Genomic DNA, 144,179 nt, shown 5'->3' on the forward strand with positions numbered 1-144,179 from the left:
TATAAATTCTTAATCTTTTCATTAGAATGATTAAAAGTGATCTGACTAACAGTGGCAGTTCAAAACTGCCTGAATAGTTAATTAGTATTTTAATTTATTTTTTCATCATTCTTTCACCAAACAATGTTTAAGAGGGTCACAAATTACTTTTTGTTCTCTATTTTTTCAATTTAAAGTTTTCTAGGAGTGTAATACTTTATCATTATGGCATAAGGTATTAAATTTTTTATGGTATTACAATATTTTGTGTATATAAAGTGTTAGAATTAAAGTAACGCGTTTTATAGCTTGGTGAAATCCTTATCCTTTTTAAATTTCTCGGAGTGTCTTGGTAGGAGTGTTCAAACCGAACCGGAAAACCGCACCAAACCGAAAAATCAAACCAAACCGATTAAACAACCCGATTAGGTTTGGTTTAACTTGGTTTGATATTGAGTAAAAAATCCGAACCAAACTGACATATAAATATACAAATATTATTTATATTTTTAAGACTTTATATTGAATTTTCTTTAAAAAATATAGAAATATTTAGGATCCTCTCATGTTTTAACCTTGAAAGCGTACATTAACGAAAAATTATTATTATTTTTACTTTTTACCAAGGAAAGGAACTTTTATTGAAAACAAACAGACTTATTACACGGCAGGAACTGAGCGTTTAGTCCCCGTTCCAAATATGTCTTCTTTTAGTACATCTAAGATAAAAGGGAGAGGGGATACAAAGATCATAATATTTCTTCCCATTTCTGGTTCACTGCCTTTCCCATAGCAGGCCAGCTTGTCTGCAACAGCATTTCCTTCTCTAAAAATATGGCCCACCTGTGGCCCGACGAAAAATTATTATTAGACGACTAAGAAAATAACTATCATGTGTTACTAAAAAAAATATCTCATTAGAATATTTTAATAAATCATATGTTTGTCAATTTTTTCAATATTTACTAAACATATATTTACTTATCAAAGCTTTATATATAATTTTAACAAAGTAAGATTGAAATAATATTCATGTAACAAAAAAATCCGAAAACCCAAAAAACCCTACAAAACCGAACCAATTCAAATCGATATAGTTGGTTTGGTTTGATTTTGATAAAAATCAAACTAACCCGATCCATCTACACCCCTATCTCATAATATGTGTCATCCGTTTAAAATTTTTGTTTTTAATTATTTTGATATTATTTTACGCGTGTTTCCAATCCCTATCCTGTTATGTCGGCCACCCCTAAATTCTGTAATTAGGTGTTATCACATGAATCAAAGTTTTTAACAGTTACCAGAGAATATAACCTTTCTCTCTTATCTACATCTGATGACAGTGTGAAAGAAATTTTCCCATGATCAAGTCAATCAAAAGATATATACAGATAACTCTTTATAAAAAGTGGGATATATAATCTTAAAAATAAATGAATCACTTATTATAACATGTAAAGAAGTTTCGACATTGTAAAATTTATTATATTATCAATGCATATAACTTATAAACTTATTTGCCCCCTTATATATGTAGTCACAAGGACGGATGTAGAATTATTTGGACAGATTTAACTGAACTCATAACTTCAATGGGGAGCAATAGTATAGCCGCTCTTAAAGTAATAGTCGAAAAATATATATTTTTCGTATATATATATATATATATATATATATATATATATATATATATATATATATACACACACTTTTTCGACTATCGAATATAAATAATTATGACACGGATAAAAATATAAGAAGCCCATAAATTAATGTGCAAAATCCCATGAATAATAGACGTAAACCGATGGCTTTAAAAATATAATGGATTAGCGTAAAGCTAAAATTGAACCCATGAATCCTGAATACGCATCTACGTAGTCATTTGATGAATAATCTGGAGACTCCTTTATGGTAGAGGTAGAATAGTTGGAAAGGTCTAATAAAGTTGTAAATCTAACACCTTAGTTTATGGCTGTTATCATGGCAAGATCGACAAAGTGCTTTTTATGAAAGAAAACTTTCTAAGCAAAATTAAACTACCCTATCTGGATGTGTTAGTTTAGGGTTTGGTGGCTCTTCAACCATATCCATTTACACGGTTACACCGTCACCGACCAAATGACTAAATATAGCTCTAAAAGGTGACTTAATTCATATGAGTACCCTTAAATACTTTTTAATTAGTATTGGCATAAGCTTTTTAATTCTTTGAAATAATTGCATTTTCTTTTGGTGTGCAAGTTAATGGATTCTATTTGAGTTTATCCTGATAACTAAATAAAGAGTTTATCTTTTAATGTTGGACGAATCATGAAATACAATATAGAATGGAGTAGGAACTAGTAAATATACGTATATCTAGCTTTTAAAGTCGTGTAAATGCAGTGTTCAAAGAATTACTCAGTTTTTAGGTGTTGGGAATGTTTTAGCTTTTATTAGTCTTTCTTTTTTAATTGACTAATTGTTGCTAAGGTTTTCCCTGATGTGCACCTCCTTAGACTAAGGACCTTAGTAATTTGTTACGTTAACGAATCATGTAGTCTATGTTGTAAATTCGGCAACATAAATAAGGAATAATTTTAGAGAACGCTCCGTAGGTTATCATTATAACATTGGTCAACCTTGTGGTTTGAAATATTATATTATATTCTTTAATTTGATTTTCTTTTTGTAACAAAATTGATTTTAAAGGATAAACTATATAAGTCAAAACTTTGCCTTCTGCAATTTCATTATTAGTTCAAGGTTTTGTACGTTTTTAAAAATTAAGGTTGCTATATTGCAATACTTTAGCTAGTAGGTAATGAAGTTTTACTTTTCTTGTAAATTTTTATTTTCCATGATGTCTAGATATGTGAATGGTGTATGTAAAATATTAGTGAAAATAACACGAGCTAGCCAGTTTTTGGACTGGTAATTGAAAAATAGTCAGCATTTGTAAAATCATTGAAAAATAGCCATCATATTGTTGCAATACGGAAAGTTCAAGCATAATATACTGGAGATTGGTGCATATGTGTATGAACTTCCAACATATTATGCTGGAACTCAAACACATGGAAAGTTCCAGCATAATATACTGAAAATTGGAGCACCTGTGTATGAACTTCCAGTATATTTTGCTGGAATATTTTCCAGATTTTGAACATTATTTTCGTTCAAATTTATCTTTACATGAAAAGTGGCTAAATTTCAATTACTTTTGAAACTGTGACTATTTTTAAATTACCACTTGTAAATCTGACTATTTTTGCATCTCACCAAAATATTATGAGCAAACGCTACACTTACGATAGTTTTTCTTGGCGGACACATTAAGGCTTTAGGGGAAGGCTATCTAATGTGCCTAATTAGCTAGCATCCTTTATGAGTGTATTATGCCTAGATATCATATTTTTTAGGAAATTTTACCTCTTATAGCAAACTATTACATCCTATTATTATAAACTAAAATTATTTTAAAATATTATTATCTATAGCTTCCTTTTATATTTTATAACAAAATTAGGTATTTATTGTATACACTACCATATATGTGTGAAATGCACTATTTATATTTTTTATCTCTCTTTCTTTCAGTTAACACACGTTCTCTCTCAAATCACACGAAGATTTTTCTTCTTTCTCTCTCTACGATCTCTCTCTCACAGCAAGATTGTAGGAACAAATTTCTCAGAATTGATCCTCAACATTTTTGCTCCAAAAGTTCGTGGTAATTGGTAAAGCTTTTGGCTGGTTCACACTAAATTACTTTGCCATTCTTCTTTTTCTCTTCACTCTTTTTTTTTTAAAATTTTTTGTCATTGTTAGGATTGAGGAAGAAACTTCAAATTTCGTCTTCAATGGCTGATTCAACAACTCTGAAGAGAGTTACATGAGGTATACCTATTAAAGCACTCAATTTTGATCGTCAACATCAGAATCGTTGGAGTCATCATCCACTGTTGGTTCATCCTCTTAGGCCAACAGATATGACCCTGGCTATACCAGAGAAGATTTGAGGGTCATATTTTTGTTCGTCTCCATCTTTAATTTTAATACAATATATACAGTTTTTGTTTGGCCTGAAAAAGCCATCTCCGGTGAAATTTCTTCTCTTCTTTGCTATTTTAGTCACATACAATGATACAAATATATTGTATTCTGTACAAATACACTTAAATATATTGTATTTTTGTATAAATACATTATGTTTTGCATGTGTTTATATATTCCAAAGGTCTGTACTTTTTGAATACAGCCGAATATCACTATGTTTTGTGATTTTTTGTTGTTTGAATATAGTCGAATTGAATACGGTGAATTGAATATGAATATATGTGAATTGAATACAATGTATACATCCGAATTGAATAAAACGGTATACACCCTAGTTCTTTATTACCTTACTTTATTTATAAATAAAGTCACACGAATACACGAATACATCACATTAGCAGCGAAAATTATGTAAAATTGATTTTGTTGAGTTAAATTAGTAGTGATAGATCCTCTTTCCATTATTAAACAGCTGGACTCACCTATTTTTAGTCGAATTCAGCTATTGTATTTATGAATATAGTAGCGGGAATACAGTCGCATAGCTGGACTCCCCTATTACTGTATTCATCATGAGTACAGGACCGGGAATACAGGCGAATATAGTAGCATAGCAGCGAAATTTATGTAGAATTGATTTTGTTGAGTTAAAGTAGGAGTGATACATGCTAATTGATTCTCTTTTCATTATTAAACAGCTGGATTCCTCAATTTCTTAGTTCAAAGTTTTGTACGTTTTTAAAAATTAAGGTTGTTGTATTGTAATACTTTAGCTAGTAGGTAATGAAGCTTTAATTTTCTCGTAAATTTTTATTTTCCATGATGTCTAGATATGTGAATGATGTATGCAAAATATTAGTAAAAATAGCACGGGCTAACCAGTTTTTGAACTGGTAATTTGTTTACTGTGAAAATGGTAACAACAATTAAATTTGCAAATGGGACTCTAAAAATACGTGATCTATTTTTCTGCTAGTTGTTAGAGCGTTTGATGCTAGGAGTATGAAGTTCAACGATGAGATACAAGCTAAAACGAGATAGTAATCAAACCGAGGGGCTTGCTGCCCGGGCTTCGGACTGGTCAATGAGGGACCTCAGGGTCAATATCTGGCTCGAGCTCGAGCTATCAGGGGTAACCGGGAAAGGGATAACAGTTAGAAAATAATTGAACAGGGCTCTTAATGGCCAATATTGAGCAATAAATTAAGAACTAATATGAAAGCAATAAATGTTAAGAGTGTCCTCGAGTGAGTAAGAGAGAGTAAGTTAGAGAGAAGAAAGAGAGAGGGATAATATTGATCTTGTGTAGAAATAGTTGGAGCAACAACAGCCCCTTACAAAGTGGTGTGGATTCCCTTTATATAGGAGGGGGAATGCAATATAGTACAGAATGCATTATATATAAAGACACGGGGATGGGAAGGCTAGACACGATACTAGACTCTGCTAATACTAGTTGCTTGCCTCGGGAGTTCCCCACCCTCGGAATCTTTGTTGGGTCATGAGTGAACCCCGAGGGATGGAGCTTGACTGTAACCCTCCAGCCTCTAAATACCAATATGACTCCCCGAACGCACCTTAGTGACGAGGAATCGGTCCTTCCGATTTCATCGTATACAGATAGTCTTCGCGTTTCCTAGAACGAAGTAATAAGAAACGATTTTGAACCGTTGTCTCTAGGTCATCATTGTCGTGACGTTAACAGTTTAAGAGCATTAAATGTCATATTTCAAAGAACTGTGCAAGGCCGCCGTCAAATGCGATAATCGAGAAACCCACGAACTGTCACTGGCTTGTCCTTTCCGCTCCCCAAGCGGTTCCTATAAATGCATCGGTTGCTTGACACTTCCCATTTTCACCCTATTTCTAAGCTCACGAGTCAGAATCTTTTGTCTTTGACACTCTTTCATCTTTTTATAGAAGAATTCTTACCATTGACACGGCTAGGACTTCTAGGACGGTTCCCTGGCGGAACGACGATGTATCATCATCCTGATCGCCTAAGGAGGAAACCAGAGCGATTCCCTCTTTGGAACAGTGTACCCCACCTGATCTCGATATGTTAAGGGATTTTAGCATCGATGCCACTTCATCTACACTGGGCCAGCACGAGCATGTGTCCCGATACGTTAGCGTTATGACCGATATTAGCAAGGTGAGGACGGATTGCCGATGGAGCGAGGCAGTGGAGGTGGAGATTCCCAGGTCCCAACGATAATATAACGGACCATAAGGTTGGCTTCCTTCACTGTACACTTACCCGTTCACCCTAGGTCCCGATAATTCTACCGAGTCCTCTCCCTTGGAGATAGACCCGGTTATCCTCGACTTCTGTGACCGATACCAGGTGACGCTTGGTTAGATCTACCCTTATTTTTGGAGGATAGTGTTGATGCTTCGCCATTTCACCGAAGCGGTTGCGGGTGAGATCTTTACCCTCAATCATCTAATCAGGATGTACATCCCTCGATTTTATCGAGGTTTAATCAGGCTCTGCCATCGGTCCAAAAAATCTTTTTTCTCAAGCGTCGACGAGGGAAAGGATCGAGGATGGATGAGCAAGTTTATCCGGGTGAAGACCTCAGACATTATCCCGGCCCAGAGGATGCCCTTTTCGGGGAGGTGGAATACCCGACGTAAGCAATTTTTCCCTTAGTTGCTTTTCAACTATTCTTCCTTTCGAAATAATGTTTTTTTTTGTGCTTCCTGCAGTCGCTGCTTGGTACCAGAAGGCAGTTCCAGATTTGTCGGGATGGATCAGGCGGTTGGACGAGAAGTTCTCATATCGTGTTCGGTCTTGGACCGGCCTGGCCAAGAAGCGTTGGATGGCTAAGAATCATGGTGAGGTTCCTTTACCACATACGCCTTGTACTTCGTGTATCTTTTTTAGCCCTTAGTGAAAGCCTCTTGCGATTACCGTGCTGGTGCAGGTCTTGGCGAGAATATGCAAATGAGGCAGCCCCCTGGTAGCGAAGTAGGGGATTTGGATCCCGACACGAGTAAGAAAAGAAAAAGCAGGGCAGCTGTTGTCCGTCCTGCAACAAAGAAAACTAGGTCACTCGAGCATTGAGGCGCTGCTAGGACTGCTGCTTCAACCTCAGAGGCGAATCCTAACACTGAGGGAGAGGATGACGATAAATGCCCGCTAGAGCGAAAAATGAGGTCGAGTGTGAGAGCCTCGCAGGCGCCTCGACCGGAGGCTGCTGAGTCCGATACAGATGGCTCCGGTCAGCTTCGTGAGTTGGGGACCCTTGAAGAGGATGTTTGTAAGCACGTGATTTTTGACCCTCCCCGGGAATTTTTACATTCTTAGCTTAAATATTTAATTTAGGACTAATATAGCTATTTTGACTATTTTTACTTTATTTTTCTCGCAAAAGAAAAAAATTACAAAAAAATATATATATAAATTTTAGTTTATGTATCCCTCATAAACTTGAAAAAATCAAAAAATTGCACTTTATTTTTGTACTTTATATAATTTCGAAAATTACAAAAAAAATATAATTCTATTAAGGTTTTGTAGTCATTTTAATTTGGAAAAAATGCAAAAATATTACTTTATATTTTATCTTTATATAAAAAACGAAAATTACAAAAAAATAGTTTTATTAATATTTTGTAGCTATTTTAAATCTTGAAAAAATATTAAGAAAATAATAATATAGTTTTGTTTTAAATAATTAGTCTTATTTTAGTAGCTATTTTTCTTATATAGGACTAGTTAACCAACGTCGTGTTCCTATTTCTCGGGTCCGGGCAAAAGAATAATATTCGGGTTCAAACTACCCGGTTTTAGGCCTAATTTTCGGACCTAGCCCATAATAAACCGAGTCCACGACACGTGGGGAACCCCACCACGCGTGGGGGACATATGCCTTGAACCCCACCATGCGTGGGGCTCATTTTTCTTGGCACACACGGACATTTTGCTGAACAAAAGAGGGACTTTTTGAAAAATTGAAGGAGAGACTTTAGAAAATTTGGAAAAAACATGCACTATTCATCTTCTTCTTCCTAAAGAAGAAGAAGAAAAACCCAGCAAAACGACCAAAACAACCACCTCCTTTCTCCCGTCGTCAACTGAAACCAGCCCAACTCCATCACCATCGTCAAAACACCACCTCCGTCAGCTGCCCAAATAACCCTACACCACACACTGCCTCCGTCAACAACCCGCCCGTCCATGTCCGCCATTGCCGCCCGCTGCAAGCTCCAGCTCCACCCAAACTGAGCTGCTGCTGCATTCGTCCAAAGCCACCATCAACGACCAAAACCCAGTCGCACCCCTCGTCGCAACCAGCTCCCCCCATCGCCTTCTTCCTCACAAAAAAAAAACCTAGCAAAACCCTAGTAGCCCTCCCCGTCAACCACCAGAAAAAAACCAGCAGTTTGCATCGCTGTTGCTGCGTTCTTCTACTCCCTCACGTCCAAAATACCACCACCCACGTCCGTCGACACCCACGCCTTCGCCTCTGTCAAACAGCAACTGCTATTGCTTGCCCGTCACCCTTCCAAAACCTTTCCGTCGCCTCCCCATCGTAACCCCAAAAAACCCAGTCGCACCACTACCCCCTCACGGCGTCACTGCCCCGACGACCTCTGTTGTTCGTTGTCCCCATGTCCAGCGATGCCTCCGGCCATTAAACACTGCCCGTTGACCCCACAGTCGTCGACCAAACAGTCCGTCAGTGAGGTCGAGTTGAAGTCGAGTTCCAGTCCAAAGTCCAAAAGTTGAGTCGAGGTCCGGTTCGTCGAGTTTGTTCCGGGGTTTTCGTTGTTGTTCCTTGTTCAGTGAAGTCCAGCTTGAGTCCCGTCGTGGTCGTGTTTGTCGTTCTGAGGTTGTCGAAGTTCAAAGGTTATTGTTCTTCATCCTTTGTTTAATTTCGTTCATTTCGTATATTATGGTTCAAGGCGAATGAGAGTATTGATGAATGTCAACAATGCAATTTTTGTTGTTGTGTTAAAAATGTTTATTCTATGTTTAGTTACTGCATGCCCAAAGTAAATGTGAGCATATGAACGAGTTTATTCTATTTTTCATTTTTACCATGGATGTTATTACCTGTTAGAATCGTTGTTTTTTTTGTTTAACCTCGGATGATTTCATTAGTAGAAAATCGTAGTTGCCTTAAGTTTGCCCTCAAATAATAAAAACGAGACGAGCTTCGCCAAATAAAAATGTACAGATTGCGTAGCCCTCACAAAATATATGTATTAAACACTTAGATTCCGGGACGGGCCGTTTAGCAAATTTCACGGCCCCACCCAAAATAACAATACGCTAGTTGCTTTAGGCGCGCCTTTAATAATGTTATCTCCCTAAACTCGTGTGCACATTTATGTGACCCAAATCCAAATCTCAACGAAGTTGAAATGTGTCTCTAAAGTCGCGGGTACATTAATTGTAACGTGGTTCGAGATGCATGTCCACGACGTTGCAAATTCCTTTAAAAAATAAGAATGAGATGAGCCTCGCCGAATAAAAATGTAAATTGCGGAGCCCTCAGTAAATACTTGTTTAAAATTACTTAGAATTCATGAGGGTCATTTAGCGAATCTCACGGCCTCCCCAAAATAATAACGCGATAGTCTCTTTAGGCGCGTGTTTAATAATTTACTTTCTTAAGCTTGGGTGTGCATTTCATGCGACCCAAATCCAAATCCCAAAACGTCAAATAAAATGTGTTCCGGATTAGGGGTGCATTTCATGTGACACAGTCCAAAGACGTGTTTTAAGCGATGTTCACATTTCTTTTAAAAACAATAATAATAAAGCGGTTAAAAGATAAAATTTGCACATAAGTTCATATTTGTATAAAATCAGATAATCAAGCCGAATATAACAGTTGAGCGACCGTGCTAGAACCACGGAACTCGGGAATGCCTAACACCTTCTCCCGGGTTAACAGAATTCCTTATCCGGATTTCTGGTATGCAGACTGTAATATGGAGTCATTCTTTTCCTCGATTCGGGATTAAAATTGGTGACTTCGGACACCCTAAATCTCCCAAGTGGCGACTCTGAAATAAATAAACCAATCCCGTTTCGATTGTCCTTTAATTGGAAAAAACTCTCTTGCGTCCCCGGGTGCGGAAAAAGGAGGTATGACAATGTTGATGTAGCTTAAAATCGCGCAACTGGATTCGATGCAGTTTCCGCCCAGGGGACCAATGCGGTTGATCCTGAGGGGTCGGGGATCGGAGCCTTTCAGGAATGTGGGTTGCCACTTGAAGAAATCGGCGATCTGAACGACTTCCTTTCGTGCTTCCTGGTCTCGTCTAGGGAACTGCGGGATGCTCAAGGGATGATCGGCGCCACATCGGGGATTCCTCTCCAAGGGAGAGGCTCTATTGCCAACATCTTTGATGGTGTTAGTGATAGCGTCGATCTTGATATTCCCAGTGCCGTCAAAGCGGCGGAGAAGCTCATGCAACATGTGATATCCATTTCTCATGCATTTCTTTTGTCCTCGAACGTCATTCTTCGCCTTTCTAACTTTTTCGCTATGCCGTAGTGCAAGGAGATGTACGATCATGCCATCCTTCGGCTCCGCAGGGAGCTTTCTTATCATGAAAAGGGGTGTAAGGAAGTTACCTCGAAGCTGCGGGATTTGGAGGCTCGTTCTGCCCGGGGAGGGAAAGAACTGCGATAACTTCGACCGCTTTGGAAACGGCGCTCCAGGAGAAGGCCATTCTTGCCGCTCGGGTACTTTGCCTTGCTAGTTCCCGACTTTTATTTCGTATTCCCATATATATATATATATATATTGGCTTACCTTTCTTACATAGGTCGAGCAGAGTGGCTCACTGATTAGTCAACTGAATGCGGAGGTATCCGAGCTGAGGGAGCAAAATGAAATAGCGGTGGGGGAGTTGGCAACATCCCGAGATCTTCTCAAGGATGCTCGCAGGGAGGTTGCTGCTTTGGCTATGGCTAAGTTAGAGGTCGAATGAAATGTTGTCACTTATTAGGAGGATGTGGCCACGACGCATAGAATAGCTCGTGACATATCAATAGCAGCTGGGCAGAAACTAACTCGAGCTATCAAGCATGCTAAGGCGGAGGCGAGGAGAGAGACCCTAGAAGAAATCGGAGCCAGAGGTATCGACCTGTCAGCTGATCTCAAGGAGGCCCATGAAGTTGAGGAAGAACTAGAGCTTTTAGTTGCCCCTGATGAGGGCGAAGATAATACCGATGAGGAGTAGTCTCCGAGTCATTTTGTATTCCCTCATTTTCCCCTTGTATGCGTCCCCCAGGGGAATGGGTTGTGTAAAGATGTTTTTTTTGACAATGTAAAAATGGGTTTTCATTCTGTTAGCCCTTTTTTTTTCTTGCCCCTTTGCTTTCACGTTTTAGCTTTTGCCTCTCGGTGTTGCCCTTTCGGAGCCTACTCTCGGATCAACCGAGACCCTGAATTTGGCCATGTCCCGAGGTTAAATCGACAGCTTCTCTCGGATTGATGCTCGTGACGTCGTGGGGCTCCCTAAGATCCCATAGTTTTCTGAGTTATGTGGGGTTTATTCATATGATCTGATAAAAAGAAAGGGGGGTCGGGATAATTCCACCAGTATGTTTCCCTAAGAGAGGGTGACGTTAACGCGGCCAGAATTAATTGGCCCTCTTGGGTAGGTGGGCAGTTGTTGTTTTGCCCCTATATATTTGTTCATCCGTCTCTCAAATGGCGAATTTGCAGTTTTGAAAAGGTTGTCTCTTCTGCAGAGCCTAGCGCTTTGTGCTAGTCCTTCCGCTTCCCTATTTTCGAAATATTTTGCTCATATTCTTAATTTTCCCCCTTTTACTTTGCCGTAGCCATGACTGCTACGTCGACGTCCGATCATCAGGTGAAGGGGAGTCCCTCCTGTGTTCCAAATTCGGTTGGCGCCAGCGGTTCTCCTCTGACGTTAGGTGAGTGAGGCTCGGAATGCCTTGCCTCGAGGTCTTATAGTTTGTCTTTCCTGTTGAGGTCGAGGATCATTTCATCAGTGGGGGAGAAAAACCTCGAGATGATCAGAAAAAATTATGGATGGGGGGAAGGTGTGATTTTGCAAGTACCTTCCCCCGATGAGAGCGTTATGACATATGTTGAGGGATTTTTGAGTGTATACACTCATGTTTTCGCGCTGGGTTCCCCTAACTGGGTCGTGCTCGATTTCTGTCGGAGATATCAAGTAACACTAGCGCAGGTTCATCCCTCCCTTTGGAGAATAGTGCAGGCGATGAGATATTTTGCCGACAAGGCCGGGATAGAGTTTACTCTCAGCCATCTCGTGAGGTTGTATCGGCCATTGCGCTATCGGGGCTTGATTGCTCTTCAGCGTCGGTCCATCGGAGCCTCTGTAGTCGGCAACGAGGAGGACAAGGATCGGGAATGGATGAATCGGTTCATTCAGGTCCGAACGACAGACGTCATTCCTGGAGAATTTTTTCCATTTCCTAAGAAATGGAATTTCACACGTAAGTGCCTCATATGAACAGTCTTCGTTTCGACTGGAGGCTGGCTCTATAATGATTCTATTCTTTATTTGTAGCAACTCATTGGTCTCCTAGCAAGGTCCCTGATTTAGCCGAGTGGTCTCAAGCTGGCAGCATGCTCAATTTATGGTAGGCGCCGGTGGCAAGATTTGTCCAAAAGGAGATGGGAGGCGAAGCATCATGGTAGGTGTCCGGCGCTTTGCCTCCTAAAAAATGGCGTTTTTCTTGCCGGTTTATTTGATTTAACCTTCGCAGGAGTCGGGGGTCCTTTCGAAGTGAGGTCGTATCCCCCAAGGGAGGATAAAAGATTGTTGGCCTCGAGATCAAGGAGTGTTAATAAAAGGAAAGACGTTCTGGGGTGTGAAAAGGCTTGTAGTGAGGCGACTCCCTCTTGGTGGTTAAGAAGAAGTGATTCGGTCGATCGGCGACCTTCTAGAAGTGGTACACCGTCGAACGTTGCTTCGGCCTTCAGCGAGGCTCAGCGTTTTGGCCTTATGGTGAGTTTTTACTGCTTTAAGGTTGTTTTGGCCCCATGCTTTTCCTTTTCTCCTCTTCTTTTTCTTTATCTGGCTTTCTTTCATAGGCCTTCGACATACTTAAATCCAAGCTGCTTCGTTGTGAGGCCCCGTTGTGGGGGGCTCTAAATAGGGAAAAGTCCCTCAAGCTTCTTTGTGTGGCAAAGGAAAGCGAGCTCGTTTCCTTACGGCATGAGGTGGACCGGAACCGGATCCGTGAGATTCGTCTGGAGAAACAGGTACCATGTATTTCATGCTAACTTGCACTCCCTTTCTATCTTGGTGTCTTGATGTTTTGATGTTTCAGTTGAAGGACAAGGTGGATGAGATGGGACAACTCTAGGGCGAGGTTGGCCGAGTCAAATACGAATTCATCGAGCTACAGGCGCACACGAATGCCCATTTTGCGGCCAAAGAGAGGGCTCATGCCAGGGTTTCTGCTCTCAAGGCGCAAATCTAAACCATTCGTGCGAACGATTCTGCTCGGGAGAAAATGATCGCAAGGCTTTTGTCCGAGCTTTCGAAGGCAAAAACCGAAGTGGTGAATGCCCGGTTCGAGGTTGTGATGAGTAATACTAGGGCGGGACAGAAAGTGGCAGCCAATTCGAGGAGCGCTACCGTTTCTAAAGCTGAGCTGAAGAGGGCCCTTTTTCGTGCAAGCAATAGCAAGGAGTATGCGAGGTGCAGATCCCGGAGGGAAATCCTCGATGAGATTCATGCCAGGGGCTTTGATCTCTCGTGGGAGATCGAGCAAGCCAAAGGGGAGGAGTATGATTCCAAGTTCCCTTTGTCCGATGCTGAAGACGGTGAGGAGGGGGCACCGGGCCGTAGTTGTCGAAGGGGAGAACGTTTATTCCATGCCTTCTTCTTTGTGTATATAGCTTTCATAATATGTCGTAGATTAAGATTGTGCTTCAACTCCAGTATGTAAAAATAATAGGGGGAACCCCACAATTTGTATCTTCTGTACTCATGTTCGTCAAGATCTCAATCGGGTCGATTCGACCTTTGGATCGGTAGAAATCTCCGAATCTGTAATATGGCCCTAATGTTGATTAGGCCAGCGATAGCGGCTTTTATTTTTTGCCCTTGGGCGTATACACATTAACCATTTTTAGGGTTTAGTCTCCGGGTCGGGTTCCAACTCGAGCTCAATTCACCCTCGAGTTTTACGTCTACACGGGCTGGCGATAATAGCTCTTACGCCTTGGGTTGGAGCGACCTTTTATATATGTGGCCCTGAGGCTTGTGAAGTTGGAGACAATGGCACTTACGATGTGCCCTTAGGTATGTGTAGTTAAGTATTTTGGATCCGGTCTCCGAATCGGGTTACGACTCGAGCTCATTTTAATCCTCAAGTTTTCAATTTTCAAGCTGGCGACATTGGCTCTTATGCTGTTGGTCGTTGTGACCTTTTAGTGTGCGGTCCTGAGGCACGTTTGGCTGTCAACAATGGCTCTTACGCTTTTGCCCGAGGGCATATTGTAGGCTTTGTTTTCCTCTCGTTAAGGTCTTTTTGAAATAATTTTGCTTGACCCATCGTCGGTTCAGGAAGAACCTCGATTTCAAGTCGTTAGCGGCGATGTTCGAGCACCTCGTAAGGTTCTTAGCTCGTAGGCTGAGTAGCTCGAAGCCTTGTGATTTGGAGCTGACTTGGTCGAAGCTCGTTTGCCTGTTGAGGGTAGCTTGTTTTAACCGGTTCTTTTCGAAGTAGATTCGAAGTAGTGGCCTGCGATTATGTTTGCGACGGTCGGGCATCCTCAAGTCGCGTTAATTTGGCTGGTGCAGCCATTTTAACCATAGTCATATATGTTTGGCCGGAGCCATTTTTGATACCGAGTAATAGTTTAGGCGTCTACATCGAGGGTATGACCTTTCGGGAGTCTTACAAATGCGACAAATAGCCTAAACTTCGGAATTGAGTTTCATGCCTGTAGTAAGGTCTTACAAAATTTCCATGCCTGTTGAGGTCTTACAGTTTGTCATTTCTGTTGAGGTCTTATAGTTTGTCATGCCTGTTGAGGTCTTACAGTTTGTCTTGCCTATTGAGGTCTTACAATTTTTGATGCTATGTAAAATAGATTTGGCTGGACCGAGTCTGCCCGCTCGGGGTCTTACGGCCTCGGGTTTTCCAGTAAATGGCAATAGATGGCAATCTCTGAGTCATCGAGTTTGCTTAGGCTCGGAGGCCATTACTCGTAAGCTCGGAATTGCCTAGTTGGAGCCTTATGAGTTCGGAGTTCCGACCCTGAGGTTGTGTGGGTGCCAAATCGTTGACGCTAAATCTCTGAGTATTTCGGGACGTACTTGGTGGAGGGATCCCTTCCGTGGGCATGCTAAACTTTCTTTTGGAGCACGAGACACTTTTGGTGAAAGATATTCTTTGATTGCTTGGCGTGAATACAAACCGTTGGGTTGCCGTAAGCCCGGCTCATGCGGACACGGTTCGTTCGACCGTTTGGCCCGGTACATCATTTCCTATTGGAGCCTCGTTTGTCATTTCCCGGGACGGCGCTGATTGCAAAAAAAGTCCGGTAGGCTCATTGAATCCTTCTCAGGACGTGCGTGGACGTTGCCTCGTTAAAAACCTTGCCGGCAACAAACCCGTTTCGAGATAAAAAAACTGATCAAAGGAAAAGAGTGTGACGGACGCTTTGAAACCTCAGGGTCCTCAAGCCGGAGCGACGTCCTGATTTTCTTGGTCGCTGGCCTATGCAAGAGTTATCGTGAAGTAAAAGATAGAATAAGGGAGAGGTGATTATACCTTGGTGGCGATGGCACTTTCGGATCCTGGCGTTCGTTTGGCGGTTGCTGTGTGGTCCTTTATTTGAATATATCTGGGGCGAGCATCAAAAAATCGTGTGGATGACATGTTGGGGCTCGTTTGCGTTGTTCTTTTTGGCTGTTTCTCTTTCTCGGGACTGGTTTTTAACCCGGTTGATGAGAAATTCCCAAAGGTGCCAGTTATCGAGCAGTCGGGCCACTTCCCCTTGGAGCTGCTTGCAATCCTCGATTTGGTGCCCGTGCGAGTTGTGAAACTCGCAAATCAAGTTGTAGTTCCTTTGAGAAGGATCCGAGTAGGTCTGGGCTATCTGGCATCCCTGATTTTGCTAATGGCGAACACGATGTCCGATACATCGACGTTGAAGTTATACTCCAATAGGCGGGGTGCACCCTTTGGCATTACGTTTCGATCGAACTTGGTTCTGTTGATGAGCCCTCGAGGGTCTTGTCCTCGATCCACTCTCTGATCATTGCGAGGTAGGTTGCGCATCGGGGCGTTCTTCCTATCCTCGAGGTATGGTTGATACCTTTCTTTGTTTGGTTTCGGTTCCTTTGCCAGGAGCCTGCTTGGGTATGCTGAGCCCGAAGGGGCTCCCAACTGGTCAGCCTCGACCCTGATCTTCGACTGGTATCGGTTGTGGACGTCCGACCAGGTCATATCTAGATACTCGATCATGTTTTGTTTTAGCTGTTTTGAAGCCACTGAGCTTCTTTCGTTCAGGGCTTGGGTGAAGGCCTGCACTGCCCAGTCGTCAGAGACTACCGGTAGATCCATCCGTTCCATCTGAAAGCGAGACATGAATTCCCGCAGCATCTCATTATCTCTTTGCTTGATTTTAAAAACGTCGAACTTCCTTGTCGCTACCTTGATAGCACCGGCATGTGCCTTTACGAAGGAGTTTGCTAGCATGGCGAATGAATCTATGGAATTAGGATCCAAGTTGTGATACCACATCATGGCCCCCTTCGAGAGTGTTTCCCCGAATTTTTCAGCAATACGGACTTGATCTCGTTATTCTTTATATCGTTTCTTTTTACCGCATAGGTGTAGGCAGTAACGTGTTTATTAGGGTCGGTGTCCCATTGTACTTAGGGAGTTTCGACATCCTAAACTTCTTTGAAATGGTCTTCATGGCCGCTTTCTCGGGGAACGACCTTTGTATGAACTTCTTCGAATTCACGCCCTTGAGGACCGAGGGCGCACCCGGGATTTGGTCGACCCTAGAGTTGTACGTCTCGACCTTCTTATCGTTGGCTGCTATCATTTTCTCACCTGATTTGATCCTTTTGGTGAGATCCTCAAGCATATTTACTATGGCAGGGTCGGCTACCGATCCGTTATTGCTTGATCTCTCGGGTACCTGTTCGGCGGGGAGAGCTGTTTCCGGCGTTGTTGTGCTAGGAGTCTTCAGATAGCTTTGTAACTGAGCGATGGCCAACTGTTGTGCCTGCAACATTTCAAAAAAACATGAAGACTAACTTCCTGTTCTTCCCGGACTGGGGTTTTTTGGGCTTTCTGTCGGTCGTCATGTCATATGCTTTTGTCGGTGTGTGAGGTTTCGTCGACCTGTTGTGTGTCCTGTGAATCCGTATCCGTTGGAATCGGTCCGGGCACGTTATCGAGATTCTGTGGTGGCGTGCCAACAGCCGGAACAGCCACGCCATTTTCCTCGTGGTTTTCGAAGTTGTCGTTCTCGACTCTGTTTACCGAACCAGACATTTTGACCTGAAATCAAAGATCTTGAACAAGAAAAACGTGAAAGATAACTTGTGTTTGTGTAATGAAACTAGCAAGAAAATAATCACTATTATTTTTAGCCCCACGATGGGCGCCAAACAGTTTACCGTGAAAATGGTAACAACAATTAAATTTGTAAATGAGACTCTAAAAATACGTGATCTATTTTTATGCTAGTTGTTAGAGCAGTTGATGCTAGGAGTATGAAGTCCAACGATGAGATACAAGCTAAAATGAGATAGTAATCAAACCAAGGGGCTTGTTGCCTGGGCTTTGGACTGGTCGATGAGGGACCTCGGGGTCAATATCCGGCTCGAGCTCGAGCTATCGGGGGTAACCGAGAAAGGGATAACAGTTAGAAAATAATTGAATAAGGATCTTAATGGCCAATATTGAGCAATAAATTAAGAACTAGTATGAACGAAATAAATGTTAAGAGTGGCCTCGAGTGAGTAAGAGCGAGTAAGTTAGAGAGAAGAAAGAGAGGGGGATATTATTGATCTTGTGTAGAAATAGTTGGAGCAACAACAGCCCCTTACAAAGTGATGTGGATTCTCTTTATATAGAAGGGGCAATGCAATACAGTAAAGAATGCATTAAATATAAAGACACGGGGATAGGACGGCTAGGCACGATACTAGACTTTGCTGATACTAGTTGCTTGCCTCGGGAGCTCCCCACCCTCGGAATCTTTATTGGGTTGTGAGGGAGGGAGCTTGATCGTAACCTTGCAGCCTCGAGATACCAATATGACTCCCCGAACGCACCTTAGTGACGAGGAATCGGTCCCTCCGATTTCACTGTATACATAATTGAAAAATAGCCAGCATTTGCAAAATCATTAAAAAAATAGCCATCATTTTGTTGCAATACGGAAAGTTCAAGCATAATATACTAGATATTGGGGCACCTGTGTATGAACTTCTAGCATATTATGCTGGAACTCCAACACACAAAAAGTTCCAGCATAATATACTGGAGATTGGAGCACCCGTGTATGAACTTCTAGTATATTTTACTAAAATATTTTTCAGATTTTGAAAAGTGTTTTCGTTTAAATTTATCTTTACATGAAAAGTAGCTAAATTTCGATTACTTTTGAAACTGTGGCTATTTTCAATTACCACTTATAAATCTGACTATTTTTTAATTTCACCCAAAATATTATGAGCAAACGCTGAACTTACGATAGTTTTTCTTGGCGGACACGTTAGGCTTTAGGGGTAGGCTATCTAATGGGCCTAATTAGCTAGCATATATTAGGACCAAATGTCATATTTTTTAGGAAATTTTATCTCTTATAGCAAACTATTACATCCTATTATTATAAATCAAAATTATTTTCAAATATTATTCTCTATAGCTACCTTTTATATTTTATAAAAAATTAGGTATTTTGTTGTTACACTACTATATAGGCGTGAAATGCGCTATTTATATTTTTCTCTCTTTTTCTTTCAGTTAACACACGTTCTCTCTCAAATTACAGCAAGATTTTTCTTCTTTCTCTCTCTATGGTCTCTCTCTCACAGCAAGATTGCATGAACAAATTTCTCAGAATTGATCCTCAATATTTTTGCTCAAAAAGTTCGTGCTAATTGGTAAAACTTTTGACCGGTTCACGCCAAATTACTCTGCCATTCTTCTTTTTCTCTTCATTCTTTTTTTATTTAATTTTTTTCATTGTTTGGTTTTGAGGAAGAAACTTCAAATTTCATCTGGAATGGCTGATTCAACAACTCCGAAGAGGGTTACACGAGGTATATATATTAAAGCACCCAATTTTGATCGTCGACATCAAAATCGTCGGAGTCATCATCCACTATTGGCTCATCCTCTGAGGCGAACAAATCTGGCCATGGCTACGCTGGAGAAGATTTGAGGGCCGTATTTTTGTTCATCTCCATATTTAGTTTTAATACAATGTATACAGAATTTTGCTTGGCCTGAAAAAGCCATCTCCGGCGAACTTTCTTCTCTTCTTTGCTATTTTAGTCACATATAATGATACAAATACATTGTATTCTGTATAAATACATTGTATTTTTGTATAAATACATTATGTTTTCGCATGTATTTATTTATTCTGAAGGTTTGTACTTTTTGAATATAGTCGAATATCACTGTGTTTTATGATTTTTTTGATGTTTGAATACAGTCGAATTGAATACAGTGAATTGAATATAACGTATAATATTGAATAATGAATATATGTGAATTGAATACAATGCATACAGTCGAATTGAATAGAGCAGTATACGCCCTATTTCTTTATTACCTTAGTGTATTTTTAAATACAACCGCGCAAATACATGAAATACAACACATTAACAGCGAAATTTATGTAGAATTGATTTTGTTGAGTTAAATTAGGAGGGATAGATCCTCTTTCCGTTATTAAACAGTTGGACTCAACTATTTTTTGGTGAATTCTGTTATTATATTCATGAATACAGTAGCGCGAATACAGTCGCATAGCTAGACTCCCTACTACTATATTCATCATGAGTACAGTACCGTAAATACAACGAATACAGTCGCATAGCAGCAAAATTTATGTATAATTGATTTTGTTGAGTTAAATTAGGAGTGATATACACTAATTGATTCTCTTTCCATTATTAAACAGCTGGATTCCCCTATTTCTTAGGCAAATTCTGCTACTGTATTCATGAATACAGTAGCGCGAATACAGTCATACAACTGGACTCCCTTATTTTTAGGTGAATTATGCTACTGTATTCATGTAGCGCGAATACAGTGAATACAATCGCGTAACAATTAAATAATAGCTATAGAAAATAATTATGCATATGGTAGCTATAGAAGTTAATAGCCACTAAACAATAGTGGTTTCTGCAAATTTCTCTATTTTTTAACGGTTTGAAACATTAGTCAAAATGCTATAATATAGCATCCTCCTCTATTTTCTTTTAGGAGATTTGTGTTACAAAATGTTGAAGCAAATAAATAAGGATAAAAGGGGCAATATGAAATAATATAGAAAAAGTTGAAACTAATTTGAACAATAAAAATAAGTAACGCACGTGGAATATTATAAATCACAAGGGAAGTAAGCTTTGCAAAAATGAAGCTGGAGGGATTATCTAAACTTATCTCTTTAATTAATTGGTTTTTGCACTCCCATAAAAGTTGGATTGCTTAAGTTCCATGAAAGTAGCATTTCTATTAAGGTTGGATCACTCAGTCTCAGTGTGCAATTGTTGGGATTTTTTCGGTCTTTGTTTTGTTGTTGTTGTAAAGCTTTGCCTTACTCTAAACGTTACTAATTGGTGTTTTTTCTTTCCACAATTTTGGGCGACTCAAACTCTCGAAGTCAAAGTCAAACTCGTTTGTATTAAACAACATGCTTTTTCAATATGCTTTCTTTCGGTTCATAAGGATGAAATAAATAAATATATTGAAGTTAATTATGGGATCCCTTTCACCAAATAATATTACATGTAAACACGAATGAGAAAATTGGTGATGATAAATCCAGAAAAAAGTTACACCTATGGAATAGAGGCACCTATAATGTTTTAGCTAAAATAATGGAGATTCAACTGTGTAATTCTTTTTTAGAAGTAAAGATATTTATTTTAGGTATTTCTTTCCGTCCATGGTTTAAGTGCATTTCCAATAAATTATTCAAAATTTCGGGGGTAATTAGGTATTCTGCCCTTAAATTATCCCTTTAAATAGTTGATTTTGTACATTTCCATAAAAGTTGGACTACTAAAGTTCCATAAAAGTTGGATTTCCATTAAGTTGTTGGGAATTTTTTGGTCTTCCTTTGGTAATTGTAGCAAAGTTTTGTCCTAAGCTGATAAAACTATACTATAGTTTTCTCTTTCCCCAATTTTGGGCAACTCAAATTCAAAGTCAAGCTTATTATTGATTTTGTGACGTTCTCTATCGGTCTCATAAGAGTGACATCTTGTAAGTATTGAAGTTACGGGATTCCTTTCACCCAATAGTTTTTCTTAAAAGAAATACTGCGAAAGAGATGACGAATACAAAAATAAAAATAAAAATTACACCTATAGGAAAGAGACACCTAAAAAAGGACGTTATTCATTTGTCAGAAATTAGAGTTAAATTACATCTCAATAATATATAAGAGCTTTTATTTTACATCTAGTTGGAGAATCCACCAAAGTAACTTTTCTTTTTTCCTTTCATCTTCTTAATTTCAAGAACGTTTTTTTCTTTTTCTTTCGAAGATTGTTGGAATTAAACAGCCATGTGTTGTCTTTTGTCATCATTATATGCGAGAATTGTCAACTCCACTGAAGGTAAGGTTACACTCCCTAGGATATCTTTTCCCCAATCCCTTAGCAACAACAACAACAACAACCCAGTATAATCCCACTTAGTGGGGTCTGGGGAGGGTAGTGTGTACGCAGACCTTACCCCTACCTTAGGGTAGAGAGACTGTTTCCAAATAAACCCCCGGCATCCTTCCCTCCAAGAACTTCCCACCTTGCTCTTGGGAAGACTCGAACTCACAACCTTTGGTATAGCATGATTATCAAATCAATATGTCGATAACAAACAAAAACCCAACCCCATCTTGGGAATAGTCAAAATGTGTGGTCGAATTTGGACCTAGCAATTGTCTCATCATTGTCCCATTTCGTTGTAATAATAGGAGTATTAAATTATTTGTAAATAACATGGGCTCGTTGGATGCTTATGTATCCTGGTTAACACCTAAATTTGAGTCCTAAGCTGAGTTAGACATGCAAATTGAGCTTAACTAGCTCGATTAGGGCATGATATTTCGTTAGGGCGATCCAGAGGCTGACGCACATGTTAAGTTGAGGGATCACCGGTACCCAAAAACTTCGGCAACAACTGTATATATACTTATAAATATCTTAAAAAATAATTAGATATTAGTATAAGTCCTCGTACTAATCATTATGAATAATTATAAATTTATAGTGTCATGGTGCCCCCGACCGCAGAATCCTGGGTTCGCCTCTGGAGAAATCAACTATCAGTACTGAGAGTCTAATAGGTCAGGTAGATGATTCAGTGTGAAGTTCCTAGTTCACAATGCTGGCAAAATGGTTGCGAACTATGAGATTTACCGCTAAGATTTAGGCATATAACATTTTGCAATGCAAATTGAAGAGCAAAATATGTCGATCAAATGCTAGTTTTCTGCCGCATTAGTCCGTGCGTGGATCCCATATAAGGAAGGTGTTAGTACTTTATCATTCGGTCAATAATACTAATCTTCTTTTGTGTGCTCTTAGGGGTATTCATAATAACCCGAAAACCCGAACCAAATCGAGAACCGATCAAAAAAATCGATACTTTTTAGATTTGGTTTGGTTTTGGTTTTAATTAAAAAATAACCAAAAAAATCGAACCAAACCGAGTGTAGAATAGTTATTTAAATTTATTATTACATACACACACACACACACATATATATATATATATATATATATATATATATATATATATATATATATATGTATGTATGTATGTATTTTTAGTCTAGTTCTTTAATTTTTTATTATAATAATCTGATTCTTTGTCTTTACATTCTAGTTTGATTGGTAGTTTTCTTTTGCTAAGTACAAGAATTTATTTCACGTTAAAAACAATCAATTTTTAATTGGGTACTTAAATTATTCATCACTATTTGATTTAATTATCATCAATATATCTTGGTAAATGATAGATTTCTCAAAGAGAAATTGGTTTGATAGTGTTAAATTGAAAATGTAATCGCCGGAATATGTGTTTGGTAGTGTATGTCTCATATTTAAGAAAAAAATCGAAAAACCGACAAAAACCGAAAAATCAACACAAACCGAATCGATAAAAAACCAACGTAATTGATTTGGTTTTTGTTCCAATATTTGAAGAACCGACTTATTCGGTGTGGTTTCTTTTTAGGGAAAAACCAATCCAAACGAACCATGAACACCTCTAGTTGCTCCTAAGACGGGAAGAACATAATATTTTCTTGCTTTTTCTCGGTGCGCCTTTGATCTATGGAGCTAGAGCCCTTTAACACGGATCTCGGATCACTATGACCAGCTTTCGTCTCTGTTTGACCACTCGATTTCACAACCCAGGCTTATCAATGAACTTGACGCATGAATTAAAGTTAGCCGAAACGTAGAGCATCGCACCACTTTTATAGGTCATGCTGCCCCATCTTCGGGAATATTCAGATGAACTTGCTTGAAGACTATAAAGATCAATGGGTCACCTTTGGTATCTAGAGTCTGGACCAGCCACAACAATCTTGATCCTTAGACCAACAGAGCTTGTTCACATTATTTAAAATCTTCCCCGAGAGAAAATGACAACAATAAAATTATATCTCCGTTTTAGTTTTAAATTTTAAAAGATTATTGGCTTATTAGTACCTCTTCTACTAGAACAATTAAATTAATTTTTAGTTGAATTTAATAGAGAAAAATAATAATAATAATAATAATAATAATAATAATAATAATAATAATATAATTTATTTTGTACACAAACACTAACATGCCCTTTCGAAATTATATTCATGTGAATTTCTCTTCATAGTTTTTCACTTCACAAGACCCGTGAAATGATTTAACTTCCAAAATTCAGTAAGATAGGAGATATCAAAAGAGATGGAGTCTCACTAATGAAAATGAGTATGTAATGTACCTCCAAAAATTAATGGAAAAGGTCGATTTGTTTATCGTCATTGAAAAATCAAAATCGATTGAATACACCGATATGTCTTTCATCGAATGTGGTGAGTAAACTTACAGCAATAATTGGAATCACTTAGTTACAGGCAATAAATTATAGTGAAAAAATAAAAATTGTACAAACTATTAATAATAATAATAATAATAATAATAATAATAATAATAATAATAATAATAATAATAAAATGAAGCAAGGTGAAGGAAGAAAATAGGTTTCACAAGTTAACTTTGGGAGAAATTCAAAAATAGCCAGATTTACAAGTGGTTATTCAAAAATAGCTACAGTTTCAAAAGTCATCGAAATTTAGCCACTTTTTATGTAAAGATAAATTTGAACGAAAACATTGTTCAAAATCCTGAAAATACTCCAACATAATATACTGGAACTCCAGTATAATATACTGGAAGTTGCAGTATACTTTGCTGGAACTCCAGTATATTATACTGGATTTCCAGCAAAGTATGTTGGAACTCCAGTATATTATACTGGAGCCAGCAAAGTATACCGGTGCAGCATAATATGTTGGAAGTTCATACGCAGGTGCACCGAACTTCAATATATTATGCTGGACCGATATTTGTTGCAGCAAAATAGTGACTATTTTTCAATGACTTGGTAAATATTGGCTATTTTTGAATGACCAGTCCGAAAACTGGCTAGCCCGTGCTATTTGACGTTAACTTTCCAGGAAGAAATGAGTCAATTATCCACTTTGGTATTTCGGTCCAACACACACTTCTTACTGATCTTGTGTTTTGAGAAGGCCTTGACCTCACTTAATTTTATAAATATATAAATGAACTTGTGGAAGTTTTTGATGGAGTGCATATAATAAATAAGTTTAAAATACTATAGTTACAGTCAGCAATGCATTTACAGACTAGTTAATTGGTGTTGGCTTAGTGACCGAACCAAATGGATCATTTACAATCATTAGAAAACTACTCCACTAAAATATGTACAACTAGAAAATCGATTGGCATGTTTTGAATTTGAACAAGAATTAATGATTATTCATTGAACTTGAGGCTCACAACCCTTTTGGGTCAAAAAAGATCATCATTAATCAAAAGTTTGTTGAAAGTTAGTAGTTCGTGATTTAGATAGATGAAATTTCTATACAATCGAATCAAATATGAGAAATTTGATGGAGAGAACACTTTTTAATTTTCATAATTAGTAATTGTCTGGCATTATAGCTTCGTTATGTGTTATCCACTAAAGAAAGTATTGGCTTCACTATTCTGATAAAAGTGCAATTTAGGTGAAGCTTTGGACTGTGATATAGAACTCAACAACAAAATATATGTTAGTTAAAAGTGAACTTAGTCGGGCAAGAAAATAATTATTAGCGAAAATTTGAAAATTGGTTTAGTGGATCAACTGTTAATTTACATTTTAAAAGTGCAAGATTCGATATCGTTAAACCCTTCTCTTTTCTTTTATTCTGGATTCCTCCAGCCTAAAAAGGAACTTTAAAAGGATGATTAGGGAGGATAATTCTAAATTTTTACTTTTAAGAAGCTTCTCTTAGAAATGCACCAAATTCCATTCTTCACTATAGAGTCAGTATAATGAGTTGAAGCATGTCATGAGCTTATATTAGTATCATTACTGCATAGAAACTGTAGGAAATAAAGTCCACTTATCTCTTAGGGCCTACTAGGGCTAAATATAGTAATTTTAGTAATTACTGTAATCCTAGCTATCCCTATATAAGTACACATACGATGTACTTCTAAAATACAGAATATTGTGGCTTAGAGGTTGATCCAATACAATGTGACAACCACCGCTGACCAGTAATTTCAACCGCGGTTCATCCGTCCCTTCCGCTTCCGCTACAAAAACAGGTAAGTTCTCGTTTTACGATTTACGATTTACGCACTAAATCTAATGTGTTTAGATTAACGTGTTCCTTAATAAACTTTTCGTTCGAGAGTTATATAAGTTGAAAGAGCTCTTAAAGAATAAGAGAAAGTTAAAAATTTGAGCGAAGGGCATATTTTAACAAGTGATATAATGACTCAACTTCAAAAAAATAAAAAAAAAATAAAAAAAAAATAAAAAATCCACAACTCCTTTTTATGAGAGAGTTGTCGAAGGCCAGTCAATACTTCAAGTCATTATTTCAAATTTGCAAATATTTATATATACTATGCCCTTCAACATATGTTCTAGTTAAACTAATGGCTAATTAAACATATATGTAAAGGATTATCAATCAAACCACTTTCAGGCTTTCTGCTAATATTAACCAAACACAATATATTACGTAATCCCCACGAATATACATCTTCTAGTCAAATCCATTACATGATTCTCTTCTATCGCGTAATCCACAAAGATAAGTATAGCTTGGAATTGGATACTCTTTTTTGGCTGTGAAATTAGATTTAGAGATAGCAAATGGAAGTCCTTTTACTCCCTAAGTCAACTTTGAATGAAATTCTATCATCTCTTCATTACAAAAATCATATATAATTCTATATAATGTTATTATTAGTCTTACACATCTCAAAAGAATCTGTATCTTCTCTTTTCCTTTTTCTTTTTGTACATTTTTTAATGTAATCTGAAACCAAGGAGGTAGTTAAGAATCATTGTCATCATTATATGCTCAGTTTGTGAAGCAAATTCTATTGTCATCGTTTCTTTATTTATTTTTTCATACCTACACATGGGCGGCAAGGAGCATATGATAACCCTTTTTATCTTTTCATTAGAAGAACCCAACCTTACACTTTTGACGTGCAAATCCTAATAGGATTACTTAAAATATTTAACCTTTTCCCACCTTTTTAAAATTATTTGAAAGAGTGTGAGAGAGAGAGAGAGTTTCTTTCGTGCATCCTCTTGAGCATAATTTCAGCAACTTTCGTAGTCATATAAGAAGCCACGTGTAACAAAGTGTATCCAGTTCTTCTCAGTGTTATTAAGACCTTGATATCAGCAGGTTACTGGAAAAGAAAAATAATGTCAGTCGTTTTAATGAAAAGACTAATAGTTTTTCTCATTTACGTTCTGCTCCCTTCGTCCACACTTAGCGATTATTTTACCTTTTTATTTTGGTCCAAAATAAGTGTCCATTTATATATATATATATATGATATAATCAATAAGAAATTAATTTTATTTTTTTCAAAATTTGCCCTTACATAATGTTACGCCCCGCAATATTACGTTAATAATACGTTCCGCAGTATTATATTACGACAATGTTATGCTCTGCAGTAATATGTTACGATTGATGTTACGTCCTACAGTATTAAGTTACGACAGTGTTGTACCATGTAGTATTACATTACGGTGATGTTACGCTTCGCAATAATAAGTTCAACGATGTTGCACCCTACAGTATTTTGCGTTGAATTTATCGTAAGGTAATTGACATCAGTCCAAGGAAAAAATTATTTGGGGATTATAAGAATTATGCTATTTCACAAGTGATTAGTAACTTCATGAAGGTGAAAGGGGGAGCAAGTCTAAGAAAATGAATTTCGTTGAAATTTGGTATTTTGGGATAAAATACGGCTCAAGCTAAAATACTCGGTATTTATGGACTAGTATCATACAAGGTATCACATGACCATAATAATAAGACGTATAAAGTATGTGAAAAGTGAATAATATTTCAAATAAGTATGAATAATTCTCAATTATACGGGTAACTAATTAATTACCGGATAACGGAACATTATCCAGTTAACTAATAAGTGGATAAAGATTAATAATCTTCACCCACCATTTCACGTGGCATAAAGCCATAATAGGCAAAAGATGACTCTTAAAGTCACCTTGCCATATGGCTTTTATACCATGAATTAAGTTTTACAAGACTTTGGATAAGATAGAGAATTCTTTGTAATACAAAGGCAAAAACCAATCTGTCTTTGACTAGCCAAGAACGTAAGTGGAGGCATTTCATTTCAATTGAAATTGCTTCTTGGGAGTTCTTTAAAGCCCAACACAAATCTGCCAAGAACGATTAAAGCTGAAACATTTTCATTTCGAAACAAAGCAATGTTTCAATTTCAGAAGCAGAAAACGTTCCATTTCAAAACCAAGAACTTTGAAGCAATTTCGTTCAAGTTTTGTGGTTCTAAAAGAGTACGGTGTAATCTTCACCAGGAATATTATACGGAGTTTTCCATATTCAGGTATGTTAAGGTCATCCCTTCTTTCTTTTGGCATGGTCCAAATTATATTGAAGAAACGAGCAAATACATAGTTTCCATAAATTACTCTATTCGTAGAGTTATTAAGGGTGTCTATATTCTTGATTCCCCGTGAAAAATATTATTATTTCCTGTTCATGGGTCTCAGAATAATACACCGTTGAAAAAGGTTATCCGAAAGGAATATTAAGATTATTACGTATTTTTCATGCATTTCATCCATTTATACATGTGTATTGACTCATGACCAGATGACGTTATATATATATATATATATATATATATATATTATTCATATGGGATACAGGAAAAAGGTTATGGCGTTATATACGCACCACCACCTGATCAGCTGGTATATGATGATGATGTTGCCCGCAGTGGTTGAAATATGATTCAAACGGCATTATATACGCGTATATATGTATGTATGTATATATATGTATATGAGATATGAGAAAGGTTATGGCATTATATACGCACCACCACCTGATCAGCTGGTATAAGATGATGATTTTGCCCACAGTGGCCGATATGATATGATGGGATGCCCTCAAAGGCTGATGATGTTATGAAACATGTACCTATGCACGACATGACATTCATACACATATGCAAGACACTAAAAGCAATTTATGATTTACAAAGTTATTCAGATTTACAGGTTGAGTCATGTACTCTATATTTCTTTCATGTCTCTTATGTACTTATTTATGTGCCTTACATACTCGGTACATTATTCGTACTGATGTCCCTTTTGCCTGGGGACGCTGCGTTTCATGCCCGCAAGTCCCGATAGACAGGTCGAGAGCCCTCCAAGTAGGCTATTAGCTCAGCGGAAGATGTTGGTACGCTCCATTTGCTTCGGAGTTGTTCGTTTGGTTAGTATGATTTAGACATGTATTGTTTGGTATGGCGGGACTCTGTCCCGACCTTTATGACATTTATGTATTCTTAGAGGCTTGTAGATATATGTCGTGTACATAAAAGATTGTACGGACTTGTCGGCCTATGTTTTGAGTTTATAAAGAATCATGTTGGCTTATTAGGACCGTATGTCATATGTATATGATGATGTAATAAGAAAGATACGTTATGTTGGTACTTAGTTGAGTAAGGTACAGGGTGCCCATCGCGGCCCATCGGTTTGGTTTGTGACAAAAGTGGTATCAGAGCAGTTCTATCCTAGGGAGTCTACAAGCTGTGTCTAGTAGAGTCTTGTTTATGGATGTGTCGTGCACCACACTTATAGGCAGGAGGCTACAAGAGCATTTAGGACTGTCACTCTTCCTTCTTACTCTAGATCATGTGGTAGAGCTCACTTATAAGAATTCAAGTCCCGAACTTCTATTCGTAATGAGACGATGCCTACATTCAGAAAGACGATCGATAAGAGATATAGCTGTGGAATTATTGATTTAGAGGAACTCAATTTTGCATTTTGCTTATGATAAGTAAATGTGAGGTCTTTAGCAAATCATGGGTGTACTAAAAGGTGTAAGCCTCTTGATAAGGGACCTTAAGGCAAGAATATCTATCCACATTTATAGTAAAATACAATGCTTTTAAGATGTAAAAGAAGCAAGGTGAAGAAGGGTACGAGGCACCCAGTTAATGAAGATTATCGGTATTATAGTTCCGGCAGAAAAATATAAGCTTAAGAGTTACCCTCAACAGTAACAGAGATATGTACAATTGGTCGTACCCATCTCAGTTATGCCCTATGGGGGCTAACATATGTAGTTTAAGAAAAGGACGGAACATCAGGACCTGGCTGGGGTTAGAGTAAACCAAAATGGTGAATGGATTGTTTGTGTTAGTTGACATTTCCAAAGGATATTGCAAGCGTGCTAGTAGATCTCCTCGTGAGACACCTAGACGGTGCACCCTAAAATATTAAAGCTAGATATGAGCACTGGAAGCCTTGAAGGAATAAATATTACCTTAGTATGGCTCCCGCTCCCAGTAAAGAAAGAAGGTTAGGCAATTGAAAGAGCCGAGGAATGAATTAAGGAGAGCTAAAAGCGAAAGAATGGCGTGTTGAAGTTTTCACAAGAAAAGGGATATGCAGAAATATTAGCAGAGTAATGAGAAGAGAGATAACAAAGCATTATGGATAGGTGTGATACATGGATAACGACGGTAGGAAAAAGAAGAAGAAGAAGAAGAAGAAGAAGAAGAAGAAGAAGAAGAAGAAATGACAGTATTACAGAGTCCAGTCAAGTGAATGAAGAGACGTGAGGTGACAGGCCGTAGGACAACAAAAGAGTATATGCCATAAAGCCATATCCTCATCTCAGGGAATAAGTTCGTGACTCTAATGTGATTACCAGAAGAGAGAATTAAATCCCAGAATAATAGAAATCAGTATGGGCTGGTAAACAAGATAAACTAAATATAAATTTGGTGCTGAGTGATTTGATAACAGTCAGCATCATGAGAATTTCATATCGCATTCCGGCAATAATAGGACGAACAACAGAAGAAGATACATGAGAAATTCAGAGAATGGTCATCTAGGAAGACACTTCCCTAAAACAAGCAATATTAGAAAAGTTAAGCTTAAGGGACTGTATGTACCAGTTACATTAAGTGTCACCCTCGCAAGTAAGGGAATTTGTCATCCTTGGTATAAAAGGATTACTGCAAGGCGAGTAAGGATCATTGATGTTGTGAAACAACGCCAAAGATGAAGAGGTAAAACATCTATAGGTAAATCCTCGTGGCTTCAACTCTTAGTACACCCTTAAATGGGGAATATGGAGTGATGTGGCATTAAGTTAGAATTAAGTGGTTCTAGTGACTATGGAATTGTAAAGGAAGAATGCGATAAATGAAAGAGGAATGAGATGTCACTTATCCAAATCTTACAGATACGCTACGATTCAAGAATATTGTGCAAGCACGACATCAAGAAGAGGAAGTAAAGGTTCCTGCCCGAGCTGTTATTAATAAATAAGGAGTCAGTGTGAGACATAAGTTAAGAAAAAGAAAATAACCCAAGAAAGATTACGAGGAATATTGATATGAGAATGGGGCCAACAAGTAATTAGTAATTGGTCAGAAAGATCCCAGTTATGGCTAAACAGGTGGTTATAGACAAGTCGTCGGATCGTGTAAGATAAACATAGTAGAACCCAACATGGAGAATTCAGCCTCAAAGAATATCATTATAATACTTGAGATATATTCAAACAAGAGTCGGGGTAGTTAAAGGTACCGTATGAGTGTTACGGGGATAAAAGAAAGTTCCACTGGGAAGGCAGTCAAAATATCAGTTTAGAAGCAACCATACAAGCATAAGGTCATGGAAGTAAGCAACCACAAACAATTATAGGCAAGGAAGGACATCAAAAGGTCCGTAATAAGCTCACAGCTTTATGAGGATCAAGGGTTCTCCCTAAGTGCTACAACTAAGGACTAGCTGAGGAGACAAGAAAGAAGGCTTCAACCTAAGCACAACGACCTAAAGAGGAAATGGTCGTGTAACAACAATCTCATAACAACATTGTAAGCATTCCAAAGGAATGGCACCTATCGTGGCTAATGAATGGGAAGTAAGAATTAAAAGTAATATTCGAGATCATATGAGTTGTATGAAAACTATGGCAAGTGTAGACACTATGATAAGCTAAGTATGGACGCAACAAGGGGACAGAAAGACCAGGAAAAGTAATTGCCTACGTTTAAAGAAAAATGAGATAGAACGAAAGGAATTATTGATCAATGATCCAGAGTTAGTTATGTGATGAACACACTTAAGATTTCGGAATATTATCCATGCAGCAACATGTATGTTGACAATCATACGGTCGTAGAAGATTCCGATATAAGTTAAAAGAAAGAATTGAGCCCAGATCATAGACAAAGGATTGAATTGTCAGAAGATTTTATCATGGATATTTCGTAGCATCCATGAAAGGCTAAAGTAATAACTAATACCATGAATCGCATATCGGGAAGTAGCTTAAGCCTACACAAAGGCTGATCAGAAAAAGGAGGAAACTAAAGAGATACATCAACGAAGTAAATCAGAAATTTGATTATTAGACCCTGAAAATTACAGAAATCGTGATTGAGAACCTTGCAGAATCACTCTTACTATAAAAGGTACAAGAGAAATAATGTAGTAACCATATTCTATAGTGGCTCTACGATAAAGCCAGTTAGAAGTGTCCCAGCCTCATAAGAAGTCAGTATGAAGCTCCCACCAGATTGTGTATGTACCAGAGGTGCAAGTATTATAATAGAGCTTCAAGTTATGGACGTGAATTACACCTAGGTGGAAGGGAGGTCACGAAAGAGAGAGAAGATACGATGTGAGATCTTAAGGTAAGTAAGATAAAGGTAAACAACGTACGAGATACTCAAAGGTAGAAGATCGTGAATAGTCCATACTTCGGATAGAAGGCTATAAACACGGGGATCTAATAGCCGATAATGATAGCAACATCGTCGACGACATGTCTTCTAGCCTATGGTTTCTAAGTATTGAGAGATCGAGTTAAGAGAATAGAGAAAAGTTGGAGACAATGTGATGTCTCGCTTGATGTTCTAAAATAACACAAGGAAATTCAAGTAAGTTGAAGGAAGATTACAAGTAGTATAAATAGATATGTATAAGCCGCAAGCTAAAGTATAGTAAAGCGACAAAGTTTTATGACAGGATGTAAGAACGAGAAAAGGCGAGTGAGAAGGTGACGAGAATGGATTAGTCCTTAGAATTAAGCCCATGAAAACAAGAAGAGCATATGGTTTCTCTATGTTATACAAAGCTTAGTATATCTTGAATAAACTCAAAGGAGTCAAAGATGAATGGCATTTAGAAAGAATGAAATGCTGACCCAGTAATAAAATGAAGGTATAATTGTCACAGATAAAGGATGAAGTTTGGGCCTTCATTTGAATAATGATTTGAAAAAAAAATAGAAGAAGAGAAGGAGAAAAAGATTTCGCTGACGGCAAGAAATTAAGATACCCCATAAGGTGAATCACATTGAGACACTATGAAATATGATTATGGAAATCACTTCAAATATTCCTCAATACAACGTAAGCCCTAGCGTTAATGTATTACGTAAGAAGTTTCAAGTCTTCAAGTAAAGGATTATAGATCAACATTGAGGCGAATCAACAATGGTCAGATATAAGTTACAAAGTATGACATGAGATTAGGCCATGATTCTTAAGACGCACGGTAATGAAGGAGCATTGAAGGACTGAGATTTATACCTAAAGGGTAGGCAACAAAAGTAACTGGGAACTTGGTAAGCATACATTGGTAAAGGTAGATTGAAGAAAACTTTATGGTATAGTATAACCCATGTAAATGCAGTAAAGTCCTGTGAATGGGTAACCAGATCTATGAAATAAGATATGGCCATATTCGCAAGTTCTACAAAGTATCGAGCAAAGGACTTCAGTATACCTATAGAGGCCTAGAGAGGCATCCTATTAAGCCTTGTATATACAAAGTAAAGCCTAGAGATTGACTAAAAGATAAAAGGAAGAAGGAAAGATGAATCGCATAAGTGCACCTACAAAGCCAGGGTCATACATGCTGCATGATAGGAGGTAACAGAAGTTGCAAGATTAGGAAGATTTCGACCACAGGTCATGATATGAGCAAAAAGACTAAAGGGGGGAATATCCTAGACTTTGGATTTATTCACAGAGCAACTACTTAAATGGAAAGAAGAGTATTAAGGTATTCACAAGAACTATAAGTTACAAAAATGATAAGAGCATCAGTCAACATTCGAGGACGAATGTTCCAAAGAGGGGAGTGATGTTACGCCCTGTAATATTACGTCAATATTACGTTCCGCAGTATTAACGACGATGTTATGCTCTACAGTAATATGTTACGATTGATATTACGTCCTGCATTATTAAGTTACGAAAGTGTTGTACCCTGTAGTATTACATTACAGTGATGTTACACTTCGCAATAATAAGTTACGACGATGTTGCACCCTATAGTATTTTACGTTGAATTTATCGTAAGGTAATTGACATCAGTCCAAGGAAAAGATTATTTGAGGATTATAAGGATTATGCTATTTCACAAGTGATTAGTAACTTCATGAAGGTGAAAGGGGGAGCAAGTCTAAGAAAATGAATTTCGTTGAAATTTGGTATTTTGGGATAAAATACGGCTCAAGCTAAAATACTCTGTATTTATGGACTAGTACCATACAATGTACCACATGACCATAATAGTAAGGCATATAAGGTATGTGAAAAGTGAGTAATATTTCAAGTAAGTGGGAATAATTCTCAATTATGCGGGTAATTAATTAATTACCGGATAACGGGACATTACTCAGTTAACTAATAAGTGGGTAAAGATTAATAATCTTCACCCACCATTTCACGTGTCATAAAGCCACAATAGGCAAAAGATGACTCTTAAAGTCACCTTGCCAGATGGCTTTTATACCATAAATTAATTCTTACAAGACTTTGGATAAGATAGAGAATTCTTTGTAAAAAGGCAAAAACCAATCTGCCTTTGACTAGCCAAGAACGTAAGTGGTGGCATTTCATTCCAATTGAAATTGCTTCTTGGGAGTTCTTTAAAGCCCAACACAAATCTGCCAAGAACGATTAAAGCAAAAGCATTTTCATTTCGAAACAAAGCAAGGTTTCAATTTCAGAAGCAGAAAATGTTCCATTTCAAAACCAAGAACTTTGAAGCAATTCCGTCCAAGTTTTGTGATTCTAAAAGAGTATGGTGTAATCTTCGCCAAGAATATTATACGGAGTTTTTTCTACTCAGGTATGTTAAGGTCATCCCTTCTTTCTTTTGGCATGGTCCAAATTATATTGAAGAAACGAGCAAATACACAGTTTCCATAAATTACTCTATTCATAGAGTTATTAGGGGTGTCTATATTCTTGATTCCCCGTAAAAAATATTATTATTTCCTGTTCACGGGTCTCAGAATAATATACAGTTGAAAAAGGTTATCCGGAAGGCATATTAAGATTATAACGTATTTTTCATGCATTTCATCCATTTATACATGTGCATTGACCCATGACCAGATGGCGTTATATACGCGTATATATGTATATTATATTTATATGCGATACGGGAAAAAGGTTACGGCGTTATATACGCACCACCACTCGATCAGCTGGTATATAATGATAATGTTGCCCACAGTGGCTGAAATATGTTTCAAACGACGTTATATACGTGTATATATGTATGTATATATATGTATATGGGATATGGGAAAGGTTATGGCATTATATACGCACCACCGCCTGATCAAGTTGTATACGATGATGATTTTGCCCACAGTGGCCGATATGATATGATGGGATGCCCTTAGAGGCTGATGATGTTATGAAACATGTACCTACGCACGACATGACATTCATACGCATACAAAGTTATTCAGACTTACAGGTTGAGTCATGTACTCTATATTTCTTCCATGTCTCTTATGTACTTATTTATATGCCTTACATACTCGGTACATTATTCGTACTGACGTCCCTTTTGCCTGGGGACGCTGCGTTTCATGCCCGCAGGTCCCGATAGACAGGTCGAGAGCCCTCCAAGTAGGCTATCAGCTCAGTGGAAGATGTTGGTGCACGCCATTTGCTTCAGAGTTGCTCGTTTGGTTAGTATGATTTAGACGTGTATTGTTTAGTATGGTGGGACTCTGTCCCGACCTTTATGACATTTATGTATTCTTAAAGGCTTGTAGATATATGTCGTATACATAAAAGATTGTACGGCCTTGTCGGCCTATGTTTTGAGTTTATAAAGAATTATGTTGGCCTATTAGGCCCGTATATCATGTGTATATGATAATGTAATAAGAAAGATACGTTACGTTGGTACTCGGTTGAGTAAGGTACCGGGTGCCCATCGCGGCCCATCGGTTTGGGTCATGACACATAGTTGTTGTTGTTGTTGTTGCCCTTATTTACATATTCCAATGAGTCAAGTTAGCAATTAATTAAGGTTAATTTAGTGAATACATCTTTTTTTTTTAAAAGTTGTATTTCCTTAATGGATGTGCCAAAAGTAAAATGGTCACTTATTGTGGACCGGAAGGAGTATACATTACCACGTAAAGCTAATCGATATTCTGTGATCGGTGGAAAAAAATCTGTGTTATGTTTTACCAGTTTTTCTGGTAAAAATAGCACGGTATAGCCAGTTTTCGGACTGGTCATTCAAAAATAGCCAACATTTACGAAGTCAATGAAAAATAGCTACTATTTTGCTGTAACAGAGACCAGTCCAACATAATATACTGGAGTTCGGTGCACCTCTGTATGAACTCCAGCATATTATGCTGGACTAGTATACTTTGTTGACTCAAGTATAATATATTGGAGACTAGAGCATCGATGCTCCAAACTCCAGTATATTATACTGGACAATTATACTTGCTGGAACTCCAGTATATTATGCTGGAGTTCTAGTGTACTTATGTTGGAACTCCATCATATTATGCTGGAGTTCCAGCATACTTATCCTGGAACTCCAGTATAATACACTGACGTATTTTTCAGGTTTTGAACAGTGTTTTCGCTCAGATTTTTCTTTACATGAAAAGTGGCTAAATTTCGATTACTTTTGAAACTAGACTATTTTTGAACGACCAGTTGTAAATCTGACTATTTTTGAATTTCTACATGTGTGTACTGTACTTAAAATTTAGCCACAACCTGAAATATTTTTAGAAGCTAGCCACCATCAATGCACAACCCTTTTTAGTCTGAAGTTTGGCATAAATACTAGACTGAAATTCAGGTGTAGTAATTCAAATTCTAAATTAAAGTTCTGTTGTTGTATTTCGAACTTCAGACCAAAGATTGACTATGGCTAAATTTGCACTAATTTTTCATTTATGCCCATATTTTGAATAGCTGCCTTAAATGTGGCTGCCTGTGCAAATGCCCCGAACGCTTAGTGAGTGATCAAACCTTCACTAGGGGACGTTCACGCAAATGTTATTGATACAGTGGAATTATAAAAACGTTGGTATATAAGTAAAATTATCATTGAAAATATATATGTGAAATTATGTCTAAATGAAAATAGAAAAAAATAGGTGTGCAAATTACAAGAAAAGCACATCCCGTAAAAACCTTTATTGGCTCCATTCATGTCTGCAAAGAACGGTCCATTTAATAGTGTATAAAGGATGACAATATAGGAGACAAACATAACAAACTTTTAAGAGATTTTTACCAATCTATACCATATATCAAACCTTATTACAAAAAATGTTCATAATTTGTTATTTACCCGTGTAGTCCACACTTTTACTACAAATTATATACCAATCCAAAAATAGGTAGATTTTGCCATAAAAATGCGCTAAAATGAAGGCACCAGATCTGCGTGTGATTCTGAGGAGATTTTTGTTCTTCATCTTCATCTTCATCTTCATTTGTTCTTCCATATATTTTCCACCATTGATAGCCATTAAAAAGATTGAAAGCTTTGAATTCAAATTTGGGTTTTCAAAAATCATTATTTGTTTGGATTGGGTGTTGTTGTAAATAATTCGGAATATGTTTAGGAGTTTATATCTCAATTTTGAGGGGTTTTGGTGAAGATTAGACTTGGTTTTGACTGAATTTTAGACTGAAACTCGAAGAAGAAGAAGAAGAAGAAGAAGAAGACGTATTTCCAGAAATTGTAGTTAAATTGTAGTTAAAGTGTAGAATTGTAGATATATTATAGATAAATTGTAGATAAATTGTAGATGAATTGTAGATTGGGAAGACTAAAACTTCTATAAATCTTCTACAATTTATCTACAATTTTTCTAATTTGACTACAAAATATCTACAAATTCTGGAAATATGTCCTTCTTCTTCTTCTTCTTCTTCTTCTTCTTCTTCTTCTTCTTCTTCTTCTTCTTCGAGTTTCAATCGATTGTGCTAACCAGTAACCTTCAACCACTGCCCAAAAAAAAAAAAGAGGTCAAAGAATTTCGAACTCTCTGTCATTATTATTTCCAGTGGGAATTCAAGCGGTTTGATCAAAGAATTTAAAATTTTCTTGTGAATCTGAAAATATGATATTCTTCGACGGTGGTGGGCAGTTGGGGATGATCAACGAGAGGAAGCATAGGAGCATCATGAGTTGTGTGTGTGTTGTGAATAGTTGAGATGAAAGGAAAGAGAAAGTGGGAAGATACAATCCTATAATTATGCCTAATATAAATGAACCCTTAATTATATCCCTAATTTGAATTATGGTATAAAAATGGTAATTTGGTATGCTTAAATGTAATAAACACAAACCTTAAACATTGAGGGTAATAAGGTTTGATATATGGTATAGATAGGTAAAAATCCCAACTTTTAATTATTTAAAACAATGTACATAAGATAATAGCAATTTAAGATACATTTCTCTCCACAAAAAAAGGACTCAACTCTACCTTCTTCCCCACCCACCTACCCACCATGCCCCCCATTTTTCCTCTAAGAAAACAAAAATAGAAGAAAAATCATTTCCACTCGCCGCAGCACCCTGAATATACTGGAAATATTGCATTACAACAAATCTCTGATCCTCTACGCGTTAATATCCGGTTCCCTAACGTAAATAGACCATACTACAAGGGAAGATGATGAAGATGATTTGTTGATGCATTAGGGCTGCTGTACCATCACAGTAGAGCCGATGTCCAGTTAAAAGATACTCCATTTCCGTTTTGCCAATTTAGTATCCTACTATACCACTATGCACATGATATCCGAGTTGGCAATGCAGTCGAATGTTGTACTGTTAAGCACCTCGAATTGTGTCCACTCTGTCAATGACATCCAAAGCTTTCATCCGGTCAATGTCAAAGTCGATCACTGGAACAGAAGAGGGTCTCCTGATAGGAAAGGGGTCTTTCCTGGTTTCACTTACAGGTGAATGGCTACTGCTCTTACTTAGCCTGTGGTACTTGCTCAACCTTGTTTTTGCAGTATCAAATTCTTGAGACTTGCTAATCCCTGGAGTTAGTTTTCTCTTGCTCACATCACGAAGCATTTCTTGGTCTTCAACCGTTAACGGAGAAGATGGAGAGCTTGGTTTGTGGGTAGAGAACTGAATCAACTTTTGATTAGGGGAACGGATTGGAGATCTTACTCCATCATTAGCAGCAATTCTTGACTGACTGACAAGATGATGGAGCCACACCACTAATTCAAGAATAAATGCTTCTGTTTTATCCTTATCTGCATGATACAATGTCTCGATTCGAAGAAGATCAACTTGGCTAGCAGGTTTCCTGCTTATTTCGGACCTACAGATATTTTCTTTTTTCAATTAGACAAAGCCAAAAGAAGATGCAATCGAATTAAAAGATTAGTCCACACAGATTTAAGCTCACCCTGTATTTGCCCATTCTCCAACCCATCCGAAGCCATGGTGGGCCCTGAAATTAAATTTGGAAAGAAAAAACAGTATTAAGCATGCGGGGAGATGATTAAACCAAAATATTTTAAATCGTAATGCATAATTACTTTTCGTCTGCTGTGTTCCGAATTTCAGGGGCAGACTTAAGAAGTATCAACTTCCTTCCCTATTTGACTTCCAAAGCACCATAAAAGCGAAATGGAATGACATTTTTATTTAAACCCTGAATCTATATTGTGTTATATTTTCTTTCTCTATAAAGATGGAAAGGATAAATGAACTGTTTTAGGAATTAGGATTGACTTTGATAAGAGATCAAAGGAGAGGAGGATAAAAATAAACCACCTACTTCTTTTTACCATACAAGAGTGGGTGGAAAAGGAGGGCAAGACCTCATCCAACCACACTCTTTAGCAGGCCAAACTAGTGCTTGTACTGAAGAGATGTACATATTAGGATACAGATGTCAAATGATACATCTTTTATTTTTTATCGTTTCAAATAATACATCATTCATTATCAAGCCAATAACAAAGTAAGCTACTTTTACCCTTTCATGTCTTTTCCTTTAAATAGATCGGCCCAGTTTATATGACATACGTCATCGTTGGAAATCATTTTCTGTCACTAAGTTCCCAAGAAGTTATTGAGAATGCTTTTGTCTAGGAAACCATCTTTTCAGTCCATGACACGTGTTCCTCTTTGAAAACAGTGAGAATCATTTTCATTCAGATGAAATGAAGGAAAACAACTTATGTAATGGACAACAACATTCATTTTCAGTCCACTGACACTTATTCCTATAGGTAAACATTATTTCCATTCCTACTACTTATAATTATCGCCAAACACTAAAGCCATGCCCAGCCTCAACCTTCCACATCCAACAGCCACTATTGTATTTCACCAATTTATGCTTAACGAAACAACGAAAATAAATTGGAAAATGATTTTGCGGGGAAAGCATCTTCTGTAATAAAATTACCATCTAAAACATCCTACATCATACCAGCCATTGTTTACTTCTCTTTCATCATACCAGCCATTGTTTACTTCTCTTTCTTTTGTTCCCAGCATCACATAAGGATAACTTTTTATCAGTCTCAACGCAGTTTTATTTTGAATGATCACCTCAAGTCATGTAAAATATGTAGAAACGGAAAGATTACCTCCTAACAGCATCCCGCCAATATTAGGAGTCCCAAAAAGTTTTATTTTTTTGATAAAGAAGTCCCAAAAAGAATTAGCAGAGCAAAAGTCATATTGGAATTAGAACATAGTAACGTTCATGCAACCATAGCCAATGAACAAGTTTTGCCATGGACAGAAGTTTTTACTTGGTAGTATTGGTTGCCATGGGTACAAGCCACTGCAATGTTTTCTCCATTTCACCTTTGATTTGCAGGACTGTCAACTGCACAAGGAAATTGTTAACAATTCAATTAACTCGAAGGAAGAAACTAGCAAACCCGTCACAAGCAAAATATAGAATAACCCATCCTCGACATTAGACACGATATAAATCATATAACCATAAGTACCTCTTCCTTGAGTGAGAATGACAGTAATTTGAAACGTAAAGTTGACTTTATGCTTGGTGGCAACCCTTGGTATAGAGCATCTCTTGTACTTGGGGGAATTGTCCCTGGTCGAGTTACCTGACCATAACAGAGATATCTTAGCTAGTAATGCCTATAGGCGATGTGATTGATAAAGAAATCACAAAATATAACTGTGTAACAATGATCTATACATGTTTAATAAGCTAGTCAACTAATGTGGCTATGATTTGAAAATGCCGATCAGTTACGCTTCTGTTAGATTGTAAAACATATAATTCCAGCAGTTGACAGACAGTAATGCACGTAAAAATAACAAAAGTTGAGAAACACTTCGAAACGAGGGGAGGAAAAGAGGCATCTTCTCACAATAAATACTCGCAACATGTTTGCTTTTGTCAAGCTATGAGTATCTTGGCACAAACAATATCACGATGACCACCATAATATTGACCAGATTTCTTGTATCATATTGTGTAATATTCCAATAACTCTGGATATATTCTTTAGCTAACAATGGAATATTTAAAGTGTTAGGAGCATCAAATAAACTATTTATTATATACATGGCATAGAACTCCTAGATATAGAGTTCTTTCGGTACATTGTAATCCAATCAGCAGCCAAGTCAATGCCGTGTCAGCAATTTCAGCAAACTAGTTAGCAGTCAGCATCATGTTATCAGTCCAGTCAGAGATATGTCAGCACCCAGTCAGCTTTAGACAACATCCATTCAACACAAAAGAAAAATAAAAATGACAAAGAACTTGTTACTTGGGCTTTCCAGCATCCTGAGTCCATTTCAGATTTGTCAAATTCACCACTAAAAGTCAAGTGAAAACCAATTTACTCTTCTTTTCTAATCATAAATGGCAATGGAAAGCAAAAATCAGAAAGCACATTTAGGAGATCAGTCAATTGTGGATCTAGTGAAAAATATGACGGAGCCCTAAAATAAGTATTTGTCCATCTCTATCACATATACCAGTAACTCAAATACATGCCTCAAAAGCTCTTCATTTCTATTTAGGAATCTTAGATCACAGGACTGGTTTCCAACATTTAGTTACCACCCATAAGCACCCTTACTAATGGCACCAGAACTATGGACATAGGAGTCACTAAGTTCTCATTACTCCATCTTTGACTCTTAACTACGTCCTATATGCTCCTGAATGCCCATTTTGCCTTATATTATAGACGAAATTCCTTGACTGTTCAAGTAGCTTTACTAATCAATGAGCTCTTGTGCAAGATCAGGTTACAAGACGGCCAATTGGATAAAGGGAACGAGTCATGAGGCCTTTATTAGTGGCTGGATGTGGTTCCACTGCATTTACTAGTGGTGAATCCCATCTTCATATCCATGGTCATCTTGGTCATCACCATCTCTCGTAACTTCGACAGAGACTTTCTAATTTTCCGCCATGTAATCAATAGATAGCAAGTTGTATAAACTTGGAAAACAAAAATGCGCTACTTCCCCAAAACAAGATAATGGTAGACTATCTACCACTTTAGAACTTGTCCACCAAAATATATATAACCAAGCCAGTTAGTTCTAGTCTTGGCTTCCATTACTGTTTCACTTTGATAGATGATTACTCCCACTGCCCTTGCAAACTTGGTTTTGAGTTGTTTTACATACGTAAAAATTTATGAGGATGTTGTAATCCAATAGGAGTCCCAATTTGTACCTTACAAAGTGACAATACCAAAGAGTACTTTTACAAGTCAATTCAAAGTATCCATATCTTCCCAAGAAAGACTCCATTAGTCATCATCTCATTACACTCCTCAACATTAAAAGGATAGTTGAGCACAAGAACAATCACCTAGTTGGACTACCGACACAATACTACTTCAGTAATTCACTATAATATTCCTCTTCAACTTTAGATAAAACCAGTTCTTGGTGTTAGCTAATCAACTTGTATGTCTTCATCGGCTCCAAAATATCAAATTCCTTATTCGATCAATATCCTAATGAACCTCTGTATAAACTTCCGAATAAAGTTTTTGGGAGTAACTTTTTGTGCATGATGTAACTTCAGGAAAGATAAATCACTGTGATGTCAGTGAAATGTCTTTATGGGTACTCGCAGCTTGCAAAAACTTAAATCTCCCGCATTATATTGGTACTTTTGTCTCCGAATATGAACATTCTTTGAGCATCATCATTCATATTTTTGTTTTCCACAATTTGACTATTCTCGACCTTCCTCCTTTAGTTAGTAGTGAGATCCTCATTGATAGTACAGTAGATGACTCAATTACTTCATCGCGCGCATTCCAGTCCCAGTCATGCCTTGCCTCCAATAGATGATCTCACTATCGTTGTTCGAAAATGTTTTCACACCATTCAAAACCCTCACCCCCCTATATAACTTCTTAAGTTATCATTTGATGTCTCCATACCAGTATACTTTTGTTTTGTCAATATTTTCTGTTTCTACTCCACGAGCTACCAAGGCATTAGCTAGTCCTGGATGAAATGTGCAAATTGATTATGAAATGTGTATCTTGCATTCCAGTGCATGGAAACTAGTATAGTTGCTGGCCGGAAAGTCTACATTTGGGTGTCGATAGGTATACTTGATAAATATAGGGATTGATGGACAAATTGACCAACTTAAAGCTCGTATTGTAGTTACAGCATACCCAAAGTTCATAACTGTGGTGATCTCCTCTCTTCTTGCTATCTATGAATGCATGAAACTCGGTCTCTTTATTAGGTCTATATCAAAGACACATTTCTCCATAACGAGCTAGAGGAGGAGGTTTCTATGAAGCAATACCTACTTTGTTGCTCTAGGGGAGTCCAGTCTAGTATGTCAACATCAAACAGTCTCCACGAGTTTGTTTGGACGGTTCACTTATGTAGTTCAACATTTTGCAATAGCTCATGTATGTCAGATTGTTTTCTCATGACACTCTATATCATCAGTGTCTCTATCATGTTCATCCGTAGGTTAAGTCATTAATGAAGATGACCAGAAAGGGTGAGACACTAAAATGAGGTTTCTTCATTCACTTCCAAACTAAAGATTTGGGACAACTTAAGTTTCAGCTCTCTTCTTTGGCAAATGAGACAGTACTTAGATGGCTTGGGGCACTTCGTTTTCAATCGGTAAGCAGCAAAATTTATGAAAGCAGGCTTATTTGTTCATGTCTTACCTATTAAAGAAAAAAAACAGGAAACTTCCCAAGATGCAGAATAGCTGGATGTAGACAGTTATCGAATGGAGTCATGGATCTAGCCCGGTATGCATCTGCATACGTAATAATTTCACTAATTCCTCGATCCTCTTATTGAAGTCATGTCTTGGATTATTCTTGATACGTTGAAGGATGTGTACCATTGTATCCTAGCGACTATCACGAGGATCTAGCAAAAAGTGACCGACAAAAATAACAACAAATGAGACATCCGGGCATGTGATGGTTAGATAATTCAACTTATCGACCAATCTCTTATAACGACCCAAGCATGTTAAGGGCTCTCCTTGTCTTAGAAGTAGTCGACCTTAAAGTCCACGGTTAGAGTGTACATGGTTCGGTTTAGTTGGTTTTTCCTTTCAAAAAACACCAAGTCAACTATGTCAGTTTGTTAAATCTAACCAAATCAAACCAACATAAAGTCGGTTTCTAGTTTTGATTTTTCCAATTTTTTCGGGGGTCTTAGTTTTTTCTCCAATCACGTGAATATTAGGTGTATGTCAATGTGAATTTTCCAAGCATGCACTGAAATTAAAAAATTTGTCCCACCTTGTATGTAGAACTAATGAACTTAATATCTCACTATAAATGTGTCTAGATTAGACTTAATTATGAAATGATACATATTATTTTCTTTTGAAATTGAAAGTATCTAAAAAAGGATATTTCTTAAATATAGGTGAATTAATAAAAGAAAATACTGAATTTAATGTCATGTTATAAATGTATCTAGTTTAGACTTACACATGAAATGATACATATTATTTTTCTTTTGAAACTGAAAGTATCTTAAAGGGTATTTCTTCCCGCCTTATATATAGGTGAATTAATAAATTTAATACTTCACTATAAATGGTTAAACCCAAATCATTTTTGTCGGCATAAAAACATGTGTTATTGCACTTATTCTCCATTTCAAAATTGAAACCATTGTGGATTTGTCCGAATCCAACGAAACAACCTAATTTCTGCCTATGGTAAAGGTTAAATTAGGTTGGTCAAACTTTAAGAATTGCTAAATTAGTTACTTGCATCTGGTTTTTGCCTTTTTTTATCTTTACAATAAGTCATGAAGGAGTTAAGTCTTCAATGTTACATATGAGATGCATTTATAATTAGCAAAAAAATTCAGGCCAAAACCCCCAGCATTTTTTTTTTTGGTTTTACTTATTTTCATTTATGAAAAGGGGAGCCTTAGCGTAACTGGTAAAGTTGTTGTCATGTGACCAGGAGGTCACGGGTTCGAGCCGTGGAAACAGCCTCTTGCAGAAATGCAGGGTAAGGCTGTGTACAATAGACCCTTGTGGTCCGGCCCTTCCCCAGACCCCGTGCATAGCGAGAGCTTAGTGCACCGGGCTGCCCTACTTATTTTCATTTATGAGCTTAAGATAATAAATAAGTTCTTAATCCAGTTTTAAAAATTTTATTTTTACTTTATAGTTGAGTTGCTGAATTCAAAATACATATACAAACATACGTCTTATTTATACATATATAGTCAGTTTGGTTCGATTTTGATTCGGATTTTTTTTCCTGGGGAGGTTTAACACCAAACCAAACCAGATATTGTCGGGTTTTAAGTCAAACCACAAGTCGGTCTTTCATTGGTTTTACTAGGTTTTCCGCTTCAATTTGATTTTTCGGTTTTTATTGTACACTTCCATCCACGGGTCAGGTTTGCAAATGCATATTAGGCTAGATGTCCATCCAATGAAGTAGTTGACCTAAAAATTCATGGGTCAGGTTTAAGAATGCATATTGGGCTAGATCTCATTCAATAGGCAATCCACATTCAAGTGTTATGTTTTGATTAAAGGAAACCTACCATCTCGGGGGAGGTTCTACCTCTTTTATACGTAAGACATTAAGCAATAAGCCTTGCTTTCACAATCCCATGTTTCTCGAAAACTATGCACACCAAACCATCTAATCGAAGTCTCACAATCTCGCTTCTCAGAAAAGAGAGCCAAGATAAGTCCAAGTCATACGGGATATGACAAGGTCCTATCCTAAATTCCTAATAAGCTAGGGTAGGATTGATCGAACAAGCAACATGTACAAAGCAAATATATGGTTGCTAGACCAAGACATAAGTTGAGTATACAGTTATAAGCCTGTGACATGTGAGCTTATATAGTTTAAGCAGTTACTCAAGAAATTTAAAGTTCAGAGAAGTAACACAAATGAAATAAATATCGAGCATCTAAATCAATAAGCGTCGAAAGGACCATTAGACATATTGAGATTGATTGTCACTTTATCCGCTAAAAATGCAATCCAACTCTGATGAACAACGCAATATATGTGTGGTATGTTCGGAATCTATGATCTGTATACTCCAACTTGACAGAGAGTTACAATATTGACCAGATTCATTGTACTATGTCTTGTAATATTCCAAAGAATTTTATGCATATAATTTATTTTTAGTAGTAAAATGCTTATTTATCATGCTAGGAGTATGAAGTAAATATTTACCAAAGTATATGTGGTCTAGAACTTCTTTATGAGGAACTCTTCTTATACATTGTCAATTCATACAACACAAATTTTCTCATCTCTTCTCTTGTTCTTCACAATAAGAACACCTCCGGCGCTTACGGTGCGCTAGGTTTGTTATGATCAAATACTAAAAACTCATTTGCACTGTCCCAAATTCTAAAATATGGTGATCACCATACACATCAATGGAAAATAAATTGCACATCCATTTTGATAATGATTCTCCAACATGAGGCCCTTTGCGGACTATGCACAAGAACCAGAAGTTTTGTGGAGAAAAAAAAAAGTGAAACCTGTATATCTATAACACAACAAAGCTTGCAAGTAAGCCCAAGCGCCAAATTTCTCCGATGATAGTTTAATGAGATCCTCCAAAATTCTGATAATAGACATTGTCAGATCATGATCTTAGTTGCACTATCCCAATATCTAATTTACAATAATCGCTACCTTCTATAAGTCTAAAATAAAAGAGAAGATATCATTTGTCATAGTGGCATTGCTTCTAATTGTAGTCCAATTGTCAAGCATCACAGAATCTCAATACTCAAGATTTTTGTTTAACGGTTACGTCTACAATGGCATTTTCAAAGCTGATTGGCTAAAACCTTCTCATAGGTAACAGAGTGGAAGATGGAATACTGCAAAGAGAAAGTACGATCTAAACAAGCCTTTGCCTCTAAAATTTGATTCCATGGGATACAATCTCTAACAAACTTAAGATCTCAAGGTCCATCTTGTGAGAACTAAGTTAGCTTGTTATCTAACTTCTCATCTTACTAGGGCTCCTGATTAGAGAAGAACATGGAAAAAAGAGGATGGATGCTTCAGTTTAAACCCGGCCAAAATGGAAAACACTTCAATATCCAGACTAGCCAATTGGACAATCAAAAAGATAAAATAGAGGCTTGAATGACATTAGCACTTCTAGACATTTGCTAAAATCAGTTAAACCCTTCAAATACTTCTCTTTTTTCTCTTTTTGAGAAATATACCTTCTTTCCATACTTGGCCACTCTAACAAGATGCTCAAGCTGTTCCTACCACTATGGAAGATCAATTTAGTCTGTTATGTAGCTTTCCACTCAACTAAACTGAAAAACTGACTACCCAATTCATTCATTGCTTCAGTTAACTTTCAGCAATTTAGGTGCAATATAATAGCTTCTGGAACTTAGTTGAGTCTCTAAGTTGGACCTAGCATCTGAGATTTTCTATGCCATTTGCCAACCCAGAGAGAAACAGAACATTATGTTCAGCATAAGCCAAAAAGAAGAAGATTCTGACAAATATAACCTCTCTTCCAAGCTTTATTGATTAAATCTGGGAACAACATGTCGAAGGAGAAACACGAGGAGGCATAAGTGATAAGACAGGGAAGCAGTAAAGTCAATACCACAGAGGGAACTTTCGCAGAATTAGCTTGTACTGGTTGAGAGCCTGAGTCAATCCCAATGCCAAGTTGTTCTATATTTTTATTTCTTCTTTTAACTAGAATTCAGAAGGAAGTGAAAAAGAAGAATTCAATTGAAGAAAGGGAAAGAATTTGGAAAAATAAAATAAAAATAACAAGAAAGGGAAAGAAAATGATAGAGCAAGAAAAGTAAGAGGGAATTTCATTGCCCCCCCCCCCCCAAAGAAGGAAACTTTTATATTTCCAAGTAGGAAAGATTATAGGTACTGTTAACCGTCAGAAAAGTAAGTTAAATTTGTTGATTCAGGCAAAAGAATAAGCTCAGAGGGCTGTGAAGCGGGAAAAAAAAGGAATTGAAGGGGGAAAATGGTGCAGATTGAAATGCTTTGGTCCCTGGTTATAGTCAAAAGTAGCTATTATGTTGGACTCATCACCTGAATCATCTAAGGTGATTCTGTTGGACCGATCAAATTAGTCCTCCTAGTGCAATTTATTTTAACCACGTTAACCTTACAAAAGTAAGGAATAGAACAGCCAACGTACCGCTTGATGTTGGCTCAATCAAAACACTAGATCAACATAATGAACATGAGGAATTTGGTAATCTCAGTAAGAAAGTAGGGGCAAAATAGTTAGACGCTTATGGACTTCTATGCTGAGTAGTTATGGATCAACTATTTAACTCAATAGTCAACATTAGAGGAACATAAGCACTTCAAAATGATTTGAACTATTTTGTTATTGAACTCTCTGGGGATGTCTACAAGAAATGGAAAAATGTATATAAGACTACCAACGAACTAGCGTTGTCATCAAAGGAATCAAAAGGTGCGCTTTAGCAAGTGAAATAAGTGTAATTCTTAATGTTCCAAAACTGTTATAACAGAATAAAGATGAAAAAAAAAACCTAAGTGACAAATTGAAGGACAAAGATTTTGCATAAAAGTAAAGAGGAAATTTCCAGATGAATTACTAATGTAATTGCCCGTTAGCATGTCAAAAAGTACTAAAACTTAGCAGATATCAAATTCAAGCAAAGATTTGAAATTCACAAATTCAGTGGCAGATTGGTGAGCTTCAATCCAATTTCTCCTGGGAGTCTTGAAGCACAATGAGAGCATATACCAGCATAGAGGAGGGTTGTTGATATGATCACCGAAAAGGTGTCTTAGCTAGCTAGAGAAAGAACAGGACTTGCGTTCCACATTCCATAACCTCACATTACCAATAGAGAACAAAAGTAGGTTGGATGGAAGGATGGAAGTAAAGACAAAATACTTAAGAGCAAGTGTGCTGAAAATAACAGTGATTTTTCAAATAATGGGTGTGGGATGCTTACAAGTATATCAATCTGACTGATGATATTTGCATAATGCAATGCAAGACCAGCAGATCCCAACCTCTCGTGGTTGTTTTTCACAGGTCTATCTCCATCTGCATGGGTCATCAAGACTACGGTAATAATGATACCACAAACTTGCCAATCTAGTCAATAAACCATGTGCAGTCTAGTCAAGACAGGCTGATACAATTTTAACTAGATATGTTGTGCAAAATCAGCATAGTAATGCATAATTATTATGATTAAACAAAGAAGTTCACAAGTGAGTTCCATGGGTTTCTGTCTGCCAAATGAAATAATACGCCATTTCAGAAGGGACCATTGGATCAACTCATTAGTTGTAGAATTAGTGTAACTGTAACATCACACACAAGTATTGAGCAATAAGCAAAATCTTTAGAAACTATAGTTCTGTTATCTGCAATACTAGTAGCAGATTACTCAAAAATTCATCCAAGACCAATGATTCCCCTAGATCACTGGACATGCTTCAACAGCAGAAACCATCTTTTTCAACAGACAACTTGATAGGTATCACTGGTAGTACATACCTTCACGCCAAGCATAAAAAAAGGACAGCCCAGTCCACTAAGCTCCCACTAGTTTGATAAAATCAAATCGAGGTATAGTTTCGTCATACTTATCAACAATTTAACATAGAAAGTTCCATCGAAAAATGAATCTCTCAGGATATACAACAAAACATGACTACAAACATTAGTGGGAAAAAAAAATCATAATAACAGCAATCACTCGTCCAACTATCGCAGACATGACAGCAACAAAGCACCACAAGAGAAGTTAAATTGAAGTTTCTAATGCATTACCAGCGTAGCCAAATGCAGCATGGATCTCCAAATGAAGGAAATGCACAATGTCCACTAGCTTCTCCGTCACCTTCAATTACGAGTGTAAGATTGATCAATTCAAAGAAATCTGATAAATTTATCTAAAACAGTTTAACCATCTCATGCTATATAAAATATGTATCATGTAACAAGCCCACCAAGTAGAAATCAAATTACCATTGTTAATTTCAAAAACAAAAGAGATCATAAATCACCATTGACTTGCTACCTCTTCCAATATCTTGAACCAGAGGGATTTCTTTTTCAAGCTTTTGACATGCTTCCTTTGACTTTTCAACTCTGTCCTTAAAATTGGAAGGCTATCTCCTACATAACATTAAACATAGAATATTATACCAGACATGCAGCAAATGAGAAAAAGAAAAGGAAAAGAAAAAGAAGAAGGCAAGAAAGCACAAGAAACAAAGAGGATTAAGAAACACTCAGGTGCTAGTCTATATCAAACCTAACATCTTTTTTGGACTAAGAGTTTGAATTAACCTGCCTTAATCAGGATCTGATTTAAATCATTTACCTTGGTAGTTACATTGAAAAATTTAATCTTGTGAACCACAAAACCAATATTGATCTGCAAAGTGATTATCCTTCAAGCGATCATCTAATAACCCCACATACTCAACAAGAAATTTTTTAGATCACCAGACAAAATAGTCTATAGTTATTACAGACTGGTCTGAGAGGAAAAGATTCTGAAAGGAGGTGAGCAGTAAAAACTACTCACAACTCATGAAGACTAAGTAATCAACGCCAGAACCCACAACCTGTCAGTTTATTTTAGAAAGAACTAAAAACTAAAGGATCCACAATTATGGTTCACCACACCTGAAAGTATAGAGAAGTATGTTGGGTGTCTACAACCAAAGACTAAAAGAAGAATCAATAGATCAGTATAAATTCCCTCCACCTGGTTGAGATTTCCCTGGTTGTACCACCTAATCTTTCATTCAACGATCAAACAAGAACCAAAAAATTTACCAGCTATGCAACTACTGCAAACTGTCACTGCCTGACTGCCTCCTATAGTCCATTCTACACCATTCCCTCAATTCCCATGGGGAAAACTTGAATTGTGCTACAAAGCCTTCTTTTGACTTCTACCCAAAATGAACTTGAAGTCATTTTTGAGTAGGGGTGCTCCGATTTTCCCTGCATAGCCCCAAGGCAGGACGAGGACACAGATATGAGAAAGTAAGATTTCCATTTGCGGTTTTTCTAAAGAAAATTTGACTTGTTCCCAGACTGATGCAATATCGAGTGCAAACAATCTCTTCTAATAATTATATTTGGCTATTAAAATATGTTAGTATCCAATGCTTGGACACTTAGAGATCAGACTTTTTAACAAGAGTACTTGGTCATTGGACCTGAAGGCAACAAACCATAATTAGAAGTCCACCAACAATATTAAGGCTTCAAATTAGCGTATTGACCAACGTACATTTATTTAACTTTTATCTTTGCTGGCAACTTGTCTTGTTTTGAAGTCACGTTTTTTCTCTAGAATAGATTAACTGAAGTCTTTACAACTTACAGTACAAGAGTTGATATTCGGATGAAAGTGTGAGATTTGCTTTTGATTCTATTCCAGAGAGATGTCTATTCCCTAAACGAAGTCTTCAACAGAGATTATTCAGAAGGATTATAAAATGTAAATCCGGAGTTGCTTCCCATTCTCCTCCTAAATTCCCCCCTTTTTACTCATGACCTTTGAGATTTCCCCATGCGAACATTCACTAAACACTGTTACATTAGTAACCTGTTCAATGAACCCCATACATACCGACATATGGAGTGCTCTGAAGACACCACAACATGAAAAAATTGCTATGCTGGTAGACCATAAGAATATGGCGAACACTAAACACATTGAGTTCATACATGGAAAATGGAGCTTCAAGCTGCATTAAGGAAAAACAAATTTAACAGGGAATAACTGTTGATATGGGATACCTCTCTGAGTAGCATTTGAAGTATCGTCTTCTTGAACTTTACGCCTATAATCTTGTTCAAATCTGTCCAATGCATGACATTCATGGTATAGCTCCTGCAAAAAGCAAAAAATTCTCCTTACTAGAGCCTGAGCTGGTTAATCTGGTTTGAAGGAAGTGGAATGCAAGTAGATGTCCCCAGTTACAGCAAATGAATGAGCAAATAAAGCCCCCAGTCCAGCTTCTTTGATCATTTTTCTTTTTTTCCTTTTTTTCTTTTGCTTTTTTTATTTTTTATTTTTGTGATAAGCACAAAGCTCTCTAACTCCACCTGTATGAGTTTTACTCACAATGCCTATCCCGAATAGGAATGACAGAGGAGGGTTGCAGTAGGTTGGCAGCAGCATAAGACTAGCCAATTCATAATAAATGCTCAGAATATATATATATATATATCTTTGGGACGTGATGAACTAGGCACACATTACATCAGTACACAGAGTGATGAAAATAAGCTTAGGTCTTCCATCAAATCGCCGCCTGGGTGTGTAGGATATGAGTTAGGGTTCCCACATCATGAAAAGGTATGGGCAAAGAAGCTAGTCCCGCCACATCAACGCCGGGATGTGGGGCAAACTATAAAAGGATAAGCCATCATGGACGCGCGTGTGTAAAGAAGCTAGTCCCCCCACATTGGTGCTCAGATGTGGTGCAAAAACAAAAAAGGTCCCCACCTCATGGACGGATGAGGACAAAGAAGCTATAAGATAGTTAGTGTAACGACCGGGCCGGTCGTTTCGAGAGTTATAGCCCCGTTCCCCCATTTTATGCTTCTTTTGTGTTCTACAGTTGTATTTTGACTTACCAGGTTAGTTGGTTCGGGTCCGGAGTGATTTTGGAGTAAATTGAGACACTTACTCTCTTTTGTGAAGGCTTAAGTTGGGAAAGTTGACTGGATGTTAGACTTATGTATAAACGACCTCGGATTGGAATTTTGATGATTCTGTTAGCTCTATTAGGTGAATTTGGACTTAGGAGCGTGTCCGGAATGTGATGTGAAGGTCCGTGGTAGAATTAGGCATGAATTGGCGAAAGTTGGAATTTTGGCGATTTTTGGTCGGCAGTGGAAATTTTGATATTGGGGTCGGAATGGAATTCTGGAAGTTGGAGTAGGTTCGTGGTGTCATTTCTGACTTGTGTGCAAAATTTGGGGTCATTCGGACGTGATTTGATAGGTTTCGGCGTCGTTTGTGAAATTTGAAAGTTTAGAAGTTCTTAGGCTTGAATCCTAGGGTAATTTGGTGTTTTGATGTTGTTTTGAGTGACTCAAAGGTTCGACTAAGTTTGAATGATGTTATGGTATGCGTTGGTATGTTTGGTTGAGGTCCCAAAGCCTCGGGTGAGTTTCAGGTGGTTAACGGACTTGGTTTTTGATTGGCAACATGGCTGAATTGCTTATATCTGGTATCGGCTGTTTCTAGTTTCCTTGTACGCGATCGTAGGAGTCCATTCGCGATCATGTAGGCTTATTTGGGGGCAGAGGTGAGTTTGTTCTACGCGATTGCAGAGATAGGATCGCGATCGTGTAGGTATGCGAAGTTGTGCATCGCGGACGCGTGGCTGAGGTCACGTTCGCGTAGAAGGATTTGGAGCAGTAGTGAGGTGAAGGAATTTGCTCTATGCAATCGCGTAGAGCTGGGCGCGTTCGCGTAATTTTGAGAGATTGTGATTCGCGATCGCATGTGTATTTTCGCGATCGAGTAAGGTTAAAATGTGGGGCAGCCTGTTTGTGCTTCGCGATCGCAAGGCTATTTCCGCGATCGCAATGAAGGACATCTGGGCAGTATATAAAAGGTTCAAAAACGAGGGTTCCGGGATTTTTCACAATTCTAACATTCTTGAGCTCGGTTTTGGAGATTTTTGAGAGGATTTTGAAGGTGAATCTTGAGGTAAGTTCCTAGTGATCATTTCTATTCAATAATTATGCTTCCTCACTAATTTTCCCACCTAGTTGGTGTGTTTTTGAGATGTAATTTGGGAGTTTGAGGCTTGGAAATTGGAGAGATGATTTTGGGGATTTGAATGGCCATTTGATGTCGGATTTTGATGAATTTGGTATGGGTAAACTCGTGAGTGAATGGACTTTCTAGTTTTGTGACTTTTGTCGGATTCCGAGACGTGGGCCGGGTTTGAGTGAATTTCGGGATTTGTGTCCAATTAAGTAATTTTTCTTGTGGAATTGGTTCTTTGGCCTATATTGATTGCATTGTATTACTTTTGGCTAGATTCAGAACGTTTGGAGGCCGATTCGAGAGGCAAGGTCATCGCGGAGTAGGATTTTGCTTTGTTTAAGGTAAGTAACGTTTCCAAACTTGGTTCCGAGAGTTCGAAACCCCGAACTATGTGTTATGTGATTAGTATTGAGGTGACGCACATGCCAAGTGACGGGTGTGCGGGCGTGCACCGTGAGAATCGGGACCTGGTTCATCCCATGGCACCGTTTAGTGACTCGTTCTTGCTTATATATGTGTTTCCATCATGTGATTAAGTAAATGAGCTGTAAATCATGCTAGATATCATGTTAGGGCTTTACGCCGATACTGTTGGGACCCCTAGTGGTTGTTTCTTGCTGTCATCTCACTAGTTTCATTGATATTCTGTACTAAGGCCTCATTTGTTTTTTTTAAGATTAAGACGTCTGAATCTGAATACACATCTGAATATCAAGATTTGTAATAAGATTAAGACATCTGAATCTGAATACACATCTGAATATATTAAGATGTGTATTAAGATCTGAATAGAAATAGTTAAGATTGTTTGATTTTTAACATCTGAATGTATAAAATTTATCTTTATTTGAAAATTAATAAACATAAAATTCAAATGAAATAACTAATCTAATATTCTGTCAATAAAATATACAGTTTTCTAAAATACGATAGTTGTTGGTGGTGATGGCTAACGGGTGAATGCCGACTAGAGGCGGTGGTAGTTGATGGTGGTGGTTTTTCATGCTAGTAGCTAGTAGCTAGTAGTGATTGTTAGTAGTGGCGATTATGATTGAGGATGGTGGTGGTGGTTGGTGAATAATGGCGGGTGGTGATAGTAGTTGTGACTGAGGAAGGTGGTGGGTGGGTGGTGGTAGGTTATAATGATGGGCAGTGCCGACTGTGGTTGTTGATGGGGTGGTCAGTGGTGGTAGTTGAGGTGGATGAGTGTTGATTGTGGGTGAGAATGATGGTGGTCGGAGTGGTAGGGACAGTGGGTGGTGATGGTAGATAATGGTGGCGGCTATGATTGAGGATGATAATGGTGTGGTGGTGGTGGACGTGGTGGTGGGGAGGGGTGGTGGTTTAGCATGGTGGTGGCGGCGGCATAGTGGTAGTTGATAATGATAGGCGATGGCGGTAATTAATAATGAATATGTGATAGCATCTTAATGAAATTAAGTCTCTGTTATAGATCTTAATCATACAGACCTATTCAGACCCATTAAGTAGTTGTGAAGTAAAAAAACAAACACATTTAATGATTAAGATCTGAATAATTAAAATTCAAACTTTAAAAACAAACGTATATAATGTCTGAGATCTGAATGATTAAGATTCAGACATCCATTAAGTGCAAACAAATGAGGCCTAAGTCTTATTCATGCATTTCATATCATGTCTCAGTCTCAATTGTTATTTATTGGCATATCATATCATTGTTCCGGGTTAGTTTTCAGGGCATTGTGTGCCCGTGTGTGAGACTGGAGAGTGATGACTGAGTGAGGCCGAGAGCCTGATTATGAGTGATAGTTATGGGATCGGACTGTACGCCGCAGCAGTTATGTTGATGATTATGATAACGCTTGGGCTGTAGAAGCCCCTCCGGAGTCTGCACACCCCCAGTGAGCGCAGATGATATTATTGAGGGATGGATTTCCCTGGACATGGATTTGTCCGAAGTCTTGATATCTGGAGATGGATTTCTCCAAAGGGTTGGATTACCCTTCTTCCTCGATACTGGTTGACTTGCAGTCAGTGTTGTATATGTTCCGGGATGGATTTCCCTGGGCCGGATGGCCATATGCAGTACCGAGTGGTTGAGCACTTGAGAGTGGGAGCACATGGTGCATTTCATACATTCTGTGCATGGGCATGTAGAGTTTAGCTGAGCTTTATATCTCACTTTGTTCAGATCTGTATTTTATTTTACTGTTTGAGCTGTATACTTGAATTGATAGCATGCCTACTTTTCCTGCACAGTTTATTTCTGTTACCTGTTGAGGTTAAGTTTGTCACTACCTATCAGTCCATAGTTTGGACTTGTTACTTACTGAGTTGGTGTACTTACGTTACCCCCTGCACCTCGTGTGCAGATCCAAGTATCTCTGGCCACGGTAGCAGTTGTTGATTTACTCAGTAGCAGATCATCGGAGATAGCGAGGTAGCTGCCTGGCGATCGCAGTCCTGCTTTTCTCCTTCTTTATCTTCCCTTTAGTGTATTTTGGTTATTCTCAGACTATGTTAGTCTTGCTATTTTCAGAACAGTTTGTAGTAGTTGCTTATGACTCAGTGACACCACGATGTTTGGGGCTTTATTTTCTGCATTTCAAATTTCGAGTTCAACTCTTGTTTTCTTTTATGAAATTCTGTTAAACATGATGTCTTTTGGCATAGTTTTTAATGAATTATGGTAGTATTGTGGGAGTCGGCTGGCCTAGTTTTATTGATAGGTGTCATCACGACAGGTTTGAGTTTAGGGTCGTGATAGTTAGATTCAGGTAGGTAGCTACAACATAGGCTCTTTGACAGAAAAGTCAATAGATTTAGTGGAAACGTTAAAAATGAGGAAGTTAATATTGCATGCCTCCAGGAAACTAAATGGACAGGTCAAAAGACTAGAGATATAGACAACGCGGGTTATAAATAAAGGTATTGTTGGGTAGACAAAAACAAAAATGAGTGGGTATTATTGTAGAACGGGGACTTGACAAGGTTGTAGAGGTAAAGCGAGTTGGGAATAGGACTATCTCATTGAGTTTTGTTCTGGAAATGAGACAATTAATGTCATTAGTGCCTATGCTTCACAGGTAGGATTAGATGCGGAAGTTTTTTTTTTGTCATGAAATAAGGTTAAAATAGGCGTCAAGAAGATGCAAAGTTACAAGGAGCATAATTACAGGAAACAAAAATACAAAAGAAATTGTTAGCCCCTATACAATGTGTCAATCTAGAACAAGAGTGCTAACGAACTCCAAAAAGTGTCCAGGGGATAACTTAGTCTAACAAAACAAATTGAGGAAGCATTTAGCCTTAAGCGAGTAATTTAGAATTGAGATTCCATCAAAACATCTTCTATTCCTCTCGGTCCATAAACAACAAAAATAATTGCAAGAATCATCAGCCAAATCTTTTTTATGGTCTTATCAACTTTCCGAAGAGTCCAACTCATGTGTCCTCACTCAAATTCTGTGGCATGACCCAGCTTAAGCCAAATACAGTAGAACATGTTCCATATATCAGTGGCCACTAGGCAGTGCATGAACAAGCGACTTACAATTTCCTGATTTCTTTTGCATAGCTGACATCTGCTGACTAACTGAAAACCTCGTTTGTTAAGGTTGTCATGTGTTAGCCAGGATGCTCCCAAACTGTGTATTTATTTGGTGATTTATGTTGACAGTATCGTTATTATCAGCAATATCAGGATGTGATGTAACACCTCTTTTAGCACTTCCAGACTAAGGATCTGGGCAAATTGAAATATTTTTAGGTAATAAGGTCGTTCAATCTAGATCAGGTATTGTTATTTCCCAAAGAAAGTATGCTTTAGACATTCATGAGGATACGGAATGAGAAGTTGTAGACCCATTGACACTCATATAGATCGGAATGCAAAGCTTCTGCGAGGGCAGGGGGGCCTCTTAACAATTCCACAAGATATAGACCGGTAAGTTGAATTACCTCATAGTGACTAGGCATGTCATTTCCTTTCTTATGAGTATTGTAAGTTAGTTTATGGACTCTTTGGGATGCAGCTGTCTCCATTCTCCAGTATATAAAATCCGGCCCAGGCAAAGGACTATTCTTTGAAAATCGAGACGATGAGCAAATCGTTGGATACACAAATGCTAGTTGGGCAGGATCACCTACTGGTAGATGCTCTACGTCTAGATATTGTGTTTTAGTAGGAGGTAATTTTGTGTCTACGTCTAGATATGGTATAGGCTTGTGGAAGAACATAACCAAACTGTTTTACCAGAACTGCAGGTTGCAAGTTGGTAATGGGACAAACATAAAATTTTGGAGAGACAAGCGGCTGAAGAATTCAGCTTTGCAAACTGATTATCCTAATCTTTTCCTGATCCCTAGTAATCCAGACTACACTATCTCACAAAATAGAGCGGACAATGCATGGAACCCACAGCTCAGAAGGAACCTACAGGAATGGGAGCTTGAAGAGCTACTCAAATTACTTGAAAGATTAGAGAATTGCATAACCAGTGAGCAGATTTCAGACAGACTAAGATGGAGTGATAAAGCAGATGGTCTATACTCTGTTAAAGCAGGATATTCAACTCTTTATGCCCAGAATGAGATGGTGGATAATTGGCCATGAAAATTAATCTGGAAAACAAAATTACCCCCTAAGATGATTTGTTTCAGCTAGAAAAGCACTCTACGAAGCATGTTTGCCTCATGACAATCTCCAGATAAGGAACATACACATTGTCAACAGATGCTACATGTGCCATCAGAACATAGAAACCAACAGTCATCTCCTACTACATTGTGCAGTTGCTATAGATATTTGTGTAACATGTTCCGTTTTTGGACATGAAAGGTTTAAGGATGCCTTCATGTGCTGGAGTTCTTGGAAAGTTGGTAGGTCCATCAGGAAGATCTGGAAAATGATTCCTGCCTGTGTTTTTCGGTGGGTATCTGGACAGAAAGGAATTGAAGATGTTTTGATGGAATATCAACTCCTAATCACACTCTCAGTTTGTCTTTTATCTTTACATAGCTGGAGTAATTGATAAGTTTTTGAACTTTTTTAGCTCCTTATCTTTAGTACAGGGCACATTGTAATGGAGCTAACAAACTCACCTTTGCATTTACTATCTTTTGTACTATTTGCATCTATTTGATGCCATTAATGATATCACTTACTTCATCCAAAAAAAAGGAAGCAAGTTTGTGTCTTAGAAAAGCAAGAAACAAAATGTGGTTGCTCGATCTAGTGCAGAAGTAGAATATCGAACAATGGCTATGCAACATGTGAGCTAGTTTGGGTCAAACAGTTGCTCAGAGAATTGAAATTTGGAGAAATCCATCTGATGAAACTTGCGTGTGATAATCAAGTTGCCCTTCATATTGTATTAAATCCGGTATTCAATGAGAGGACTAAACACATTGAGACTGAGTGATCGTCATAGAAAAAAATACTCTTAGAAGATATTGTTACAAAGTTTGTGAAGTTAAATGAACAAGCTCGGTACATATGATTTATATGCACCGGCTTGGGGGAGTGTTATATATAGTATACTTAGTGTCCCACATCGGAAAATAGTTATTATGTGTGTTGTAAAGTATGGGTATAAAATTGAGCTCCATAAAACAACAGTTGAGAAGTATCTTTAATAATATTCTCCTGTTCCTTTATTACTCACAAAGAGATGAAAAAAAAGTAGAACGAATGAGAGAAAACTCACAGCTGTATATTGAACCAAAATCATGAGCTGCTGCATTACAGCCTCTGCTTCTTCTTTCAATTGTTTATGAGGTGTCAGTTCAGATTCCAACCTAAATATAACGAAATGCACTATAAATGATATGAACACACATTTCACTGTTCGGATGACAAGCAAGCAATACTAGACTAAAGTTTATAGCAAGTACTTTTCAAAATAACGGTCCAAGTTGTGCCATTGAGGATCTTTGCAGCGATTTCCAAAACGAACCACTTCACCAGAGAATATTTTCAGTTCATCCCTGTCATATTACAAGAATAATAGGAATTTCACACTCTACGCACAAAACCTGAAAGTAGCATCTACTTTACGGCAATAAGCTATCTCAGAATCTTTCACACCTCTTGTCTGCTGCAGCAATTCTCAAGAGTTCATCCATATCGTTTGATACCAATAGCTGCACACCTTCTGAAGGAAGAACCACCTCCTTCAAATGCTTAATATTCTCTTGTGAAAGGGAATGCATAAGATTGCCCCCCTTGACAATGGTGTTTGCAACTTCAAATGCCAGAATTGATATTGTAATTCCCTTTGTTGCCATGCTTGACGCAAAACCGCTACTTAGATTTAAATTTGTCATGCTGCTACCCAGTGTGTCCAACACATCTACTGCTTTACCGAACCCTGCTGTACCAGCTCTCCCCAACAGTGAACTTACTTCCGAAACCTTTCAAGCGAAAAAATAAATAAATTCCAGTTAACAGAATCCAGTGAGCTTTATCCATTTTGGAGGCTATACCATGACAATCTGTGTCATGCAGTATCCGATGTTGTGATAAAGAGTAGTAGACATTTTCAGGGATTTATCAAATTCCATTCTACAGTTTTATCAGAGGAGTTACAAGAGATGAAGCAAAAAATACCAAGTAACTCATCATAATCGCACGGGGTTTCCCGCATTCTTAGTTTCACATAACATACTCGAAAAAACAAACACTGCATCAATAAAAGCATTTCTTTTGTTCCTTCACTTGGTTTCTTCTTCTCTCTTTCACATTTGATTTATCCATTTTCTTGAGAAATCTTCCATTTGTATAAGTGGATCCACCCCTCATATTTGCTTATTGTCAATGGGGGCCATTTATCTTTATAAACTATTACATCGAATTTCAGACCATAACTAACAATGAAAGAAAAGAGAGATGCATCCAGGTCATAGCCAAAAGACATAACATAGCATATGTGATTGACTACTCATATTTGCAATCTTTTTAACAGTAAAGCCGTAAAGGTATACTTTTATTGATGAAACAGCTCTTGAACTATTCACCTTTGCAATTGCAACTTGCTTTGACCTTGTTGATGTAGATTTATTAGATAAATCTCTGGACAATCTTGGAATTCCATCATAAATATCATCCATAGGAGCCCCACGGGAAATCCTATTCACCTCAGGAAAAGATAATGCTGATTCACTTAGTTGGTTATCAGTGCTTTCCCCAGCCGTAGATTGCATAGGATCACTATTTATGTGTGTGGGCAATCTATGTGACGGATAAACAACTCCAGCACCATTACTATGTGGAATGCCACCATCTGTTGTGCTCTCAGCGGCAGATCTTCTAGAGCAAATGCCACCCATCTTCTGAATATGACCTTCAGCCTATTTCAATCTCAGTCTTCCCATCAAGAGCTAAATTAAACAAAAAAATGTGAAAAGCTGTCTTAGCAACCTAAAACTGCAAAATACTGAGACCGTCAAAGCCGCTCTTGGAAATTGCTCGAATTTACTGCTCAAATAGATATACGTCGAGCTGGAAGTTCAGAAACATCTACAACTATAACAACTAAGTCTCAATCCCAAACAAAGTTTAACAACATTCTAAACAGAAGATTACCATGGTACCAACTCTGGGAACAACTGCTTTCTAAATCAACTAAAGTAAAAGAACAAACCATACAAAAAGAACAACTCATTCGCAAATATTTTTTTCTAGGACGGTGGTGTCCGAGCCAACTTGATCGCACCTCAACTATTCCATCAGGTACCTCCTATCTCTCACCACCAATACAAGTAACATATAACTCTACCAACCATGTGGGAGTAAATCACCTATTCCCTCCGTTTCAAATTAGATGAGGTACTTTCATTTTTGGTCTGTTCTAAAATAAATGACACATTTCTAAATTTGAAAATAATTTAACTTTAAACTTTCATTTTACTCATTTTACCCTTAATGAAAAGCTTTTATAACCACAAAAATATCATGGCACCACAAAGCTTTTACCCTTAAGTTTTTAAGACCACAAGTTTCAAAAGTCTTGTTTTTTTTTCTTAATCTCTATGCCAGTCAAACTAACTCATCTAAATTGAAACGGAGGGAGTCATATTTTTATTAACAAAAAAAACCATCTTTTTGAACTTGAAATCAAAGAAGGCATGTAAAGGGCTAATAAGGTGATTTCTTTCTCATCTGTCCAAGCCTTGATTGACAAAATTATCTGATACTTGTTGCTGATGGATGTGGCAGGTATCTCGTAAAATTAGCCGAGGTCCACACAAACTTGTCCAAACACCACGGTTATAAAAAAAAAGACAAATAAGGAGACTCGGGGAACAAGCAATTATTATCAAAATGAAGTCGAAAGTAACAACACACAGACACACCGTGAGAATAAGCTATAGCATCCAAATAGGAGAATGTGATGATAAAAGCAACTTACCCAGCAAGAGAAAAGGGAAAAAGATGAAAGCTTGGATTTTTTAAAGCAGATTCTACAACTCTCTTTAATACTCCTTCTACAACAGGAACAAGAAAGAAGGATAATTACATTTGATTAGAATGATGATTGATTAAAGTGATGAACTTGGTCACTCTTTCCCTTTCTGTGTAGCTTTTGGGTCTTTTAGTATATTTTGGAGCTGCGTACGAGGTGGAGGGAATAGGGAGGTGAGTAAGCGAAAAGACCCAAGTGAGACACGCAAGAGAGTGAAAATTTTATTTTGCCTACGGTGTGAGGCAACTTTTTTTATCTCATAATTTTGTGGATTCAGATTTTTATAGACCTAGAAATTTAAGATTGGAGTTTACAAATTTGTATGACAAAAAGGTTGCATGAGATACAAAATAAAACTTTTTCGCAAGAGAGTAAACATTAGTCTCTTTCTCTCACGCATACACACAGTTTACACTTGTGACATTAGCCTATTTTAGGGGAAATACACGGTTAGCCACTAATAATATATGTATTTATTTTTAAGCTACTGTTTAAAATGTCTTTAGTCTTTAGCCACTGTTTTAATAAATTTTAATTGCCCGGACAAAATACCCTTCTGCTCATGTCTTTAACTTTTGAACTTAACTCCAGAATTTCAAGACTACATGTCCTTAACTTTTGAACTTGTAATTCTAAGTTCAGGACTACATGTCCTTAACTTTTGAACTTTGACAACTAAGTTTAGGACTTCACGACTATATGTCCTTAACTTTTGAACTTAACTTCAGGACTTCAGACTACATATCCTTAACTTTTAAACTTAACTTCAGGACTTCGGGACTACATGTCCATAACTTTTGAACTTAACTTCAGGACTACATGTCGTTAACTTTTGAACTTAACTTTAGAAATTTAGGACTACATGTCTTTAACTTATTTACTTATGCTCCGGAAAGCCATCATCTGGTATTGATTATTTTAATGTAATATTTTTACTAAGCAATGGATTGTGCTTCCTCATGCTCCTTTAGAAACGTCACATTGTAAAGAAAATGAAGGTGTTGGTTTCTTGATTGATCCTAATTATTTCGACTATCTTGTGTTGCGATTTATTCCTTTGGGTGATTTCAAGTTTAGTATCCAGGTGTTTTCGTCTGAGCAACGAAAGGGGGATAACTTTTAGGTAATTAATGAAATGAATGCATCGGCGTATTTCTATTCGGAAGGAAAGGGTAACACTATCTTTTCATATTAATTTTAATAAATTAGTGATTACTTTTGCTCAGCATTTAAAATGTTGGACAAAAAGTAAATATCACTTTAAAAAATGGCTATCCCACGCCATTTCTACCCTATTTTACTAACTATGACAACACCAAAAACCATTGCAGGTTGCTGACGCCACCCACTTTTCTTTGCTTTGTTTTTTCCTTCTGGCCTTTTGTTCTTTTGGGTGAATTGCACTTATTCTTTTTTTTGCATTACACGGATATATTCTCTCCACTTCTAAACTTTTTTATTTGAATTATTAAAATCATTCTAATAATTTTGTTTTCGGTATGTGATACTATTTTTATGATTGTTGCTCTCTGATTGTTATTATTTGATGCTACTTTTTCGCCTACATATTGTTATTTGATAGAGTTTTTGACCAGTATTGTCCCTTATCTTTGAGAATAGGTCCATTTTGGTCCCTCAAATATAACCCTAAGCATATTTAGTCCCTTAAGTATGCTAAATTGGAGCACATTTAGTCGTTTATCTTTGAGGGTAGGTCTATTTTGGTCCCTCAAATATAACCCTGAGCATATTTAGTCCCTTAAGTATGCTAAAGTGAAGCACATTTAAGGGATAATATTGGCCAAAAACTCATATTTGATGCTACTCTTTCTCCTCTTTGTTTATCATCTTTCTCCCCCCTCTTTCCTCCTCTTCTTCTCCCTTATTCTTCCTTTCCATCTTTTCTTGAGCCGATGGTCTATCGAAAACAGTCTCTCTACCTCTCCAAGTAGGGTAATGTCTGCATACTCACTACCCTCCTCAGACTCCACCCGTGAGATTGTTTTTGTCCCTTATCTAAGGGAATGGGTTCAGTTTTGTCCTTCAAATATAATCCAGAGCATCTTTAATCCTTTAACTTTGTTAAAATGGAGTACCTTTGATCTCACTAACAAAACCAAGTTAAAAACTAACAGAAGGAGCAATTTCTTTTAATGGTGGTTTCTTTGAAGCTTCTCAAATAGTAATAACCATCTGCCTTCTTTTTTAACTTATGAGGCATTATTTTGGTTTACTTGAAGCTTTTCTGAGAAATATCAAAAAAAATTCACTGATTCACATTTTCTTTCCTCATGTTTTCATTTTCTTAAGATAAGGTGAAACTAATTTCACCTTTAAACTTCATATGCTTTATCATTTTCACTTACTTGACACGGCAAAACCAAAACCAAAATAAAGCATCATTAAACTCATCTCCTTTAAAAAGAAATATGTTAACCCTCTGAAAAGTATATTATAATAATCCTTTACAATAGCAAAAGCAAAATGAAGAGTTACTAAAATCAACTATTTACATCAGCCTTTTAGTGATAAAAAATAATCTATTAGGCGTATCCATATAATCTTCAACAACATCCCAACTATTTTATACTAATCTTCAGCAACAAAGCGGTACTTCTCTAGTAGTAAAAAAAATCCTCTTAGAGCAGCAACAACCAATCTTTTTCAGCAGAAACTTACATACTAAAAAATGTATCTCCAGTCACTCTTCTTTATTGAGTTGTGTGCATATGATCTTGGTTAGTAGGTCCTCTTCTTACCTGTAATTAAGAAAATATTACAGTCACCATATTAATGGTATAATCAAATAGAGTAATATGTGTAATAAACTCACACCGGAAGTTTTATAGGAGCAAAAGATACAGTAGAAAATGAGGATTCTTGTTGCAATGTCTCATCATCATGAGAATTTGGATACACAATCCAATATTTTTTGCTTTCTTTTTATTTTTTGTCTACTTGTTGCAACTTTATCAGTCTCTTTTCTGCCGAAGCTTTTGTTTTCTTTCTTTGGTACTTTGTTTTTTCAATCGTGGAGGCAAAAGAGGTATGTTACTCGACATAGGATTCATCTCTTGACCATTAATAGGTAGAATAGAAAATGCATAGATCCTTCTATAAGTTTCTACCTTATAACAATCATCCACATATAAATGAATGCCATTATGTTTAGCCCAAATCGCGACAATGAAATGCTTGCAAGGGATTCCTGTTAGATCTAATTTCTTACAACTGCATTTTTTATTTAACAAATCCACAACCCAATTATTCATTATGCTTGCTCCTATTATCTCATAATTCCACTCATTTGATTTTCCTGGGATAAATTCAATTTCACTAACCTGATTTTTTGGTAATACATCCTTAATCCTAGGGCAAATATCACCATCATTTCACTTGACACATTTATCCCTATTTTCTTGCATCCTTTTCATAAGGTGATACCTAACTTCTCCAATAAAGTGATAATCGGCTTATCTCCAGTCTCAATGATCATGCTATTAAAATATTCACACATATTATTGAGTAAGGTATCACATTTCATAGTTTCAGGGAAGTGAGATTTAGACATTCAGCGGGTGACTTTTATTGAGCCAATCAATAGTTTATGAATCTAGATCACATATGTCAACCATGCAATCATCAAACCACTTTACTTTTGTAGCCTTTGCAGCCTTCAAAAGGGCATTCCTAAGTGAGACCACTGAATTTGGCCTTTTTGAAGTTGTTATGGAGGTGTCTCACACAGAATCGATGACAAATATATGGCGATACCTCATTGAACGCTTCAATCGAACATATTTCCTTGTTTGACATGAAGGCCAAGTGCCATCATAGTCAATGTCAAAGTCAAGCTTCAAATAACCATTCCCACGATTCCTTTCTTTCCTTTTCTACAACTGCATATGCTATCGGAAAGATATTATTATTCGGATCAAGCCCAACAACAGTTAACAACCATCAACCACAATTATTCTTCTACAACCACTGCTAAACCTCTCTTTACAACCACAAAAACAAATGTAGATTCTCTGGAATTTATTAGGCTTATCGGGCGCCTCATTTTTAACTAACTTCATATAGACAGAGGTATTTTGATTTGTCCTCCCAATTTCATTGCAGTAGTTCCACAATACCTTATATTGGGCATTAAGATCTCCATCAATCAGTTCAAGTATTTTTTTCTTAGCCCTTCTACATTGTGATAATGTCAATTGAACTCTGCACCAATTGCCCAAGACCTATTTGAGCTTATGACCTTAAGGTATCTTCGTTCTATATAAGAAGATGTGATTGATTTTTTAAGTTGATTCCAAATCTAACAATCATGAGTGGGATTTTATGTTCTGGTCTGAAAGGTCCAATCTTGATGCATTCTTGAAGCTAGAATCTCCCAATTGCAATTTGGATGACCACAAGTTGCTTTCACTCTCGAGTTATCATTCTTGCACCATTTAATGTACTTTCCTTCAATGACTTCATAAGTTATTACAACATATTTGAACTCACGCTTGTTCCCAAATATTAGTTATAATGCTAACACTGGTTTATCAACGCTCGTCTTAAGAAAGTTGAAACTCTTACTGTCAAAGTCATATTATAAACTCTTTGTATCATTTGAGTCAACACAATCTGAATCACCTTCTTCAGCAGCCATCTTTTTCTTAGCTTCTTCACTAACTTCGTATCTATGATTCACATATTCAGTATCATCCGAAAAATCAATTTTTCTTGCTCTACTCCACCTATTTTATTAGCATTTATAGTTATTCCATATATGAATCAAGATGTTCAAAGTACACCTCAACCACCTTATCATCTCGAATATTTTTGGATACAACAGTGGCTTTCACATCAGTAGAAACAAGTTGCATTCTAGTACCATATCTCCCGCACTTATGCTAGAAAGTAACATAATCTATCTCATAACCACATAGTTCTGTCATGGAATTGAAATGTGATAGATCCAATTTCATGGTACCATTATGTTACTTTTATAATGAAAAAAAAATTGTAACGATCTGATCGGTCATTTTGAGAATTCCATTTGGTGGTTTGAAGTATTGAGTAGCTTCATATGATGTATTACGACGTGTGTGCATGGTTATTTTGATTTTCGGAAAGTTTGGGAGTGATTCAGAAGAGTTATCCTCTATTTGGAAGCTTTAAGTTGAAGAGTTGACCAAGGTTTAAATTTTATGTATTTGACCTCAGATCGGAGTTTTGATCATTTCATTAGGTCCGGATGATAATTTTAGGCTTGGGCGTATGTCCAGATTTGAGTTCTGGTGTTCCTAGATGATTTTGAGGTTAATTACTAAAAGTTAGAAATTTGAAAGTTTGGAAAGTTTATAGGTTTGACCGGGAGTTGAATTCAATGTTATCCGATTCATGTTATTATTTTGGGAATTAGAATAGGTTCTTTATGGTATATGGAACTTGTATGCAAAATTTGGAGTCATTCCGAGTTGTTTAGACGTGTTCAACGTAAGTTTGAAATTTGGAAATTTTAAATAGTTCATTAGGATTGAATTGAGGTACAACTCATGGTTTTGATGTTATTCTGCATGATTGAGGCCTCGACTAGGTCCATATTATGCTTTGGGATTGGTTGGCGTAACTGGATGGGTCCCTAAGGGCCTAACGTGTGATTCTGGGTGATTTCAGACTATGTTAGCAACGTTTAGAGTTGCTAGTTTCTGATGCCTCAGATGTTCTTCGCGATCGCGAAGGTGTTGCAGCGATCACGTAGTGTATGTTGGAGCTGGGTTTTTTTCCTCTCCGCGTTCGTGATTAGGACGTCTCGTTCGTGGAGGTTCAATGGTTTGCGAATCGCATATGCGAAGCAGGGTCGGGTTCGCGGTTGAGAGTGGGAGCTGGTGGTTTTTCCTTTGTGGTCGCAATTCCAGGGACGCATTGTGAAGTGGTTGGCAGCTGGGGTCATCACGTTCGCAAGGTTGGTGCCGCGAACACGTAGGGTATTTTTGCTAGTGTTCCTCCTTGTGCTTCGCGATCACAAAGTTGGTCTAGCGATTGTGAAAGGTACCCCTAGAGCAGTTGTATAAGATTCTATTTTCGGACTTAGAGCTCATCTTTATCATATTTTGAGACTGAGAGCTCGGATTGAGGAGATTTTTTAGGAGATTTCACCACTTGAATTTGTGTAAGTGTTCTTGACTCGGATTTGATTATTATTCATGATTCCATTCTTGATTTTAGCATTTGATTGATGAATTTAAGTAGAAAAAATTGGGGCTTTTGGCAAAATATTCTAAAGTGAAATTTTGGATTATTGGAATTTTTCAGTTTTGACGGATTCCAAGGTACGGACCCGGGTTTAGTTATTGTTTGATTATTAAAAATTCGACCTTTATCATTTGGGTTTGATTCCTATGGCATTATTTGATGGTATTGAGTTATTTTTTGCTAGATTCGAGTCATTCGCAGGTCGATTCGCGTGAGAAGACATTTTTAGAGTATTGATTTTGCTAGTTTGGGATAAGTGACTTGCCTAGCTTTGGTTGAGAGTATTTTTTCCTACTAATTGTTATTGTTTGCTACATGTAGGATATGAGGTGACGTGCGTATATACATGTGCCATGGGTATTCAAGCTCGGGGTATATTCCAGCTCACTTTATGTTTTATTTGATTGCGTGTTTTACTTTATTCTATGTATTATTTCATTAATTGTTACGAGAGCACAATAAACCACACTAAAAAATTATTGAGGCTATTGGTACCGTATTTTGAACATGTTGAGCAAATCATGAGACTTATGTTATACTTGCCTCGGAGGTAGACACATGTATGTTATGAACACATATCCATACTTCTTCTTGTGTTTTTCTTTGATTTGGTCGTGACAAGTTGGTACCAGAGCTTTAGGTTCATAGGTTCTACGAGTCATGAGCAAGTGTCTAGTAGAGTCTTGCGAATTAGTCTGATAACGTCCATACCTATCTTCGAGAGGCTACATGGCATTTAGGAAACTTCTCATCTTTCTCTCCTTATCGTGCGACCTTGTTTCACCTTGAAGCCCATATCTTTAATTTTCTTCCATTCACTCGTATGTGATGTTGCACACTCCGCATCTGATATGCACCGATGATTTGTGATGCTTTGGATGGACTACGAAGGGCTATGGATGTTCGATTATTATTGCATTATGTTGTATAGTCTTGGAAGTAGATGAGGTAGTAGACGTTGCAGTTGTTCCTTTGTAAGACGCAACAGATTCTTGTATCTAGTTGATGAGTACGGACTTGGGAGGATTAATTGGTTACCTAGTTGTTGTGTTCATTGTAGGGTTATGGAAAAATGTTGATTTGAGTCTAGCCGGTGGGATTTGAGGGTGGGCAATTCGTATGAGGCTTCTATTTAGTGGAATGCATATACTACAATTTTGGAGGACTTGAGAAACTTCGTGCGATTGTCATAAGGAGGAGTATATGCTTGGCAGAGTCGCTTGGGTGTTTTATGAGTAGAATCACTTAAGTTTATGAAATATTCAGTTGATTAATAATGCCAGACTGGGGCAACTATGAAGGAAGGGTATTGTGGGTTACAGATGATGTGTTTATGACTTCTAGCCAAGTGGGGGAGTCTGCTATCGATGATCAGATTGCATGGTCATATGTTATATAAGTTTCTAGACTAAGGAACGCTTGTGGATTAGCCATGACTTGAAAATGATGACTTCGAGGATGATTTGATAAAGGGATTGGTTGGATACATGATGTACTATACTTTGTGGGTATATGAGAATCTTGGAATGATTAAAGTTTGATATTCGTGGGGAACATAGTGTGCAAGGAAAGGAATTGCTTAGTTGCTTCTTTTGGATATTCATGTGCAGGTGGAGCGTAGGTTGTTTAACGTGTATTGGATGTGCATCGAAGATTGGAGTAGAGTAGATGACTATCGAGAAGATTCTAACGAGTTCAAGTTTCACATATGGTGTTTAAGGTTTTTCCGATTTGTGTTTGACTAGGACTTGAGATTTGAATTTGAAGGTGGCGAGATTTGCGATACTTCTATATCATTATTGATTCTAGATTGTAGCATTAGGAAGGTGAAAGAAACAACTTTATATTCCTTAAAGGGTTCTTCAGTGCAGACATTTTCATGTTGAGGTACTCTTACTTTTAGCAGTCTACGTGACTTGGTTAATTTAGATGGATTTAGTTCTAATGGTTTGGTTATGTGCAAATGAGTACCGAAGAGTTTTGCGATGGTTTAGCCATGAATTGTGGATGCGTACTATAAAGGCACGGGGAGTTCATTACGTGTTGTGATTTTGTTCTACAAGATTGAGTTAACTGGAAGGTTTCTAGTTGATGGGATATCTATCCTACTTGTGATTCAGAGTTGAGAATGGAATTATCATGTTTTCATATGATAGCATGATAGAGGTGGTGCGCCGTGTGGGATTGAGATTTTATGGGCAAGGTTGCGGTTCAGTTTTGAAAGGAAGGTCGTGAGTTCTAGATGGTATGGGATATTTTAGACGTTTAGAGGATGTTAGTACTACCTTGTATCGCTTGAGGAGTGTGCATGTTAGGAGACGCCATGTGTTTTGACTTGTAGATGATTGACTAGTATTATGGTAATTGCCTGGTTGTTGGCTACCGAGGTTCAGGTTTTTCCTATGTAGCATAGAAAATTTGCGAGAGTATTTCTCATGAGATGATTGTGTATGAGTGATGTGTCTGTCATTTGAGTGGGAGAGCTATCAGATTATATATTGAGATTCATGTATTCTTGAGGTTAGAGACTAGATGTTCTCAAAGGCATTGTTCCTTGGTTGCAACCTGTGAAAGTGTGTTAAGAGTTGGGAGGTTGATTATATGTGTTATGGATTATGTCATTGTGAACTTTTAGAAGGTTATTTACCCATCTTTAGATGACTGGAATCGGTCTGAGGGCCCATTGGTAGTCCTAATGGGAATATATATTCTACATCAGAATATGCTTGTTTACTCTTGTGCATCATTTTTTGTGGGTATGTCACCGGGCGAAACGGATGTTATTCGTGCCTTAGTTTGTTTTATTTGTTGATATCTTATGCTATGACAAGTTGTGAGACTATTTGGCTGTTCACACGTATGATGTGGTCCTGTTTAGGACTTGTGGCGATATTCGAGCGAGATGGCTTTTGGGTGTTGAATTATTTATTGCGCTTTGGTTATGGTTTCCCTGTCTGGGGTATATTGTGCTATCTATTTCTCTATAGTTATGATCATGCATTTCACGTGTTTGTTATTGGTACACATGTGGTTGTTGATTATGAGCATTATGACTCGATGATTATTTCATGTGGATCGGTATGTTTGGATCGGGACACGCACCGTGGAAGAGTTATGTTGAGATATGATCTTTGTGCTTTCTTCGTATGTTTTGCTTCTCCCATATGATATGGGTTCATGGCATTGCAACTTGTGGTGGTATTTGTTGAACTTCGTGGGTGATCCTCTTATTTGGCTCTCCTTCTATCTCTGGTTATATTCCAGTTGTTGCTTGTTAGAGGCACATATTGTATCGTGTGTGACTAGGTGGCATTTGGCATGGCTTATCAACTGAATAGATCATATTAGATAAGATGGGATCATTGGACCTGGAATTAGTGCAATCGAATTTGGATAAGAATGTCGTTAATTAGCTTAGAATTTGGCAATGGTTCTTGTTAGGCAAAAGAACTCCACGACTTGTTGATTGATTGAGTGATTATGTGTTTATACATATTTCTTGCATTGTTAACAATGTTCTGAAGGTTTGGAACAAGGTTTTGTTTGATATGAGGTCTTTTATCGGTACCGAATTTAGTAAAGAGCAGCTATTGTGGTAAGAATTATTACTATGAGTACATGACTTATGTGGTATATCGTATGTGTACATCTTGGAAATATAGTTATGGCTGGACTAAACTTGTTGAGACTTGTACAGGGTGTATATGCGAGAATCAGATCTTATATTGAATTTCGGATGTTGGGATTTGGTTATAAGGTTTATGGACTAAGGTTTAATAAAGAATCTCCAGTTAGGTTGTGTTGATGGGATTATATGGATAAAGGTGACGTGGGATCAACCATGTTTATGTGTATGGTGAGATTATATAGTGATTTGATGTCTTTGGAACGACTCTTGGAACATTCGATGATGAACGTATGTTTAAGTATGAGAGAATGTAACGACCCAACTAACTATTTTGAGCTTTAGCATTCCGTTCGGTGATTTCATGTCTTGAATAGCTTCATATGATGTATTACGACTTGCGTACATGGTTGGTTTTGATTTTCGGGAAGTTCAAGAGTGATTAGGAAGAGTAATCCTACACTTGGAAGCTCTAAGTTAAAAAGTTAATCAAGGTTTGACTTTTGTGTATTTGACCTAGGATCATAGTTTTGATGGTTTCTTTAGGTTCAGATGGTAATTTTAGACTTGATAGTATGCCCTAATTTGAGTTTTGGTGTTCCTAGATGATTTTGAGGCTAATTAACGAAAATTGGTAATTTGAAGGTTTAGAAAGTTCATAGGTTTGACCAGGTAACTTTGATGTTATAAGGTTCAGGTTGATATTCGGGGAGTTGGAGTAGGTTCTTTATGTCATTTTAAACTTGTGTGCAAAATTTAGGGTCATTCCGAGTTGTTTAGATGTGTTCCGTGTAAGTTTGGAATTTAGAAATTTGAAATAGTTCATTAAGCTTTAAATAATGTGCGATTCGTGATTTTGATGTTATTTTGTGTGATTTGAGGCCTTGAGTAGGTCCACGTTATATTTTAGGATTGGTTGATGTGATTAGACGGGGCTTTTGGGGGCCTCATATGTGATTCAGGGTGGGTTCGGACTACGTTGGCAATGTTTGGAGTTGCTGGTTTCTGATGCCTCAGATGTTCTTCGCGATCGAGAATGTGTTATAGTGAACGCGTAGTGAATGTTAGAGCTTTGTGTTTTTCCTCTTTGCATTCACGATTAGGATATCGCATTCGCGGAGGTTCAGTGGGTTGCAAATTGCGTTGGCGAAACAGGGTCGCGGTCGCGATTGAGAGTGGGAGCGGGTGGTTTTTCCTTTTCGGTCGCAATTCCGGGGATGTGTTTGCGAAGTGGTTGGCAGAAGGGGTCATCACATTCATGAGGTTAATGTCGCGAACGCGTAGAGTATTTTTCCAAATATTTCTCCTTGTGCTTCGCGATCATGAAGCTGGTCCTACGATCACAAAGGGTACCCCTAGAGCAGCTGTATAAGGTTCTATTTTTGGACTTGGAACTCATTTTTATCATATTTTGAGATTGGGGAAGAATTTCACTACTTAGATTGAGGTAAGTGTTCTTGACTCGGATTTGATTATTATTCATGATTTCATCCTTTATTTTAGTATTTGATTGATGAATCTAAGTGGGGGAAATTGGGGCTTCTGACAAAACTTTCTAAAGTTAAAAATTGAAATCTGGATATCGATTCGGAGTCGGATTTGGATGAAACTTATATGGTTGGACTCGTATTCGAATGAGTTATTGAAATTTGTGAGTTTTGTCGGATTTCAAGGTGTAGACCTGGGTTGAATTTTTGGTTGACTTTGAATATTTAATTAAAGATTCGACCTTTATCGTTTGGCTTTTATTTCTATGGCATTTTTTGATGTTAATGCCTTTTTTTTTGCTAGATTCGAGCTATCCAGAGGTCGATGCATGCGAGACAACATTTTTAGAGTATTCATTTGGCTTGTTTGAGGTAAGTGTCTTACCGAGCTTTGGTTGAGGGAATTTTTTTCCTAGTAATTGTTATTGTTTGCTATATGTGTGGTGATGTATATATAAGGTGACGAGCGTATATATATATGTGCCATGGGTATTCAAGTTCGGGGTAGATTTTAGCTCACTCTATGATTTATTTGGTTGCGTGTTTTACTTGATTCTATGTATTATTTCATTAATTGTCTATGAGAGCATAATAAACCATACTAGAGAAATATTGAGGCTATTGGTAACGTATTTTGAACATGTTGAGTAAATCATGATACTTATGCTATACTTGCCTCGCAGGTAGACACATGTATATTATGAACATATATCCGTATTTGTTCTTGTGTTGTGCTTTGATTGTGTCGTGAAAGAAGCCTTATATGTAGGGTTCGCAAAAAAAAAACATATGTTAGACCTTTTTCTAGTGGAAAGATAACCTGAAAAGGTATTGCAACAGAATTAATGACCTACAAGGATTAATATTTTATATAGTACTCTTACAAGAAGAAAAAGACATGTTAATGTAGGTAGACTTAACTCACCAACGATTAAAAAATAGCTTAGAAATATTCCCATGTCAGAGATAAACTTATTTATTTCTTATTGCTTGTCTTTTTTCTATTTTTTATTCAAAAGGCTTCTATTATATCATGCATTGCTCAAAAAACAGAAAAGATTTAATTCTTAATTTATTATCTAATAATGTTGTCATGTGTTGCATAAAAATAAAAAAAAATACTAAACAATGAGAAATGAAGTCAGCATACAGTAAGAAAATCACATCTTCTTCAGTTTGGTAAACATCAAAATAGTATTCCTTGCTAAAATCTTACCATAATTGGGTATTTCACTACCATAGTATCTAATAATCATTGCTGGAGATCAAATAAGCTTCTTCACTTGAGTTCTCTTCTTGTTCCAGTCAATCAAAGCTTTTGTAGAGAGGCTAGGGTTTTTGGTGAAGGATTTCTTTGCAAACGGAGTTCGGGGAAAGATTGCAAATGGAGGTAGTCTTTTACAGATGGATTTAGTATTTACAAAGTCACATGAGTCTGACATGGGCCCGCTTTCATTAATTTTTGACTTGGTTCTATTAGTGAAATCAAATGTGCTCTACTTTAGCAAAATTAAGGGATTAAAGATGCTTTGAGTTATATTTGAAGGACAAAAATGGACTTACTTTCATAGATAAGGACACTTGAAGTCAAAAACCTCATATATCTATGATGTGTTTAAGACACAAATTTTAAAAATCTAATAGCCAAATAGATATCATGGCATGATCAAAACCATGAATTGTAAAAACAATTATTTTAAAATTTCATATCATATCAAATTAAATTATATAAATTGGAATGAAAGAAGTAGTACATATTTTGTATGTGATTCGACCACGTTGATTTATCAAGTTCGTTATCAATTTGTGTGACAATGCATTCTCTCTTTATGACAAAAGAAAAACTGAGAAGGAAAAAAGACCTTTCGATTATATTTGCAATTGACTTATTATTTCAAGACACTACTCTTTTTTTCCTACTTGGTATTCGATATTTCTTTTGGGGTTCGACTAATCTGAATTTGTGTTAAAAAGTTCCACTTTTGGGGGATAAAGAGCTCCCTACCATAGACGATTCATATCAAGACTCGACCCGAGATCTCTAATTAAAGATGGATGAGTATGTACCACTCCAATACAACCTTTGATGGTCAAGACACTCTTATTTATATTATTTTGTATTGTTGAAAAAGAATAATGATGGCACAGTTGTCTAGTCTATATATGGTCAAATTATTAAAAGTTTGATGCATTTAATAATTTTACAATATCTGATATAGTATATGTTGTGTGTCGATTGAGTATATATAATTGAAATCTCAATTTAGAGCATTAATTTGAATAAGTTAGAATAATAAAATATTTGAGAGGTAAAACGAATTTCTGTAATGACCCGGTCGGTTGTTTTTTTAGTGTTGTAGCCTCGATTCCCCATTTACTGCTTATTATATGCTCAACTATTGTTATGTGACGTGTCGGGACAGTTGATTTGGTTCCGGGAATATTTCGAAATGAATCGGTACACTTAGTCCCAAGGTTGGAAGCCTAAGTTGAAAGAGTTGATCGGATGCTAACTTATGTGTAAATGGCATCGGAATAGATTTTTGATGGTTTTGATAGCTCCGTATGATGATTTTGGACTTAGGTGTGTGTCCGAATATTGATCTGGAGGTCCGTTGGTGATTTTGGCTTGAATTGGCGAAAGTTAGAAAATGGAAGCTTGGAGAGTTAAGAAGTTTGACTGGGAGTTGACTTTATAATTACCAGGCTCGGATTTTGGTTCCGGAAGTTAGAATAGGTCCGTTTTATCAATTATGACTTGTGTGCAAAATTTAGGTTTAATCGGAGTTGATTTGATAGGTTTTGACATCGATTGTAAAAGTTGGAATTCATTAGTTTTCATTGGGCTTGAATTGGGGTGCCATTCATTTTTTTATGTTGTTTAATGTGATTTGAGGCCTCGATTAAGTTCATATAGTATTTTAGGATATGTTGGTGTAATTGGTTGAGGTCTTAGAGGCTAAGGGAATATATTCAATAATATTGTGATGACCCAAAAGGTCATCACTCGTTTTGGAAGTAAATTCTATGTTCCGAGGCCTTAAAAAACCTCTTTGTCTCGCCTCAATTTTCGTGCGCATTCCGAGCGCATTTTCGGAAAGCTTTTATGTGAAAACTAAGTAAAATAAGGAAATTGGCTTTTAATATTGAATAAAGTTGACTTTGGTCAACATTCTTGGTAAACGGACCTGGACCCGTGATCCGACAGTTTCGTAGGGTCTGCAGTAAAATCTGGGACTTAGGCGTATGCCCGGAATCGAATTCCGAGGTCCCAAGCCCGAGAAATGAATTTTTGAAAGAAATTGTTTAACTAAAATTATAAGAGTTTTTGGAAATGAAAAGAAGTTTGAAATTGATGGCATCGTGTGACGACCCGGCCAGTCGTATCATGAGTTACCGCTCCATCTCCCCAATTTTTGCTTTTTTATGCTTTGTGTATCTGTGTTATGTGGTATCGAATTGGTCGGATCGAATTCGGAAAGGATTTGGTAAGGTTTGAGACACTTAGTCTCTTTTGAGGAAGCTTAATTGGAAAAGTCAGCCGGATGTTGACTTATGTGATAGAGGGCTCGGATGTGAGTTTCGATGGTTCGGATAGCTTTGGAAGGTGATTTGGGACTTAGGAGCGTGATCAGAATGAGTTTTGGAGGTTCAGAGTAGATTTAGGCTTGAATTGGTGAAGTTGATATTTTAGCGATTTCTGGTTGGTAGGCGAGATTTTGATATAGGGGTCGGAATGGAATTCCGAGAGTTGCAATAGTTCTGTTGTGTCATTTGGGATATGTGTGCAAAATTTCAGGTTATTCGGACGTGGTTTGGTTGGGTTTTTGATCAAAAGCAGAATTCGGAAGATTTTGGAAACTTAGGCTTGAATCCGATGTGTTTTGGTTGATTTGATGTTGTTTGAGGTGTTTTGGAGATTGGTACAAGTTTGAATAAGGTTTTAGGATATGTTGGTGCCTTTGGTTGAGGTCCCGGGGGCCTCGGGTGAGTTTCGGGTGGTCAATCGGACCATTTCATGAAGTTTGGAGTAGCAGAAATCTGCTGCTCAGTGTTGCAGACAAATGCCCTTCGCATTCGCGAGAGGGGAGCCGCGATCGCGAAAGGTTAGCTGGAGAAGTCTGAGGCTTTGGCCTTAGCGTTTGCGAAGGTATGGGAAACGATTCATCGCGTTCGTGAGGTCTATTTCGCGTTCGCATAGAGGAAATTGGTCAGTTGGGTTTTGAGGTGTTTTGTTCATTGCGTTCGTGGGTAAGGGAGCGCGTTCGTGAAGGGTCAAGCTGAGGAGTCATCGCGTTCGTGATGGGCATGTCACATTCGTGTAGAGGATTTTTGGTCAAAGTCATTTTTGTGCTTCGCGAACGCGAGGCTTTGACCGCGTTCGCGAAGAAGGAATTAAGGTCTAGGGAGAATGTTTAAATACTCGTCTTGTCTGTGATTTTGGGGTTTATTTCCTCCATTTTTGGTCGTTTTTGGAGCTTTTTGAAGGGGATTGAAGAGGGATTTAAGGGGAGTTAGTTGGAGGTAAGATTCTTGGACTTAAAACTTGATTCTAATGTTAATTCCACCTAAATAAGCATGGAAATTAAGCCAAAAATTGAAGAACTAGAGCTTGGAAATTTAGACCTTTGATTGAGGATTTGAAGGACCGTTTGAGGTCGGATTTCAGAACTTTTGATATGTATGAACTCATGGGGAGATAATGAATCTATTGATGTAAAAATTATCGAATTCCAAGACGTGGGCCCAGGGGTCAGTTTTTGGTAATTTCAAGATTTATGTTGTTTATTGATTATTTTCGCTTGGGCTTCGTTCCCTTAGCATATTTTGATGTCTTCGTTCTGATTTTGGATAGATTCGACGCGAGTGGAGACTGATTCGAGGGGCCCGGTTCGAGGTGAGTAATGATTGTAAATAATGTTCTGAGGGTATGAAACCCCGGACTTGCACATCGTTGCGCTATATTAAGGTGACGCACATGCTTGATGACGAGCGTAGGGTCGTGCACCATTGGGGATTGTGACTTAGTCCGTCCCAAATGACTATTTTACCGCTTATTTGACTGAAATCCATTTGTTGTCATCATGATTTGGGTTGAATGACATATTTGGGCCTTATGCCAACTATTTGAACCCTTCGGGGATTTTTACTGGTATTTCCTCACTGTTTTGACTTTATACTTGAACTCAGTCATGTTATATTTCACTGTTTTTCATACTCAGCCATGTTTACTTTGTTTTAACACTTACATGATCTTTTGAATGATATTTTTGGGTTGAGAATCATGTCTTACTATTGCCCGAGGGGCTTGTGAGGATTTTTACTGAGTAAGGCCGAGGGCCTATGTTGTGAGGAAACATTTGATATTGATTATGAGGCCGAGGGCCTAAGATATGTATGCCACAAGGTGGCTTGATTGATATGAGGTCGAGGGCCTAGTGATGATGCCACGAGGTGGCTTGATATTGTGCTTGGGCCGTAAGAGGCCCTTCTAGGAGTCTGTACACCCCCAAGTGAGTGCGGGTACCCATTGTGATGTGAGATTGAGCCTAAGGGGCTGGTATTATGATCTGAGATTTGAGCCCGAGGGGCTGGTATTGTTCTGAGATGTTGCCCGAGGGGCGAATTTGTTAATACTATGCCTGATGGGCGAACCTTTATGTATTTATTTTTCATAATTGACTGTCAATTACCTGCTTAATTGTTGAAAAGGGCTTTTCATGAAGCTAAATTTTGAGTTAAAGGATTTTACCTACATTTCACTAGTTTTACTGTTTAAATGGCTTTACTGCTTCATTATAGCATGCCTTGTGCCTTACGTGATTTCCTGCATTCAGTCTTTATTTATGATTATTACTCACTGAGTTGGAGTACTCACTTTACTCCCTACACCCTGTGTGCAGATTCAGGCGTATCTGGTCCCGCTCCTGAGTGCTGATCATTTCCGGCTCAGGCGGATCTGAGGAGTCTCTAGGTAGCTGTTGGCGTTCGCAGCCCGGAGCTCTTCCCTATCCTATTCCTTCATGTTCTTAGTTTCTGTATTAAACTCTGTAGTTATATATATTTGGAGTATTCCGTTTTGTTAGATGCTTATGATTAGTGACACCCTGGTATCGGGTTGTGTTGGGTTATTTTTCGTGAATTATGCTATTATCTATTAACTTTGGATTATCTTATCATGCTTTAGATTTATTTCTTATGGTTTAACTGTTAATAATTGGATATGGGAAGTGTCAGCTGGCCTTGTCTTCATGAGAGGCGCCATCACAGCCGGGTCCGGGTTTAGGGTCGTGACAAGTTGGTATCAGAGCCTAGGTTACATAGGTCACACGAGTCCTAAGCAGGTTTAGTAGAGTCTCGCATATCGGTACGGAGACGTCTGTATTTATCCTCGAGAGGCTGCATAACCTTTAGGAAAACTTCATATTCTTGAAATTCTTGTCGTGCAAATTTGTTGATCAGAGTACTAAACTTCTGTTATTCTATTCTCTCACAGATGGTGAGGACACACGCTACCTGTCAAGATGGACAACTACCAGTACCACCAACTGTGGCCACCAGAGGCCGAGGACGCGGCCGTGGTCGTGGTAGGGGCAGAGTAGCTAGGGCAGCACCTGCAGATCCACCAGCTGCCCCGGTTCAGGATCAGGTCCCAGTTATGGACGCTCCAACAGCACTAGCTCAGACACCAGCTGTGCCCATTGTGATTCCGGGTATTCACGAGGCTTTGGCTCAGATCTTATCAGTTTGCACTGTCCTAGCTCAGGCGGTTTTAGCCACTACAGCCGCAGCTACTTCTCAGGCCGGGGGAGCCAATTAGACTCCGCCGCTCGCACGCCTGAGTAGGTCGTGCAGGGACTTTAGACGCTGGGGGCACATCCAACCTAGCCGGTTGCAGTTGCTCAGGACTATGTAGTTCCTGCTATGCCGGAGGATGAGCATCGTAGGTTGGAGAGGTTTGGTAGACTGCAGCCTCCGAACTTCAGTGGTGCAAAGGGCGAGGATGCTTCGTATAGTGGGTATTTTGGAGACCAACGGGGTTGCTTTCACTACTTATTAGTTTTCGGGAGCTGCCTTCACTTGGTGGGAGGCTTTTGAGAGGCGTAGGCATGTTGGTGCAACAGCCCTTACCTGGCAACATTTCTCTGTTCTCTTTCTGGAGAAGTATGTGTCGCAGTCCCGCAGAGAGGAACTACGTAAGGAGTTTGAGTGGCTGTGTCAGGGAGAGATGACGATGACACAGTATGAGATGAGGTTCTCCGAGTTAGCTCGTCATGCTATTTGGATGGTTCCGACAGATAGAGAGAGGATTAGGAGGTTTGTTGATGGACTCACTAATCAACTTCGTATTCTCATGACCATGGAGAGGGTTATTGGTGCTACCTTTGAGGAGGTTGTAGACATTGCTCGGTAGATTGAGTCTGTTAGTCGCCAGGAGCGCGAGGAAAGGGAGGCCAAGATACCTCGAGGATCTGGCAGTTACAGTGGTGATTCTTCGAGAGGTCAGTTTCAGCACGGCAGAGGCCGTCCATTCAGGCATGCTTAGCTAGCTTGCCCAGGTTATCGTGGGGCGTCATCGGGTCATGGTTCTCACAATTCTCATCAGGGCCAGTCATCACTTAGTTCCCTTCCAACTCAGAGTTAGTCCCGTGCTCCATCAGTGCAGGGCTTGATAATAGGTGAATTGGACTATAATTAGGCCCTAAAGAAACACCTTCTTGTATAGTTTTTATGGTAAAAAGTGATAACAAAATGCTCTGATTAGTGCTTTTCATGCTTTGGAGGCTATATACAATAAAAGAAGTCTATGGAGTACTTTTGGGATCAATTATGGAGAAAAAGAGACTAATCTTACAATATCCGCTAAGTGCACCACACGAAGGCAGCAACACCAGAACTGGAGATGGACTACCGCGGTCCCGGCGTAACCGCGGTCGGACCGCGGCAGAAGGCTGTTGCGGATTCTGAGAGGCTAGTTGGATGCGGTCCTGGCGTAACCGCGGTAGGACCGCGATAGGAAGCGAAAGAATTGAGGGACTGAAGTGCAAACCACGGGATTTTTAGCCCAAAACCCTATATTAAACAATAGAACTCGTCCAAGGGAGGAATGTAATGTTTTAGAAAGTACTTTGGCAAGAGAAACAAGTGTGAGAGATCACCCAAAACATCATATTTTCTTCTTCTCTTTATTTTTCTTGCAATTTTGATCATGAATATTTTCATAGTTTATTTACCCATTGTCATGAGTAGCTAAATCCTTTGTCTAGGGTTTTGATGGAACCTATTGAAGGATGAACTTCTTGATTATGTTAATATAGTTTGCCAGTTTAATCTCTATTTGCTCAATTATGTGTTTGTTGTGGTTAATTGATAGGATCCTCAATTAGCTGTGCCTATTTAGTATGCATAACTCGGGAGAGAGTGCATATTTAGGTAATTGTTGAACAACATCACTCCCAAAGTATAAGAGGGATCTATAACTGCGGGTTTAAAGGCGGGATTAGGGATAACGAAGTCTTGGGTGCAATCTAAAGTGAACTGTAATAAACAAAGCCAGCTAGCGTATCTCGGGAGAGTGCGTCTAGTAAATTATCGTGATTACTCGGGAGAGATTCATGGTAAAAAGAGTGTTCATGGTTGATAGAGATGTGTTGGTAAATCTATATGAAACATAAATAGAAGGGATTCCATCAATAGGGGAAATCACTACCTTAGAACCTTCTCATTATTGTTCACAACTTAAGCATATTTAGTTTACAACTGTTTATTAACTTTCAATCTTAGTTATTAAATATACCATCAACTGTTATTCACAACGTTTGGGGAAGTTGATTCTAAAGAATTTAGTAATTCCAACGAAAGTAATTGATAGGTTAATTCTCTGTGGATTCGACTCTGGGCATAAATACTCAGGTTATATTTGCAACGTCCGCATTGTCCTTTTATAAGGTATAGTTGGGCGTGATTAAATTTTGGCGCCGTTGCCGGGGAATTAACGGAGTTATCAATTACAATTGAAAGAAGTACAAAAATTCTTATTGTAGTCATTTTTTCTCTATACCCAATTTTTACATTGAAATTTTAATGTTTGTTGACTTGGTTGCACAGGTGCATGCATAGAAACCCATCGAGATCTGGTGAAGTATTTGAAGCATTATCAGATCCCGAGAAAGTTTTCAAGGCCTTGAATCGGGCTAATCGGAAAAACAAACAACAAACAACAACTGCACAATTTGAAACAGTCATGGGGGATCACGAGGAAAACCCAGCGATACCAATAGTGCCAGAGGCTGCTCTCTATGACTGGGCACAACCCACAGCTGAAAATCTGTCCACATCCATTGTAGTTCCGCAGATACAGGCTGAGTCATTCCAAATTACGAATAACATGTTGCACTTGTTGCAGAACAAGGGACTATTTTCGGGGTCGCAAGTCGAAGATCCTCAGCAGCACTTGAAGAACTTCCTCTCTATCTGCAAAACCCAAAGGCAACCCAACGTAACTCCTGAAACAATCAAGCTATTATTGTTTCCATTCTCAGTGACAGGAGCTGCCCAGACTTGGCTAAACTCACTTCCCATAAATTCTATAACAACATGGGATGAGTTAGTCAGGCAATTCCATAACAAGTTCCACCCACCCAATAAGACTGCTCAACAAATTGGTGAAATTTTGAGTTTTAAACTGAGACAAATGAAGACACTGCATGAAACATGGGAGCGCTTTAAAGGGATGCTGGTTATATGTCTGCACCATGGTATTCCAGATCTGATGTTGGGGCAGTGGTTTTACATGGGATTGTCAGATAGCGTGAAAAACATTGTTGATGCTTCAGCTGGTGGAGCATTTTTGAGCAAAACATGGAGAGAAGGCCAGAGTCTGCTTGACAAGATGGCACAAAATTCGGGATGGACAACCAGGAATGCACCTATCACTCCAGTGGTTCACTCATTGCCCTTAGATCCATCCAACTCTATGGCTGAAAATATGGCCACCTTATTGACACAGATGAGTATACTCACCAAAAAGGTGGAAGAGTCAGGGCAGAAGTAGCAGGTACACATCGTAGATACTACCAATGGGAGCTTGTGCGCATCTTGCATTAGTCAGCCAATTGGTAACCAATGGAATACAGAACATGATCATCACCACTACCCTGAAGACATGAATTATGTTTCTAATTATAGAGTCCAGAGACAGGGTGGTCAGAATTGGGCCCAGCAAAATTAGCAATATAGGCCAGTCCATCTACAATTCAACAATGGAAACATGGGAGGTATGAGACCCCCTAACAATATGGCACCTTACCCAAGGCCACAGGGATATAATAATCAGAATCAGTAGCAGGGGTATCACCCTCCTCAGCAGCAGCATGGTGGAAGGCAGGAAGATGGGTTTGCTAGACTTGAGGCAATGATGCAGCAGGTTATTGGGTCTAATGCAAAGATTAATGAGAGAGTGGATACACATGATGCAACAATCAAGAATATTGAAGTGCAGGTGGGCCAAATTTTTATGTCTCTGAACAATCGTCCTCATGGGACACTACCTGCAGACACCCAGATAAATCCAAAAGATCAAGGCCCAAAGCAGCTGATGGCGGTAAGTCTACGTAATGGCAGAGATCTGGATGTAGAGCAAGAGAGGGCTCAAGAAACTAAACAAGCTAAGACACTTATACCAGTACCCATTGAGATGGATGAGTCAACGAAACTGACAGAGGTGCCAGTCCAGCCTGCCCAGGAAGAAAATAGCATCCAGAATGCGACCGAGAAAGAAGCTGAGATAGTCCAGGAACCAGTAGTTGATGTAGCAGCTGATAAGGATCAATCCCAGTTGGTTGGGAAGAAGAGACCTCCTGCACCTTTCCCTCAGAGGCTGGCTAAGTATCAAAAGGAGGAACAATACAAGAAATTCTTCGAAATGCTGAAACAAATCCAGGTAAACATACCATTGATTGAAGCTTTGAAGGAGATGCCTGGGTATGCAAAAATGATGAAGGACTTGATGTCCCGAAAGTTTGATTTCCAAGACTTGGCCACAATTACTCTTACTCAGACATGTAGTGCAGTGGTGACTAGACCAATTGCAGAAAAGCTGTCTGACCCAGGGAGCTTTACAATTCCATGCACTATTGATAATTTTGCTTTTGCTAAAGCACTGTGTGATCTAGGGGCCAGCATCAATCTTATGCCCCTGGCGATTTATAAGAGGTTGGGCATTGGAAAAACTAGACTCACCTCTATGTTGTTGCATCTGGATGACATGACAGTGAAATGACCCTCTGGTATACTGGATAATGTGCTAGTTCAGGTAAGGAAATTTGTGTTCCCTGCAGATTTTGTGATCTTAGACTGCAGAGTGGATGAAGAGATTCCCATAATTTTGGGAAGACCATTCTTGGCCACATGGAGAGCTCTCATTGATTGTGAAACCGGGGAGCTCAAGATGAGATTGAACGATGAGGAGATAACATTCAGTGTGTAGAAATCTATGAGGCGACCAAGTGAATTCGCCAATTGTTCTCTTATTGATGTCGTGGATGTAATCGTGGAGACTAATGATGAGGTGCTAACCATTAAGGACCCCCTTGTTGCATGTTTAATGAATTTGGATGAGGTGAATGGAGAGGAACTGGCGAAATGGGTGTTGGCATTAGAGGGTAGAGGGTTCTGGGATAGAACTCTAGAATTTGAGCCCTTACACTTGAAAAATCGAGAGACTCCTCCAGCCAAGCCATCTATCGAAAAACCACCAAAGTTGGAGTTAAAACCATTGCCCAACCATCTCAGGTATGAATTTCTTGGACCTAACTCCACATTACCTGTTATTATCTCATCTAGTTTTTTAGATGTGCAGGCACAACAACTCTTGCAGGTACTTAAGGAGTGCAAGACTGCCGTTGGGTGGACCATGGAAGACATAAAGGGGATCAGCCCCGCCTACTGTATGCACAAAATTCTACTGGAAGAGGAACACAAACCTTCCAGGGAACACCAAAGAAGGCTGAACCCCAACATGAAGGAAGTGGTGAAGAAGGAAGTAATAAAGTAGTTAGACGCGGGAATTATCTTCCCAATCTCTGACAGCATCTGGGTTAGCCCAGTTCAATGTGTACCTAAAAAGGGTGGTATGACGGTAGTTAAGAATGATAACAATGAATTGATCTCTACAAGAACAGTCACGGGCTGGAGAATTTGCATGGATTATAGAAAGCTAAATCTAGCCACCCGGAAAGACCACTTCCCACTTCCCTTCATTGATCAGATGTTAGACAGACTGGTAGGGAGGTCACACTTCTGTTTTTTGGACGGGTACTTAGGATACAACCATCTCCATTGCACCAGAGGATAGAGATAAGACCTCTTTCACTTGCCCTTATGGCATTTATGCCTTTTGGAGGATGCCCTTTGGCCTATGCAACGCACCCGCTACATTCCAACAGTGCATGATGGCCATATTCGCTGACATGGTAGAGGACATAATAGAGGTGTTCATGGATGACTTCTCAGTGGTAGGGAATTCATTTGATGAGTGCCTGATAAATCTGACGTGAGTGCTGAAACGGTGTATCGAGACTAACTTGGTTCTAAACTGGGAGAAGTGTCACTTCATGGTACAAGAAGGCATAGTCTTGGGGCACCGGGTGTCAAGCAAAGGAATTGAGGTAGATCGTGCTAAAGTGGATGTAATAGCAAAGATACCTCCTCCAACTTCAGTCAAAGCAATCAGAAGCTTCCTTGGGCATGCCGGTTTCTACCGGAGATTCATAAAAGACTTCTCAAAAATTGTCAACCCTCTTTGTAAGTTGTTAGAAAAAGATCACCCTTTCTTGTTTTCTGATGATTCCAGGGTAGCATTCAAGGATCTGAAAAAGAGACTAATCACATCACCTATCATTGTTGCCCCCAACTGGGAGCAACCATTCGAACTCATGTGTGATGCCAGTGACTACGCAGTGGGGGCAGTGCCGGGACAGCGGAAGGACAAGCTGATGCATCCAATCTACTATGCAAGTAGAACGCTAAGTGGAGCCCAGCTGAACTATACGGTGACTGAGAAGGAGATGTTGGTTGTGGTGTTTGCTTTCGACAAGTTCAGATCATATCTGATTGGTTCTAAGGTAATTGTATACACTGATCATGCAGCTCTCAGGTACTTGATTGAGAAGAAGGAGTCTAAGTCGCGCCTGATTCGTTGGGTGTTGTTTTTGCAAGAATTCGACCTTGAAATTCGTGACCGTAAGGGCACAGAGAACCAAGTCGCTGATCATCTATCACGACTTGAGGGAGCTGAAAATGCTGTAGAAGTTGAAGATATTCTGGAAACCTTTCCAAACGAGCAACTGCTCGCTACTAATCTTGAGAAAGCGCCATGGTATGCAGATTTTGCAAATTACCTGGCATGCGGTATAGTTCCCTATGACCTTTCATCTGTACAAAAGAAAAAATTTTATCGTGACTGCCGCATGTATTATTGGGATGAGCCTTACCTGTTTAGAATTTGTGTTTACAATATGATCCAGAGGTGTGTCCCCGAGATAAAACAATCTTCTGTTTTGCAGGCTTGTCACGCATCGGCTTATGGAGGACATTTTGGAGGGGTCAGGACAGCTGCGAAAGTGCTTGAGGCTGGATTCCTTTGGCCAATAGTGTTTAAAGATGCACACCAATGGGTGAAGGGCTGCAATGAATGTCAGCGGACCGGGAACATTTCCCGTCACCATGAGATGCCCATGAACCCAATTCAAGAAGTGGAAGTGTTTGATGTCTGGGGGATTGACTTCATGGGTCCCTTCGTCAACTCCTATGGCAACAAGTACATACTTGTTGGTGTGGATTACGTGTCCAAATGGGTAGAAGCTGCAGCGTTGCCCACTAATGATGCAAGAGTGGTGGTGGGGTTTTTGAAGAAGAACATATTCACCAGATTTGGGACACCAAGAGCGATTATTAGTGACGGAGGCACTCACTTCTGTAATAGAGATTTCGAGAAGTTGCTTGCAAAGTATGATGTACGCCACAAGGTGGCTACCCCTTATCACCCGCAAACTAGTGGGCATGTTGAAGTGTCCAACAGAGAGATAAAGAGTGTGCTAACCAAGACTGTGAACGCCACAAGAACTGATTGGGCGAAAAAGTTAGATGATGCACTATGGGCCTATAAAACTGCTTTTAAAACACCGATTGGTATGTCACCATATAAGTTGGTGTTCGGGAAGGCCTGCCATTTGCCAGTGGAACTTGATCATAGAGCGTGGTGGGCACTAAAACAGCTGAATCTAGACATCGAGGCTGCGGGCACAACGAGGATCACAGAATTGCATGAGCTGGACGAGTTCAGACATCTTGCTTTTGAGAGCACAAGGTTGTACAAGGAAAGAATGAAGAGGTTGCACGACAAGAACATTGTGGAGCGAAATTTCAATCCTGGAGATATGGTGTTGCTTTATAACTCACGATTAAGGCTATTTCTAGGTAACCTCAGGTCACGATGGTCTGGACCATTTAGAGTGGTCGAAGTTTTCCCTTCAGGTGTTGTCGAGATTGCCACAGAGAAAGACTCTCATACATTTAGAGTCAATGGGCAGAGATTGAAACTATATGTGGGCATGAGCGAACCAAAGGAAGTTTCTGAGCTACACCTGACTGAACCACAGAGGTCGAGCGAGCCTTAAATACGCTCATCTGCATCGTGCCGCGATGTTAAATCAGGCGCTGCGTGGGAGGCAACCCACGACGTCCCAGCGTAACCGCGGTCAAATACACCCTCTGAGAGGGGTCTACCGCGGTCCCAGCGTACCCGCGGTAGGACCGCGGTCAAATACACCCTCTGAAAGGGGTCTACCGCGGTCCCAGCATAACCGCGGTAGGACCACGGCAGACCAGCACGGGCCAGGTAAGTGCAGATTTTTTTTTCCTTTTTTTTATTTTCTCCCCCTTTTTTTTAATAACCCTAACCCCCCTATTCCCCCAAACCCTTCTTTTCTTCAAACCACCCACATTCCCCATCCCCTTCTCTCTTCTCTTATCTCTTTCACACCATCTCCTATCCCTCCAACCCCCATTGTTGCTCCTCCTTTATTCTCCATCTCTCTCTCTCCACAGCCTATCCCTTCCATTCATCCTCAAGGTAAGCTTCTCTATTCTTTTCTCTTTCTTTTACATAACTTAGTGTAGTGTTTTAGTTTAAATTTTTTATCTTTTTTTCTTTATTTCTTTTCTTTCCTTTTATCCATTATTTGCTTCTTTTGGCCATGATTGATGTTTAAATGGTTGGGTTTTCATTGTGCTTAACTTGGGGGCGATTTTTAGAAGGTTTGGAGGCCTAAACAAATTTTTTAGGGTGAATCTTGGTGGAGGGGGGCTAAATGGCCGAAAATTGGGGTTGTGTTGTAAAATTTTGGAGCACTTTGTGCCCTTCTTAGTTTGTGGTGATGGTAGCATTTGACATGACTCACTTGTGGGAGATTGTGTGGGGTATTATATGGCGGAATTGTAGAATTAAAAGTGGTGTGAGGGCAATAGTGGAAGTTGTCAACTATGAGCACCTTACTAATTGGGTATACTGGCATTGTTTGACAAAAGGAAATTGTGTGGTGTCATCGGGTGGCGAAGTCTGAGTACCCCTACGATTGGCACATGTTAGGATGCATCTGATTGTTACCCTGAATTGTCTACAGGAAATATGGCCCAAAAACGGCGAAAGAGCTCGGCCAGCTCTTCCCAAATGCCAATATATGATGCCACCAGGTTCCAGTCACAGGAGGCAGAGGATGTGTTTCATGCTAAGGCCACCAAAAGCTTTATCCCTGAGATTCATGTTGACAGGACTTCCCTCCGTATGGAAAAAGTAGACATGTATGAGGAAATCAGACGGAGGGAGATAGAATTCTTGTTTGATGAACCTGAGACGGCAAACCCAATGATAGTCCGGGAGTTCTACGCGAACTGCCCGGAAAATTTGTGTCGGTCTGTGATTATGTGGGGCAGGGTGGTAGATGCCTCAATTTTGAAGATTCGCCAGGTCTTGCAGTTGCCCCAGTTCATTGGTGACATTGATCATTACCACGACGCCCAAGGGGTCACTTGGGACATTATGATTGAGACAATCTGCGTAGGGGGTCGACCAATCTGGATACAGGAAAACATTACCCTTCACTCCAAGTCATTCACACATGAGGCTAAGTGCTGGTTCACCATTATTTGCAGCCGCTTATTGCCCATGGGCAACACGACAGATGTGAACCACCTACGGGCTCTGTTGGTGTGGTGCTTCGTCACCAAGAAAGACTTTGGTGTGGCGAGAATTATTGGAGATGAAATGATCTTTCGGTTACCTCTGCTATCTAAGGGGTTTTACTTCCCCTCACTTGTGACGAGGTTGTGTCTGCTGGATGGTGTCCCCACCAATCCTATAGATGGAGCTTTGCCCACAAAAGTGGCATTCAGAGCTTCAAAGATCACAGTGGGCAGAGATGCACACATAACCATTGAGCTTGATGATGAGGATGACGCCCCAGTACCCATGGCACCATCTAGGAGATCCTATAATGGAGCTGAATCCTCTCGGCAACCCCATACTGGGGCAGGGTTCTATAGATCACAGTCCAGCCGACCCATGTGCATTCTTTGGAGGAAGAGGTGGCAGATTTTCGCTCCTCGGTGGATGGCCTGCATGTGCGTATGGATGCCATGTCTCAGTGGCATGCCAGGTCTGAGAGCCGGATGCTAGCTTGGTTCCATACTTTGGGGAGGGCTTGTCATGTGGATCCCAGCACCGTCTCCGACTCCGAGTGACGCTCATGGAAGTCTTCTTACCCTTCTGCACTTTATTTGTGTTATGACATGGGGACATGCCATATTCTTTTTGTGTGGGGTGGGAGACTTGCTTTAGTGGTGTATTGTTAGTGTACATATACATTGGTTGTAAAATAAATAAATGTAGGAGACTCTTCCTGAGGACGGACCACTTGGACAGTACTCTTGAGGGAAGTAGTCCATTTAGATTTTTTTTCTTTTTATTTTTCTTTTTAGGTAGTGTAGTAATTCCTCCTTGGTTTTTCTTTTGACCACGGTTCTTTTCCAAGGGCTTTTCTTGAACCGGGTTAGGTAGATTTTTCTTTAATATTTTTAGGACCCTTAGGACTCTATTGGACTAAGATGGGTGAAGGCAAGAATGCAACCCGTAATGTACACACCTGCAAATAACTAAAACGAACTTGAGGGTGCGACGTCTAGGCTCGTTTGTAGACTCGTAATTTTATGCCTTAATTCTGCACACCTTGTCTTTCTTGAACGCTCACGTGAGTGTGTTGACAAACTAATTTGGAATGAGTTACATGCCAAGTGTGTGTGAGATAATACTTGTATTCTGTGCTTGCATGCGATACCTAGAACTTGCCCTGTGTGTTTGCAAAGCAAAATAGAAGTTGTTTGGCCTTAGAGATGATTGAGGCATTTCCTTGTGTAGCCTGTATAATTATGAATCCATCTGTACATATTTCCATAGTTAACCCCTTCGAGCCTGAAGCCTGCTCTTTGATAACCTTACAACAACCTACATCCCTGTGTTTGAATAGTTTGACTGTTTGAACCTGTACTTCCTAGAAGCACTTGAATCGTTAAAGAGCATATAAAAGTCAAAGTGCGGGGTAGTAATGAAGTGGGAAAAAGAAAATCAGGAAAATACTTGAATGGTGCAATGGTTGTTAAAAAAAAAAAAGAGGCCAGTTGCACCTAAAGAAAAGTGGGGGTAGCCTATGAAACAAGTGTGGAAGAATGATTGGGTTGAACATGGAAATTGGAATAAAGGGAATGATTGTATTAAAAGTGCTTAGGGAGGTTAGTCACTATATCCAAATATATCCTACCCATCCCTTAGCCTACATTATAACCAAATAAAGACCTTTTGATCTTGGACTGAACAACTCGATTAGTAGAGTATTACACTAAGGGCAAGCTTATGGTGTATCTGTGTGGCATGTGAATGTTCTTTGCTGAGAGTGAGTGGATTCGTTCTATCTATAGTTCCTTGTTGCTTGATTTTATATGTGTGGAACTTCTCTCAGAAATATGATGTGAGGGCATGTGACTCAGGAAGAAAAAGCGAGTTTTCACCTCTGTTTAGAGTAACTAGAGTAAACACGAGTGTGGCATGGCATTAGAGTCTTCATCTGAGGTGTGGTTGTTGCACTGCTTAGGTTGTTCTTTCATAATGGCGGGTGTGACATAAACTGGGTAATGCATCGAACGATTAGGCCTAGAAGTGTGGTTCAAATTGCTTAAGGACGAGCAAAGATTTAAGTGTGGGGTGTTGATAATAGGTGAATTGGACTATAATTAGGCCCTAAAGAAACACCTTCTTGTATAGTTTTTATGGTAAAAAGTGATAACAAAATGCTCTGATTAGTGCTTTTCATGCTTTACAGGCTATATACAATAAAAAGAAGTCTATTGAGTACTTTTGGGATCAATTACGGAGAAAAATAGGCCAATCTTACAATATCCGCTAAGTGCACCACGCGAAGGCAGCAAAACCAGAACTGGAGATGGACTGCCGCGGTCCCGACGTAACTGCGGTCGGACCGCGGCAGAAGGATGTTGCGGATTCTGAGAGGCTAGTTGGTCGCGGTCCTGGCGTAACCACGGTAGGACTGTGATAGGAAGCGAAAACATTGAGGGACTGAAGTGCAAAACACAGAATTTTTAGCCCAAAACCCTTTTTTAAACAATAGAACTCGTCCAAGGTAGGCATGTAATGTTTTAGAAAGTACTTTGGCAAGAGAAACAAGTGTGAAAGATCACCCAAAATATCATATTTTCTTATTCTCTTTATTTTTCTTGCAATTTTGATCATGAATATTTTCATAGTTTATTTACCCATTGTCATGAGTAGCTAAATCTTTTGTCTAGGGTTTTGATGGAACCTATTGAAGGATGAACTTCTTGATTATGTTAATATAGTTTGCCAGTTTAATCTCTATTTGCTCAACTATGTATTTGTTGTAGTTAATTGACAGTATCCTCAATTAGATGTGCCTATTTAGTATGCATAACTCGGGAGAGAGTGCATATTTAGGTAATTGTGGAACAACATCACTCCCAAAGTATAAGAGGGATCTATAATTGCGGGTTTAAAGGCGGGATTAGGGATAACGAAGTCTTTGGTGCAATCTAAAGTGAACTGTAATAAACAAATCCAGCTAGCGTATCTCGGGAGAGTGCGTCTAGTAAATTATCGTGATTACTCAGGAGAGATTCATGGTAAAAAGAGTGTCCATGGTTGATAGAGATGTATTGGTAAATCTATATGAAACATAAACAGAAGGGATTCCATCAATAGGGGAAATCACTACCTTAGAACCTTCTCATTATTGTTCACAACTTAAGCATATTTAGTTTACAACTGTTTATTGACTTTCAATCTTAGTTATTAAATATACCATCAATTGTTATTCACAACGTTTGGGGAAGTTTATTCTAAAGAATTTAGTAAGTTCAACAAAAGTAATTGATAGGTTAATTCTCTGTGGATTCGACTCTAGGCATAAATACTCAGGTTATATTTGCAACGTCCGCATTGTCCTTTTATAAGGTATAGTTGGGCGTGATCAGGGCTCTTCTATACCGAGTGCATCTGCTAGTCACTCCGGTGCAAGGGGTTCCCTCTAGTCCCCTTCTCCAGCACCTGGGAGTTGTTATGAGAATGGTGAGATGGTTCATATGTGGAGGCAGTGCCCTCGTCGTCTTGCGAGTTCATCTCAGCAGAGGGGTCAATCATCGGCTTTAGCGCCAGTTACTTCACCACCACCCTCCCAGCCAGCTAGAGGTAGAGGTTAGTCAGCTAGGGGTCGCCTCAGAGGGGGAGGTCGATCAGGTGGCGGTCAGGCCTGTTTCTATGCACTTTCAGGTAGACCCGATACCATTGCTTCAGATGCAGTTATTACAGGTACTGTTTCAGTCTACCACAGAGATGCCTCTGTATTATTTGATCTCGGTTCCACCTTTTCTTATGTGTCATCATACTTTGCTCGTTATTTGGGTACGCCCCATGAGTTTCTTGCTTCACCTATTCATGTATCTACCTTGGTGGGCGATACTGTTATTGTGAACCATGTGTACCGGTCGTGTGTGGTGACTATTGGGGGTCTGGAGACCCATGTGGATCTTTTATTATTGTGTATGGTGGATTTCGATGTCATTTTGGGCAGGGATTGGCTATCTCCGTGTCGTGCTATTCTGGATTGTCATGTTATGACAATCACATTGGCTATACCGGGTGTGCCACGGTTGAGTGGCGAGGTATGACTGATTATGTTCCTAGTATAGTGATCTCATTCTTGAAAGCCTAACGTATGGTTGGGAAGGGCTGTCTTTCATATCTAGCCTTTGTGAGGGATGTCGATGCAGAGACTCCTAGTATCGATTCTGTTCCAGTTGTGAGGGATTTTCCCGATGTATTTCCTGCAGACCTGTCGGGCATGCCACCGGACAGGGATATTGATTTTGGCATTGACCTGGTACCGGGCACTCAGCCCATTTCTATTTTGCCGTATCGTATAGCACCAGTGGAGTTGAAGGAATTAAAAGAGCAGCTTCAGGAACTCCTTGATAAAGGGTTCATTCGGCCTAGTGTGTCACCTTGGGGTGCGTCGATTCTATTTGTGAAAAAGAAGGATGGCACTATGAGGATGTGCATTGATTATAGGCAATTGAACAAAGTAACAGTTTAGAACAAGTATTCTTTTCTTCGCATTGATGATTTATTCGACCAGCTTCAAGAAGAGAGAGTGTTCTCCAAGATTGATCTCCATTCAGGTTATCACCAGTTGAAGATCAGGGACTCAGATGTTCTTAAGACAGCCTTTAGGACCCGATATAGTCATTTTGAGTTCTTGGTGATGTCGTTTAGGCTGACCAATGCCCCAACAACGTTTATGCATTTGATGAACAGTTTGTTCTGGCCTTATCTTGACTCGTTTGTCATAGTCTTCATTGATGATATTCTGGTATATTCGTGTAGTCAGGAGGAGCACGTGAAACATTTGAGAGTTGTGTTGTGAGATTAAGAGAGGAGAAGCTTTATGCAAAATTATCAAAGTGTGAGTTTTGGCTCAGTTCGGTGGCTTTCTTGGGACACGTGGTGTCCAGCGAGTGTATTCAGGTTGATCCGAAGAAGATAAAGGCGGTTCAGAGTTGGCCTAGATCGTCCTCAGCCACAGAGATTCGCAGCTTTCTTGGTTTGGTAGGCTATTATTGCCGGTTTGTTTAGGTATTCTCATCTATTGCATCGCCCTTGACCAAGTTGACTCAGAAGGGGGCTTCATTTGTATGGTCAGACGAGTGTGAGGAGAGCTTTCAGAAGCTCAAGACAACTTTGACCACAGCTCCAGTGTTAGTTTTGCCATCAGCTTCAGGTTCATATACCATGTATTGTGATGCTTCGAGAGTTGGTATTGGTTATGTATTGATGCAAGAGGGTAGAGTTATTACTTATGCTTCTCGTCAGTTGAATCCCCATGAGAAGAACTACCCCATTCATTATTTAGAGTTGGATGCCATAGTTCATGCGTTGAAGATTTGGAGACATTACTTGTATGGTGTTTCTTGTGAGGTGTTTACGGATCATCGTAGCCCCCAGCACTTGTTCAAACAGAAGGATCTCAATTTGAGGCAGCGAAGGTGGTTGGAGTTGCTTAAGGATTATGATATCACTATATTGTACCATCCAGGAAAGGCCAATGTGGTGGCCGATGCTTTGAGCCGAAAGGCAAGGAGTATGGGAAGTTTGGCATATATTCTAGTTGGGGAGAGACCTCTTGTAGTTGATGTTCAGGCCTTGGCCAATCGATTTGTGAGGTTAGATATTTCAGAGTCCAGTCGGGTATTGGCTTGTGTGATTTCTCGGTCTTCTTTACATGATTGCATCAGAGAGCGCCAGAATGATGATCCGCATTTGCTTATCCTTAAGAATAGAGTTCAGCACGATGATGCTAGAGATGTGACCATTGGTGATGATGGGTTATTGAGGATGAAGGGCCGAATTTGTGTGCCTAATGTAGATGGGCTTCGGGAGTTGATTCTGGAGGAGGCCCATAGCTCGCGGTATTCCATTCATCCGGGTGTCGCGAAGATGTATCAAGATTTGAGGCAACATTATTGGTGGAGGAGAATAAAGAAAGATATTGTGGGATTTGTAGCTTGGTGTCTCAATTATCAGCAGGTGAAATATGAGCATCACAGACCGGGTGGCTTGCTTCAGCGGATAGATATTCCAGAGTGGAAGTGGGAGAGGATCACTATGGACTTTGTAGTTGGACTTCCATGGACTTTGAGGAAGTTCGATGTTGTTTGGGTGATTATGGATCGGCTGACCAAGTCCGCGCACTTCATTCTTGTGTGTATTATCTATTCTTCAGAGCGGTTGGTAGAGATCTATATCCGGGAGATTGTTCGTTTGCATGGTGTCCTAGCTTCCATCATTTCATATAGGGCACTCAGTTTACTTCGTAGTTTTGGAGGTCTGTGCAGCGAAAGTTGGGTACCCAGGTTGAGTTGAGCACAACTTTTCACCCTCAGATGGATGGGCAGTCCGAGTGCACTATTCAAATATTGGAGGACATGTTGCGTTCTTGTGTCATTGATTTCGAGGGTCATGGAATTAGTTTCTACCGCTTGCAGAGTTTGCTTATAACAATAGCTACCGGTCGAGTATTCAGATGGCTCCATATGAGGCTTTATATGGGAGGCGATGTAGATCTCCAATTGGTTGGTTCGAGCCGAGTGAGGCTAGGTTATTGGGGACAAACTTGGTGTAGGATGCCTTAGAAAGGGTGAAGGTGATTCAGGAGAGGCTTCATACAGCGTAGTCGAGGCAAAAGAGCTATGCTGATAGGAAGGTTCGGGATGTGTCCTACATGGTTGACGAGAAGGTTCTGTTGAAGGTTTCACCCATGAAGTGTGTTATGAGATTTGGGAAGAAAGGGAAATTGAGTCCGCGGTTCATTGGGCCTTTTGAGGTACTTCGGAGGATTGAGGAGGTGGCTTATGAGCTTGCTTTGCCACCCAGCTTATCGAGTGTGCATCCGGTATTTCATGTTTCTATGCTCTGGAAGTATATTGGGGATCCGTCTCATGTTTTGGATTTCAGCACGGTTCAGTTGGATGAGGATTTAACTTATGATGTGGAGCCAGTAGCTATTTAGGGTCGTCAGGTTCGAAAGTTGAAGTCAAAGGATATAGCTTCAGTGAAAGTACAGTGGAGAAGTCGGCCCATGGAGGAGGCTACCTGGGAGATCGAGCGGGAGATGTGGAGCAGATATCTTCACTTGTTTGAGGCTTCAGGTATGTTTCTTGACTCGTTCGAGGATGAACGTTTGTTTAAGTTGGGGAGGATGTGACGACTCAGCCAGTCGTATCATGAGTTACCGTTCTGTTTCCCCCATTTCTGCTTCTTTATGCTTTGTGTATCCGTGTTATGTGGTATCGGGTTGGTCGGATCGAATTCGAAAAGGATTTGGTAAGGTTTGAGACACTTAGTCTCTTTTGAGGAAGCTTAAGTTGGAAAGGTCAACCGGATGTTGACGTATGTGTTAGAGGGCTCGGATGTGAGTTTCGATGGTTTGGATAGCTTTGGGAGGTGATTTGGGACTTAGGAGCGTGATCGGAATGAGTTTTGGAGTTTCGGAGTAGATTTAGGCTTGAATTGGCGAAGTTGATATTTTTGCGATTTCTGGTTGGTAGGCGAGATTTTGATATAGGGGTCGGAATGGAATTCCGAGAGTTGCACTAGTTCTATTCTGTCATTTGGGATGTGTGTACAAAATTTCAGGTCATTTGGACGTGGTTTGGTTGGGTTATTGATCAAAAGCGGAATTCGGAAGATTTTGGAAACTTAGGCTTGAATCCGATGTGTTTTGGTTGATTTGATGTTGTTTGAGGTGTTTTGGAGACTGTTACAAGTTTGAATAAGGTTTTAGGATATGTTGTTACCTTTTGTTGAGGTCCCGAGGGCCTCGGGTGAGTTTCGAGTGGTCAATCAGACCATTTCATGAAGTTTGAGTAGCAGAAATCTACTGCTCAGTGTTGCAGACAAATGCCCTTCGCGTTCGCGAGAGGGGAGCCGCGATCGCGAAGGGTTAGCTGGAGAAGGCTGAGTCTTTGGCCTTAGAGTTCGTGAAGGTATGGGAAACGATTCATCGCATTCGCGCGGTCTGTTCCGCGTTCGCATAGAGGAAATTGGCCAGCTGGGTTTTGAGGTGTTTTGTTCATCGCGTTTGCGGGTAAGGGAGCGCGTTCGCGAAGGGTCAAGTTGAGGAGTCATCGCGTTCGCAATGGGCATGTCGCATTCACGTAGAGGATTTTTTGGTCAAAGTCATTTTTGTGCTTCGTGAACGCGAGGCTTTGACCGCGTTCGCGAAGAAGGAATTAAGGCATGGGCAGAATGTTTAAATACTCGTCTTGTCCGCGGTTTTGGGGTTTATTTCCTCCATTGTCGGTCATTTTTGGAGATTTTTGAAGGGGATTGAAGAGGGATTCAAGGGGAATAACTTGGAGGTAAGATTCTTGGACTTAAAACTCGATTCTATTGTGAATTCCACTTAAATAATCATGGAAATTAAGCCAAAAATTGAAGAACTAGGGCTTGGAAATTTAGACCTTTGATTGAGGATTTGAAGGACCATTTGAGGTTGGATTTCAGAACTTTTGATATGTATGAACTCGTGGGGAGATAAGTAATCTATTGTTGTAAAAATTATCGAATTCCGAGACGTGGGCCCGGGGGTCAGGTTTTGGTAATTTCAAGATTTATGTTGTTTATTGATTATTTTCTCTTGGGCTTTGTTCCCTTAGCATATTTTGATGTCCTAATTCTGATTTTGGATAGATTTGACGCAAGTGGAGGCGATTTGAGGGGAAAAGGAGTCACGAGCTAGATATTTGACCGGTTCGAGGTGAGTAATGATTGTAAATGATGTTCTAAGGGTATGAAACCCCGAACTTGCACATCGTTGTGCTATATTGAGGTGACGCACACGCTTGATAACGAGCGTAGGGTTGTGCACCATTGGGGATTGTGACTTAGTCCGTCCCAAATGACTATTTTACTGCTTATTTGACTAAAATCCATTTGTTGTCATCATGATTTGGGCTGAATGACATATTTGGGCCTTGTGCCAACTATTTGAACCCTTCAGGGATTTTTACTGGTATTTCCTCACTGTTTTGACTTTATACTTGAACTCAGTCATGTTATATTTCACTATTTTTGTACTCAGCCATGTTTACTCTATTTTATCACTTACATGATCTTTTGAATGATATTTTTGGGTTGAGAATCATGTCTTACTATTGCCCGAGGGGCTTGTGCGGATTTTGACTGAGTAAGGACGAGGGCCTATGTTGTGAGGAAATATTTGATACTAATTATGAGGCCGAGGGCCTGAGATATGTACACCACGAGGTGGAGTGATTGATATGAGGTCGAGGGCCTAGTGATGATGCCACGATGTGGCTTGATATTGCGCTTGGGCCGTAAGGGGCCCTTCTAGGAGTCTGTACACCCCTAGTGAGTGCGGGTACCCATTATGATGTGAGATTGAGCCCGAGGGGCTGATATTGTGATCTGAGATTTGAGCCCGAGGGGCTGGTATTATTCTGAGATGTTTCCTGAGGGGCGGATTTGTTGATACTGCGCCCGAGGGGCGAACCTTTATGTGTTTAGTTTTCATAATTGACTGTCAATTACCTGCTTAATTGTTGAAAAAGGATTTTCATGAAGTTAAATGTTGAGTTAAAGGATTTTACCTACCTTTCACTGGTTTTACTATTTTAAATGGTTTTACTGCTTCATTATAGCATGCCTCGTGCCTTACGTGATTCCCTACTTTCAATCTTTATTTATGATTATTACTCACTGAGTTGGAGTACTCACTTTACTCTCTGTACCCTGTGTGCAGATTCAGGCGTATCTAGTCCCGCTCCCGAGTGTTGGTCATTTCCAGCTCAGGCGGATTCGAGGATTCTCTAGGTCGCTGTTGGCGTTCGCAGCCCGGAGCTCTTCCCTATCTTATTCCTTCCTGTTCTTAGTTTCTGTATTAAACTCTGTAGTTATATGTATTTGGAGTATTCCGTTTTGTTAGATGCTCATGACTAGTGACACCCCGATATCGAGTTGTGTTGAGTTGTTTTCCACAAATTATGCTATTATCTGTTAACTTTGGATTATCTTATCATGCTTTGATTTATTTCTTATGGTTTAACTGTTAATAATTGGATATGGGAAGTGTCGGCTGGCCTTGACTTTATAAGAGGCGCCATCACGACCGGATCCGAGTTTAGGGTCGTGACATATCAGGCCCGTATTTTTGTTCCAGAGCCCGGTACAAGTCTTTTATAATAATTAAGTTGAATATGTGAAGTTTGGTAAGAATCGGAGTTTGTTTAGTATAAATCGGACCTTTATTTGAGAAATTGAAAATTTTGATGTTCTTGAGTGATTTCATGAATTTGAGGTTTAATTCATAGTTGTTGATGCTATTTTGATGATTTGATTGCACGAGCAAGTCCGTATGATGTTTTTGGACTTGCGTGCATGTTTAGTTTGGAGCCCCGAGGGCTCGGGTGAGTTTTGGATAGGCCACATAGTGAAATTAGACTTAGGAAAACATTCCTGGTATCTGGTATTTTGCCCAGGCCTCTGATCTCGCAATTATGAGATCAGGCTTTGCAATTGCAAAGTCCACAGGCATGGGAATTGCGACCCAGGTGCGCAAATGCGAACCTAGCCTGGGCAGTCCTCGGTCGCAAATGCAACCCTTTTATCGCAAATGCGATATCGCAAATGTGATAGATTTCTCGCAAATGTGAAGGCAACAGGTCCTTAAGGGGTTCGCAATTGCGAACCCTGGGCGCGATTGCGACATCTACGACCAGTTAATTTGGACTTAAACGCATTTTTCTTCATTTTTCATACCCTCTCAAACCCTAAGATCTCTTGGAGAAAAGTTTTTCTCCAAATCAATTGTAAGTCATTTCTAACTCGTTTTCTTCAATCCATAACATCTTTATACATGATTTCAACTCAAAATCAAGGGTTTTCATGGGGGAAATTGGGTGTTTTGGGTAGAATTTAGGATTTTCAAGTTTTGGGGATTTAGACCTCGATTTGAGGTCCAATTTCAAAACAAATTATATATTTGAGTTCATGGGTGAATGGGTAATCGGGTTTTGGTTTGAACCTTGGGTTTTGACCATATGGGCCCAAGGTCGATTTTTGACTTTTTGGGGAAATCATTGGAAAACCTATTTTCATGCATTAGAATTGATTCATTTAGCATTTATTGATATCGTTAAATAAATTGTGGCTAGATACAAGCAAATTGGTGGTGGAAACAAGAGGTAAAGCGATAGTTGACGCTTGAATAGTGTTCGTGACATTGAGGTAAGTGTTTGGTCTAACCTTAGCTTGAGGGATTAGGAGTTGTGTCCTATTTGCTATGTGTTAATTGTTGAGTACGGCGTATAGGTATGGTGGAAAGTATCTATACATCGGTGTCAAGCATGCCCGTGAGTCTTATACTATGATTAATGTGACTCTGTTTCGTATTGGTCATGCTTTATATGATGATTTCTATTGTTGAACAAGGCTTGTGGAAGTATTATTGGTAATTGAACATTGTAGAGCGTTGGCTCAAGTTGAGAATTGAGTTGTGAAGTAATTATGGAAAAGAGAAGAGGTTTATGATATTGTCTCCCTTGCCGAGATGTTATTGCTTTTAATATTATCTCCATTGTCGGGATGTTATTACTCATGATATTGTTTCCCTTGCCGGGATATTGTTGTTATGATATTGTGTTCCCTTGCCAGGATTTTATTGTGATATTATTAATTCCCTTGCCGAAATTGCTTTGTGATTGTTACTTGGGTGAGGAAGAGTGTAAAGCATGAAGGGTGATGTCGTGCATGATTTTGAGAGTGTTAATGCACAAAGGGTGATGTCGTGCCGATATTGTGAGGTAAAAACACGAAGGGTGATGCCGTGCCACACGATGTACAATGTCATGCCATGGTATGAGTGATAATGCACGAAGGATAATTCCATGCCATGATTATGTGAGGTAAAAGCACGAAGGGTGATGCTGTGCTGATTATGTTGATTTTTATGGTGAGTACGAGAGTAAAAGCATGAAAGGTGATGCCGTGCATTTGTCTTTGATTTCCTTATCCTTGCTTACAGTTGAATTTTCGTGTTCATGTCACTTCTTTACTGAGATTTTGTTTGTACATGATATTCCCCGTAGCATGTTTCCCCTTCCCATGTTTAACTGCTAGTTTCTGTCATTATTACTTGTTGTACATGGTATACATGCACAGATTTATTTGGTAGTCTTGTCCTAGCCTCATCACTACTTCGCCGAGGTTAGGCTAGGCACTTACCAGCACATGGGGTCGGTTGTGCTGATACTACACTCTGCACTGTTTGTAGATCCTGGTGATGCAGCTTTTGGACCACAGTAAGGTTGCTGCCTTTAGTCCATCAGGTGACCCGAGGTAGTCCTACAGGCATCCGCAGGCCTTTGCGTCCAATTCCTATCTAGTTTTTCATTTGATCTTTACTATTTCAGAGACAGACATGTATCTATTTTGTTCGGACCCTATTTGTAGTATTCTTAGACAGTCTGTGAGATTGTGATACCACTTCTGGGTAGCTTATGTTTATGGATTTGTATCGGTATTATTTTAAGTTGTTGAATTTTATTCTTTCGCTTTATTATTTCCGCTATTTATAAAATGTTAACTTATGATTGTCAAGGGATTGAAAATGAAAAGGAATAGTTAATTGGAATAATTAGCTTGCCTAGCTTTCACTAGTAGGCGCCATCACGACTCCCGAGGGTGGAAAATCTGGGTCATGACAAGTTGGTATCAGAGCTCTAGGTTGGTTAGGTCTCACAATTCATAGACAAGCTTAGTAGAGTCTGAGGGATCGGTACGAAGACGTCTGTATTTATCCCCCATAAGCTATAGAGTTAGGAAAAACTTTACATATATTCTTCTCCGTCGTGCGATTTTGTTCTCTCACTGCTAAATTGAACCCTCTACTCTTGTTCTTTCACGAATGGCGAGGTCACGTACCGCTTCTTCAGCCGAGCGCAGCTCAGACCAGTGATGGATCAACTACATTTTCAGATGCCTTGTGGAGGTTGGACAAGTTCACCAAGTTCTTCACTATTACTTTCGGTGGTACATCTTCTAAGGATCCCCAGGATTATTTGGATAGCTGTCATGAGGTTCTTCAAAACATGGGGATAGTGGAGACCAAATGGGTCGACTTTGCTGCTTTTCGTTTGTCTGGATCCGCCAAGACTTGGTGGAGAGATTATTGTTTGGCTAGACCATCTGGGTCACCAGCTTTGACTTGGGATCAGTTCTCTCAGCTATTTCTGGAGAAGTTTCTTCCTATCACTCAGAATGAGAACTATCAGAGGCAGTTTGAGCGTCTCCAGCAGGGTTCTATGATTATTGCGCAGTACGAGACCATATTTATTCACTTGACCCGTTATGCTCTTCTTATAATTCCCACTAAGAGAGAGAGAGAGAGTGAGGAGGTTCATTGAGGGACTCATTCAGCCTATTGGATTACATATGGCTAAGGAGACGGGGAGTGAGATTTCTTTTCAGGATGCTGTCAATGTGGCCAGGAGGGTTGAGATGGTTCTATCGCAGGAGAGTCGTAAGGGGTCTGACAAGAGGCGTCGTCATTCAGGCAGGTTCAGTGGTGCCTCATCTGGAGGCAGGGATTCTTTTGGTAGGGGCCATCCTCCTAGGCCATTTTATTTAGCACTTTAGGCTTCTCCTGGTGCTCCAGGTGGCTGTGGTTCTCATATGCAGTATTCAGATCAGTTGCCCTACAGTGCATCGCCAGCTCCTATCAGTGTACCTCCGCTCCAGAGTTTTTAGAGTGGTTATTCAGGCCGTCAGGGTCAGTAGTCTCAGTAGCCGAGGGCTTGCTATACTTATGGCGATATGAGGAATATTGCTAGATTTTGCCCTCGAGCACCAAGCAACTCTCAGCATCAGGGTTCTCGTGCCATGATTCAGGAACCGAGTGTTCCACCACCTGCACAGCTAGCTAGAGGTCGAGGTAGAGGTGCTAGAGGTGGATGTAGAGGTATTAGAGGTGGAGGCCAGCCAGTAGGAGGCCGTCCCAGAGATGTAGTTCAGAGTGGTGGGGCCCAACCCTAATGTTATGCTCTTCCAGCCAGGCCTGAGGCTGAGGCTTCTGATGCGGTTATCACAGGTACTGTTCTGGTTTGTAGTAGAAATGCTTCCATTCTATTTAATCCAAGATCTACATACTCCTATGTGTTATCTTATTTTGCACCGTATCTGGTCATGCCTAGTGATTCTTTGAGTGCTCATGTATATGTGTCTACACCGGTGGGTGATTCTATTATGGTAGTTCGTGTCCATCGTTCATGTATAGTTGTGATTGGGGGTCTTGAGACTCGAATAAATTTGTTACTTTTGGACATAGTTGATTTTGATGTCATATTGGGGATGGACTAGTTATCACCTTACTATGCTATCTTGGACTGTCGTGCCAAGACTGTGACCTTAGCCTTGCTGGGTTTACCTCGTTTAGAGTGGAGAGGGACTCCTGGTCATTCTACCCATAAGGTTATCTCATATATAAAGGCTCGGCGTATGGTTGATAAGGGATGTTTGGCCTATTTAGCGTATGTTCGTGATTCTAGTGCCGAGGTTACTTCTATGGATTCTATGTCGGTTGTTCGTGAGTTTCCTGAGGTATTTCCTTCAGACCTTCCGAGTATGCCACCTGACAGGGATATTGACATCTGCATTGATTTGGCTCCGGGCACTCAGCCCATTTCTATTCCAACATATCGTATGGCCTTACCTGAGTTGAAAGAATTGAAGGAGCAATTGCAAGACTTGCTTGATAAAGGCTTCACTAGATCTAGTGTCTCGCCTTGGGGTGCGCCGGTGTTGTTTGTTAAGAAGAAGGACGAATCGATGAAGATGTGTATAGATTATCGACAATTGAACAAGGTTAAAATCAAGAATAAGTATCCATTGCCGAGGATTGATGATTTGTTTGATCAGCTTTAGGGTGCCAAGGTATTTTCGAAGATTGACTTGAGATCTGGCTACCATCAGTTGAGGATTAGGGTATCTGGTGTCCCTAAGACAGCTTTTCGCACTCGGTACAGGCATTATGAGTTCTTGGTGATGTCATTTGGGTTGACAAATGCCACAACAACTTTTATGGAATTGATGAACCGAGTGCTCAAGCCTTACTTGGATTCATTCGTGATAGTCTTCATTGATGATATTTTGATCTATTCCCGCAGCCGGGAGGAGCATGAGCAGCATCTGAGAGTTGTTCTTCAGACTTTGAGAGATAGCTAGTTGTATGCTAAATTTTCGAAGTGTGAGTTCTAGTTGAGTTCGATTGCATTCTTGGGCCACGTTGTATCAGTAAAGGGCATTTAGGTAGATCCGAAGTAGATAGAGGCAGTCAAGAATTGGCCTAGACCCACTTCAGCTACAGAGATCCGGAGTTTCTTAGGTTTGGTAGGCTATTACCGTCGGTTTATGGAGGGGTTTTCATCTATTGCAGCCCCGATGACCAGGTTGACCCAGAAAGGTGCCCAGTTCAGGTGGTCAGACGAGTATGAGGCGAGCTTTCAGAAGCTCAATACAGCTTTGACTACGGCGCCGATATTGGTTTTTCCACAAGTTCAGGGCCATATATAGTTTATTGTGACACATCTTGTATTGGACTTGGTACGGTGTTGGTGCAGGATGGCAAGGTCATTGCTTATGTTTCATGATAGTTGAAGATTCATGAGAAAAATTATCCAGTTCATGATTTGGAGTTAGCAGCCATTGTTCACGCGTTGAAAATTTGGAGGCATTATCTGTATGGCGTGTCATGCGAGGTGTTCACGGATCACAAGAGTTTGTAGTATTTGTTCAAGTAGAAGGAGCTAAATTTGAGGTATAGAAGGTGGTTGACCTATTGAAAGACTATGATATCACCATCTTAAATCATCCAAGAAAGACCAATGTGGTGGCCGATACTTTGAGTAGAAAGTCAGCCAGTATGGGCAGTCTTGCGTATATTCTGGTCGGTGAGAGACCGCTTGCTTTGGATGTTCAGGCTTTGGCCAATCAGTTCGTGAGGTTGGATGTTTCTGAGCCCAACCGTGTGTTAGCTTGCACAGTCGCTCATTCTTCATTATGTGATCATATCCGAGATCGGTAGTATGATGATCCTCATTTGCTTGTCCTTATAGACACAGTGCGGCACGGAGGTGCCAAGCAGGTTACAGTTGGAGATGATGGAGTTTTAAGGATGTAGGGTCATATTTGTATGCCTAATGTGGATGGACTTCGAGAGTTGATATTAGAGGAGGCCCATAGTTCCCGGTACTCTATTCATCCGGGCGCCGCTAAGATGTATCAGGATTTCCGGCAGCATTATTGGTGGAGGAGGATGAAGAAGGATATTGTTGCATATGTGGCTCGGTGTTTGAAATGTCAGCAGGTAAAGTATGAGCATTAGAGACCTGATGGTTTGTTCCAAAAGATTGAGATTCCTGAGTGGAAGTGGGAGCGTATCACTATAGACTTCATTGTTGGACTCCCATAGACTTAGAGGAAGTTCGATGTAGTGTGGGTTATTGTTGATAGGCTAACCAAGTCAGCACATTTCATTCCTATAGCAGTTTCCTATTCTTCTGAGAGGTTAGCTGAGATCTATATCCGGGAGATTGTTCATCTTCATGGTGTGCCCGTGTCTATCATTTCGGACCGAGGTACGCAATTTACCTTACATTTCTAGAGTGCAGTGCAGTGTGAGTTGGGCACACGGGTTGAGTTGAGCACAATATTTCATCCTCAGACAGACGAGCAGTCCGAGCGTACTATTCAGATTTTGGAGGATATGCTCCGAGCTTGTGTCATTGCCTTTGGAGGCTAGTGGGATAAGTTCTTGCCTTTAGCGGAGTTTGCCTACAACAACAACTACCAACCGAGCATCCAGATGGCTCCTTATGAGGCATTCTATGGTAGGCGGTGTCAGTCTCCAGTTGGATGATTTGAGCCGGGAGAGGCTCAGTTGTTGGGTACAGATCTAGTACAGGATGCCTTGGACAAGGTTAGGATAGGCTTCGTATAGCTCAGTCCAGGCAAAAGAGTTATGCCGACCGTAAGTTTCGTGATGTGGCATTCATGGTCGGCGAGCGGGTGTTGCTTCGGGTGTCGCTTATGAAGGGCGTGATGAGATTTGGGAAGAGGGGCAAGCTTAGCCCTAGATTCATTAGCCCTTTTGAGATTCTTTATCGAGTGGGAGAGGTGGCTTACAAACTTGCGTTGCCACCGAGTTTATTAACCGTGCATCTAGTGTTTCATATGTCCATGCTTCGGAAGTATCACGGCGATCCATCCCACGTGTTAGACTTCAGCATTGTCCAGTTGGACAAGGACTTGTCCTATGAGAAGGAGATGGTAGCTATTCTAGACTGGCAGGTTTGTCAGTTGAGATCGAAGAGTTTCCCTTCTATTCGTGTTTAGTGGAGAGGTCAGCCTGTTGAGGCTGCAACCTGGGAGTCCTAGTCTGATATGCGAAGCCGATGTCCCCATCTTTTCTCCATCTTAGGTACTTCTTTTCTATGTCTGTTTAAGGATGAACGGTTGTTTTAGAGGTGGAAAATGTGATGACCCAAAAGGTCATCACTCATTTTGGAAGTAAATTCTATGTTCCAAGGCCTTAAAAAAACCTCTCTTTGTCTCACCTCGATTTCCGGGCGCAGTCCGGGCGCGTTTCCAAAAAGCTTTTAGGTGAAAACTAAGTAAAATAAGGAAATTGGCTTTTAAAATTAAATAAAGTTGACTTTGGTCAACATTCTTGGTAAACTGACCCAGACCCGTGATCGGACGGTCTCGTAGGGTCCGCAGTAAAATTTGGGACTTGGGTGTATGCCTGGAATCGAATTCCGAGGTCCCAAGCTCGAGAAATGAATTTTTAAAAGAAATTATTTAACTGAAATTATAAGAGTTTTTGGAAATAAAAAGTGGTTTGAAATTGATGGTATCAGGCCCGTATTTTGGTTTCGGAGTCCGGTACAAGTCTTATATAATAATTAAGTTGAATCTGTGAAGTTTGGTAAGAATCGAAGTTCGTTTAGTATAAATCGGACCTTTATTTAAGAAATTGGAAATTTTGATGTTCTTGAGCAATTTCATGCATTTGAGGCTTAATTCATAGTTGTTGATGTTATTTTGATGATTTGATCGCACGAGCAAGTCTGTATGATATTTTTGGACTTGCGTGCATGTTTGGTTTGGAGCCCCGAGGGCTCGACTGAGTTTTGGATAGGCCACGGAGTGAAATTGGACTTAGGAAAAAAGTTGTTGGTATCTGATATTTTACCCAGGCCTCTGATCTCGCAATTGCGAGATCAGGCTTCGCAATTGCGAAGTCCTCGGGCATGGGAAAAGCGACCCAGGTGTCGCAAATGCGAACCTAGCCTGGGCAGGCCTTGGTCACAAATGCGACCCTTTTATCGCAAATGTGATGTCGCAAATGCGACCCTTTTATCGCAAATGAGATGCCGCAATGCGACTGATTTCTCGCAAATACAAAGGCAACAAGTCCTGAAGGGGTTCGCAATTGCGAAGCCTGAGCGCGATTGCGACATCTACGACCAGTTAATTTGGACTTAGACGCATTTTTCTTCATTTTTCATACCCTATCAAACCCTAAGATCTCTTGGAGAAAAGTTCTTCTCCAAATCAATTGTAAGTCATTTCTAACTCATTTTCTTCAATCTATAACATCCTTTTACATGATTTCAACTCAAAATCAAGGGTTTTCATGGGGGAAATTCAGTGTTTTGGGTAGAACTTAGGATTTTTAAATTTTTGGGGATTTGGACCTCGATTTGAGGTCCGATTTCAAAACAAATTATATATTTGAGTTCGTGGGTGAATGGGTAATCGGGTTTTGGTTTGAACCTCGAGTTTTGACTAGTAGGCCCGAGGTCGATTTTTGACTTTTTGGGGAAATCATTGGAAAACATATTTTCATGCATTAGAATTGATTCATTTAGCATTTATTGATATCGTTAAGTAAATTGTGGCTAGATACAAGCAAATTGGTGATGGAAACAAGAGGTAAAGCGATAGTTGATGCTTGAATTGTGTTCGTGACATTGAGCTAAGTGTTTGGTCTAACTTTAGCTTGAGTGATTAGGAGTTGTGTCTTATTTGCTATGTGTTAATTGTTGAGTACGACGTATAGGTGTGGTGACGAGTATCTATACGTCGGTGTCAAGCATGACCGTGAGTCTGATACTATGATTAACGTGACTCCGTTTCGTATGGTTCATGCTTTATATGATGATTTCTATTGTTGAACAAGGCTTGTGGAAGTATTATTAGTAATTGAACATTGTAGAGCGTTGGCTCAAGTTGAGAATTGAGTTGTGAAATAAATATGGAAAAGATAAGAGGTTTATGATATTGTCTTCCTTGTCGGGATGTTATCAATTATGACTTGTGTGCGAAATTTAGGGTTAATCGGAGTTGATTTGATAGGTTTTGATATCAATTGTAGAAGTTGGAATTCATTGGTTTTCATTAGGCTTGAATATCGGTTCATTTTTTTATGTTGTTTGATGTGATTTGAGGCATCGATTAAGTTCGTATAGTATTTTAGGACTTATTGGTATAATTGGTTGAGGTCCTAGAGGTCGAGGGAATGATTCTGATGGTAATCAGATTGAATTTGGGGACTTAGAAGTGCTGAAGCTAGGATTTGCTGGTGTGACCGTACTTGCGAGGGATTGGTCGCAAGTGCAGGCCTGAAGGGAGTTGTCTAGTGGTCCCAGGTGCGAGGGTTTGTCTGCACCTGTGAGGTCACAGATGTGAATAGTGGTCGCAAGTGTGATGTTTGGAAAGAGAATTTGGAGGTCGCAGATGCGGAAGAATGCACCATGAGTGACCGCAGAAGTGGAAATGGGCAGGAAGCTGTGGAGTCACAGAAGCAGTGAAGGCTTCGCAAAAGCGGAACCGCGGAAGCGATTAAAAAGTCTGCAGAAGCAAAAAACCTGGCAGTGTTTAATTGAAGGGTTCCGTGATTTTTATCATTTTTGGACTTTGCAAGCTCGAATTAAGGCAATTTTTGAGAGGGGTTTCAAGTGATTTCTTGAGGTAATCCACTTCTTATTATTTTTATTCAAACACTCATTTTGGAAGTAAATTCTATGTTCCGAGGCCTTAAAAAACCTCTCTGTCTCCCCTCGATTTTCGTGCACAGTCCGGGCGCATTTCCGAAGAGCTTTTATGTGAAAACTAAGTAAAATAAGGAAATTGGCTTTTAAAATTGAATAAAGTTGACTTTTGTTAACATTCTTGGTAAACGGACCCGGACCCGTGATCCGACGGTCTCGTAGGGTCCGCCAAAAAAAATGGAAACTTGGGCGTATGCCCCGAATCGAATTCTGAGATCCCAAGCCCGAGAAATGAATTTTTGAAAGAAACTGTTTTAACTGAAATTATAAGAGTTTTTGGAAATGAAAGTAGGTTTGAAATTGATGGTACCGGGCCCGTATTTTGGTTCCGGAGCCCGGTACAAGTCTTATATAATAATTAAGTTGAATCTGTGAAGTTTGGTAAGAATCGGAGTTCGTTTAGTATAAATTGGACCTTTATTTGAGAAATTGAAAATTTTGATGTTCTTGAGTGATTTCATGAATTTGAGGCTTAATTCATAGTTGTTGATGTTATTTAGATGATTTGATCGTACGAGCAAGTCCGTGTGATGTTTTGGACTTGTGTGCATGTTTGGTTTGCAGCCCCGAGGGCTCGAGTGAGTTTTGGATAGGCCACAGAGTGAAATTGGACTTAGGAAAAAGTTGTTGGTATCTGATATTTTGCATAGGTCTCTGATCTCGCAATTGCGAGATCAGGCTTTGCAATTGCGAAGTCCTCGGGCATGGGAATTGCGACCCAGGTGATGCAAATGCAAACCTAGCCTGGGTAGGCCTTGGTCGCAAATGTGACTCTTTTATCGCAAATGCGACTGATTTCTCGCAAATGCTAAGGCAACAGATCCTGAAGAGGTTCGCAATTGCGAACCCTGGTCACAATTGCGACATCTGCGACCAGTTGTTTGAACTTAGATGCATTTTTCTTCATTTTTCAAACCCTAAGCTCTCTTGGAGAAAAGTTCTTCTCTAAATCAATTATAAGTCAATTCTAACTCGTTTTCTTCAATCCATAACATCTTTTTACATGATTTCAACTCAATATCAAGGGTTTTCTTGGGGGAAATTGGGTGTTTTGTGTAGAACTTAGGATTTTCAAATTTTGGGGATTTGGACCTCGATTTGAGGTCCGATTTCAAAACAAATTATATAATGGAGTTCGTGGGTGAATGGGTAATCGGGTTTTGGTTTGAACCTCGAGTTTTGACCAGTGGGTCTGGGGTCGATTTTTGACTTTTTGGGGAAATCATTGGAAAACATATTTTCATGCATTAGAATTGATTCATTTAGCTTTTATTGATATCGTTAAGTAAATTATGGCTAGATACAAGCAAATTGATGGTGGAAACAAGAGGTAAAGCGATAGTTCGTTGTTTATAAAATGTTAACTCATGATTATCAAGGGATTGAAAATGAAAAAGAAGAATTAATTGGAATAATTGGCTTGCCTAGCTTTCACTAGTAGGTGTCATCACGACTCCCGAGGATAGGAAATCCGGGTCATGACAAATATTGATTACCCATTGAATTTTCCACCTAGTTTATGTATTTTTAAGGTGAAATTTTGGGAGTTTTGAGCTAGGAATTGGAAAGTAAAATTTGGGGATTTAAGTGACGATTTGGTGTCGAAATTTTGGTAAATATGGTTGGACTCGTGGTTGAATGGGTATTCGAATTTTGTGACTTTTGTTGCGTTCTGAGGCATGGGGCCGGGGTTGACCTTTTGAGTTGACTTTTTAACTTTTAATTAGGAACTTAGCATTTTCATATGGAATTGATTCCTTTAGCTTGATTTGATTATTTTTAATTATTGTGGCCAAATTCGAGGCGTTCAGAGGCCGATTTGCGAGACAAGGGCTTATTGGAGTGGAGATTTATACGGGTTGAGGTAGGTAACACTTCTAAACTTAGTTTTGAGGGTATGAATTCCTGAATTACATATTATGTGGTTGGTGTTGAGGTGACGCACATGCTAGGTGACGGGCATATGGGCGTGCACCGTAGTAATTGTGATCTGGTCGATTTAATGGTACTGTATAGTCATCAAACTGTGTAGCTATTCATGTGATCTCTATGTTTTAGAGTAATTGAGCTACAAATTCATGTTAGAAGTCATATTAAGCTATATGCTTATCCTGTTGAGACCCACTGTGGTCATTTCTGCTGTCAAATTATTTGCTTAGATGGCAATTTTGTACTCGGTCATATACATCATTTTCGTATCATATCTTAGTCTCTGTTCCTATTTATTGTTGTGTTATATATTAGTGTTTGGGCTAATTGGCATGAGATTTGTGAGTCCTAAGGACTGGAGAGATTGATGATTGACTGAAAGCCATATTGTGAGTGAGATTTGTGGATTGGGTTGCACGCCGCAACATGTCTTTTGGCTTATATGTGGATTGGGTTGAACGCCACAGCAGGCCTTTTAGGCTTTATCATTATGGGACCGAGCTATACGTCACAACGTGCAAAATTGGCTTATTATTAGCGCTTGGGCAGGATTCGCCCCTCTGGAGTCTGACATACCAGCAGTGAGCTCAGGCATCATATAGTGCTGAGTCACTGAATATGATGAGCGAGAATTGAGACAGATTGAGTACTATGAGAGTGTGAGTACGTGAGGTTTTCATTGTGTTGAATCACATACGATATGCATATTGACATATAGATACAGAGATGTCATATTCCTCATATCAGTCACTCTTGGTATATTTTATCTGTGTTGAGCTTAACTGTTAAACCAGGAAGCGTGTCTATATTTCTTGTACTGTGTACGAACAGATTTTGAGTTTTCTCTGAGATATTATTGTCCTATTTCCTCTCATTTCTGTACCGTTAAACTTTGTATTTATACTGTATTGGTTGACCTCGTCACTTCTTTTAGTCCAAAGGTTAGTCTTGTTACTTATTGAGTTGGTTGTACTTACGCTACACTTTGCACTTCATGTGCAAATCCAGGTATTTCGGGCACGGTGGTTGGTGATTTTGGAGTTCTTACCCGTTTGGAGATTATCGAGGTAACTGTTTTGACATCCGTAGACCTTGACTCCTCCTCTATCTCTTAATTTTACTTATATTGTTCTACCTGTCTAGACAGTGTTTCAGACGATATTATTATATAGATGCTCATATGCTCGGTGACACCCCAATTTTGGGAAAGTTTGTATTCGAGTCGCAATTGTTCATATAAGCCATTTATGAGAGTTATTACTGTTAAACTTGCTTCATCTTATTTTTAATTTAAAAATACATGGTTTAATTGTGAAAGTCGGCTTGCCTAGCATTGAGATAGGCGCCATCACAACATGTGAGATTTGGATCGTGACATTATCGTATCCCGAATAGTGAATTTTTTCTATAATAAAATATTTGAGAGGCACCATAAATTATCATATCCCAAATATTGAATTTTTTCCCACTTTAGAAGGTTAATGTAATGCAAACTGGATCTCTAATTCAAATGAGACAAATTTACTAGTAATTATGTGTTCACCATAGGTAGTGGTGCAATAGCATAAAAATCAGTCAAACAAATGATTATTTCCCTTGAGTTGGATGGTTCAGAAGTTGAGTGTCTATTTCTTAGCTAATATTCATTTAATCAAGGATTTGCTACCTTTTGTATCTATACGTTGTCAAGCGGTAATTGCTATTGTATGACATAATATAATTAAGCAGTTGCTAAGAGATGGAATCCATTGACTATGTGAAGTCAAAAGTGGCTGATCATCTAAGTAAACCAGTAGGAAGAAAATTAATTATTCAAACCTAAAAAGAGATGGAATTTACGCTAATAAGATGTCAATAGAGATGGTAATACTGCTCATGTGATTGGAGATCCCATGAAGAAGGTTTATAAGGGTAATAACAAGTAGATATTGACACCGAAAAGCTATAAAATGAGTGTATGGCTGCTACAAGTTGAAAGGATGAGTTATAACTATCATTAAGTGCATATTCTTTAAAGATTGTGTATCACCTAATAGAGAGTGGAACATGGCTTACACCTATGAGATTTTGGCCAAATCTCTAGAGTTCTCATGAATAACTAGGCACGTGCACGACTTATTAGCGCAAAACCACACCGGACATCAAAATTGTGAAGGTCAAAATGTGATAGGTAAAATATCTAACTTATAATAAGGATTATTGATTTATAAAAATATTATATTTTATCAGTAACTTTATAGGTCAAATTATCAGTCTAAATTCGGTTCACGGTCCAAAAGACATCAAACATATTGAATTGAATTCTTTTTATATTTACCGTAGTTTTATAACTTATTTACCCGATTTTAGATAGAGTTTCTTATTTACAGAAAGTGACTAATTTTTTTTAAATAAAATATACAAATTTTCTAAAAAGATACAATTTATATACAACTTGAATATGGTTTTTAGTTGTACAAAATTCGATCAAAAGTTACAATTTACATATAGCTTATATACAACTTGTATATAATATTTTTTGTACAGAATCCGATCAAAAGACTATATTTATATACAACTTGTATACAATTATGTTAGCTGTATAAATTTTGCATGCTATTTATACATCCGACATATAAAATATATACAGTTTATTTATGTCTTCTTATTCGAGTTTCAGTCTAAACCAAAACCAACTCGAGGTTTCACCAAATTTTATCAAAATTGAAATATAATCTCCAAAGGATATTTTCAATTATTTGCAATAATACTCAATCCAAACAAATAATAATTTTGCAAATTTCAGTTTTCGAATTTAAAGTTTCAAAAAATTTTAATTGTTGTAAATGGAGTTTAAGCTCCTATCTTCATGTTTCACACGCCCAAGCACGGTCTAGCTATAGGTCCAGTTGGTTAAGATTTGTTTTGATATGGTTAATTTGTTCTTTTCGCATTAATTTTTTCTCCTTTTAAATTTTTCATTTTGGTTTCGGCGTATGATTCAAGGGATTATAATGACTATTATTCTCTCTATATATAAATATGGGTATCTAAGTTATAACACGCCAAAAAGTTATGCATCCAACAAGGTAATCATCATCCAACTAGATAAGACATGCTTCATGTGGTGGAATGGGTGTGGAAAGGTTGTAGAGTCTGCTTTCAGTGGCTAGAACACCTCTTTCAATGCAAAAGTTGTGTACATACTCGAGCATAATCGATTAAATATATAATTGGTAAATTGTATATCAAATTATAACTAAGTTAAAACCTCCCTACTTGTCACAAAAATCCCAAAGGATCATGATAGTATTTAGTTTCTAAGATTAAGTAAGCCTAACACATGCTGAGATTTAACAGATTTTAAACCATTGAACTATTAAATATAAACTAAGTAGTAAATAACATAACATAGCTGAGAATGAACAATAGTTATACATTTTTCAAAATCGGTAATATGGAGTCATAAGCTCTATTAAGAGTGCACTAGAAATCACTGAATACAACACTGTTTGAACTAAAGTAAACAGTAGCAAGAATCAATAAAAGGTGACTCTGAGGCTTGTGAGCGAACATGCAGGTATACCTTGAAGTTTCCACAACAACTCTGATATTCAGCTCGCTAATGCCCAACTCGCTCTGAGGTACCTGTATCTGCACAAAAATATGCAGAAGCATAGTATGAGCACACTGCAGCGGTACTCAGTAAGTATCAAGACTAACCTCGGTGGAGTAATACGAGGTTCAAGTCAAGACACTCACTAACCAAATAACATGTGTAAAATATCAAAATAAAGCTAACAATGAAAAATTAAAGTAAATAAACGGCAATGAAGGGTAATCATGTGATAAAACAGTAAAATAATCAAAGCCCAAATAAAATACAAGTGAAAACAATTAAGGAAAAACAACGACAATTCTATTCATCAAACCATTCCGCTACAATATTTACAACAAAAATCACCCTGAGGTACCATACCTCATAACCACAAATCCGATGTCCCAAATCACCAATCATATACACATGACACCTCGTGCCCATATTATCAATCATAACTGCATGGACAACTCACGTGTTGCAGGGACAACTCACGTGCTAATATCACAATCCGTCTAGCGTAGTTACAGGCTCAATATCATAATCCGCCTGACATGGTCACAAGCTCAATATCCCAAACCGACCGACATGATCACGGACTACTAGTCCAACCATATGGCAGAGAAAGCAGATATACAAGAATACATGTATATGATCAATGAACATCAAGTTTCATATTACTGGACTGGTATAAATGATATAATACGGTGAATGTATGTGCAATTGTACTATCACAGTTCAAATCAACAAGTAATATCAAAGACACCGAGTAGCACATTGAAAATAACACAATAAATCACGTAATATATATGACACACACAAGGATGTCACCCCCACCACACAAATATCATCAATAATATGTCCCCAGGCCATCACATATCACACCCACATAGCCCTACTTGTTTCACCGCAAACACAACAATAAAATAAATACCTGTATTATCTCATCACACGTGCATCAATAATTATCCCACTTTGTCTCGCCACATGCGCAAACCCAATATATATATAGCCTGCCTTATCTCACTGCATGTGCAATATCAATAACAACAATTGCACGACAGAACCTCGCGCAAACACCCTGACAATCTGCTCAACAAGTCCACATATGCCAAAATCACAACAACACAACATATCAATAATTGTCATCAACACATCGATTCATAAGTATGCCAATGCAGTGTACAAGGACAATCAATAAAGGAAAGTGGATGAGCGTTCAACATATAACACGAATTCAGCTAACCAATATAGCAACAATTTCAAAAATGCCCAACTTGGCCAATTAGGGAAATAAAATCCTAAAACATGATATCTAATATGAAATATGAACTCAAGTAATTATCCACAATAGAAAATATGTAGTGAAGAAATCTCACAATCAAAACAAAGGAATAAGTGCAAACTCGGGTCAAATCTGATCATAACTAACACATATACGCTTGCATACATACTAGTCACCTTATGTACACGTCGTTCACGTAGTATGGATAATGCAATTAGACCAAATCCTACGGGAAAGTTTCCTAGACACATAGTTAGGCAAGATACTTACCTCAAAATTCCTCAATTAATACTCTAAAAAAGCCTTTCCTCTAAAATTCACCTCCGTTCGGCTCAAATCTAACCAAAATTGACTTAATAACATCAAATAATGCAAGAGAAACTAATCTATATTATATTAAAAGCACGAAGGCCCTTAGCGAAATGTCGTTCGCCTTTTTACCATTTAAAAATTAATATTATAATAGACAAAATAGTTATTTAATTATTTTCTAATATTTGACCCTTCAAAATCAACTACTAAAAATTTTATGTTAATGTTTTTCCTTATCTAAACTATGTAATATATGTTATGAATCTGTATTGCAGTAAATATATTAAGTAATAATCTTTCTGAAAACAGAAACAGAAAGTTAGTAGAAATTAAATTCCGAAAACAGTAAACTTCTTCAAAATAAATTCTGGAAAAACGTTGTAGGAACAAATCGAGCCCACTGAATACACAGTGTGTCCTTAAGAAAATTATTCCCCTCAAGTACCCGAGGTTTTGGAATATATCCTCCCAGGATAGAACGATTTAACTCACCAGTGTATCGGTACCTAAAACTCTGGTGATCGGCGAACCACTCAATGGTCGTAAAACACACTGGAATATTTTGTGCAGAAGAAGAAGATTCAAAAAAATTCGTAAGTAAATATTCTGGGATTTGAAGGTCTATTTATAGCCAACTTGGTGATGTTTCTGAAGAGGTTTGCAATCTTTCAGAACAGTCATGGCTGTTGGAACAGGTGTGACACTCTGAAGAGGTTTGCAACCTTTCAGAACAGTCATGGCTGTTGGAAAATTTTGCGGGAAATTTAATCGAATTTAAAGTAATCCGGGAAAGAAAGTGGGCCGGACCGGACTGGGTCGCGGGTCATTGGTTATTTCGGATTGAATTTTCTTTAATTAATTTAATTAAATAATTGAAAAGAATTTTGTCCAAAAAGATTAATCAATCAATCTTTGACAAATCCGAAGCCGAAGCCGAAGCCGAAGCCGAGCGACGATGACGACGGCGCGAGGTTTGCCTTCTTATTAGCTCTTTAAGAGCTAAAAGATGAGCTTCTCTATATAAACACCAAGACTTTCTTTCTTTCTACCAATGAGGGACAAAGTGCATTAGTGAACTCATTCAAAATTTCACTTCCCTCCATTTCTTTCCCACCATTTTCCATTCACCCTTCTTTTGTTATTAAACAAAATCCAACAATCCCCCACATGAATGGGGAATGGCTATAAACTTAAAGGAATGCACGGACGTGTGTGTGTTTCACAAGCAAGAATTAATTGCATCTGGATAAGTAGATTTCCCTTTGAACTTTCCGTAGTGAACTTATATCGGATATACTCGATCAATCGGTAGATTTGATATCTTTGAACCATCGAGTTTTGTTGTATACCTAGACAACATAAGTCACACAATCAATCCTTAACCATCTATGGTTCTCACGGTTGTGTTCGTTTCAGCCATGAACACCGCCTGGTTTCATGAGTGCTTAGAGAATGGGCCTTTACTTTCATTCTCCTTGAAGCGGCTTACACTTCACACTTACATAGGTGATTTCTAAACATGTAATACTAAAGACACACTATCTGGTCATATACTGCCAGACTTAACAAATCATTAAAAAACTTTAAGCTTTATTGACTCATCAAAAAGCCTTAATGCTTTACCTCGTTTTAGAACATTGTCTTCATCACGAGAATGGGTTAAGTTAGTTGACAATGTTGAACCGTCATTCATAACTTTGTTTGATCTCTTTGAACCTAGCTATTGGGATCTCCAGTCTGCTAGGTAGAGTTACCACCATGATGACTTGTCCTAGGCCTTTAACCCCATTCCCTTTGATGATCTTTCAACCGCCTCTCTAGATAGGCCTTTTGTAAGTGGATCCAACACGTTATCTCTTGACTTTACGTGGTCAATTGTGATAACACCACTAGAGAGTAGTTGTCTAACGGTATTGTGTCTCCGTCGAATATGACGAGATTTTCCGTTATACATAACGCTCCCTGCCCTACCTATTGCCGCTTGACTATCACAATGTATACAAATAGGTGCCAAAGGTTTGGGCCAAAATAGAATATCTTCCAAGAAATTTCGGAGCCATTCAGCTTCTTCACCGGCCTTGTCTAAGGCTATAAACTCAGCCTCCACTGTAGAGCAGTCAATGTACATTTGTTTGGATAATTTCCAAGACATTGCTCCTTCACCGACTGTTTAGAATCGGTTGAACCGGTGATCTAATTTGCATCACTATACCCCTCCATTGTCGCGGGATACTTATTATAGTGCAAAGCATAATCATGGATATATTTTAAATATTCCAAAACTCATTTTATTGTCCTGACAGTTCAATGCGAACTTCATTATGTCGTAGACTAATACGTCTCGACATTCTATTGCATATCAGATTATTGACTACACTTAATGTAGCAATAATATATTATAACAGCTGGAATGATTGACATCAGTTGTGACCACAACCTTTTAATATATAATACATTTATCAATCACTCCGTCATTTTCAAGCATTTGTATGCTATTTATTCATACGCCTATATGATATGCAAATTATAGCACCTCCATTCATGAAACAAATCCAACTTGCAATGGATTTTGGTCATGTTCATCGGTTGGTTCACCTCATTATAGGCCAACGTATTAATACATTCGTTCATGAACGGTCATGTCCATACAAAAACGTACAGACGTATCTTTCTATGAAAAATCACAACCTTCAAAGTGATATCATTTCATAAAGGAACTAAACAATATAAATTTTCAATAAAGAAAATGATCTTTCGAGACAGGCACGTGACCAACTTCCGAATTAGTAGTTTCATCAACTAGTCTTTATTTAAGACTAAACAACTGATGAATTTACCAACTACCATATCAATGGGGTTCAAAAATTATATCATTTAGACATTACGTCTAACATTGCCTTTTGTCATACATAAGCTAAAAGTCCCCTTCATTTTAAATATTTCATCAACATATCATCTACATATAATCAAATAATGACTACATGATTTGAAGTATTCTTAACGTAAACACATTTGTTTACACTCATTAATTTTTGAAACCATTTGACAATATTAAATATGTCATTGTTTGGGTGCTTGTAAAGTGACGTAACAAGTCGACACACCTTCTTTTCCTTTCCAGGAACCACGAACCTTTCAGGTTGTTCCATATAAATTTCTTCCTCCAATTCTCCATTTAAGAAGGTTCTCTTTAAGTTCATCTGATGGATTTCAAGGCCATACACCGCGGCTAACGCTATTAACATCCGAGTAGATGTAATCCTCGTTACCGGCGAGTATGTATCAAAACAATCAAGATCTTCTCGTTGTCTAAATCATTTGACAACTAATCTTACCTTATATTTGTCAATAGTACCATCATCTTTCATTTTCTTTATGAAAATCCACATAGAACGCAAAGGTTTATTTCCTAGAGGAAGATCAACAAATTCCCAAGTATGATTACTTAATATGGATTCTATGTCACTATTGACTACCTCTTTCTAACATTGCTTCTTTAAATGTTTGAGGCTCACTTTCTAACAAGAATGTCAGAAAATCTGGTACAAAGGAAGTAGTTATCCTTTGACATTTACTACGTCTAATTTTTCTAATTCAACGTACTTTCCTTTGCTTCTTCCCGAGTTCGCTTAGATATTTCACTAGACGACTCATATTCCTTTTTATACGGATAAATATTCTCAGAGAATTCAGCATTATCTGATTCGATTACCGTATGAATATGAATGTCGGGATTTTCTGATTTATGAATCAGAAATGATATGCCTTACTATTTGTTGCATATCTTATGAAAACACGATCAATGGTTTTCGGTCCAATTTTTACCCTTTTGGGTTTAGGAACTCGCACTTTAGCGAAACAACCCCCACATTTTAAAATATTTAAGTTGGACTTCCTTCCATTCCATTTTTCATATGGAATGGATTGCGTCTTGCTATGGGAAACTCGACTGAGTATTCGGTTAGTTGTAAGAATAACTTTCCCCCCACAAGTTCTGGGGTAAACCAGAACTTATCAACAAGACATTCATCATCTCCTTTAATATTCTACTCTTTCTTTCCAATTCCATTAGATTGCGGTGATTAAGGGGCCGTCGTTTGATAAATAATACTACATTCCAACATATTTATTCAAAAGGAGATTCACATTCGACGCCCCTATTACATTGTTGAGCCAACCACAAGAACAATTGTTTATGTCACGACAAAGCCAGAATAAATGGTGAAGTTTTTAATCTTCAAACCAATCTGACACAATCAGAATTAATAAACGGTGAAGTTTTTAATCTTCAAACCGAATGATATCTGATACAAGCAGATCTAAACAGTCGGTGAAGTTTTTTAATCTTCAAACCGAGTATATGTGACACAATCAAATTTAATAAAAGGTGAAGTTTTTAATCTCCAACCCGAATAATAAATTGGAGTAGAAAATCACTAAGATTTTAATCTCCAAAACGAGTATAAAGTCACTTAGACTTTAATTTCCGACAAATGAGTAGAATGTCATGAAGACTTTAATCTCAACGAACAAGTAAAAAATCACGCAGATTTTGATCTCGAAGCAGGAGTAGAAAATCACGAAGATTTTATTCTCCATAGTGTTTGTAGAAAATCACGAGAATTTCAATTCCCTTTCCAAATGGTTTTCCAACTAAACCATTATAAAACTTTAAACAGTTTGATCTCTTTCTCTAATCAAACACATATATGTTCATCTTAATATATAGTATATTCATGATGTCAAGATACTTCAAGTATTACTGTAAGTCTAATTCACATCTTACACACCTTGAAAATATTTTTCCACATATTTCATGCATACTGCCAAATAGTATACCAATCAATCGATTATATTTGGTAAACTGAATAACAAAGTAATTCTTTTATGTTATTCCCAATTATCACAGCATGCAAATATATACACGATTTCTGTTGTCACTTTCGGTTTACCAGAACGATGCAAATCGTATGATGATGTGCAAGTTAAATAACGCAACCGCTGCATCATTTTTGCATTCCAACCAGTGAATACACAATATTGAAGCCACGTTCACAATGTTCAATATTCATATATGTACCCTTTCTTTTGAACCAGTGGGTTGTGGAATTAAATAAGAAACTTTGATCCACTTTTAATGATATCAGCGCCCAGATTCCTTCCAATCTGGTTGAACCCATTGGCTTCACAAGTTCACATCACTAGTCTTTGGTATTATAATTATTCATTAGAATAATTAATTCATATAACAACTCAAGTCAAACATGACTTGATTATCTCTTCGATGCACCGTTTCACACTTAGATTCAACGTGATCGACAACCATACTTTACGGTGTCATTTGAATGATAATTTCCTTAAGATTGTTATGAATCTGTATTGCAGTAAATATATTAAGTAATAATCTTTCTGAAAACAGAAACAGAAAGTTAGTAGAAATTAAATTCCGAAAACAGAAAACTTCTTCAAAATAAATTCTGGAAAAACGTTGTAGGAACAAATCGAGCCCACTGAATACACAGTGTGTCCTTAAGAAAATTATTCCCCTCAAGTACCCGAGGTTTTGGAATATATCCTCCCAGGATAGAACGATTTAACTCACCAGTGTATCGGTACCTAAAACTCTGGTGATCGGCGAACCACTCAATGGTCGTAAAACACACTGGAATATTTTGTGCAGAAGAAGAAGATTCAAAAAAATTCGTAAGTAAATATTCTGGGATTTGAAGGTCTATTTATAGCCAACTTGGTGATGTTTCTGAAGAGGTTTGCAACCTTTCAGAACAGTCATGGCTGTTGGAACAGGTGTGACACTCTGAAGAGGTTTGCAACCTTTTAGAACAGTCATGGCTGTTGGAAAATTTTGCGGGAAATTTAATCGAATTTAAAGTAATCCGGGAAAGAAAATGGGCCGGACCGGACTGGGTCGCGGGTCATTGGTTATTTCGGATTGAATTTTCTTTAATTAATTTAATTAAATAATTGAAAAGAATTTTGTCCAAAAAGATTAATCAATCAATCTTTGACAAATCCGAAGCCGAAGCCGAAGCCAAAGCCGAAGTCGAGCGACGATGACGACGGCGCGAGGTTTGCCTTCTTATTAGCTCTTTAAGAGCTAAAAGATGAGCTTCTCTATATAAACACCAAGACTTTCTTTCTTTCTACCAATGAGGGACAAAGTGCATTAGTGAACTCATTCAAAATTTCACTTCCCTCCATTTCTTTCCCACCATTTTCCATTCACCGTTCTTTTGTTATTAAACAAAATCCAACAATATACCATATTTATAAATGAAAATACCAGCAAATCAAAGTAGGAACCTTAGCGTGTACTTAAAACTCTTTTTAGGTTTAGGAGTTTTGTCTTTGTTATAGAATCATTGCCGATTAATTCTTCATAATTTTGTTATTTTGGTAAAACATAGAAAATGAAATTAATTGAAATAGAATACATAGGAAGCAAATAAAGTTTTGTGCAGTTAGAACTTAGAACTCCTTATTCATTAAATTGTTTTACAAATAGCTCTTTACGAAGGGGGCATTTCGCTGTTGGACTTTGCCAAGGCTTTCGATCTAGTCATTGCGAACTCAAGTTTTACGAAGCGGGATGATCATTTGGTTACTTACCAAATTTCGGTGGCGAAGACTCAGATTGACTATCTCCTCCTCAGGAGATGCGACAGAAGGTTGTGCGAGGACTGCAAGGTTATCCCAGGTGAGACCCTCTCAACGCAGCATAGGTTTTTGGTGATGGACATTTGTATTATGATAAGGAGGAAGAAGAAGTCAGTACAAGGACGCCCCAGGATTAGGTGGGGCACCTTAACTAAGGATAAAGCTAAGGAATTGGAAGGAAGGTTATCGGCAATGGAAGCTTGGAGAAGTAGTGGGGACGCAAACACAATGTGGTCGACGATGGCGGACTGTATAAGAAAGGTGGCGAGAGAGGTGTTAGGCATATCTACGGGCCACAATGGTGGCCACAAAGGAGATTGGTGGTGGAATGCAGTTGTCCAAGGTAAAGTGGAAGCAAAGAAGGCGGCTTACCTGCGGTTAGTAGGGAGCACTGACGAGGAGGAGAAGAGAGCGAACAGTGAAAGGTATAAGGTTGCTAGGAAGGAGGCGAAGATGGCAGTGACGGAGGCTAAGACGACAGCTTTTGCTCGTCTGTATGAGGAACTAAGGAACAAAGGTGGGGAGAAGAAGTTATTCCGACTCGCTAAGGCGAGAGAGAGGACAACTCGGGATCTGGACCAAGTGAGGTGCATAAAAGATGATGACGGCAAAGTTTTGATGGGAGATGACCAGATTAAGAGGAGGTGGCAGACCTACTTTCATAAACTTCTAAGTGAAGAAGGGGATCAGGATATTATACTTGGGGAATTGAGGAATGCCGACAGTCCTCATTAATTAAGTAATTGTAGGGACATTGAGATCGATGAAGTCATGGAGGCAATGCGTAAGATGAGAGGGGCAGAGTTACCGGGCCAGACGAAATTCCGGTTGAACTTTGGAGGTGTGTGGGTAGAGCAGACTTGGAATGGCTTACTAGATTGTTTAGTGTTATATTCAAGACTAATAGGATGCCTAAAGAGTGGAGGTGGAGTACAATGGTTCCGTTGTATAAGAACAAAGGTGATGTCCAGAGCTGTAACAGCTATAGGGGCATCAAATTACTAAGTCATACCATGAAAGTTTGGGAGAGAGTGGTAGAAATAAGAGTGCGAAGGACGGTGTCTATTTCAGACAACCAGTTTGGGTTCATGTCGGGGCAATCTACCATAGAAGCTATCCACCTTATTAGGAGGATGGTGGAACAGTACAGGGATAAGAAGAAGGATCTCCACATGGTGTTTATTGATCTGGAGAAAGCGTACGATAAGGTTCCTAGGAAGGTCTTATGGAGCTGCTTAGAGGATAAAGGGGTCCCGAGTAACTATATTAGGGTGATTAAAGACATGTATGATGGAGCTAAGACTCGGGTTAGGACAGTAGGAGGCGACTCTGAACACTTTCCAGTTATTACGGGGTTGCACCAAGGGTCTGCGCTCAGCCCATTCCTATTTGCCCTGGTGATGGATGCACTGACTCATCATATTCAAGGGGAGGTGCCATGGTGCATGCTATTTGCTGATGACATTATTCTAATTGACGAGACACGAGGCGGCGTCAACGAGAGGCTAGAGATTTGGAGACATGCTCTTGAGTCTAAAGGTTTCAAGTTGAGCAGGACGAAGACGGAATACCTCGAGTGCAAATTTGGAGTTGAGCCGACGGAAGCGGGAGTTGAAGTGAGGCTTGACTCTCAAGTCATTCCCAAGAGGGGTAGTTTCAAGTACCTTGGATCGGTTATTCAGGGGATCGGGGAGATTGACGAGGATGTCACACACCGTATAGGGGTGGGGTGGATGAAGTGGAGGTTAGCGTCGGGAGTCTTGTGTGACAAGAAAGTGCCACCGTTACTAAAAGGTAAGTTTTATAGAGCAGTGGTTAGGCCTGCCATGTTATATGGAACTGAATGTTGGCCGGTAAAGAACTCACACATCCAGAAGATGAAAGTAGCAGAGATGAGGATGTTGAGGTGGATGTGCGGGCATACAAGGATGGATAAGATTAGGAATGAAGATATTCGAGAGAAGGTGGGTGTGGCCCCCATGGAGGACAAGATGCGGGAAGTAAGACTCAGATGGTTCGGGCACATTCAGAGGAGGAGCACTGATGCACCGGTGAGGAGGTGTGAGCGACTGGCTGTAGTGGGCACGCGGAGAGGTAGAGGAAGACCTAAGAAGTATTGGGGAGAGGTGATCAGACAGGACATGGCGCGACTTAGGATTACTGAGGACATGGTCCTTGACAGGGAATTATGGAGGTCGAGCATTAAGGTTGTAGGTTAGGGGAAAATTGTGAATATTTCTACAGCACAATAGAGTGAGACTAGCCAGTTAGGAGTTAGACTAAGAATGTCATTGGTCGTCTATTGATGCAGGGCTTTACCTGCTAGTTTTTACTATACCAGCCATCTATTTCGTATTTCGTATTCTGTATTTCATATCTCCTATATTGCTGTTATTTTATTATGCATTTTTATGGTACTAATATATCGTCTCCTGTTGCTTTTTTTGAGCCGAGGGTCTTCTGGAAACAGCCTCTCTACCCTTCGGGGTAGGGGTAAGGTTTGCGTACATATTACCCTCCCCAGACCCCATTTGTGGGATTATACTGGGTCGTTGTTGTTGTTGTTGTTGTTTTACAAATAGTACTCCTTGTGTAAATATTTCAAAAAAGTATTCACTATTCACTTTACAACACAAGATGATAAATCTTTAAGAAAGTGATTTATGCAATGAAATTCAAATGAAAAGATCCATTGATAGACCATAAGTTAAAATGAATATATTGAAATTTACCAATAAAAGATTAGATATAATTTTAAGTCCAAAACTATTGAAGTGTCCTACAAACCAAACCTATAAACATATTAGAACGGGTAAAAAATTATCTATAAATAAGTTTATTAAAGACAAGGCTATATTTTTAAAAGGCGAAATACATAAATGACCCCTTTAAGTTGTCCCAATGATCAATTAAACTCATCAATTGAGCCTATTTCCTGTTAGACATTTCAAGTGACGGTGAAGTGTATAAAATAAATGCCCGATTCAATCAGCCCACATCGCGTGTAATACACATCCGAAGATTATTTTAAGAACCAATAAATATTTGACACGTGGCTAACAATAAGAATTAAAATTAAACCATATTTAATTTAAAAAGAAACGAGAACCTCTCGCCCCTTCGTCAAAACCCTTTGCACCTCCCCCCCCCCCCTTCCTCCACTCCCACCTCATTTCTCTTCTTCTTCAAAGCCCCCCCCCCCCCCCCCCCCGACCACCCGTAACCCTGTTGTTCTTCTCCAATGCATCTACCCCCATTTTCCCCTCTTCAACTTTTGTCTTGAGCTTGTCACTACGATGACTATTTATTCAAGAATTTATTTTGTAATTCAAACAAAACAACAACAACCCATTTCTTTTTATTCATTTTTTTTTATTTAGTTACTTTTTTTGCTATTGAAATACACAACTCATCTGAGACAAAAAAAATGGCGTGTAAGCCAGAATTGTTTCGCTGACAAAGAGTGAAATCTCCATATATTCTGCTAAGAAAGAGTGCAAGTCAAAATATTTTTAATTTTCAGCTTCAATTTTTATTTTTTTAAAGACTTTTGACTTTGAAGTAGGTCTAATGATTAAGGTTGCAGTGAATAGAGTTTAGTGGTGTTTTTGGTTGTGTTTACATATATAAAATGGTGCATGAATGGTGGATAAGGAGAGGGTCCGTTGGCCATGGAAGGGGGGAAAGAGTAAAGTGTTCTAGGCCACAAAAAGACACTCACGTGCTAAAAGTTTTGGCAGAATACACCCATCTGCCAGGTCAATGAAGGGTATTCAAAAGTCACAGTTCTATTGATTAGAAGTGTCTAAATGAAAATAGGCTTCGATTGGTTGCGGGGACAACTTAAATGGTCGTTTATATATTTCGTCTTTTTAAAATAATTATAATTGTAGTAATAATAAACTATAGTATATTTTAAATATTTTGTTGAACTTATACAAGCTAAAGAACAAAATCATAGATAAAATACTGAAATTTATATATCAGAATTAACAGTAATAAATAGTATTTCTTCCTGAGAAATTTAAGTATGAAATAGTAATTAATAAAATGTTTTATAAATAAGTTATCATTTTTCTTTCTTTTTTTCTTCTTTCTTGCATTCAGTCTGTCAAATGATAGCCTCACTATTATTTTTATATTTAATTATTTATCGTAAATATCAACTGTAGTCATTTTTAAACTTTATAATTTTAGATTGAAAACTATTTAAGTCTCCTAACATCGTAAACCAAACCTATAAATATATTAGGACAAATAAAAAAAATTATCTATAAATAAGTTTATAAATTACATGACTGTATTTTGAAAATAATTTAATTATAGTCATAATAAAATATAATGTACTTTAAACTTTTTGTTGAACTTATACATGTTAAAGCGCAAATCCAATTAGATAAGTGAAGTACAGAGAAGATACTGAAATTTATATATCGAAATTAAAAATAATAAATTTTATGTATTTCTTTACAGGATCTTTAAGGATGAAATAGTAGAAAATAAAATATACTATAAATAACTTGACACTATTGCTTTTCTTGCATTCTGTCCAATAAATAACAATGCTTCGTTATGTTTTTCTATATTAAGTTATTTTTTGTAAAAGATTAATTCACCCATTTTTAGATTTTATATTGTCATCAATTTTTTGGGAGCTATAGGTAGGGGTGTACAAATGAAACCGACAAACCGCACCAACCCGATAATTCGAGAAAAAAAATCTGACTATAATTGATTTGATTTGGTTTGGTATTGGAAAAAAAAAACTCAACCATAATTGGTTTGGTTTGGTTTTAACTAAAGAAAGTCAAATCGAAATCAAACCAACCCGACATTACATATATAGATATTTTAGATATATTTAATATATAAATATACTTATTGTGATGTAATTTATAAATATTTCTTAAAAGATTTCATAATTTTATTTTTTTGAGGTATTATTTCAATGTTGGATTTAGAACTTTTGAATGTTCCAATAAGTTTTAAAGCCATTAACATTAGTAAATTAAATAGTGCTAACAAAAGCACAAACCAAAATCAAATCAATACTAATGCTAACAAAAGACATTTAATTCAATACTACGAACAGGAATATATTGAATATCTATTTTTTGTTTTGCAATAATTCAGATAAAATGCATAACTTATTTTTATTTTTTCTTTAGCATTTAATTATGTATTTAATACTCCCTTATTAGTCGACTTATTTTAGCATGACTTACTCTAAGATTATGTTTATTTTTATTATGGCTTTTTAATTAGCAGCATTTATGTTACATATTTATTGTCTTTATTGTTGAATATTTTCGGATAATGCCATGACATATCTCATATTTTGTATTATTTTCTTGGAAAATACTTTATATAGTTGTATCTTATTAGGACTAAAGAAATATTTTGAGCATAATTTATATATTTTTGCGAAGATTTTACCGGAAAAAAACCTCGAAAAAACCCGAATAACACGAAAACCCGAGAAAAATCGAGAGCAAAAAACCCGAGTTCTATTGGTTTGGTTTGGTCTTTAGATTTAATAATCCGACACAATTGATTTGATTTGGTAATTGTATAATCCGAACCAACCCAACCTATGTACATCCCTAACTATAGGTCCAACCTTTTTATTCCCAAATCTTTTGTGTTTTTTAGGTCATTGAAATAATAATATTTTTCATAAGATATTCTCACGTAAGTCCTCATAAATTACAAAAAAAAAAAAAAATATCTACGATGCGTGATTTACGTGATTTTTTGGCATTCGAGTAACATTTACGTGATTTTTTTGAAAATTATGTATGTACTAATATGGATACACGTGCAAAGCACATACCATAAGATTAGTTTCAATAAATAATGTTAAGATCTTTACACAATTTTCCAAATGTCAACCCCGGATCCCCTGGTCAAAACCAGAATTGAAGGGTAGATCTTGACTACTCATAACCCCACGAGTCCAAATATGTATTTAGTTTTCAAATCCGAGTCCAGTTCGACTCTCAAATCTCAAATTTTTATTTTTCAAAACATAGTCAAAAATCAACAAAAACTCTCTTCAAATCTCATGATTTAGATGTTAAATCACATAAACAATCATGTTATGTAATAAAAAATAAAACAAAATTATTTACCCAATAATTTGGTATAAAAATCTTTCCTCAAAATCGCCTCCCATCAAGTCTAGGGTTCAAAATGTGATAAAATAAGACTAAGTCCCGAAATACACTATATATAATCAGCTGCAGATATCGCATTTGCGACTGGAGGTACGCAAATGCGACACAAGCGTCGCAAAAGCGAAGCCTGACCCAGCCCTGAGAATCTCGCAAATGCGACAATATGTCTGCAAATGCGAACCAAGTAGGCTCGCAAATGCGAGAAAGCCATCACAAAAGCGGCCTGCTCCAGCCCCAGCTCCCCATTGCAAATGCGATAAGGGGTTCGCATATGTAAACCCAGAACATCGCAAATGCAATCTTAGTTCCGCAAATGCGAAAACTGGTCTCCTAGGCCAATATCGCAAAAGCGAGAAGGATCTCGCAAATGCGAGAACATAGCAAAAATATGAACCTCTCTTTCAAACTCTCTGGTACGCATCTGACACTCACCGGAGCCTCCCGAAGATCCACACCATACATCCACACAAGTGCATAAATATCATAATAACTCGCTGGCTCGCGCGATCAAAACACCAAAATAATTTTCGGAACCATGAATCGGACACCAAAACACATGAAAATTACAATAAAACTCAAGAATTGCTAGAAACTCAACCATGCGTCCGATTCCTATCAAATCAACTCGGAATGACACCAAATTTTGCATACAAGTTCTAAATGACAAAACGGACCTATTCCAAGTCCCAAAATCAAAATACAAACCCGATAGCCATAAAGTCAAACCATGGTCAAACTTATAAAAATTCAAAACCTTCAAATTGCCAACTTTCGCCAAAAAGTGCCAAATCAATTTAGGAACTTTCGAATCCAATTCTGAGCATATGCCTAAGTCCAAAATTAACATCCGGACCTAATGGAACCATCAAAACTCCGATCCGAGATCAAATATGCAAAAGTCAAACTTGGTCAACTCTTCCAATTTAAAGCATCTAAAATGAGAATAATTCTTCCAAATCAATCCTGAATCGCTCGAAAATCGAAAACGACCATACACGCAAGGCATAATACATAATATGAAACTACTTAAGACCTCAATCCACCGAACGGGGCGCTAAAGTTCAAAACGACCGATCGGATCACTACACTACTGAAGGTAAACAAATTTCTAAGATAGTATAGCTATGTAAAAATCTATTACAATTGAACCATTCAAATCTATCAAATCTTATTATTCCTTTTTTTGACCCTTTTATTTCTATTTTTTTAAATACTGCAGGGAATTGTTGACTACATGAATTATGGGTTGACGACAAATGGCTAATAAATTAGCTAAAGGCTTTATGAAGGAAAGATCATAGACACGTTTATGAAAAAAAAAAAAAAACTAGTCAAATGGAAGAAAACCAGACAAATGGCAAAAGAAACTACAACACTTGTTGTGAGTAGAGGCCTTCCTTAGGCTATAAATAGGCAAAATTCAAAAATAGTCAGATTTATAAGTGATAATTGAAAAATAATTTTAGTTTCAAAAGTAATCGAAATTTAGCCACTTTTTATGTAAAGATAAATATGAACGAAAATACTGTTCAAAATCCAGGAAATATTCCAGCATAATATACTAGAGTTCGAATTTTTTTCGTGTGAACTTCCAACATAATATGCTAAAAGTTCATACACAGGTGTTCCAATCTCCAGTATATTATGCTGGAACTTTCCGTGTGCTGGAGTTCCAGCATAATATGCTTGAAGTTCATATACAGGTGCACTAATCTCCAGTATATTATATTAGAACTTTCCGTGTTGCAGCAAAATAGTGGTTCTTTTTCAATAATTTTGCAAACGCTAGCTATTTTTCAATTATCAATCCGAAAACTGGCTAGCCCATGCTATTTTCACCCTATAAATAGCAATACTTTTTCCATATTTTTCAATCATAAGCAAGCACTAAAACTTTCGAGTACAAGCCTTCTTGACTCGCGTTAGCTTCTTTCTATCTCCATTTTTCCTTTTAGGATATTAGTTGTCATTTTCTTTATTATGCTTCATTTTTCCTTGTACAAAAGTAGTTGTCATTTCTTTATTTCTTTATTCATGTTTCCTCTAAACTAAAGCTTGTTTAATGCTAAAGAAATATTTCACATGGTTGAAATAGTATCTTAAAACAAATCCTAGCACGATGTATCTGCTCAAAAATAATTTTTATTTTTGTGGTAATTCAACAATTAAAAGTTTTCAATTTAATTTGAGAAGTACATGATACTAGTCTAATATAAAATATATAAATTAACTTGAAATTAAAGAGAGTGATTGAACAATGCTACCAACAAGGGTTGTAGTGGAATGGTAAGTACTCCTTCATCCTTAACTAAAGGTCTAGGGATTCAAGCCCCTGGGTACAGAATCGCCTTTGTTAGGAAGCGCTTTTACTCCCCCCCCCCAATGCGGAACTTTTCAGTGCGAATTCGGATTTATTTGAACTCCAATATGGGTACCGGACACCGGGTTGGAAGCCAAAAAAGAAAAACATGAACGATGTTTGCGAAACGTTAATAGTATCTTAAAAGGGAAGAGTCTCTCGTTAGTTAAAAATAATAATTTATCAAACAGGTATAATATTATAAAGGAAAATTTATTACTATATTCTAATTAGTTAACATTGATTATGAATAGTTTAAATAATTGTTATAAAAAAAATTAAAACAAGGGAGATAAACATAATATTGCAACATCGTAAGTAGAGCATGGATGGAATTATCCCAAAGTTAATAATTAGCAAAATCATATCAGACCTAAGCAGGTGTCCCAAAATGAAGTGACAGCATAATCATGTGTAAGTTGAGCAAAAGAAAAGAACAACATTTGACGGGGACCTAAACGTAATTCAAAAGACTAAACATCCAATCCATCAAAGTAGAAGCAGCTGCATATGTTATCTCCCCACCTCAGAGAAAATTAGTAAATTCTTCTCTAACGACATTCTTAACTCGAGAAAAAATGTACGTGTCACTGCACTTTCTTTTTGCATACCCCCAACAAAGCATATGGCAATTCACTTGAAAACGAGAAAACAACAACGTGCATGCAAGTTTTTATCAAAAGAAGCAACTTAGAGACATTTTGAGCGTAATTCAAATCGTACTGACATCCCACTCGCATGAAAAAAAGCATTAATCTTAGATGACTACTGGACAGTGTTGAATATTCTGAAAAGAACAAAAAAGAATCTAAACATATCATAAAGGACAGTATATGCCATGCTGCTGGGAAAGTTTCAATACCATTCACTCAGAGGTATTTAAGGAAAGAGAAAATAGACTCAGCAAAGTAATAATCATACACATAATTCTCACAACTTGGTCTCAAAACCCTAAAAAGAGCAGCTTCGTGACCCTTTCATGAATGGACACAGGTTAGAATCTCCGCCTGGGACTTCTAGAACGATGGCCACGCGGTGATCTGCACAAATAAAGATCAAATAAGGACCCGCTGCCTTTTAATTAATACTTTCACAACTCAACCTGACAGAAAAGTTCAGAAATGCTAGCAGAAAAGAAGAGTATATTTACTTCTACAAAAAAAAAGGAAGAGTATATTTTCTAATACTTATTCTTTTCTGAGATAAATTAAAAAACTTAAAGAGGAGGAGAAGAAGCCCTTGATTTTAAGGTCTCACTACGAACTCAGAAGGTTTTTTTTATAACACTGGTGTCCGTGCTAGCTTGTGTGCACATCGACCAATTTCACGGGATACCTGCTACCTCCCTTAAATATGTTTTTCATCTCTAATTCTTCCTATTTTCTTTTCAGAATATGCTATGGGAAACTGAAGATCTCTCTTACAAAGATTCCTTCACCAAACTGAGAATGTGATCAACCAAGGTAACAACTAAGCTTCAATCTCAAACTAGTTAGGGTCGGCTACATGAATCCTAAGTCTATGTTTTCGCTCCATTTTGACATGTTTCATACTGATACTCCATAGTTCGGAGTTCTCCAAAACTAGAAACTCCCAGTACAAATCTCTAAATACACTACAAAGATTATTAACATAACATGTAAGTGACGGACACGACCAAGTCTTAATCATGTATGTGGATTTTTTGTTTCCATTGCATTCTTTTTGTTTGCTTAGTATGAACTCCCAGAGATTGCAAGTATTTGAGGAGACTTCCTTTCACGAGATTTTAGGTCTATCCTATCCCCTTTTATCACCTTCAGTCATGAGAGTTCAATTATGTAACCAATGCCATAAAGTTTTTGCGTGCATCTCACATACTACGCTAGTAAAATGAGACAGCCAATTTAAGCTATTGGTTGCTACGCTCTCTGATTGTTTGCTAACTCAAAAAAGAATAATCTAGATTTATCTGTCCATCACATGTAGCTTCGACAATTTAGCTATTAGTGATTGTAGTTAAACTTTGGAGCACCCACGAAGCTGGAGTTTACCTGTTGGCCATATGAAGTTTTAAGACAGATATAGCCTCATAATCTGACTAGTGATGATTTATTAACTAGAACTAGACCTGATGTAGAACTTGTATGCAAGTTGAAAGTCAAAGCAGAAAACAATATACCCTAATTCGGCAACAACCAAGATTGTGCATAATATAATATGTTGGTCGTTTCTGCCAATAACGTGATCGACATGAAACCTAGTTCAATCCATCTCAACTTGGGTTAAAGCATAGTACCAAATTCAACATTTTGAAAACACTATGTAGACCATAAATTTCTGATAAACAGAACCCCCAACTCGAAAAAGGGCAAGAAGAAGACTAAAAGATGTAACGATGGTGCCCTTCATCAAAAGATATAAACGCTGGTGTCTCCAGTAGCAAATGGTGTGATAGAGGTGGGAAGGTGCTTCAACATGGATGAAGTACTAGGCTTCACAAAGTAAACCTAAAGTTGACAATATGTTGGATTTAAAAAGGTAGCCTGTTGCCACTGTTTAAACCTTTATACTTGATCGTGAGGTCTACTGCTGGTTATAGTTCCATCTGAGAGAAATGCATGTGGCTGAGGACTAAATGAGCATGGCAGATGATCTTGGGATCTAACTATAAGAATATGTGTCTGGAGGGCATTGACAATTCACTCCCTGGAGATAGGAGGCTTAACCAAAAGAAAACCACAGGGAAAGTAGGAAACTAGCTGGAAGCATCTTTAATACCACTTGAGCACTTGAAGGAATGGTGAACCTGATGCTTGAATAACAGCAGACTTAAAAAATAAAAAGAAATAAATACAAAGTACAGCCATCAAAACTCAGTTAACTTCATTCAGAAAAGAATGATTAAAGTGACAAACTAGGGTCTTTCCAATGTTCAGGCATCATTTCTTCAGAATTTTCTGCTTCATTTTCTATAAACCACATATGACAAAGATACAATACCATGGATAAACTATGGACATACCTCCTCCTAGCATTCCTCCTCTTGAAAGGACCTCTGCTGAATGCCCAATCAACATGTATAGTCTGAGTGAGAAACTCGGCTCCATCCTTTTCATTTATAGCTCTTTGTGCTTCTTCAAAATTCTCATATTCTATCAATGCATAGCCCTACACAAACAGTTCAGTTCAACTACTAGAATAAAAAGGACATGCTCCAAGCTAAAGAAAATGCAAACACAGAGCGAGGACTAGGGAGATAAAGGATAAGGACAAGCGTGTAGATATCATATTCCAATCTTCCTATTACCCTATAACTCGGAGTTTTGCAACGATCAAGAAATAATACGTGTCAGCCTTGTCTTGAGAGGATAGGGGAAGAGGAAAGGCAGACACCGCAAACAAAATTGTTACCAACTGCTTGAAAATTGAATATCTATGTTTAACTTGCCACAGATATTTAGAGAGTTGAAAGTATGAATTATGTAAGGGTAACAAAAAATATTTTTTTTATTTTTAAGGATTAAATTAGAGAACATATCATATAGAGAATTTTACAACGGGACCCTATGTTGCTCAGACTCTCCGAAAATATGGCAAGATACGTGTCGGATCCTCCAAAAATAGTGCATTTTTGAAGGATCCGGCACGGGTGCGGCTACATTTTGGAGAGTCCACGCAACATAGACGGGACCCGTATGACTTTTTGAACTAGATAAAGGGTATAGAACATACCCTTTTAAGAAGGTGGACATCAGCTGAAGCGAACAAATAGAAAAAAGGACATTGAATATAGGACAAGCCAAACTTTGTCTTAATTAGAGGAAAGAATCTTCAAATTTGTTTTTAGTTCATTTTCAAAAAGAATTCCTTTGTTTAGCCATCCCATGCTAATTTTTCTATTTCATTTTTATGCTATAGCCTTCATTTCTCAATCAAAAGAAAATTACTGTATAGCAGCTAGAATCTATCCTAAAGAATATTGAGAATTTGAGAGAACGTTACAGGCAGAACTTTCTTTTTTTTGGATAACCGAGAAATTCCCAAGGTCCAGTGGAGCACGGTTCGGAACTCGATGGATAACAGGCCCAACCCTCTACCCTTCTCCACTTAAATGACAGGCTTTTGTCTGCAGCAGGAATTGAACTCGTGACATGCGCGTAACTCATACATTACACCCACTAGAACAAAGGGGCCTGTTACATGCAGAACTTAAGGTATTGAGAATTTTGAACACAACCAAGCGTGTAACAATTCAGCAGGCGTGGATATTAGGTGAATCTACAAGAGGGGGGAAGGCGGAACTCAAACATTGACATTGCAGCAACAGAAAGCACTTCTAAATCATCTGACCTAGCTAAACTTTTAACACGGTCTGCTAATTCTTGCCTATTTTCCTAAGAATTGCTCTTGTTATTATATTGCACTTCCTTCATTGAAAGGTGACCTGACGAGAATCAATAATACAAAAATAAATGCTTGCAACAGCTAATCTTCACTAATGACTATTTATTCATATAGTCCCACCACATTAGCATCTTACTCCTACGAATAGAAATTGTGCAACAAGCAACAGAATATTAATCGACAGTCTGAAAAAGAAGAGAATCAGGTCACCTTGACAAATCCAGTCCGACGATCCAGATTCAAATGCACATTCTTGATTTCTCCGAACTCACCAAACTCATTATGAAGATCATCTTCTTGTGTTTCTTCATTAACCCCAGTAACTAAAACAATCCATCCTTCAATGGCTGCAGAAATTGGAATTCAGTAAAACTCAAAAAACTTCATTAAAATTTTTCTTACCTCATCAACAGAAACAAAATTGCATTCAGCATACAGAGGCCCTATCTAGCTGACACTTTGTGATATTAATTACAAGTAATTGCATAACTTGCATGTACTGTCTAATAGCTCACCTAATTTGTATGCTAAGTGTTCATTGCTCGTTATATGGCAGTAAACAACTAAATAAATAAGAACGAAATCAAATTGTCAAACTCTTTAGCCACGTGTATATCTTTTTGAGTAAACTCTTCACCCACGTGTTTTGTCAATCTAAACCTACAGAATAAGCTGTGGCCTATTGAGTGAATAAATCAGAACGCCCATTAATACTGTTCTTGTGCCAAGGTACTAAACTATCCAGAAAACATATTCCCATGACCCATATTTTGCGGGGTGAGTTCAGGTTAAGCTGGATTGGCACAGGACGCAGGCTGTGCTTAATTTTAAAAAATCCTAATTTCAAAGTTTCCCTCCCTCTCTCCCTGTGAATTCAGGTTAAGCTCGATTGGCACAGGACACAGGCTGTGCTAATTTTAAAAACTCCTAGTTTCAAAGTTCCCCTCCTCTGTAATAATTTCCTTTCTCTGGACAGACAAAGAAACCAACTTTAACCGCTGGAAAACGCCGGCCGGTCTCTTCTTCATCTCTTTTCTGGCTATGCACATACTACACACAACTTAAACCTAATATTACCAATCATTAGTTCCTCTGTTCCAAACTTTTTTTCCTGATTAGTATAATCTATCCCAGACTTTTGAGGGCCAGTTTGGCTAATTCCCAATCTTAAATCTCACATAAATCAGTTACTTTTTCAGAATACAATTTGGATGTTTAAAACCTAAGAGAGATATGGTGCAATTACACTATTTTCCATTTCAATACTACAACATTGTACTGACATATGGAAAGACAATGGCACTAAAATTTTCGGACATAGGGAATTTGTGTGAAAGGGAATACATTTACAGCATTTCCAGAAATTGGAAAAATTAGTACCCTCAAACACATAGAAACAGCAAAACATCCACATTTATGTTGGATGCGAACCCATAGGACGGTGGCATGTGAATCTGAGAACCCATGGTCATACAGGGATGGATGCAGAATAGTAGTACGATTCATCTGAACCCATTAGCTAGCTAAGATCCTATATATTTATTAAAAAAGTTCACAAAATTAGTCCAGATAATAGATTTTGAACCCACTAAATCAGATGGACTATGGCCAAATCTCGATCTTGAACCCTTAAAGTTCAAATGCTGAACTCACCTTCGTGGTCACGTTAGTGCTAAACCAACGCTCAATTGGCTATTTCAAATTTTGATAATGTGGTGTCACGGCAAGCTGGCAGGCACCATAATGCACCAGGTAGGTACCTTCTACCTCCAATTATCCACCCGGTACATACTAAGTCTCACCACCAAGACCGCTAGGCCACTCCCTTGGGGGCTTGGATAAAACTTATTACTATCGACAAATTATAATACACTCAATTACCCCGCAAATAAGCACCCTAATATTCAACTTTTTGAGCAGGAAGCTAAGAAAATCTCAAAACCCTAAAACAATGTACTGAAAATTGTAAACAAAGAGAAGATAAATAGGAGAGAGGGAAACTGACATCGTTCAGGACCAGGACCGCCGTCAGAATCGAGCGAATCGAAGCGGGCAGACATACGGGCATTACGGTCAGCCTCAGCGGCTTCTTCACGGAATCCACGTCCTTTGGTCTTCTTAGGTGCGGAGGAAGAGCCGCCAGTGATTGCAGATTTGAGCTTAGGGATTGTAGCCCTAGGAGACGACGAGGCATCCACGTCTTCGTCCATCAGATCGTCATCCTCTGGCTCGAAATCCACCGCCTCTACCTCCGCATTCGCCATTGCTATTGGAATTGTATTGCAGCTGCTTATACCAAAAAGCTTTCCCCTTGCTTGTTCTTCTGCAGTGAAGGATATTCCTCTCCTTCAAAGCTGTGTCCAGCCTATTTGGACTTTTTAAGGGCAAGGGTTTTGGTAAAATATGGTCCGACAAACAAACTGGTTCGGGCCGGTCGGATCAGTAGAAATAACATCGGGTAGCCACTTTTAATGGTGCTATAATGCTATTTAGAATAAAACCACAGTTATGTATTTAAAAGTTGTTATAAAATAAAGACCGCAAAGAGAAGACAAGTATAGAGAGAAACTGATATATTATTTGAATTCAGACTATTGTACATAATGAACTGAAATCTCTTCTATTTATAAAAGAAAAGAAGTTGTTACTATATCAGATATGGATAATCTTCTACTGAGAGTAATATTTATTCATAACGGAGTATTGAAAATATAAGCTCATTGTACCAGGTATAGATAATCTTCTATTGGGGATAATATTTATCCTTAACAGAGTACTTGAAAGGATAAGCTCATTGTATCCGGTATGGATAATCTTTTATCGGAAATAATGTTTATCCATAACGGAGTATCGAAAGGATAAGCTTATTATACCTGGTATGGATAATCTTCTACCGGAGATAATGTTTATCCATAATCGGGTACCGAAGTGATAAGTTTCTTCAGGAGGCTTATTTCCAATAGAGTACTAAATAGATAAACATATTTACGGCAGAGTCCCATACCGATAAGCTTCTTCAGGAAACTTATTTACAATGGAGTACTAATGAACATCCATAATATAATATATTTATAACACTCCCCCTTGGATGTTCATTAAAAGATAATGTGCCTCATTAAAAACCTTATAAGGAAAACCCCATGTGAAAAAACCTTAATAAGAAAAAAAGAGTGCATCGCGTATTTTACTCCCCCTAATGAAAATCTTATTTCAAATATTTGAGTCTTCGCATTCCAATCTTGTATACCATCTTCTCAAAAGTTGAAGTTGGCAAAGATTTAGTGAATAAATCTGCTGGATTATCACTTGAACGGATTTGTTGCACATCAATGTCACCATTTTTCTGAAGATCGTGTGTGTAGAATAATTTTGGTGAAATGTGCTTCGTTCTATCTCCTTTTATAAATCCTCCCTTCAATTGGGCTATGCATGCAGCATTGTCTTCGTATAAAATTGTGGGTCTTTTCTCACATTCCAAACCACATTTTTCTCGAATAAAATGAATTATTGATCTCAACCATACGCATTCCCTACTTGCTTCATGAATAGCTATTATCTCAGCGTGATTTGAAGAAGTAGCAACAATAGATTGCTTTGTGGAGCGCCATGATATGATAGTACCTCCATATGTAAATACGTAGCCGGTTTGAGATCGAGCTTTATGGGGATCAGATAAATAACCTGCATCTGCATAACCAACAAGGTCTGCACTATCTTTGTTAGCATAAAACAAACCCATATCAAGAGTTCCCTTTAAATATCGCAATATATGCTTAATCCCGTTCCAATGTCTCCGTGTAGGAGAAGAACTATATCTTGCTAGTAAATTAACAGAAAATGCTATGTCAGGCCTTGTAGCATTAGCAAGATACATTAGTGCACCAATTGCACTGAGATAGGGTACTTCGGGACCAAGGAGTTCCTCGTCCTCTTCTGGAGGTCGGAACAAATCCTTATTCACTTCAAGTGATCGAACAACCATTGGTGTACTCAATGGGTGCGCTTTGTCCATGTAAAAGCGTTTTAAGACCCTTTCTGTATAGGCAGATTGATGGATAAAGATCCCGTCTGCTAAATGTTCAATTTGCAGACCAAGACAAAGTTTTGTCTTTCCAAGATCTTTCATCTCAAATTCTTTCTTAAGATATTCAATTGCCTTTTGGAGCTCTTCTGGAGTTCCAACAAGATTTATGTCATCAACATAAACAACAAGTATAACAAATTCTGATGCCATTTTCTTTATAAAAATACATGGACAAATAACATCATTTATGTAACCTTCTTTCAGCAAATATTCACTAAGACAATTATACCACATGCGCCTAGATTGCTTTAAACCGTATAAAGATCTTTGTAATCTAATTCAATACATTTCCTGAGATTTTGAATTCGCTTCAGGCATTTTAAATCCTTCAGGGATTTTCATATAAATTTCATTATCAAGTGAACCGTACAGATAAGTTGTAACTACTGTATTTCAAGCTTTTTATGTAGTGCTAAACTGATGAGATATCGAAATATTATGGCATCCATAACAGGTAAATATGTTTCATCAAAATCGACTCCAGGTCGTTGTGAGAATCCTTGTGCAACAAGGCGAGCTTTGTATCTTTCAACTTCATTTTTATCATTCCTTTTTCGCACAAAAACCCATTTATGACCAACTGGTTTTATACCAGCAGGTGTTTGGACTACTGGTCCAAAGACCTCTCTTTTAGCAAGTGACTTCAATTCCGATTGAATTGCCTCTTGCCATTTTGGCCAATCAGATCTTTGTCGACATTCTTCGACAGATCGAGGTTCAAGATCCTCACTATCTTGCATAATATTAAGTGCAACATTATATGCAAAAATATTATCCACCACTATTTCAGATCGATTTAAATTAATCCCATCACCGATCGAACTTATTAAAAGTTCCTCACTCACATGAGCTTCGGGTTCATTGATTTCTTCAGGAATCTCAGAATTAATCAGATCTTGAGTCTCTTCAGGAGATCCCTTCATAGTATCGTTTTGATCATTTGTCGATTTTCTTTTTCGAGGATTTCGATCCTTAGAACCCAAAGGCCTACCACGCTTCAGGTGTGCTTTAGGTTCACTAGCTCTCATGCTAGTAAATGGTCCTACTGGGACTTCAATTCGAATAGGCACATTCTCTGCAGGGATATGTGACTTAGTTATCCTTTTCAAACCAGTAAATGCGTCTGGCATTTGATTTGCTATATTCTGTAAATGGATGATCTTCTGGACCTCCTGATTAAATATAGGGGTACGTGGATCAAAGTGAGATAATGATGAAACTTTCCACACAATTTCTCTTTTGATTTCCTTTTTCTCTCCCCCTAATTGTGGGAAAATTGTTTCATCAAACCGACAATCTGCAAATCGAGCGGTAAATAAATCTCCTGTCAATGGTTTAAGATAGCGAATATAGAGGGTGATTCAAACACAACATATATTCATATCCTTCTCTATAGTCCCATCTTACTGCGCTGTGGTGGTGCTACTGGCACATATACAGCACATCCGAAAATTCGTAGATGGGCAATATTTGGTTCATGATCAAAAACTAATTGTGACGGAGAATATTTATTATAATGTGTCGGTCTGAGACGGATAAGTGATATTGCATGCAAGATACCATGGCCCCAAATAGTAGTGGGCAATTTTGTTTTCATAAGTGGTGGTCTTGCTATCAATTGCAGGCATTTAATAAATGACTCTGCAAGGCCATTTTGAGTATGAATATAAGCTATATGATGTTCGACTTTTATCCCAACTGATAGACAATAATCATCAAAAGCTTAAGATGAGAATTCTCCAACATTATCAAGGCGAATAACCTTTATAGGATAATCTGGGAATTGTGCCCTTAATCGAATTATTTGGGCTAATAGCTTTGCAAACGCCAGGTTGCGAGATGATAGTAGGCACACATGAGACCATCTTGAAGATGCATCTATTAGGACCATAAAATATCTAAACAACCCACTTGGTGGGTGAATAGGTCCACATATATCCCCATGTATACGCTCTAAAAAGGCAGGGGATTCAATACCAACCTTCATTGGTGATGGTCTAGTGATCATTTTTCCTTGATAACAAGCATCACAAGAAAATTCGTCATTTGTAAGAATCTTCAAGTTCTTTAATGGATGCCCACTCGAATTTTCAGTAATTCGTCTCATCATTATTGATCCGGGATGGCCCAAACGGCCATGCCAAAGCACAAAAGTATTTGAATCCGTAAACTTCTGGTTTACGATAGAGTGTGCTTCAATTGTACTAATTTTTGAATAGTATAAGCCAGAAGATAAAGTTGGTAACTTTTCTACAATGCATTTCTGGCCAGAAATATTCTTTGTAATACAAAGATATTCCCTGTTCATTTCATCTATTGTCTCAACATGATACCTCTTTTAAAATATTTACTACTTCAGGAGCAAATCGAGGCGTGCATTTAATATAGAGAATATTTATGTAGCTTATCTTCAATTGTAACCATAGAAAGCCTAAATTATCACTTCTGGTGATCATAGACATATACCACTTCTGGTGGTTAACAAAATATAATTACAATGAGATATATGAAATATAACTACTTCTGGTGGTTGTATATTTCTTGCAAACTCTGCTAGAGTTTAAGTTGATCTAATAATATTATCCATATT

The 144,179-nt window shown here is 38.4% G+C and overlaps 2 protein-coding genes and 1 long non-coding RNA gene across 5 annotated transcripts; 1 reads left to right on the forward strand and 2 right to left on the reverse strand.

The window, feature by feature from the left end:
• The first annotated feature begins 28,105 nt into the window (after positions 1–28,105).
• Positions 28,106–36,291, forward strand: LOC138889038 (uncharacterized). 2 transcript variants are annotated; one of them, XR_011406596.1, is made up of 2 exons: positions 28,106–28,416; positions 35,977–36,291. It is a non-coding gene; the product is annotated as an uncharacterized lncRNA (long non-coding RNA). The 2 variants fall into 2 exon arrangements; XR_011406597.1 differs by lacking the exon at positions 28,106–28,416 and adding an exon at positions 34,874–35,212.
• Positions 36,292–38,730: 2,439 nt separating this feature from the next.
• LOC104240956 (protein PSK SIMULATOR 1-like) lies at positions 38,731–63,307 on the reverse strand. Of its 2 annotated transcripts, none has more exons than XM_009795872.2 (13): positions 63,176–63,307; positions 61,674–62,036; positions 60,745–61,070; positions 60,552–60,644; positions 60,365–60,455; positions 52,685–52,778; positions 50,943–51,040; positions 50,693–50,762; positions 49,863–49,957; positions 41,371–41,487; positions 41,167–41,243; positions 39,804–39,848; positions 38,731–39,716 (listed from the first exon to the last, which is right to left on the reverse strand). In XM_009795872.2, exons 2-13 carry the CDS (start codon positions 61,983–61,985, stop codon positions 39,209–39,211), a joined length of 1,926 nt encoding a protein of 641 aa, XP_009794174.1. In that variant the 5' UTR covers positions 61,986–62,036; positions 63,176–63,307; the 3' UTR covers positions 38,731–39,208. The 2 variants fall into 2 exon arrangements, with proteins under 2 accessions (XP_009794174.1, XP_009794168.1); XM_009795866.2 differs by having other exon boundaries at positions 63,068–63,307.
• Positions 63,308–133,853: 70,546 nt separating this feature from the next.
• On the reverse strand, positions 133,854–139,917 carry LOC104211074 (RNA-binding protein Y14A-like). Its single transcript, XM_009760073.2, has 4 exons — positions 139,511–139,917; positions 137,716–137,852; positions 136,124–136,269; positions 133,854–134,159 (listed from the first exon to the last, which is right to left on the reverse strand). The coding sequence occupies exons 1-4, from the start codon at positions 139,767–139,769 to the stop codon at positions 134,114–134,116; spliced, it is 588 nt and encodes a 195-aa protein (XP_009758375.1). The 5' UTR covers positions 139,770–139,917; the 3' UTR covers positions 133,854–134,113.
• Between the last annotated feature and the right edge of the window lie 4,262 nt (positions 139,918–144,179).

The sequence above is a fragment of the Nicotiana sylvestris genome, chromosome 4 (genome assembly GCF_000393655.2).
Source record: "Nicotiana sylvestris chromosome 4, ASM39365v2, whole genome shotgun sequence".
NCBI lineage: Eukaryota > Viridiplantae > Streptophyta > Magnoliopsida > Solanales > Solanaceae > Nicotiana > Nicotiana sylvestris.

Excerpts from the sequence above, each read along its gene's own strand:
- LOC104211074 (XM_009760073.2), bottom strand. The coding sequence starts at position 139,769 with ATGGCGAATGCGGAGGTAGAGGCGGTGGATTTCGAGCCAGAGGATGAC. Across the intron at positions 137,853-139,510 it reads CGGTCCTGGTCCTGAACGAT|CCATTGAAGGATGGATTGTT; the intron begins GTCAGTTTCCCT and ends CAATTTCTGCAG. Across the intron at positions 134,160-136,123 it reads AGGAGGAATGCTAGGAGGAG|ATCACCGCGTGGCCATCGTT; the intron begins GTATGTCCATAG and ends TTATTTGTGCAG.
- LOC104240956 (XM_009795872.2), bottom strand. The coding sequence starts at position 61,985 with ATGGGTGGCATTTGCTCTAGAAGATCTGCCGCTGAGAGCACAACAGAT. Across the intron at positions 51,041-52,684 it reads TTCAAATGCTACTCAGAGAG|GAGATAGCCTTCCAATTTTA; the intron begins GTATCCCATATC and ends AATGTTATGTAG. Across the intron at positions 39,717-39,803 it reads GGAGAATGGGCAAATACAGG|GTCCGAAATAAGCAGGAAAC; the intron begins GTGAGCTTAAAT and ends AAATATCTGTAG.